The 144,179-nt window shown below is 40.3% G+C and overlaps 3 protein-coding genes across 7 annotated transcripts in view; 1 reads left to right on the forward strand and 2 right to left on the reverse strand.

Moving 5' to 3' along the window:
- Window positions 1-29,234: 29,234 nt before the first annotated feature.
- Window positions 29,235-63,867, forward strand: CCDC93 (coiled-coil domain containing 93). The gene is made up of 23 exons (XM_033064028.1): window positions 29,235-29,370; window positions 30,335-30,448; window positions 32,161-32,255; window positions 34,765-34,876; window positions 37,351-37,449; window positions 38,525-38,581; window positions 41,990-42,090; window positions 43,151-43,190; window positions 44,500-44,592; window positions 45,059-45,109; window positions 46,057-46,143; window positions 49,116-49,232; window positions 50,674-50,736; window positions 50,917-50,990; window positions 51,551-51,632; window positions 52,668-52,739; window positions 53,805-53,876; window positions 54,146-54,254; window positions 56,729-56,811; window positions 59,760-59,797; window positions 60,700-60,784; window positions 61,425-61,538; window positions 62,700-63,867. Exons 1-23 carry the CDS (start codon window positions 29,329-29,331, stop codon window positions 62,751-62,753), a joined length of 1,854 nt encoding a protein of 617 aa, XP_032919919.1. The 5' UTR covers window positions 29,235-29,328; the 3' UTR covers window positions 62,754-63,867.
- On the reverse strand, window positions 61,475-75,948 carry LOC116998436 (5-hydroxytryptamine receptor 5B-like). Of its 4 annotated transcripts, XM_033064029.1 has the most exons (4): window positions 74,955-75,794; window positions 64,543-68,307; window positions 63,337-64,117; window positions 61,475-62,763 (listed from the first exon to the last, which is right to left on the reverse strand). In XM_033064029.1, exons 1-2 carry the CDS (start codon window positions 75,726-75,728, stop codon window positions 67,975-67,977), a joined length of 1,107 nt encoding a protein of 368 aa, XP_032919920.1. In that variant the 5' UTR covers window positions 75,729-75,794; the 3' UTR covers window positions 61,475-62,763; window positions 63,337-64,117; window positions 64,543-67,974. The 4 variants fall into 4 exon arrangements, with proteins under 4 accessions (XP_032919920.1, XP_032919923.1, XP_042635364.1 ...); XM_033064032.1 differs by having other exon boundaries at window positions 61,475-64,117; window positions 74,955-75,948; XM_042779430.1 differs by lacking the exon at window positions 63,337-64,117.
- Window positions 75,949-81,123: 5,175 nt separating this feature from the next.
- The window catches only part of DDX18 (DEAD-box helicase 18), a 701,862-nt gene continuing 638,806 nt past the window's right edge, over window positions 81,124-144,179 (reverse strand). Inside the window, exons 1-14 of one of the 2 annotated variants that reach the window (XM_033064171.2) lie at window positions 90,145-90,315; window positions 89,841-90,029; window positions 88,834-88,977; window positions 88,186-88,321; window positions 87,785-87,885; window positions 87,485-87,684; window positions 87,286-87,400; window positions 86,316-86,455; window positions 85,955-86,116; window positions 84,905-85,057; window positions 84,143-84,256; window positions 83,635-83,691; window positions 82,500-82,677; window positions 81,124-81,867 (exon numbers count right to left, since the gene is read on the reverse strand). In XM_033064171.2, the coding sequence (XP_032920062.1) occupies window positions 81,725-81,867; window positions 82,500-82,677; window positions 83,635-83,691; window positions 84,143-84,256; window positions 84,905-85,057; window positions 85,955-86,116; window positions 86,316-86,455; window positions 87,286-87,400; window positions 87,485-87,684; window positions 87,785-87,885; window positions 88,186-88,321; window positions 88,834-88,977; window positions 89,841-90,029; window positions 90,145-90,262 (1,950 nt within the window). In that variant the 5' untranslated portion in view covers window positions 90,263-90,315 and the 3' untranslated portion in view covers window positions 81,124-81,724. Of the gene's footprint in view, window positions 81,868-82,499; window positions 82,678-83,634; window positions 83,692-84,142; window positions 84,257-84,904; window positions 85,058-85,954; window positions 86,117-86,315; window positions 86,456-87,285; window positions 87,401-87,484; window positions 87,685-87,784; window positions 87,886-88,185; window positions 88,322-88,833; window positions 88,978-89,840; window positions 90,030-90,144; window positions 90,316-144,179 lie in introns of those variants that run through there. The other variant, XM_033064170.2, reaches the window with a different exon arrangement.

Raw genomic sequence — 144,179 nt, forward strand, 5'->3', positions numbered from 1 at the left:
GAAAAACTGCAGTCTGAGAATGAAAGCAGCCTTGCACAAGAAGTTAATTTTTTTTCTGAGCTTGATTGAAAATATTTGAAATATATGTGTCATTGAAGTTAGAATGAAAATTAATGTACTTGAGATTGGAGCTTCACAGTTTCTCTCCCCATGAAACTCAGATTCTCTCCCTTCCTTCGTCCTTCCCTCCTTTTTCCTCTCCTTCTCCTTCATTCCCTTTGTGGCATCTCAGATCCACAAGGAAGAAGATTCTAGGAGCTGCACTTGAAAGCTTCTGCCCAGGATCCCAAGGTTTTCCGTGTAGTAATTAGCAGGCAATCAGAGTGACAATTGCATTTAGCAATACTGTTGACTGAATTTATTTTAATTGGCACTATATTTGTAGAGATACAGACTTTATACTTAGGCCTACAAAAAATATCAACAACTCACTTTAAATTATTGTGAGACAGGGCAATAACCCAGCCTGTTTTGCCCTTCAGTGTACAAAGGCAGAGAGTGAACCTCTCAGGCACACATCTTGGGGTGGTGCTGTGCAGGCTCAGGAATTGGGCTCCATGATCCTTGTGGGTCCCTTCCAACTCAGGATATCCTATGAATCTATCAACAAGGCTACTCCTGCAGAGTTTACTGTCCAGAGAGAGCAGCAGATTCCTCTGCAGGTGGAGAAAGAAAGAAATAGCACACACAGAGTGTAGTGTGGTCCTTGTGCTCATTTGATACATCCATTTTAAATTTAAAAATTGTCTTCTGGAGAGGCCTGTTTCTTTCCTTCACCTGTTGCAGATGGAAAAGGTGCCAAACTTCATAGACAGCTAAGTTTTAGGCCTCAGGATAAGGAGATAATGATGTTATCCTGTGTAATTTGTTCAATAGCAGAGGTTATCTGGGTCAGTGTTGAGGAATGTTTGTGTTGCAGCAGTCTCAGGCACTTCTGTCAGACAGCAATCACTGCTGGCATTGACAGTGCTGGGAAGGACATATTACAGAGCAGTTTGAAAAATGTCTATTTCTCTTAGCCAACGGAAACCTGCAAATTTACTGTGACAATTCAAATATCACAAGTTCTCATTTCCAACAAATATTTCCATTTTGCAGCATTCAGCTTGCTCACAAATTTAACCATTCCCTCAGAAAGCACAAGATGCAAATGCAAAAATAAAGGAACCAAGATCTCACTTAGAAACACAATTTTCCATTAAAAGCAGTTTTAATGGAATATATTCCATCAGCTGGAGTTGCTTTTGACAGTCAGTAAGCAATTCAGGTGCCTAAACACAACATTTATGGTCTGTCTTAGAAATACTTTAAGGCATTGAGGACACCTGCATGGAGCTGGGGATGTGACAGCCACCTGCAAGACCCTTACCTCGCTGAGGCTGGGCTGGGGCTGGGGAGGGACACTCCAGGGCATGTGGAATAGCATTGCACACCCTGTGGCTGTGCAATTAGTCTCAGAATCCCTACAGTTTCAGACAATAAAACATCCCATCTGATGCCATTACTAATGGGCTGTCAGAGCCTGATAAAGGAGAGGGGGCAGCAGCACAATGCCCTTGAATCTCACCCTGAATTCATGACACTCTTTTGGTCCTTTCTGGTTATTTTTGCACCAGAGCAGCCAGAAATTCCTGCGCTGGCAGCTCCGTGCTGTGACCTGCAGCAGGTGCTGAGCTCTGGGAGCTGGCTCACCCACTGCCTCCATGCCAAGGCCCAGAGCAGGATGCAGGGTGCAGGGTGCAGGATACAGGGTGCAGGATGCAGGGTGAAGGATGCAGGGTGCAGGGTGCAGGATGCAGGGTGAAGGATGCAGGGTGAAGGATGCAGGGTGCAGGATGCAGGGTGCTGGGTGCAGGATGCAGGGTGCAGGGTGCAGGGTGCAGGATGCAGGATGCAATGCAACACTCTCAGCAGGAGCCTGTGCTGTCCTGGGAACACTGAGCACATGGCAGGCAGCCACAGCAAGCTCGGCAAGAATAAAGTGAAGTCTGGTGTTGGGCAACTGGATTGTGCAAGGAACACCGGGATAAACGGAGCGGTACCTTGGAATCAACTCTGTGTGCGTCTCCCTGAAGCTATGAAAAGACAAGGAGGATTAATAATTGTCTGAGTCAGCATTATGATATATAGTTTTTTTTAAGTCTCAGGGTCACAGAGGCAATACTGCAGAGCCATGTGCTAGAGAAAGAAGACAAACACATAACTGGTCCAGGCCGGCTGCAGCTCTGAGCAAGCTGGCCCAGCAAAGGTGTTCTGCCCATGGCAGAGGGGTTGGGAAGGGATGATCTTTGAGGCCCTTTCCACCCCAAACCATTCTGTGATTCTGTGGGAATATAATATAAATGGAACTGGTCTTGCAGAGTTCTCAGGCCTTTTCCTATTTCATGCAATTATAATATCATTTTGGCTATAATTGCTGTGAAAAGATAAAGAGTTGTCTCTTTATTCTATAGTGACCTTCTATCAGCAGAGAAATGTTAGGCTGACCTGAATTTCTGAGCTACTGCTTAAACTTGACCTTTTCTGATGAAAGCAGGGGCTTAACCATGTTGTGTAAGATTTGATGTTACTACCAGAACACAAGGTGTGAACCTTCTGAACTTACATTTTAATGTGATGGCAAATGGATTTGTTAATAGAATCAGTTACATTGTCTTCCACATATTTTTAAGGCTTAATGAGGAAGGCTTAAGAAGGTTTAATGAGGAAGATTTTTAAAAATTCTTACCTCTTTTAGTAGAATTATCACACACAAGTTGAGCTGAAGTACACAGGACTTCAGAGATACTGAAAAATATGTGCCCAGGTGTGTTGCTGATGTGGAGCACTGAACTGTGATCAGCTTAAACTGGCTCCTGGATTTTGTCTTAGCCCTTTACTCTTACTCTACACATTTTGAATGTGGATTTCTGCTGGCATTGTAAATTTACCCCAGTGAAGAATTTGGCCTTCATGTTGCAGAGACAAAAATCTCAGTGTGGTGTTTGTGTTTGGATTGTTCTTAGTGGGTTTTTTGGTAAGTTGTTTTTTGTTCTTTTTGCTCGAGTGATTCATTTATGAAACAAGATGATGAGATTCAGGTTTCTGATGGTCTCTCCATTACCCAGGAATTGAAGTATGTACTCTGAGCAGGCCAGGACTCGCATAAAGATAAACACACATACTCGAGGTGAACACAAACACTTTAAATAAAACTTGTGCCCTGTGCTATTTACCCTGCTGATCTTCTGCTGTGGATTTATGGCTGTTGTCACAGTACTTTCTTTTCTGGCCTTTCTCAGAAGAAAGCTTTTTCAAGAACTAAATTAATTAAATTCACAGAGTGTAAAACTGAAAATATTGTCCCTACAGATATGCACATATAGACATGCATATACCTACAATTAGAAACCAGTTCTTCTGGAGATTTGATCTAAATCTGGCAGATTAGATTATCTGATAATTAGTTTGTTTTGAGTTTGGATCTGCAGGGCTGATCTGGACTCTAGATAACATAATTACTTTGAGAAAGGGCACCAGTTTCTCATATGTGCATCCTTAGAGCCTTATGAAGATCCATTCCAAATAAATTCAAAGCCATGTGTCAGTGTGTCAGTTGCCAAATACTTTATTTTAAAAAAGGGAATTTCATGCACCAGTCTTTTTGAGAGCAATCTGTTTATACAATTTCTGGACTCTTAGATCATTTTCCAGCATTTGTGGTGCAACAGAATCAAGATCATGTTTTATTCCAGTTATGTGATTTTAGCTATATATTATTAGAGACTTTAAAAGTAGTTTTACATGTTTGTAACCAGAACATGGGCCAAAATGAGTAATGTTTTGCCATTTCTGCTGCTTCAGAAAAAGTGATCTTGACTTCAGAACCAGCAGTGATGTTACACTTTATATCTTCAGATGAAACTTGGTCTCTTGTGGCTGTGCTAGAAAACTGATACGTTTTCTCTTTGCTCTATAGGCAGAATTTCAGGCATCCTGGCTTTCTCTTTTTCTGCCTAATAAGGAGTGTCATTCAAGGGGTTTTTGTCTTATTCATAAATATGAAATCTCATCCTCATTTGGTGTAGAGCCACTTTGGATGCTTTGATAATATTTTATTGTCTGCCTCACTAACAAATACACTGTCTACCCAGAAACACTGTGGCTTCCCTTAGGTTGTTCTATTCATTTGATTTGAGTGGACAATAAAACATGCTAAATGACAGAGTGTCACTGATGACTAGAGAGCTTTAAAGGAAAACCATTCTGCCTCCTGCCTTTTCATCAGTTTTCATATGTCTGAATGTACTCTGCACACACACACTGTATTTTATATTTGTTAATTTTTAGTGATTAAAAAATTAGAGAAAATAGGTACCCAGATGTTAAAGGTTAATAAACCTTCTTTGAGAAACGTTGGCTACATGTATTTTTGGTAAATTATTCTGTAGTACTTGGAAACCATTGGGAAACTGAGGGAGGTCCTTTAAAAGGAAAAAAATTAAAAAATATATAAACATATATATACATATATATGTATATATCCATCTGCTTTGGGCATAGAGAGAGAGATGACTGAGAAATCCAGTCTGTGACTTGTTTCAGGGGTGTGAGTTGGTTGAATACCTGGGCTCATAACAAAAGACATTTCTTCCTCTCAGGCTGGAGTTTGCCATGTTGCACAGCCTGGTACAAAGCCAGCACCTCTTGTGTTCCCTTTTGGCTCACACAGTGCACAGGTCTCATGAGCTGCACAGGGATAAGGTGTTATTTACATTTGTTTTTCTTTTTTCACTCTTCCTAGTCAAGCAGAGGTGTAAGTGACTGTAATTCCTCTCTCCATTAACTAGATGTGACACTTCAGCAACTTTGCCTGACATTCATCTGGTTTTCTGGAGCCCCTGATCCTGAGGGATCTACTGGACCTTCAGATGCCCTTCAGGTATTAAATACCCACTGTGTGATTTTCAAGGTAACTCAGGGGATATTTCTTTCTTTCTGAAATGCAGGTAGGGATTTTTTTTCCTGTTTATCACATATGCAGGCACTAGGAGATGGATATGCTGTAAAACAGAGATGCACTGGGAAGTAGCAATGATGGTGAGTTAATTAAATAAACTATCTTGGAGAGGGGTGATACTGGAAGCTCAGAATGTTGCAGCTATCCATCTTTTAAAATTACAAACACTATTTACAGCACTCTTGGTTGAGTAAGAATTTATTTGTGTTGCTGCATGTGCAGCTAAATGTTAACTATGATGTCATGCAGTACTGCTCTGTCTCTGGGTGAAGTGTGAGTGGAAAGACGTACAGAACTTCCTTCTGTGACATTCCCATCTACAGATACACATGAACTGATAGAAATAACCTTTTGTAATACCCACCATTTTCTGTAGTTCTAATTTTTATTGTGCCTGCTGCCCGAAAGATGATAAGACTTATTCATAAATTCACACTCCAGTGGTTTGATAAATATATAACAGTCTGAAAAGGAGTTTCTTGGTGCAGTGCATGTTATTTATCAGGTCTCAGTTTTCCTTGGGTTTGGCCCTAAGGTTTGTTGTTGGTTTTTTGTGGGGTTATTGCTTTTTTTTTAATTTTGACATTTTTGGCTGGCTTCTCTGATCCTCTTCCTACTAAGAGCCACAAGGAAAAATAGCACTTGAGACAACTAAAACTAAATTCCTTGTGACAAAACATATGTTTATATACCTTTATTATATTATCTCTTCCTATCTGATAAATGAGGAGGTGAGAATATTGTAAAGTGATATTCTATAGCAGGCACAACGCTTATCAGTTACTTTCCTTTGACCTTCTGCCTTAGAAAATTAATTCACTTGAGCTGTTCATACACTAGAACATTAGGAAAAAAATAATGTTAGCACTGGTGAATATAATCTCTGCAGGAAAGCTGGGCAATTATTCAATGGTCTAATCTTATCTCTTGTTTCATTTTTATATGGCAAGTCTACATTTAAAGTATTAGATATACTGTGCTTCTGCTCAGTACCATCAAACCCCAGTAAATAAACGCTGCTAAGTGCCACCATGAGTGAAGGAGCTTATAATGAGAAGTGTGAGCAGCCCTGTGCACCATTCATCATTCTGTTCAGGCCCATATTGGGGCTCTTTTTATCAGCACTATTCGGAGCAGTGTCATCACCTCTGGTATAAATCTTCTGTCAGTGTCTGTCGTCCCCGTGCCCTATTAAACTCATGCTCTCACATAATCACTGAATGACCTTTGGATGTCTTTCATTAACCCCTGACCTGAACCCCACTGCCTTCTTGTTGGTAGGTAAATCTATAACATGACATTTGCTTATGACTCAACCTTTATCCTTGCTTAATAGTTGTGCCTTTCAATTTTATTTTTTTTTTTTATTCTGGAGCAAAAAGATAGTTACAATCTTAAGGCACAGCTTGGATTTTAAAGGTTGGAACACAATGTTCACCTAAGTGTCTCCTAATAGACTTTGTAATGTTTTTCCACAACTGCATATTGAATCTTATCAGTTGTAAACTGATGCAGGATGTTAGCCTCTCAAGTAATAATTTCATTCCTGATAGAAGTTTTCTTTCCCTCAGATATTTTCTTCTTGCTGTGTTTACCTAATCAGGGATTAAAGATTTATTAATTCAAATTCAATTGTGCAGCTGTGCCACAGCTTAGCCTAAAATTTCTGATCCTGCAGATGAGGGCAGCTACTACACAGGAATAATGATAATAAAAATAAGGCAAGATTTTGTTCCCATGAGGATCAAGTGGGCTGGAAAGTAGTTCCTGCAGTGCTCTCTCTGTGTTGCCGATGTCTTACTGCAAAGCCTTGGTCAGGCTACTTGCTTTTTCTATGACTCATTTACCTCACTTGTAAAATGGGCCATGGTAAAACTGTGCCTGCAGAATAAAACATGAAAAATTGCTTCTATTTACCTCTTGTGTGCTCGGGAACCAGGCTGATGCTCTTATTAACCCTGCTCAGCTAAGTGTGTGTTCAGAGCTGAAGGCATACTGAATTATATTTCTCCCCCTTCAGCCTTCCCTCCGCCCTGTGAATGAGCCTCTAGTTACTCTTAACTATAATTAGTACCAATTAACTAAAATTCTTAGCAATTGTAGTGCTGCAAACCCATTGATGAAAGAGATTCCTGGTAGTGAACAGGAAGGGAAGCAATTGGGGTTTGTGCAGGCGCTGGAATGAGGGGTTTATGAAAAAGGCAGGAGTGGCTGCTGTTCCCTTGGCAAGGGTTGGAGAAACAGGCTCAGCCTCTGATGGGAAACGAGGCAGGGAATGGATGTGGCACCAGAGAAGCTCAGGGAACACAAAATGTGGGTATAAAGGGTGAGTGAGATTGTGGGGAGAGAGTAGGGTGGGTAGGGGTCTGTGGTGCTGATTTAGTCTTTGGGGTGACCACAGAAAAGAGCACGAGGCTTCCTGTGGGAAAATCAGGGTAAAAATATGAGTGAATGAACATGGATGGCTCTTGCAATTCTCTGCTAAAGTGCTGTAAATTATCCTGAAGCAGTGGTATAATAAGAAGAGATTAGATAGCTTTATCTTCTCCTGAATTTTACACATACATTTAATAAAAATATTTTAGCAGAATTGTGTACATATAAAAATTTCAACTAATTTATATAATGGTGACAGTGTTTCCTGCTCCATATAATGCACACACACTCATTAAATCTGTCTTGATTTTGCTATGCAGGAAGCTAAAGCAAAATGCCAGCAGTTTGTTCCTGAAATTTTCTTTTACTGTATTCAGAGATGGCAAGCATGTTATGCTTCTCTTTCCTGTTTTGGTATGAGGCTGTCTCCTCACAGCTGGAAGGCCCATCTCTTCTCAGCTTGTGATCAAGCACCATCAAAATGGAGACAATTCCAGGGAATTGGGAATGAACAGAAAAGCAATTTGTCTCTTTTTTAACTTACAGTGTTTTGATCCAGCATTTCTCCCTGTTTTTATCAGTGTCACCCTCATTTCTCCTTTTTCTCTCTTATTTTCTTCTATGCTTGGGTTTGTGTTTTTTGATATCAAAGACAAAAAACCCCAGTGTTGATATTTTTCCCTTCATAAAATACCTGGAGCACGTACAGGGGTAGCAAAGGAAACTGCACCAAAGCCCTGGTGCTGGCTGACAGCTGTAACTCCTCTGCCTCTCTGGAAAGTGAGGTTGTTCTTGGCATCAGCCATCTCTGGTAGGTGACAGCACCATATGTGCCTGGGCTGGTGTCCTCTGAATGACTTGGGCATTGTGTGAAACATCAGCCTCCTTGTGCTGTCTGAGCTCTGGATGCAGGGATGTGGCTGCAGAGATGACATTGGCAGTGTTTGCACAGAGCTCACTGTCACCCCTGGGGCTCAGGCAGTGCTCAGGTAAACACTGAGGACTGCAGTGGAGCTGGGGGTAAATTAAACCATGAGCTGGTGAGATGGCAGCTCCAAAACAGAGTGCACACAAATGTTCTGGCAAGAGGCTGTTGCTAGGTCAATCTGCTCTCGTTGGCAAAGGGAAGAGGCTGGGCAGCACACTGTGTGATACCAGCCCTGGGGCATCAGGGCCTCTTAATGCCCTTGGGACACTGACCCAAAGCCCTGCAGTGACAGTGAGGTGGAGACAGGGAGCAGGGAGCCACAGAAAATGTGATGGAAAGGTCATTTCCCTCATATGTGCCTACTGCCAGTCTTCCCTTGGGCCCAGCATCCCTGGTGTGACCTGGTACCTGGGCACAGGTTTGCTGGGCAGGGATCTGTGATGTCAGGTTTCGCTGGAGCTGTTATAACTCCAAATAATGGTGGCATCAGTGACAATAGCAATGAGGTACAACAGTACTCTGGAGCTCTAGCTCTAGATCAGAATTACATTGTGCTAGGCACTGCAAAGCCCTTTCCATCACCACTGGAGAGTGGGATGAATAAAATCACAAAAGGATGGGAATAGAATTAGGAAATAAAGGACTGTCTCTCTCTACTTTTTATTTGGATTTACAAATACATTTGGAAATGGTTTTCAGGGTCAAATGTGGCAAAATGCAGATGAGAACCTCTGGAAAAATATGTATTTTGAGGAGAAATGTATAAAGTAAGTCTCTTAGATGGCTCAGTCCCACAAACCTGAGTGTGCTTTTGACCTGGCCATGGCAAAGCAGAAGATTTTCTGCTTTGATGACAACAACTGAGAGGATTTTGGATGATGGCAGCAAAGAAACACAAAGGGGTGGTTAATTGTGTGACCCACAGGGAGCACTGGAAGACATTAATGAGTATAAAGAGGCCATATTTCTATAAGTGACCATTAGTCTTCTGCAAATGTTCCTTGAAATATAAAGGAATGATTTTCTCTCTCCAATTAATCATCCTAGAAATCCTCCTTCGTGTAATCTTGAAAACACGGGAGAGGACTTAGAATCAGTAAATGTTGCCAGATGTACAAAATGGCAGAGTAATGTGTTGTATAAAATGATTTTGGGTGGCAGAAACTGGATAGGAAGCCAAGAAACTGCACCAACATTTGAGCTTTTCTGTGAGAGGCGTTGCCAGCCTCGGGAGGGAGCACTGGATAATTTATAGGTTAACATTTTCTTTTTATGTGAATAGCATTTTTTCTCATTTATAGTTAATTAGGTTAAGCATGCATGGGGAGTGAGGGAGGAAAGACTTTCAGAGAGAATCTAAACGATTAGTAATTTGAATGAAGTAAAGGAATCTGCTAAAGGATGTAGCTCTGGAATTAAATATGTTGCTATAACAAGTGTAAGTATCAGATAGGAATTGTAAAGGTTCTTACATTAATTATAGCAGCAGCATAAAAAGAGGTAGAGCATATTTACAGATTTGTCACATGGATTCTTTTCCCAAGTAGCTGGTGTTTCATTTTACTAGAGGAGGAGAAAGTGTTTGTCCCACCATTTCACAGGTTTATATCTTTTGCACACATTTCTTGTCTCGGGGGTTTTGGTTCACATACAGGATGAGTTAAGGTGAATTACAAAGTAAAATGAACATTCCCTTAACCACTGAGTTTCTTCAAATCTTTTTTTCTGTGTAAAATCCTCTTGACACTTCCTGGTTGGATGAATATTTTTTTTGGCAGATTCTGTGTGTCCATCTCTACTCAGGGACCAGAACAGTTTCATAAAGGTCCCTCTAAAAATTTTGCACCATATCTAGTCTGGGACAGACTTTTATACAGACACTCAAATGGCTCAGGGTATTGAAATCACCTGGGCTACAGTTTGTTTATTGATGCACAGACCTATCAAATCCAGCATGTTGATGGTGAGGTTTACACCTTGGGCTGGCATCTCCCACCACGAGGGTGGAGCAGTTCTTTGCATTCTGCATCACAGGCTCTGTCCCATCCTGATGTCCCATTTCCCTGGGGGAAACTGTCTGGTTTTAGCCCCAAGCCTGGCTTTTCACTCTCTGCCTCTGTTGAGTGACCCAGAGCACAGATGCTATGGCCAGAGACAGGATTTTGTGTTCCAGGGTATCTGTGATGAGCATTTTCACCTGGAATGCCTTCCACTGTGTAAGTTTTGAAAATGCCCAAAACAACTTCTCACTAATTTTCAGTACTCTTAAATGTTGGGTGGAATTTAAAAATGTATGCATTTAAGTTCAAATTTAAGCACTCTTGTCCAAAGGATCTGATGTACAAATTCTCCCAGCTGAAGAGTGTGCAGTACTTCTGATGGCCAGGCAGGACTTTGAGTTAGATACTAAATATAGATTTAATAGTTTATCCCTTGACACCCAAATAATTCAAAAGGTGAATGATTTATGATTTCAAGAAATGAGTGATTATTTATACTGGAAAACACTGCCATTTTTATTGCACATGAGCAGTTCCACATGGAGAGTTATACAAAGTAGTTTAATATTTGTGCTGTGCCCATAAATGCCAGTTTCTTTCTTTAAAATATCCTAAAGGAGCTGAATGCTGAGCTCCAGTGAAAGTCAGGGAGAGATAAGCACTGAATTCCCTAATTTTAAAAGACCCCAGTGTTTATTGGCTTACCCCCAGATGAGACAACTGAGGCTGGTGCAGTTTAGGCATTTTGGGCATCAACCAACTCCCACAGGGTAGCTCAGAGGAAGAGCTGCAGTGATCATTGCAGCCTGTGGAGCAGCAGCAGATCTGAAGGGCAGCATGAGCTCTGCCACACCTGATTGCTGCACCTCTAAAGCATGTCCATATCTCTCCATGAAGAGATTCCAGCACAGTTAGAATGTTAATGGGACTTGTCCTGCCCACGTGTTGGTTCCCATATGTGGCAGGAATGGTCACAGCAGAAGGATCCAGGTGAGGAACCACAAGACTCTTTATTTCCTGACATGCCTTCTGCCTAGAGAGTCAGGGTAGTTTGCAGGGGGACAGCTTTGGATTAGACAGGTGGACTCTCCAGTGCTGCTTTACCCAGCAGCACCAAATGTCTCCTCACTTCATCTTAGAGAAGAAGGAATAGAGGTAGGCATATTTTGTCAGTGGTAAAAATGGCAATACCCAAGGAGAGGGATCAAGGAGGGATAAGAAGACATCTCTTCAAGACCTGGATCACACCACTGGCAGGTGAAATGCTTCTCCTTGGACCAGTTGGTTTTCCCATCTTTGGGAATGGCTCTTTCCCTTGCACCTGGGCTTTGTCTCTTCACTTCTATACTTGATCATCAGGGCAGAGGGAGGTGCTGGGTGCACTAGCAGTGCCTGGAGAACTGCAGAGCTCTGCATGGCTTTCCTTGTGGAATCTATCCTGGAGCCTGTGCCAGTGGATGTTCCAAGGCTTGGCTCATAGTAACATTCCTTTGAGAAATAATGGTTTCACTGGGAGAAGTTGCCAGTGCATTAAAAATGTAAGAAGGACAGCATTTTTCATACAAAGGCTTGCTGTCAGTATGGATAATGAGCTACGTGCTGCTGGTTTCCTTCTTGGGGTCGGAGACAAAGGAGAACTGGACTTTGTGGTGGATGGAGGCCTGTGAGAAGCTGGTACTATTCAGTGATTCATGAGCAGCTTGCAGACATCAGGAGTAAAGGTTCGTTACATCTCTAATTTTTTTCTTCCTTTGGGCAGGTGGCCTAACAGCCCAACAGCTGATCCTACGCTTTAAATTTAATTTTAATTGAATGCACTGTTAGAGATGCCTTAAATTGACTCTTTTTGTTTGAATTTCCTAAGGGAGTTTGCCCCAAGACCTCTATCCTAGTGATAACTTATTCTGGCCAATGGAGCCAGTGTGTATTTATTGTACAGCTCACCGTCCCCTCTCCTGCTTCTGCTCCCATGAACACTGCAGTTGCTGATGACTAGAAAATTACTCAAGTGTGAACTGTTTCACTGTCTGTCACTTTGCTCATTAGGCTAGTGAGAAAATGTATCTACGGCTCTGTCACACACAGCCCTCATTAGGTTAGCAGCACATTGAGATCATTGCCTTTTTTAAAGATGGCTGCAGGAAAATGGCTGGGTAGTTTGATTCTCCTCAGTAATAAGTGGAAGTAGCAAAACCAGGGCTCACTGCATTCCCTTCTGAGATAATTGCATTGTTTGCAGAGCCTGATCAATGGAATGAAGTGATACTGCTGGGTAAGGCACAAAATCTCACTTCTTAGTCTGAGTGGAAGGGGCAGAAGGTGCTCAAGATAATTCAGTGTGCAAAAGAGACTGAGGACAAGGACATTCCATTTTTGCATTTTTGCACCATTTTTTCTTTGGGCCTGTTAAACTGGAGGAGCCCCACTGAGGGTGGTGTGCTATTATCTGTATCAGCATGAGTTTAGGTCTATCAGCTATAGCTCTAACTGCAAAGAGGACTATCAGGGGTTTCTCATTCCTACCTCTCATTCCACTCATCAATATAGAACCATTTTAGCCATTCCTAGAAGGCTGCATTTAGACACTCTCACAGGAAAATACCTGTGCTGTGCTTCTGCTAGAAAAGATGTGCTAAATGACCACATGCCTTCTCTCTAATTCATGCTTTATTTCTAGCTTACTTTTCCTAAGCAAAGAGTGCCACTAACTCTCACACTGGCATTTCCCCTGAAGTTGATCCATTAGCTGTGATATGCTCTGGAAAGACAGGCAGCTCTTCACTCCAACCACCAGGGCAGCAGGACTTGCAGTAGGACCAGAGTGTAGGATGGGACCATTGTATTGATGGGAACTGCTGCTTGCTTTGCTGCAAAGGGTGATTCTGCAGTACAGCCTTTTCTGCCGTGGCTTTGGTGTGGACAAAGTCTAGCTCACCATCTTGCTAGATGCTGTTAGCCTTGGTAGGTGACAGTTTGCATGTCACTACAATTGCTCAGAAAAGTATTTTTACATGAGGAATTTCTTCTGTGCTTGCATTGTAAAGTATTGCTGCTGGTGATTTCCTTCTGTGTGGTGATCCCAAAGACCTGAAAAGCAGTTTACACACAAAGTTTTGAATCAACTGAATCTTTGTAGAAATGTGTGGGGCAGTGTCACCCCATTGGACCTGCATTCTGATGATCCATCTCTATTCCACCACAGGAATGTTCATTAGAGGATCCGTGGTGTTCTGTAGTTGATTAGGTTCATAGCAGATATGTATCCCCTAGGGATAAGATGATGAAAAAAACTTAAGGCCTTTTTGCTTGTTTAAACTTGATATCCAACTCCAAGTTAAATTGGATATCAAGTACTTGACTTGCTCTGCATATATTCTCTTCAATTCCATATACACAGGATTCTTCTCATTATCTGCATTTACAAATTCAAAGGCAATTAGCCCTGAAATAGCTAGAAATGTAGAGAAAGAAATGTTTGAATATTTTATTTCCCATAAAGTTCACATTTTCTTTTTCATTTAAGTGGAACTTTAATGTCTTCTGAAGCACGTAAGACAAGTGAAAAAAAAAAAAGAGAAAAAAAGAAAGTCCCTCATGGGACAGGAGGCTGAAAAGGACCATTATAATGAAATAGAATATTTGCTTCCTAGGCTGCTGATTCAAATACTCTTTAAGAGGCTGAGTTTATATCCACATGTTGAGAGTTCTGGTGCTGGGCTCTGGTGTTTTGGTTCTCCTGGCAGATGAAGCTGGGCTGGGAGCAATGCTGGGTGTTTCTAGAGGCCAGCCTGGTTTGTGTGCTCAGTACCAGCCTAGAGGGTCAGCACAAAGCACAGCCAAACACAGCACCACACCATCTGCTGTGTCCTTCCTGTCCCTGCTGTGGGCTGGCATTCAGCTGGCCCTACAGTCCCCAGCAGGAGCTCAAATCATTATCCAAGCCAAGCTTTGGAGTTACCTGTGCAGGAATACCTGAGTTGTCAGAGGCTGAGTGGGTGATAAGGAATGTGGGAGCAGAAGAAAGGGCTCAAACTCTCATTTAAGACATAATCCTGGCATAGCCTATGTGAAATTGGTCACGCCAGTTCCAAAAGAATTGCTGTCCCCATACTAAGAAGGAGCAGACAGTGAAAGCTTGGCTCTCCTGAACCCAGGCCCTAAGCAGCCACAGGATAGGAGCCAATTTCCTGGATTTTTGCTTTGTGTCAGAATGGAACCAGGAAAGCCTGAGCTGTGGCTGCAGTGCCTGGGTAGGGGGCAGCTCTGGGGACTGTCCCCAGCTCCCTGCCAGCACTACATTCCCTGCAGAGCAGGCTGTCCATCCCTGCAGGGCTTGTCCCACCTGGCCACTGCTCTGTGTTGATTTTGCAAGTGTCTTCAGTTTTATATTAGTATTTAAGTTTCCTTCTCACACATAACTTGTCTTCAGACTCACCAGCTTTTCATGAAAGTAATTAATTTACAGCAATATTACTTAGTTCATCCAGCTGGCTGGTGGTGCCTTATTAGTGCTTAGGAACAAGACTGGGTTTCTTCTTCTTTCTGACAGGGATTCTTGGAGCCTCGATGAGCAATTAGTTTAAAAAAGCTGTCCTGGGGAGACAGAATTAATACTAAAAAGGCCCAAGACCTAACCAATTTTTCTATTCTTTTTATTCATCAAAGGATACATTACTAGCTAACATTCTTCCCAAAATACATATCACCTATTAAAAAATAACTTTTTAAATGTTTACAAGTTAATTTTAGTAATTTTAATGAAAAATATAACATCATATTCCAAGAGATGAATGGGTGTCCTGCTGAACAGAGGATGCTTCAAGTGTTGTCTGGGTTTATTGTAGAATGACATTTTTATAAAGAAACTTCCCAAAGATGAATTACTTCAGGAGTTGACTTTCAAAGGACAGTTGGTGGCATCAGTTACTTTTTTTTTATTGGAGCTGGTGGGACCCAAGACTAGACTGTACACCTTTTAACTTTGGTAAACTCTTCAATATCTGCTGCAGTAGGAAAATAAATAACCAACAGCAATACATGAAGACATTATAGGTAACATGGCCTGAACTAGTACCTCACTAATGTGTACATAACCTGCTTTATAAAACCATATCTTATCCAGGCCAAGGACTTAATTATTATTGATTAGTTCTGCCCACTCTTCCAATATCAGTCATTATTGAAATAATCTCCATATCCCTCATTAAACATGCATCTGTTTCCATGGGAATGCATTTTTAAATAAGAAGTGCTATTTGAATATTATTGGTTTCAGTGGTTATTCAGGCACTTGGTACTGTGGTTGCCCAATCTGTCACAGTTAATCAACCCTCATCTCTTAACACTGGCTGCAGTTATCAATGAGTTGAGGATTAATATTCTGGGCGAAGCAGATGATAAATCATTTGTATATAATTAGTGTACAGCAAGGTTACAGCTGACATGAATTTTTATCTTAATTATGAGAGAAATTTGTTCCATTAATTTAATTTAGTTTGCATGAGTGGCTAGACACCTAACAAAGTTAATCTTACACCTGTCATTACAACAGTAAGGAGAGGCTCATTTTCAAGCTGTAGACACAGAAACTCTGGTATATAAGGATAATGTTGCTCATTCTGATGTGAAAATAGATGATCGTAGACAGAAGATACAGAACCTACTCTCTTTAAAGGCTTCCCAAAGGATTTATGTGTGAATATTACAGGGTTTCAAATCTGGTTGCTTCTGTACCGAGCAGACTAATTTTCCTTCATTCTCCTTCTGTACTTTTTCATGAGAGAAGCATGCAGTGCCTACAAACAAAGCAAAGATTTTCCTTTCATTTTCATTTTAATTACTGCAACTATACACATATAGTTAACATGTGACAATACCATAGCACTTGTATGACATAATATCTGCATTAATAGCTGTGGGTGAGGAAATTGTGCTGCCTGCAATCCAGCCTTCATATTTATGTGAAAAAGAATTATTCATAACTTCATCTCCTACACAAATGGCAATTATGCAGGCATTTCTGAGGTTTCAGCAGACTGAATAAACCTAAATTCTGTGTTAATTATCCAAGCAATTATCAAGTCTGATAAATCATACATGATTGATAGATAAGGTGGGGCTGTTTGGGTAACAGGATATGGTGTTAGTTATTTTGCTGATAATTAACCAAGCACCAAAATGAAAGAAGACTATTTGTGGCATCTCTTATAAAAATGTTTATCTTTATGGATTTGTTGATTATAGTTATTTTATTCTGGTAGGATGACATGGAAAAAGAAAAGCCAATACCTGAGTCTGTTTACAGCTAATGAGATGAGACTGAATACAGTGGAGAGAGAAATATAAGAGAAAATTGCATTCTGCACTAGCTCAAGTCCAAATACATATTTGTAATACAAGCCACAGTCTCCTTCACATTTCAGCATAAAAATAACCCTCAAACAGAAACATTAATTGAACAGTAACTCAGATTAATGTTTTGTAATATTAGTTCACAATTATTACTCTCAGCTAAGGTCAAGAAGTATATAGTTGGATATTCACAAAGAAATGACTGATTTAAAAACAAAGAGCTCTAATGGAATTCAATAGTGCTTTTCAGTCATTCCAGTTGGCATCTCTATTACCTGAAATGATTCACAGTCCATTATGGGAGCTTCCATGCTAATAGAATGTCTATCTTCTGTAATACAGACACATCAGGGCACTAACTGAGAATCTGTCACAATGAATTTCATCTAGATTTCACTTCATCTCTTCATGGACTGTAAAATTTGCTCTTGTACAATGCCTAAATTTACTGTGGGTAATTGAGAGAGATCTATAGATGCAGCACACAGTAAAAAGCAGTTTTCCGAAGATCTATTGTAAATTGTGCAGATTTGGTTCAGCTGGGAAAAGATTATGAAATGCTGGACACCACTGGCTGCTAATTAAATTATTTTGGTGAGCTCTGAAAATATTTTGAATGCATCAGAGTGAATAGAAAAGTGAAAACAGCAGTCTAGGTAAAATATCTCTTTTGCAGCTAAAGAAAAAAAAAAAGAAAAATGAAAAAGCTTTTGAAATCAAAGAAACCCCAAAAAAATGAGATAGGCAAATGAGTAAAAGTAAGCTCCATTACCCCTTGCAAGACTTATGGATCATATCAAGTAGACCTATGATATTTTTTATCTCTCTTGTGTTTACATAGTGCAAGTGGGATATTATCCACTTAATCTGACTTCTTCTAGTTCTTTAGAAAATCCTTCTTAAATAGGGCAGGCAACTCCATTTTATTTTCGCAGCTGAGAATATCCATCCTATCTGCAAATGCTGCTGTTAGGTTCTATGCATGGATTCTTGAGAAAAAATTAAAATAACGTTTAATGCGCGGCTCATTTTTTTTCCCAGATGAATACTTGCTCCTCTGCTCATGAAATAGATATCTTGAGCATTTTCAACCATTGCTATTTTTTTTTAATTTTACTTGTTTCCATTAATAGCTAAACAAAGTTATTGGTATCTTTACTGATCACAGACTTGAGTATTTGTTAGCCAATTGCAATTGTGATATATTCTATAGCTTTTTTCCTAAGCCACAAACAGAATAATAGCATCACGCTTCACTGCAAGTGAAGTGATCTCAGCCTTTACATTAGGAGAAAATCAGAATGGTATGACTGCAGTTCATTACTGAAATAGGTAACTGATGAACTGAAAAGACAAAGGGCATTGTTAAATGAAATGTCATTATTAGAGCTGCTCATGTTTAACAAATGTACTGTAAGTTAATTCAGTGGTGTTTTCTCCAAAGTTCTCTGTAGGACGTTCACCATTCATGCTTATGTCTTCACAGGTTCAAAGTATTTCTATTTCCTTTGTGGAAATAAACATTAACTAAATCTTAAATAAACACCAGTTAAACTGTTGTAAAAAAAGCTACAAGGTTTACTTCCAGAGCTATGGCTCACCCAGTGAGCTCTGAAACACCAGCATTTTTGAATGTTTTTGAATATTTATGTATATTATATTTGAATAAATGCCTTGTTTTCCTTGAAGGAAAACAGAAGGTAAATCCAGAATTTCATGGGGAAAAGATTTAGTCTTTAGGCTCCAATGCAGCAATTTGTGACTATGCAGCAAAGCACTTTGGCACGTGTTTAATGTCAGGACCTGAAGCATCTGTTTTAATATGTTGCTGAATTGGGGCCTTAAAGCACAAGCAGAATCTTGGACCTTGTATTTTAAGAGCTGTGTAAAAGTGGTGTTCTGATATCAAATAAAAAACGTATCATACTTTCAGCATCTGTGGGAAACTGTTTGCATTGCCCCAGAGGTGATAAAAATAATTTATGGACTCAGTATTTTTCACAACAAGGAAATGACCTCAGCTTTGGCAATCTGAGGTAGTTAGTGAAGCTTTTCTGCTACATTTATAGATCTACTTGAGCTACATATTCTTTGACCTGCATTTGAGATTTATTGGCAGATACATAAGTCACAGTGAATAACGTAAAAAGAAATTGATGCTCCGTGCATTTTGTGCATGGATTGACTGACAGATTATGAAGGGCTGCTTCTTCACAAGTGATTGAGACCTGTGCCCTTCCTTGTTATAAATATGTCTGCTGGGGTGTCATGTGAATTTTTAAACTAAAAGTTTTAATAAAACAGGAAGATTAAAAGCGTATTGAGGCTATAGGATGTGTGAATATGAGCTTGAAAAGAGAATATATGTTATGGATGCCACAATAAGGCACCAAACCATCAAACTCCTGGGAGCAGCTCTCTCTTCTCTGGGCAGTCCCACTGGCCTGGCACCTCTCTTAATAACAGAGTCCCAGTCTGTTTTGCAGACTATTAGTGATCGACAAGGGCAGGGAAAGAAAGGTTCCTCTGGTTGCTCTCCTCCTGCTGTCCTTGGTGACACTCAGGTCAGCACTGAGAACAGCTGAGGCTTCACCCAGAGCTTTCTTTGTCTTGAACAAGTTTTGAAATGAAGTTCTGGGCATTCAAGGCCCATATTCAAAGCACTCCTCGGTGCTTTGCATAATCCTACAGGATTGAGTGATTACCTGTGTATGTGAAGGAGGGAGAATCCTCCTGGGTTTCCTCAGGTGGACTGAGCACTGAGCAGTGGAAATATGGGAAATAGATGCTCTGTTTGATGGTCTAGCATCTCACTGGAAATCACAGACCACATAAGCACGTTTTTTCATGACACTGCCATGGAATTAAGCTATTAATTACATTATGTAGATATCCCTAACATCCCCTTTTCACTTTAGGCAAGGAACTTAGAAGTTGCAATCAAATATCTGTACTGACAGCTCCATCATTTGCCTGATGGAAGTTGGAAAACAAACAGCCCCCTCTCCAATCCTGCCACCAGAAGTGCAACTAATTTAAAGTGTAAGGCAAGGCTGTAAAAGTTTACTCTCAATCTCTTTTCTTGTGGCCTTAATAAACCTTTCACACAGTTTTTTGGCAGCAAAAAATAATTGGCAATATGAAAGTTTTAAAGCACCCCATGGTGCTGTACCTTCATTGTCTCAGAGGAAGCACAAGACACATAATAAAGAGTAAAAGCTTACTCACTTCAAAATGAGCTTCATCCTCATCTGTTCAGCTATGCATAGATTTTAAATGTATGAAAGAGGGATGTAAGAAAGAAATTATAACAGATTCTATCTGTTCTACTTTTTCTGTCACCAAAGACATCACAAACAAAATAAACATGACTTGGACTACAAACAACTACGGATGAATTAATATCTTCTGCCTCCTGAATGTGCTACAGGAGATCTCTGCATTGGAAATGAACCTTGCACTGTCTGAATATGCCCAGAGCTCTATGAGCTATCTGCAGCCACACCAGCCACCAGGCAAAACATATTTTCTCGATTTATTTCCACTCATTTGTTTAACTTCACTGCCATCTGCTGTTAAGGAAGAGAACCTGGCCTGCAGGCCTGGGAAATACCTGCGATGTGCCCAGTCCTTCTGCATCTTCCTCCCAGTTTTGCTCATTTTCTTTTTGACAGCGCTATTGCCCTGTGTTCCTTCAAACAGATCCTGAAAAATCTCATCTTTTCCATCCAGCTTGAAAGTACATAGAATAAAGGCTTGAAAAGTAATCAGCAATTATAACATCTCTCATTTTGTGCAATGGAAGCAACATCAGTTTATCAGGCAGAGAGTGCTGGAGCAGATGGATCATCAGCTCTTGCCATTCTGTATGCCAGGGAGTTCCTTCCAGTCCATTTACTTGATGCTGGCATTTTCACTGCATCTAACAAATAACACTCAATGTGGATAATGGGTTGCATCCAGGAAAAACAAAATAAAAATCACTCAACCAACTGAACAGCACCCACTCAAAAATCCTCCAGAAATAGATTTGTATATTTAGGATATGAATTGAAAAAATAGTTTGCTTATAGAAAAAGATATCAAAAGTGGAATATATTCTGCTACTGATGGGTGGAGTTAGAGATAGGAAGTCTGTAAAAGCATGATATTTTCTATTCCTTCTGTATGTGTTTCCAGCTTTGACTCAATGACTTAATTCTTTGGCCTGATTCAATACAAAACAACAAAACTTTCCTTTGACCACAGCAGGCTTTGGATGAGACTGCCAGCAAAATTACAGTGGAAGATAAAGTGATATTTGAAGATTTACATAAATGTTGTTTTTAGATAGTTGATCTAATGGCCTTGAAAGGTAAATGATATTATAGTTATATACATATGTTAGAAACAGTACACTTTTACTCTGCAATGTCAATAGGCTCTTGTCAGTGGCCATTTACTACCCTGATATTAAATCTTTCCTCATGGCAATGCTTTCAATCTCCTTGCTTTTCTGATATTTTTTTCTTTTAATTACTAAAAGGGCTGATAATCAGTACAGATGTAGAAAAAGCAAGATACAGTCTGTGACCTCTTAAGTCCAAACAATAAAATTGCATTTTGGTCCTGATCTCCGAATCTCTGTCACCATCAAAGCTAAGTTATGAACTATATGGTGTAAAAAATGCAGCTCAGTTTTCAGATACTGTGTTAAGTGCAGACCTGGCAGTTAGAAAAAATTTATTCTGCCTTATAAATGGGGTGAATTTGATATGGAGCTCAGTGAAGAAGCATCAGAATGGAACACCAGCATGCTGGTTCCTTAGTAGAACAACAAGATGTATGTGAAAAAGTCTTGTCAGCATTTGGTAACCTGTTAGCACAGGAGTGTGTTCTGGTGGGCAGAATGTAGTGACAGTCAAACTCATGTCCAGATCTCCTGAAAAACCTCAGAATGAGACATGGAAAAAGAGACTCTGAAAAGGAAAGAGTTAAATAAAACATGTTGCAAAAAAGTTGGACTAGAGTTGACTATAGTCTAAGGCCAGAGATGTTGCTTTTTTCCCCTTTATGCTTTATTTCTCCATAAAATATTTTAAATATTGTTCTGACTCTAATGCTTTCCCATGTATTTCTTTGTTTCCTCAGTTTCTCCTATGAAACAAATGTATGCTCTCCTGAGAACATCCACTCTTCTGTACAACCACCCAGCATATGTGGAGGCAGACTTCTTGAACTAAAATCTCTTCAGAGCTGGCTCAACATTTGAAATTCTGGATGTTGGCAAGTTCATGGAACATTACTGGTACTTGGTAGTTCTGACTTACTGCATGGCACAAGAGCCACTTTGGAACTCCCAGTTCACTTTGTCTTGCTGAAAGCAGGCTTGGCTGTTCTGTCTCTCACAGACCAGCACAGATCTGTTTTCTCTGAGCCACTGTGAAACATGCTGCTCCACTTCATACACACTTCCAGAAATAAAGGCAGGCGAATCCTGATGTGATGTTCTGATAGAGCATATGCACTCAATTCATCCTACTTTCTAAATCAAAAAAATGGCAGGATTTTTTGGCCACACAAAGGGAAGAGTGCAGTCAATGGATTGACTAGACGACAGCCAGTTAGGGAAGCAAAGACTGACAAAAAAGAAAATGCACTGTCAGATTTTTCTTTAAATCTGCAGTAAAAAGGGAACTGGGAGACAGTTTCAGCAGAAGAGATGAAGATAGAGAAGTGGCTTTAAGCTTAGTAGAACAGTAGGCAAGGTAAAAGGTTAATTATTCCTTTGGTGGAAGTTATAGTCCGTGAATTAATGGGAGCAACTTCATCTCCTCTCTAGAAGCAGATCCTGGATTCAATCATTTCTGCTCCCCATGGCTCCTGCTCTGTGCTCACTGCTCAGCTTCCCACCAGCCCCAGGCTTCCCAAGGTGGAAGGAAGTAATTTCTGCTGAGTCCATCTGTAGGAAATGAAGAATTTGGCATGACTTCTTAGTTTTAAAAAAGTCTGAACAAGAAAAGCAACATGTCTCTACAACTGCAGGAGAATGGTAAGTTGTCAGAGCAAGGCCAAGAAATGGGAAGTTGGAAGAGGTTATATTCCCTCACAGAGACAGATTTAGGCAACAGGATGTAGCTGCATGTCTGCTTCTTATAATGAGGAAAACTAACACAGATCCTAAGAAAGAAAGAAAGCAGCAGCACTGGGCAGCAGAGCTTGCTGGAGTTTTTAACACTTGCTTTGTGAATGAGCTGTGGTTTCAGCAGCAATTCCAAACAAACTATGCTGGACAGCACATGGCACACTCCAGGTGTTTGTGTACCTGTAGGAACTTTAGTCCCAATTTCAAAATCATGGAAGTTACAAGGCACCCTTTTCCACCTTTAGAAGGCATAGTTCCTGATAAGAAGGCACTCTTTGGAGATAAGCAGTGTAACTCCAAACATATTACTTCCAGCCTTTGAAAATCACAGGGATATGAACTAATGGAGACAGTGGAGAAATTGCTGGGAGAATTCTACAACAAAAGACTTCATTAGCCTTGAACTGTAAAATTCCAGCACAGTCACTGGAGTCAGCCATGCTGCTGCTTTTGAGGTGACTGATAAGAAAAATGCTGACAATCTTAGAGGTAAATCTTTCTCCTGAGTGGCCCTGCATAAAGGATGTGAAGTTACATAATAAGGCATTGACAATTCTTATTTTTATTTTGAGTCTTGCAATATTTGATGCTTGTTTATGGGACTCCAGCTCCCAGAATCAAGGGATTAGGTGAAAGTCTCTGTTTTAATTAAGAAAAAAATTATTTTTTTTCAGAAGATTTTTCAGCCCACTGTTGTGATATGCTGGGAGGAAGCACAACATATGACTTTCATGGTAATCACAAGATGCTCTGTGCTGACTTATTCAGACGTGCTACTCAGTTTTATGGTAGGTGACATTCTGTTGATTATCTTTACTTTGGAGATGTAATGCTGTATGTATTATCTTACTAAATAAAAGATTAAATCAGTATTATGTGGACCAGATTCATAGTATAAATTAAAAATTGTCTGGTAATTACATAACCATTTTTTCAAGGATTACATATTTGAGTTAATTACAGTTAAGAACTTCCATGGTTTCAACATTTTTGACCTTTACTTAGTTTTTGGCAAGATTCCCTGATGTTTAGGGGCTTTGCACAGTTTTTGAAGTGTGAGAGAATCAGTCTGCACAAACCTCAGCCTTAGAAAACCAGTTCTTTGCAGATTAAAATTCCAGAAATTGTTTTCTAAAATTATTATAAACCCTAAATGCTTTTATTAACTCCTAAAGAAGTTCACATTAGCTTGTCCTTGAATTTTAATGAAATGGGTGCCATCAGCATTGAGAAGAAGAACCTGTTCAGAAAAATCATGTATTTTATTTGTTAGCATATTTGGGTTCTATTTGTGCTGAAATGGGCTATGATTTACAAATAATAGGTTTAGAGCCATCCTTTTTCCTTACCTCTGAATAGCTAGAACAGCAAAAGGTAATTCATTTTTCTTAATTGCTTCTGTGGAAAAAGAAAATCTTTGAAAAGACAGCTCAGCCAAGTTTCCTGAACACTGTAAGAAAATACTTGGATCACACTCTGAAAAGCCTTGAACTGTCCAGTGCAATAAAACTTGGGACTGCATTTCATGGTGCCCATAAAACCTGCTCTAAAGCCTCCTAAAAAATGTCTCAGACCAATTCAGAAAAAGTTTGACTCAAATTACAAGAACTCCGTGATTTAAGGGACAGAAGTAAGGTCACTGCCATCCCTGATTTGTTTTCAGGACGCTCACTCTTGTACTCCTCATGTATAAATGAATAATGAATTAAAACGTACAAAACCACAGCGAGGCGTGCTCCAGCCGTGCTCCGGGAATGCATTTCCAGCTGGCAGCAGAGCACAGCGGTGTGCCTGCTGGCACCAGAGGGTGCTCTTCCCCCGCTTGTCAAAGCGTCTGCCTGCGTCAAGCAAGGTTTGGTTCTTTACAACACTCGTGGTTCTGCTGGCAGTTGTGGATTACGCCAGAATCCCCTGCTTAGAAGCGGTCTGAAGATGGAGGGAGCAGTAGTGAGTGGCAGCAAGGTTTGCTTTTCATTCAGGGTTAAGTTGCAGTCAGGTTAAAATTCCTAAAAAACATTCCTCGGTGGGACTGTTTCATTTCAAAATGCACACATGTTAAGTTACTGAAGTTAAACTGGGTGTCTATCCAGATGGTGCACAGCCTTTTTTTTTTTTTTTCCCTGCAGGCTAGTTTCCTTTTTGCTTAATCTCCATCCAAGGTTACACTTCCAGTGCTCACCTCAAATCTCTACAGTTCTACAGTTCTCTCTTTTTTACCTCTACATCACAGATCTTTTATCTTGCTTCTCTTTCCACTTGTCTGCCTTTTCAATTCTCTTTCAAACAGTCAACGTGAAAGAAGAAAAGCCAAAAAAACTCCTCCATCTTAGATCATCATTCTCTTAGGAGTGAAGTGTACCTGTGAGAAATCTGTTACTGTTCCAGACTCTCTCACTCCATTGGGAAATTAACTGTTCATTCTTACAACTATTTTAAGTCAAGGATGTGTCATAGTATTATGGCATGTAGAAGGTAAAGTCTAAATCCATATATTTTGTCTAAGAATGCCACAGTGAGTATATACACATTTCTGCCCCTTTGTAAGGATTTGTAAATCAGTAATCCAATGACCTGTAGCATCTTATTCTTTTAACATCAAGTAAATCTTAGTAGTGATTCTGTTTGGAGAAGTTTACCTTTCACAAATATAAGTTCCTGGGCATTTATTTTTTCAACAATTCTGTATCAGATTTGTTCAGTCTAAATATAAAAATGAAGGAAAACATTTCTTCACGGTGTGAGCATCACAGAGCTGTGATCTGAAATTTAATATCCTGGCCCAAAATTAAGAGTCTGATGCACTTACAGTGCAAAGGTTCTCATTTTGTTTGTTCCTTTTCAGGTTGAGGCTCAGTGAATCAGATTTAATTAGTTGTTCCATGGATGATATGTGAGTTAGAAAGACCTGCTTCATTCTCCTGGAGATTAATTTCTTTTGAGCACAGCAGCTACAGATGACCTGAGACCTTCAGAAGAGAAGATGTGCAAACAAACCTCTGTGGGTGACTGCTCTGTGCCCAGGTGTGCTGTGCCTGTCCTTGCCTGCACTTTGCAATCTGTACCCACATGGAAACTGAAAAAGCCCTTTGCAGCCTGATTTTCAAAGAGGGCACAGTGTCACTCTCTGAAAATCCACTTCTCAAAAACTGAAATATCCAAAATGATTGGCTATTTGCATCTCCTGACCACAGTCTTTGAGTCATATGATTCAAATCATGATGCTGCAGAAAGAGAAGTCTGGTAAAGCTTTAGTATTCATCAGATACTTAGTTATAATATTCTCATTACTCTCCAGACAGACTTCTAGACCTGGCACAGATGAAACTGTAGAGAGGACAGGCCACCAATTCTGTCAACTTCTGTCATGTAGACCATGAGGGAGCTGTGATTTTTTTCCTTACTAGAATCTCAATACTTCTGCTGTCAGATTACCTTTTCTTCTACAAATTCCACAGGCCATAAAGTCTTTCCTCTTCCAAGTAAGTGAGCTAAAAATGTTCATGTTCATATTGCCAATCTTACAAAACAATATTAAAAACAACGTGACCATAACTTACAAGAAAAAAAGTCTTCTTGTCTGCCTATATGTTTTAAACTATTAAGGGTTGAAAACAGGAATTGTTCAGAGGAGAGACTTAACAGGACCTTGGCTGGACTGGACCTTCTAAATGTCACCCATGGGTACCACAGTGAGCATGTTTTAAATTATATGTGAATGCTGAAAGGGCACAATACCTTGCAAAGAATATCAGCTGGTTTGATGGGATGCAATGGTCTGCTGCTGCCCCTAACACAGTGGCTACTGTAACAGGTCTGTGACTTTTTCATTTCACAGTGCACAGTCTCACTTCCACTGATGATAATTGGGAATTTGCAATTGCCCACTGAATGGTTCTCTATGCCTACTACATCTCAGGAAAGAGATGAAAGGGAGCTGAGTAACTGTAAGGAAATGGGATATGACCAAGACAACAAATTAAAAGAGTAAATGCATGCAGAGGAAGATACTAGTGCTGCAGCCAGCAGTATTGCTGATTCCAGAAACCTGGATGAAAACCACCATCACAGGAATCATTTCATTAGGGATCAGGATGGAAGTGATCTTTGTGCTGGGGCTGCCAGGCAATAAAATGGGTTGAAAAAAGAGCCCACCCAAGATATGAGCCACGGAAATGCAAAATCTGATACTGAGTTTGGAAGGCTTGGGCTTAGTTCCCTACAAGTGGCTTCAGCTTCTCCTGTAAGTAGGAATCCAGCTGGGAAGATGCAGTCATGGCAGTACCAAGGTCCATGGCTAATGCAAACACTGAGATCCTTTCCATTTACTCCGAGATTTGTCCATGACACTTTGTTTCATGGTATCCTTAAAAGATTATTTCACCCTAACAAGAAGATGCTATACAAAGGACCATTGCACAGGAAGTTATATGTACTTTATTTTATCTATCATGCAAAATGAAAACAAATCTTTTTTAGGCCTTCTCAGAATAGAAAGCATTGGAAAGTTACTTAAGTTACTTTGTTTATCTGTGTCTGTTCTACAAACACTGGAACCCTTGCTGTTTCTGTTACAGCTCCATCTCACATTTTTATTCTTATTACAAGAAGAAACAAATATGGGCTAAAAGATACAGTGAGACCTACCGCTACATTTTCAGTGGTGTCTGAGTTTAATGTTGTCACAAGTCCAGGCTGAGCAGCAAAACTAATCACAGGGCTATATAAAAAAAACGAGGAAGATTTTACCTCAGCTTTGTGGGATCTAGATTAGTGAAATAGTACCCCTGTTGGGACTCTTTAAAACTAATTGCTATTTGATGTTTCTTCAAATACCATCACATCATCTGATGTGATGAAAGTTGATGTTTCTTCTCAACAGTTACCTTACAACCTGCACTTGCTGCTGCATCTGAAGATCATTTACTTCCCTTCCTAACACTCTCCTGTTTCAACTCTTCTCTGTCCTTGCATTTTGTGGGCTTCAGTCTTCCTCTGCATGGCAGTCAAATCAGAGCCATTCAGTTCTCTGTGAGGAGAAGGCAGACAAAGCACAAAAAGCCCATATTGCTGTGGTGACCACATTAGCCTCTGGGGCTGTGGAACAGTGTTCTGCAGCTCTAATTAAGATGTGCCTGTGGTTACACCAGCACATGGCCTGAGCTGGTCTGGGCTATTTTTGCTATTATTATTATTATTATTATTATTATTATTATTATTATTATTATTATTATTACTCTGTCAGGGCAGCAGTCAGAATGGGCGGGCTCATGTATGCTCTGCTGCCCTCCAAAGGAGGAGAATGCTGTACTTCTGTTCCTTCACCTTATTGAGATGCTACCAGCCACAGCTGAGTGCAAGGTTATATTTTTAATATTAATAATATTTTATTATTAATATGTGTGGTAAAGAATCTGGAAATAGAACACCTTATAGACTGTGATAGACTTGAAAAGACACCCCTGTCAGATATTTCCAAAGCCTTTGCCGACAAGAATGCTTGTTGAAACAGTGAGATGCTGCCATGGTTTGGGATGGGAGGCTCCAGCACATCCACCTGCCCACCCGGGGATGCTCAGACACGGCCCATGATGTGCCGGGAACCAGAGCCAGCACAGACTGTGGGGGTTTCCTGCTGTGGGCCTGGAGCAGCAGCCGAGGGAGTGGGGAATGCTGAGCCTGGAGGAGCTCAGGGTGAACTTTCCACTCTACAATCCCAGGCAGGTGGGGGTCGGGCTCTGCTCCCAGGCATGTGAGGACATAGCCTTAAACTGTGCCGAGGTGGTTTAGGTTGGGTATTAGCAAAAATGTCTTCACAGAAAGAGTGGTTAGATATTGGAATGAACTGCTTAGGGAAGTGGTGGAGCCACCGTCCCTGGAAGTGTTTAATGAAAGCCTGGAAATGGCCCTTGGTGCCATGGTCCATTTAATGTTGGACCTGCTGATCTGAAAGATCTCTTCCAAGCTCGTTGATTCAGTGATTCTGTGACCTGTATGCAATGGAGAAAAATCAGAATTAAACCCCACTTCAGCTGTTAGGTCACCAAAGGAAACACGGCTGGCAATGAGAAGTGTCAGCGCCCAGCGGGGCATGAGCGAGGCGCCTCGCAGTCAGAGCACTCAGTAACTCGTCCTCCATGCTGGGGGAGGCCTCAGGACCCCTTGCCAAAGGAAAAGAAGGAGAGAGCAGCGGCGGGCGAAGGGCAGCGCTGCACGGGGGACGCGGCCGGGGCTGGCGCGGAGCAGCCGCGCTCTGAGGGGCCGCGGGCACGGGGGCACCCGGGGGCGCCCCCAAGGGCGCAGCGCGCGGGCGGGGCCGCGGCCGTTGCGCTCCGCGCAGCCAGTCAGTCACATGAGCCGCCGCCCTCCTTCCCCGGCACCCCCCGGCCGCGAATGGCACGGCCCGGATGCGCTTGTACGCAAGGAGGGTGCGGACGAACCATTGAGCGGGGGCGGGGGAACCCGGCAGCCGCCGGCCGGGAACACCCCTTCGCCGGGGCGCTGCGGCGGCGGGGAGCGGACGTGACAGCGGCGCGGCCGGCGGCGGAGGGCGATGGGGGTCCCACGGGGACAGGAGCGCCAGGCCCCGCAGGAGGTACCGGAGCCGCGTCTCTCCCAGCCCCCCGTTCCCCGGGCGCTGCCGAGGCGCGGCCGCTGTTCCTCCGGCCCCGCTGCTGCTGCGGCGTCCCCGGGATCCCCGGCTGCTCCGTGCCCTGGCTGCCGGCCCTCGGCGGCAGCGCGGGGCCGGTGCCGCGCCGCGGGCTGGGCGCGGGGAGGCCTGCGGGGCTGTGCGGGTCACGTTCGGTGCCAGCAGCGCTGCCCGTGCCCCCTGTGCCAGCCCGGCTCCCGCGGCGGGGAGCGGAGAGGAGCGGGGTGCCCGGAGCATTGGGGGTGGGAAGGGTGCGCAGGTGGTGCCCGCAGAGCTGGAGCCCTGTGAGCGCCTCTCCGGCCTAGGGCCGAGCTGTTCGGGGTTCCGTGCCTCTGGGAAATCACGTGTATCCCGCAGCTCTGGGGATCCAGCCTGGAAGGTGGGCACAAAACCGGGCTGGCATTGGGACTGTCCGGGCTGCCCGTCACTGTTCACTTTTGTTACTGTTGTGCTTTGAAATCGCATTGCCCGAAATGTGGAATTCCACGGGAGTGTCCCCTCCTGTTTTTGTAGGAGAAGTAAAGAAGCGTGCCCTGGTTTCGGCTGGGATAGAGGTTAAATTGAGGTGTGTGATTTTATGAACCCTGAAATTGAAAGAATTGTGTGAAATGGAGAGTAAATTAACTGGCTTGTGGCAATAGGACAAGGTCAGTAGCTGGAGGCAAGCAGAGGAGGAGTTTGAACAGCAAAAGCGGGTTAAAGTATTTAACAAGATGAAAATATGTGATGTTAAGTCCATGTGGAAATAAATGTGTTACCTGTTTCTTCAATGTCTTTCAAAAATTAACAGTCAAGTTGCTGATGGAAGGCAGGTTTTCCCTGATACATGGTCTGTGCCAAGGATTGGAAAATACTCACTCCTCAAATGAATGAGAAAAGGTGAATTAGTGTTTTGTTGTTTGCTTGTCAGGTTGAAACAAGAGAAGATGAGGAACAGAACATCAAGTTGACTGAAATCTTGGAACTGTTGGTGGCTGCTGGGTATTTTCGAGCAAGAATCAAGGGGTTATCACCCTTTGACAAGGTGAGGCCAGTACAATATTTTTAAAGCCTTCTTTTAAATGTAGCAGGTTTATATGTTTTGCTGGATTGCTTAGCAATTCTAGGTGACTTTATGAAAGACAGTTGCAACCTAGGAGGCTTCCCTGTTCGTGAATAACTCTGCAAATGACCTAGTTTCAGACAGACGGGACCTCCTCAGTCTTGAAAGAGGATTTTGTGCAGCAAGGCCTGTTTTAGAGGAGACAGTAGGAAGCAGACTAACTGCTGTCTGCTTTTTTGTGGGTGCTATGGCCTCTGCTAGAATTGTGTACCAGGAATTTTCCTCCCTCTCCAACAGCAGTTAGAATAGCTGGTCTTAGGGTACTTGGAGTCTTTGGGTTCTTGGAGATAGCATGATAATTTTGCAAACAGCATTGATGAGAAATGAGGAAGTGTCTGTGTTAGAGTGGAAGAGTTAGCCTGGTGAGATTATTTTGGGGCTATTTTTACATATCTTCAGAATGTCATATTTGTTAACCTTTCATTGTCCTAGACAGGAAGTGTGTGATACTGACAGTGAGCAAAGTTCAGGTTGAAGAGAGATTTCTGAATTGCTTTAATGCTGACTCTGTGAGAAATTCCTGAACCAAGGTTTGAAAACACAGAACTACAGCTACCTTGAAATGGACGCTTCTGTTTTCTGCTCTCAATTTGATCATAGCACAGCCTCACTTTGTAATTAAATTTTATGTTATTCAAACTCCTTGGTCTTGCTAACAGTCACTGCTCAGGAGTCTGTGCTCACAGAGTAGTTTCAAGGAGACTGCCATAGGATGTAACTTTGTTGCATTTATGTGCAGAAATCACTTATAGTTACTTAAATACAATTGCAAAGTTACCATTTCATTACAGCCCCCAACCTCACAGAAATGAGCCGTGCTGCTGGAAATGATCCTGCTGCTCATGCAGGAGGGATGTGTAGGTTATCAGTTCCAGAGGGGAGTGTGAGAGGGGTAGTGGGTCAGAAACCTTGTTAGAAACCAAGGTTCCTGATTTGCTGCATGATGTTGGCAAGTTGCTCCACATTTTAATCCCGTTTTCTGTTCTTTGCCTTTGCATGCTTTTAGGTTATCTTGCACGTGTTTATGCAAGGTTGTCTTTAAATATTTATGTAAATGTAAATATTTATGAAATGGCTCAGGGCTTTAAATATGCCCATGTCAGAATAGGGCCTGAAATAGAGATTTCTGCAGAGCTGGGGATTGCCATTGCTGTGCTGATACTGTGTCTAGCACTTTGTGTTGAATATGTCAGCAAGCAAGAAATAAGAATAACAAAGATGTATATAAAAAGGTAAATATAAGACTGCATTAATTATGATCCTTGATAAAATTTTGATGTAGTCACTTTTTAGAGGTCATGACATTTTACATACTGTTGTTTTATCCTTTTTCTTTTGTTTGGTTGTCTACTTTCAATCTGAGAGCTATTTCAAAACTAATATCTAAAGCTAAGGGAGGAATTTAGATTGTCAGTAACTGCTGGGTTGGTTTCTGTCTTGTATATGTGTGTTGTGGTAGTATTGTATGAAGTTGGTATGGTGATGTTATCTGAGTCTGTTTTAGGGCAGAGAGGATAGTGAGGGTAGTAAGATTACTGAGATGTAGTTGCTAGAATAAATAAAGCCTTGAAGATGTATTTGGGTTTACCCCTTCTGTTAAAATGGCCCTGACCATGCTGTTGCTCTTCTGCCAGGTGGTGGGAGGCATGACGTGGTGCATCACTACCTGCAGCTTTGATATCGATGTGGATTTATTATTTCAGGAAAACTCTACTATTGGTCAAAAAATGTAAGTTGATTAAATGGCAAATGGGGGATTTTTCTTCTTAGAAAATAAAAAGTGGGTGGGGAGGGGGAAGGTTACCTGCTGGGTTTCTATGAAAGAATTTTAGTTTGAATTTTCTGCTTTTGAGGACTTTTTACAAAACATTGCACAGGTTTCTGGGTTTCTCAGACTGTAGTTCCAGAAATTCTAAATCCAGAAAGAAGCTTATTTCAAAAGAGGCAGGGCTATTCTCCTTGGGCTGCCATGTTCTTATATCTCTGCTAAGCACTGAAAGCATTTATGTGACTCCACACTGAACTGAATTGGGAACTGATCCGGATTAAAACCTAACAAAAAACCCCAAAAAACTGAAATAAAAAAGGGGTTTTTTTGGAAGAAAAAAAAAAGAAATAGTTTTAACATGAATGAATTCCTGGATCCAGTTCTCTGTGCAGCTGTACAGATGCTTGTGCTGGCACAAGGGGATGATGCAGAGGCCAAAGCAAAGGGCAGAGGGAGACCACGCTGCTGGAAACTGGAGTGCAACGTTAGAAGAGCTTCCCTGAGTTCCCTGTGTCTGCAGTTCTGCTGTGTAAATAACCTCTGACTCCCTTTTATGGTTCTGGGTTGGAATTGTAGGCGTCAGCAAACAGAATTTAAAGCATGTCACTGCTGCCAAAATAGTTACCTGCCCCAGACTGAGGAGGAGGATTTCCTTCCTCAGGGTGACCCAATGAGAACATTTTGTTTTGATTCATTTCTTATGCATGGAATTTGCTCATAAGCCAGCTAATTCCTGTACCAGGGAAGTTATAGACATTGTTTATGCTGGGAAAGAGAACACATTCTAAACTCCATTATTTCTTTATGTGTATCTGTGATAAAAGAACCATAATTTAAATTTACAGGAAATAAGATAAGTCTGACAAGTTACAGTGGCATGAAGAGACTTATTTACTCAGTGTAGTTAAAAAGAACATCTTTCTGTGTTTTCTTGAAAGTCATAGAGCATTGGCAGGGCTTTTCAAAATAAATATTTGTGGGTTTTGCAATTGTATTTGGAGACACTCAAATCATCATAGATAACTAACTACATAAAGAACTGCTGAGTCAAAGAACTAAGTAAAGACTAGGAATGAAAATGGTGGTGGTAGTTTTTTACCTTTGTTATCCTTAAGAGCAACAGGGGAGGAAATAGTTAAGTTGTTCTCAAAATGTTCTGTTATTTTTCCAGCTGACTGTTTGCAAAACTGGCAAAACAAAAACCAGGCTCCTCTCCCAAAACAGCAACAATGATTTATTTGTAAATCTAATGTGTTCAGAGTCATAGGAGCATAGGCTGTTTTGATGTTCTTGTAATGTTTGTGTTGGTAGAGGCTCAGAGCTTCTGTGGTGTTTTCAAGATAAAGAAAAGTTGAACTGTGTTTTCTCAGTATTATTCCAAAGTGATGATGTTGCACCATTGTGATGGTGTCCTGTTATTTAATTGCTGGGCTGAAATAAACATAGAAACATACATTAAAGAGGATATTGTATCTATTGGATAAATAGCTTTTGTTTTAATTGCATTTACTTTGATTGTGCTTCACTTCCCTTTAGGAAGTAAAATGTTTCAGGCTCTATTCTCAGATTTTGGTCACTGTCTCATATCTCTTGATCCCCTTTTGTTCTTCCAGGATCTTAGTTGTCCTTTTGGACAGTACTAAATATCATTGAGGTCAGTACTGGCCAGTTAATTTTTTTCCTTCATAGGGAAATAGCTTTGGTTTTCCAAGTAAAGTTTTCATCCTCAGTAGTTACACCTGCTTTAAAATGTACTTGCCAACACTGACAGCAAAAAAAAAAAAATTCTTGCCCTAAGATTAGATATTCAGTGGAAACAGGATGCATTTCTTGCAGATGGATCCCTTGTGGCAGGGTAATCCTTGCACTTAGCCAGCTCTTACTGAGCTCTAGAATGAGATTGCTGCCAGCAAATTCAGTTGTAATCACTTGAAAAAGTATGTGAAGTGTACTGTGTATTACTAGCTTTTAAGTGCAGTCAGTATTCAAATTAATAAAGTTTCAGCTGTAACATCAAGATATATTTTGAGAGTTCTGCTAAATAAAGTTCTAGGTCCTTACATTTGATCCTGGACTTCCTTGGAGTGCACATCTCTTATTTAACGTTGCTTTTCTTAAAGCTGTCTCTTCATGTTGGGTGTACACTATAGCATGCTGAGATGTTTGTAGATGTATCTAATATGGGTATTTTATCTGTCCAGACATGCAGATCTTGACATTTTCTGTAATAGTTAAAAGAATTTCCAAGGTAGGAGCCTGTAAGTGGGGCTTAATCACCTCTTTCACAGAATGATGATATAAATAGTGCCTGTAAAAGCTGTTTTGTAAATGAGATTGATTGCTTTTCATTATATATAGTGGAAGCCACTAGAGGAAATTTTTGAACTGTTGTGTTTGCAAAAATAACCTGTAATTTACAAAAGAAAATTGTAGCATGTATTTATCTGTCTTTTTGTTGTTTTTATAATAGTGCCTTAACTGAAAAAATTGTGTCAGTATTACCAAAAATGAAGTGTCCACATCGTTTGGAACCACATCAGATCCAGGGGCTGGATTTCATTCACATATTTCCTGTTGTACAGGTAATAATTTCATGGTGTATTGATACTTTGCTGAAAAAGGCCATGAAACTTGCATAAAAAGTAGAACAGAGCTTTGAATTATTGCTTGACTCTTTATTTAACTTTGGAATATATAAGCACAGAGAAGTAGTTTGAATTAATGTTTTTAAAGAGTGAAGTGACGCTATGTATGATAGAATTTTTAAATATTGTTTGATCCACGTTTAGAATGTAAACAAAACAAACTGAATTATTTGCAATGGAGTCAGCTTGTGCTATTGTGGAATGCCTGCCTAAAGAAACCAAAGTTTAATCTTATTGGGAATCTGATAGTCTGCTTTGGCAAACTAGGAAACAGTCTGTGTTTAAGTTTATGGACTAAGTTATGCAGATAGACCTTGAATCAGAAGGATATGAATAAGGCAAAAGCCACTGGGGTCATTTCTTTAAGCATAATTCCTCCTTATTTCCTGTTGCTTAAAAACTGTGCTCTGACAAGTGATCCTCTAACTGTGTATTTGTTGAGCACCACTAACTCACCATGTGCATTGTTCTCAGGTTTATTAAGATTTAAGCTAACACTTGATGTGTTCCAGTTACATGTGGTATTTTGAGAATCCTTGGCATGTTATCATTGTTTGATTGCCCTTTCATCTACACACAGAGAGGTATCTTTGTCAGATGGGGAAAATGAAGACTGTTAAGTGATTAAGCAAGCTTCTTTTCAATTAAATATCTCCTTACCTCATGCTTAGGAAGGAATTTAGCAAATAAGAATTGAATCTAAATTTCAGTTTGTAAGAAGTGAGGCAAACTTCCTGCTGCTCTTTCCTGTGGTATTCTAGTTGGAGACTCCTGAGGAAAACCACACTTAACTGCACTCCCCACAGAACATTCTGTGGCTTGTGCTACTCTTATGCAGCTTTCAGGCTGTGATGATGCTACTTGAGGTGGAAAGTTTGTATCTTGCTAATGTGAGTTTTCACTTCTAAACCCTTATTTCCTACACAGTGGGGGAAAAAAAAAGTTCAACCCAGGTGAGTTTCTTGCCCTGGTCACTTGATGCCAATATATGGGTACATTTATCAAACACCAGGCTCCTTTCATAGGAAATTTATTCCTTCTGTAAAAACGTAGCACTAGGTGTTCTTTTCTCTCACCTGCTTTATCCCAAATCCTGATTTGGGGTATTACTTCTGGGAAGGAGAAATATTAATTCTAAACAGAGAGGAAATCTGCTTCTGAGTTTGCCCAAGAGCAGTGACACTCAGTATTTGGAGCTGGCCAGTAGGTGGTAGAGCTGACCCATACTTGGTGATGAAGTCTTTTTTGGTGGGTTTAGTTTTTTGTGTGTGGAGGATCTTTGTTTAAAAATTGTGGCTTTCTGTCAGTGAAGTTCTGCTTGCTCCACATACTGCAGGTTCCTCATTTCATCCCAGCCAAGACTGGCTTTCAAGAAAACTTGTTGGTGTCACCAGAATGCTGTGTTTTGAAAAAAAACATGCAAAATAAAAAATGCTGATTACATCATGTAGGAATTATGTATTTGATAATTGCACTTTATTCAATGCCCTGTTAAATTAAAGATTCCACTTGCTATCTGTACATCTCAAATCAGTTTCCAAATAACAAACAGCTTGCTCTTAAGCCTGGCATTGTGTCCCATTAGGTCTTGCACTGTGCAAGAATTTAGATGGATCCTTCCCTACAGGAAGAAATTAGGCTGAGCTGGCTCACTGCCATAGACTGTAGCAGAACTTTAAAAAAAAAATAAATTTAGAAAGTCTAACAAATATTCCACTGGACAGAAATGTCATTGCTCTTCCTAATAATTTACTGCATAAGATCACAGCCAAAAGTATGTACACAGACTTGTGTTGAGATGTGCTTGGTAATTAATAGTCTTCATTTTCATCTCTTGTCATCATGTTCCCCTCACTTTCCAGGGGTTCCTGGTTACAACACAGGAAACAGTTTCTGGTTCAAACTTGGATCTCACAGTTGATCTCATCTCTTTTGACCTCCTGCATAGGCTGTCAACAGCCTGCAAGATTTATCTTCTCCAACATTGTTTAAAATGTACTTCAATATTTTGTGGCTTTTTGTGTGGTCTTATAAATGTCAGAAGAAGGCTTTTTTCTTGCACAGGCATGTGGTTCTTCATGAACACTTCATAGGCTTGGAGATAACATCTTTTCATGGTGGAGCTGTACCCTTTTACACCAGTGGGAGAATTTCATAGAAGAGATACAAGCACAGAAGAAGAAATGTTTATAAAGTAGCAAATGTTTTTATAAGGTTATAAACTAGCAAATATGGACACATTTTCTTACAATTAGGACAAAGAGTTGTCATGTTTACAAATAAATCACGTGTTTTCGTTTCTGTGCTTAAAAATGTGCTTTTAGCTTTTATCATGTATTAAAAAATTAGGCAGTAGTTTGGTGCTTGCTGCTATTATTGTTTTGTGTTCAGCTGATAAAATTTTTTTTCAGTGGCTGGTGAAACGTGCAATAGAAACAAGGGAAGAAATGGGAGATTATGTCCGTTCTTACTCTATATCACAGTTTCAAAAAACTCACAGACTGCCAGAGGTAAGATCAAGGAGTATTTGTTTCTGTTTTAATGTGTCAGATGTTCAGTTGCAGTACCAGCCTCACAGCTCTGAAATCTGCACCCTTTACCAGAGTTGCTTTTGCCATTGTTTTATGAATGTGTCCTAAAGGAATCCCATACAAATTTATCTGGGAAAAAATTAAAGCATTATTGTGAACAAATTTGGTAGATTCTGGTTAACTTTTGCTTAATGATTGCCTTAATTTTTCTTCAGTATTTGGTATTTTTGTGTCATTCTAGCTGTTCAGAAACACCCAGCATGCTGTGGAGGAGCTAGTGTAGCTAATTGGGAATTAATATGCTGATAATACTCTATAATTTGGGGTTTCTTTCAGAGTGCTGTATGGCAACTCTTGTCTTCCTGTATCCAAACCCTAAAATTTGTGTGTCTTGAAAACTAAATTTGTAAAGAACTTCATTCAAAAACTGAACTGTTCTTCAGCAATGAGATGAAGTTTCCTTGGTAGAGGAGGAGAGATTGAATGAAGCTTGGATATGTGCCTGTAGTGCAACACTATCAGTTCTCTTCATACATATTACAAGGCAGTCCTATTTTTAACATCTAGAACCCAAGTTTTGTCCCCTAGTAACAGGATTAAAGGTAGAGGTCCCTACTATTGGGATAGACAGATTTTTATTAACTTGGGATGGTTTTGATTTTTTAAAAAAATTATTATTTTCAATGCTTAGAAACTAAAATAACAGTAGAGGAAACTTCTTTTTTCCACATGAAGTCTTATCCAGCTTAATTTCTCATTAGTGTAGTAAAGATTGGAGATCCCAGGAGTGGGCTGGGATTGCTTTTGTGTCAGGTACTGCCTAAGCAGAGAGCAGCCAGGCTGTTGATCTGGACACCTGGAGTTTTGATGACCTATCTCCCATCTGAAGGCAGAAGGAAGTACTTTTCTTTCTTACAGCAAATCACTAACATTTCACCAAATCATTGGGCAAATCAGAAACTGTTTGACAGCTTTGTTTCACAGAATCATTAGAATGTTTGAGATTTAGTCACCATTCCTGGTATTTTTCATTACCTTCACTAATGTCTCTCAGGATGAAGAATTTATGCAAAGAAAAGAGAAGGCACTCAAAACGGTTACTGATATCTTTGTAAGTATGTTAGATTTCTTTTTTTTTATGACCAAGTGAGTGATTTTAGTAATGACATGGAGGTGGTTAATTCTGTATTATGCAGCCAGCACTGGATTTTCTCAAGAGAAGATCCCAGTTAAGTTACATGTTGAGAAAGGTCTCAAATGCCAATGTATCAGATTATAGGTGTGCACTGTATGAGGAGATAAACCATATCCACTGTCTGCACAGCTTGTGTGGAATCCCACACTATCAAACAAAAGTCACAGGGTAGCTTAAACTATTAAACCCTCAGCAGACTTAAATGTGTGTTTGAAGCTATCAGCAGTTGTGCTATTTGTCTTGAAACTAGTTAATATGGTGACAATGTCAATTATCTGCATTTCAGACCTTGACTTTTTAACTTCTTATAATTAGCAGTGAAAGTATACACCCTACTTCAGAAATGTTTTCTTCAAGTAGCAGATGTTGTTGGGAAAGGTGGTCTCACCTGTGTTCTCTGTGCTCATATGTAAATATTCTAACTCTTGGATAAACTGTATATATTTTTTGAAAGCTTGTTCATGAATACTACAGAGAGTGGCACATAAAATCCCTCACTCTCATACCTGAATTCAGCTGTCTGACTGGCAACTGGAGTTTCTGTCCATACTTTCTAGTTTCCCTCTTTGCTTGGGACGATCAGTTTCCCATTTCTGATTCAAGTAGTTCACTACTGGTTTGAGGTTTTTTTTTTGGACTATCTTAATAAATTCCAGGCCAGCATTTCACAAGAGAGGAGAAATCTGGGTTTCCTTTAAATGGGACACTTCCAAGGCTCTTCAATAGAAGGTGAAACCCTGCTCTCCTGAGAAAATCACTGATTTTTCAGCCAGGCACCATGAGCTCTTCATGCATAGATGAAGGTGCTCAGTGCAGGTGTAAGGAGCCATACTAGAGGTTGTGCAATGGGCCAGACAAGTCACCTTACTCTTTTGGCAGGTTTTGGAGGGGGGTAGTTGTTTTTCTGTACAAATGGCCTGAGTGCTGCTGAGCCTAATAAATGTGGTTGAATTACAGCATGTGTTTGTAAAATAACAATGCACTGAAAGTCTCCAGGTAATGACCAATGCAACTCCTTTGTTAATCTATTTGAATAATTGTCATTGCTTTGGAAATTTCAATTACAGTCTCTAAAGTGTTGCTATCCTATTATTTGATTGCTTTTTTTTAATTATTAGCAGACTTACAATGAGTTTTTTACTCCAACTAGAAACACATGCCTTTCCAGTGAGACATGTATTCTGTTTTACAAGTTAGCTCACCCTCTACATAGGTATTATTGCATCATTTGTGCACCTGTATAGCCCTTTAAACTGAGAGACAATGCAAATCTGTGTGAGGAGGCAAATTCAAAATGTATGTTCTATCAAGTAGCACTTGAAACTCAATGGGCTTCTGTTATTTTCAATTTTCAGAATAATTGTCCTGATTTTTCAGGTGTGCCCTTGGCCTGCACTGTCTTTAAATAGCACAAAAGATTTTGTATCCAAGGGCTGATCTCAACCTTGTCACTGAAGAGGCAGAAATAAAATAATCACAATACTGTTATGGGGCACCAGTACTTAAATTTTCAGTGTAATTAAAAAAAATAAAGAACATATTTGATTAACAGTGATGAAGGGTTGCCTTTGATTACTAAGAGCCAGAAGTGCTTGTAGGGCTTAATGTTTATATTCTGTTAATTTGTATTCTGTCTGATACTCTGTCTCATAAATATCTAGTTGGTAGGTGCATCTTCATGGTACATAAAGTTTTTACATTTGTTCATCTTTGCTTAGAGTGTCATTAGCCAAACACCTTTGCCTTAGATGAGATCTGTCAGGATCATGTCTTCTACAGCTGGCATCTGCTCTTCTTAGCAAAAGATTGGTTCATGAGATCTCTTAAGGCATTTAGGCCTGAGTGCAGTCTAGAAGACACAGAATGAATTTTCAAGGCAGAATGTGCACAAGCTTTCCTGTCTATCCATAGGAACTGGAAGGAGGAGAAGGTGGCCATTAGATGAAGGTTCTTTTGCAGGTCACCTTTAAATCATTGTACTTTGGAATTGGAAGAGAAATCCACTCTCCTAAAAGAGGATCATCAAGTGTGAAAGATTAGTCAGTGGTGTGAATTCATTATTGTAACTGATCTAAGGACCTACCCTTCTTCCTCAAGGGGACAGTGCACTGAGATTCATGGTCATGATCTCAAGGTTGGAAAAGGGGATGTTGGATATCAGTGATGGTCATTGGAATAAGCACTGCTACTGCTGCAAGGTGCTGGCTGCTGAATTGAGGTTGTCTTGCAGTGCTTTTTCTTCAACCACTCAGTTACCTGCTGCCAAGACTAATGTTTATGGTATGATGCTTACACTTCATATAGCACAGGTATAAAAGAGAATGTCATCATAAAAACTGTAATTATTTTTATGATTTATATTGCCTTTTTTTTTGGATGGGAAGGTCCATTTAGTGGGAGATCCTTGGTCATATAAAGCTTTTTCATGTGACAGTCAAAAGTGTAGCAAGATTGAATAGCTGCAAGCAAAGATGACAGAAATTAAGATTATAAATGAAGTCAAAATTGCAAAGGGCAACCAACAAATTCAGTAGAAGCTTGCCAAGGAATATTGTCAGTTTTCACTTGTTTGAAATCTCCACTTTGGGATTGTGTCTTTGGAAAAGATGGAAAGGCATTTCAGAAGTGTTATGGTGCAGAAATTGTTTGTTGAAAATAATAGTTTGTGTGGTACAGAAAGACAGACAAGTCAAAAAAGAATTGTCATCCCTTTTGTTTTTAAAGTGGAAGCAGCTCTAACTGTACAAAATAGTAATTGTGAATTCTTGTTTTATTTGATGGATTAGATTACACTTGGATAGCAGGAGATTAAAGTTATTTCACTGCCAAACTTCTTGAGACACTTTCGTTCCTTAAATTGTAATAAAATCTGCTTTAATTCCATTGTAACCTGTGATCATTGAATAAATGATAATTGCGTTTATTTATCTAATCAGTGTTTAAAAATAGAATTAACTCACAAAGAAGGTAACATTTCTAGACACTGGCATTAGCCAAATCATTTTAATAGATGTTGAGTGTGTTACTTTTTACTGTTCTTTCAGACATGACAGAGGAGATGGTCGAGACATTGTGTCATGTTAAATACTCATTTATAATGTTTTTTTAAACTTAGATAATTTCTGTAGCAAATTGCTTAGAAATTAATTCAGTAAGGTTTTATAATGTAATTCCAAAAGGAGAAAGTGAAGACTGTTTATTTGGGTAAGTACATTGAGTTGGAAAGCCAACAGTGTGTACATCACTTTAGATAACAATTCCTCATTTGTTTTAGAAACCCAAAAACCCCTTTTACAAGCTCTGAACTCATTCACTGTCTTGCAGGAGGTTTACAAACCCCAGAGAAAATACAAACGTCAGTCAGGAGCTGAGGAACTGCTGGATGAGGAATCAAAGGTTCATGCTACACTTCTGGAATATGGCAGGTGAAAAGCTTCATTCAACTCTCTCTGGGTTTTATAATGTATGTTACAACCAGCACAGATAAAATTTGGATTGTGGAAAGGTTTTTCCCACTACTTCAGAATTGAACTATTTCAGATTTACTCCTATTTGGTTTCAGATTTTGTTTCCTTACCCTGTGAATTCTCTGGGGACTGGACAGTCCTCATATTTGTGAGCATTTTGTACAATGGGAGACCAGGTTTTATCAGGGTGTGTTTTTGTAACATACTTGCTTTTTATAAAAATGGCTTAAATACATCATCTTTCCAGGTAGTGTGTGTCAATCAATATCAGTTCTTTGCAAGCAATCCAGTGAAAATGTGATGAAAATGACCTGCAATTACTGTTGCTTCTTTTTCTAGTTCTCAAGTGGTTGCTGCTTCAGGAGGCTGAATCATTCTTGAATGTTTTGTCTTCTCCCTTTCCTGCAAACTTTCATTCAGACAAAGTTACCAAGGCTTTCACTTTTCCATTATCCCTGAAAGTCCCTCTGGTTTACTGAGAGCTCTCCAAACACAAAAATGGACTTACAGAGCTTCTATTTCTAGTTTCAATTTCCAGTTTTCTTTTCACTGTTTAGTGGTAAGGACATCTTGTCTGCTGTCTGAGCTCTTAATACTTAACTAGTACAGATGACATCTGAATTCCATTTTGTATCTTCTAGGGCTTCTTTTCCCCCAAAGCCATAGATTTTTTGATTATTTCTCTCACTGTTTTGAGTACTTTCCTTTTAACAGTAACATGGACTGTAGTGTAATAGCTCAGGATTGACTTTCCAATGGGAATAAGGCATTGCTTTTTCCTTTCATGAGCTTTACATGACAGAATTTTATGGAAAGTCAAGATTTGCAAGTCTTGATGGAAGGAAGAGATGGATCTAAGACCATTCTGTAAATATGGTCCAGTACCTGCTTATTTTTTTTACTTGAAACATTTCAAAACTAATGGATCCTGGCTCTTGGTGCTTATCTTACACTGAAAATTCTGGAAATTTTAAACAACAGTATTTTTCCTTCATTTTTTCTTCTAATGTTCTTTTAGGAGATATGGATTTAGCAGACAAGCAGGAAAAACAGAACAGGTAAAAAATATATTAATTTAAAATGCTTAAATTGTGGGAAGAACTGCTTTGTTGAAATGTTGGTTACTGTTAAATCTTAAATACAGCAGAATAAACAGCTCTAACTGCTATTATTAACAGATCTTAAAAATAGCTAACTGGAACTAAAAATCTGCATGCCATGAAAGGTGGAATTGATTACCTTTTTAAAATTGTTTCCTTCATCTCTGCTCACAGATCACAATTTGCAAACTTTTTTTTTTATTTAGAAGAAAGAGGGTTTGGGCATTGTGTTTGTTTTGGTTTGACTTTTACTGTTAGGTAATGACGTATCTTTTCTGTTTAGTATTTTTAACTGGGTGTTCCATAATGTGATCATTAAAGGGTTTTTCTTTTTAAAGAACAATTCAGCTTGGTAAGAAGTATTGTAGACATTTGTTACAAAACACTTTGTTTAATGTGATAGAGAAACCTGATTCCAATCCATAAATAAGTCATTGGCCTTCTTGAAAATTTGCATCCTTGCTGTGCTGTTGATGATTATGGAATCTTAATATGTCCATAAAATGCAGGGTACCTGCAGTTTTATTATTTCAGTGAGGATAATAATTTGACTACAAGTTTTTATTACAGACAGAGATAATGAAGATAATGCATTAAACACATCATGGACTCAACAATATATTGAGCAGATTAAAGTTACTCTTCTTCATTATCTCAATATTCCACATACAAATGTCACGTTTAATTTGTTACAAATGGAGATATGTCCCAATCTAGGCATGCCTGTTTTCCCCTCAGAGTAACCACTAGTCATGTTTATAGAGTTCATTTGGTTTTTTCAAAAATTCTATTGCCTGTGGGATGTTGTACACTAGATGTTCATTGTGATTGTTGTGGAAGCTGAGTTTCTAGTAAGGCAGAAGTGAAATATGTTAGTGGTGCAGTAGGGTGATCTAGAAATTGAGTCTGGCTGTCCTCAGTTCTCTTTACTTCAGTGGTACAAATTCTTATTGTTCTACACAGTAGGCATCATATTCTGGGCTGTCTCCTGAGGTTGGCAGCTCTCAGAAGGCTGTGGAATAAGGAATCTTTGGACCAGATAAGTCCATAGGCAGCCAGAGACACAGTCGGAACAGTTGGAATAGTTGTGAGAAATCAGGAAGGCTTGCATTTCATTTGGCATGATTTGGAGAGTGAGGATGTTCCAGTAGCTGAAATCTATTTGTATAAACAGAACAGCTACATTCCAGTTTTATCCTTGATGTCTTTCTTAACACCTTAGAATATTGGAACTAGGTATAATAATGTGTTGATTTTTCTTCACAAGGCTGAAGATAAAAAAGCAGCGCTACCTCCAGGGCTGGCAGCAGCAGGGAAGGCTGAGCCTTGTGATGAAGTTGACCTTCAGGCTGCTGAAGAGGTGAGCCCCAGACACCAGGCATGGGAGGTACTAACCTGGGGGGAGAGCAGCAATTTTCACTGCCCAGTCATTCTCCAAAAGAAGGAAAATTTCCATGATTAGTTGGAGTGAGAGTTGCTTCCCACAGGAAGCAATACAGAGCCTGAAACTGATGCACAAAATTAATGCTTGTTGATGTTTAGTACCCGAAAACCTCTTTTTTTTTCTTGAATCTGAGCATTTTTTAATAGGTTGATTTTTGGTTGACAGAAGGAGCTGATTAATCTGAATGAATGTTTACTGTTACAAGAAATTTTCCTTAAATTTGGTAACTTTAACCACCTCTTCTTTTCACAGACTTAGTGCCCTGTTACATGCTTTAAAATACATATTCTATGATAGTATTTATAGTATGTGTCTCTGTCAGAAAAATAGTTAAATAGTAGAAATTAAAATGTTATGTATAATTCTTCATGTTTTGCTCTAGCTTCGCATTAAAACTCTGATGACTGGAATGGCTGCAATGGCAACAGAAGAGGTCAGTAGCATTTCAAACTAAGTTATGGTTGATTGTGGTAATTATTATTAAAGTGAGCCTGCTGATTCAGGTCTGAAGTGTTGGAATGATTGTGTTCAAATTTTCATAAGGAGAGTGCATAAAAAATGGTTGAATTAGGAAGCCAGTAAATTTTGCAAGGCTGATTAGTTCATCATTTGCCTTGAAATGATAACAATAATATAGATAAATGCCTCCTTCAAATAGTTTCTACAAGAATTTCAGGGGAAAGGCATCACTCTGCAGCCAGCCAAGATGCACTATCTTACTTTTCATCTTGTGAAGTTATTCAGAGGATTAGTGGGGGGAGTGCTGGAAAACTCTGCCTTTCAAGGCTCTTTTCAAAGCACTTATAAATAAACAACAACTTAATCTAAGACAGAAAATACTGGATATGTATCTTCTTAATTCATTGCATTTGATGATGTAATGGAACTTGCAGTCTGTTTTTTGATTTCTGGGTGAAAGGACTGGCAATAAATTCAGTTGTTAAACATTGTTTCTGTATATGCTGAAGTCATGAAAGAAAAGGTAATAATTAGTTTAGTCACAGAGTTAATTGACATGCTTTCTATTGAAATCCATTGTAGGATTCAGTTCTGTTTGAAATCTGGTTTTACACGTGCATGCATTTTGAAGGTGAATTCTTGCACATGCCTGCATGCTTAGAGGTTTATTAACCAAATGCAAAATTCAGTATAAAGAAAAGTTTCTGAAATATGAATAAAAATTTGCTAAAAAGATTTAAGTTAGAAATTTCTATCAGCAAGATTAGGATTGGGGAGTGGAATTTTCCTGGACTTTTTCTATGATTAGAGGTTTTTACTCATTATGCAAATTTCTGTTAAAATTAGAACTTATTGGAAATTGTCATATAAAAGTACAGGGCAGTTCCAAAACTCTTAAGCATTTTCTTGATACAATTGCAGGGCAGACTGACAGCGAGCACAGTTGGCCAGATTGTTGGACTCCAGTCAGATGAGATCAAGCAAATTGTGTCTGAATATGCTGAGAAGGTAAGTGTGTTACCTGAGTGGGTTTAACCACGTGGTGTGTGATAGTTTGTTAATTTAGACTTTAAGCTGCCAACTTCATTGCCATGATTCTCTTGAAAACTGTTTAATACATGCTGTGGGCAGCAGCACAGCCAGAGTCCAGGAAAGTAATTTATAGAGACTTAAACATATCCAGGCTTTTGGTGTGATAGTGCATATCCCTGAATTGCATTCATGACTAATTAGGGTTTAAGCACCTGCCCAAATGCTTCTCATGAATGAAGAGGGGCCTGAGTTGTGTCTATTCCAACTAGAGGCATAAATTCTTGATATGCTTTAAAATGTCCAGTGTTAAGTGCAGAAATACAGTTCTGTGGGCCTGCTCAGAGTAAACTCTAGGTGTCCTCCAGCCAGATTTCCAGATGTTTGCACTGGACTCCAGTTCTCAGTCATGCCCTGGATCTCAAAACTTTTGAGTCTTATCAAACCCAAACCTTTGTTGCTTTGAGAAGTCAAAGCAATTAAATGTGTGTGTTTGCTCCAGTTACTGTGTTCAGCTGTGATTGCTTTTTGCAGTAATGTGAAAAGAAAATCTGGCTCTTCAAGCAATTAATGCATACAATACATCACTGCCAGATATGAGTTATAGGTCGCTCTTACTTGTCCAATAGTCTTCTCATATTTCTTCCTTTATGTTGACACATTTGAGGTATGGAGCTTTCCCATTTTGGAGATAAACCCTATAGCTCAAACAGCAAATTCTTGGCCTTTCTTTATTATAAAAGATTGGAAGAGCAGAAGCCCAAGGGTCATATTTCAATGTTACATTTCTTCTGCTCTGAGAGAAGGGAGCAGGACCTTGACTATTATAGTAGAACAATGATTAATACTCTGAAAAGTAAGAACTGATTCAAGTCAAACCAAAAATAGATCACTTTTCAAATCTATGGGATGTGATTAAAAAAATAGAATTTCTGTGCACGTATGCATGCAGCAGGAAAAGAATTAAGGATGTTATCAAAGAGTTTATAAAAGCATCAGCAATGTTTGGATGTAATTCTAATAGTCTTAGCCCCTGGTAATTGAACACAGCCTGAGATACACAGCAGTGCTTATTTGTCTTAATAGAATCCACAAACCCAGTGAAGATAGCTGACAATCCAAATTCTAGCTCTGATGTTGCCATGGGCCAGGACCTTTCTTACAAGAGGCATTTTTGCAGAAGATCAGTGCTTGTGATTTTCTGCACTTGCACTTCCATTCTGCTGCCGTGTTTACCTGCTGAGTGAACTGGAGGAGGAATTGTGATGTCGTTCCTCACCTTCTGAAAATCTGGCAGGAGATTATTAACAAGTAACAAATAGATAATCTTTAAACAGAGGCATTAGTGATGGTTCTTTCCCATTTTCAAAAAACAAGCTGTAAAGTTCATTTCTTGAAACGTGATCCACTTTTTTTTTAATGCCAAAGCTGCACTATATGGATTTTTATTGTTTTTGTAAATATTAGTCTCAGACTGGTTTAGCACATGTTTCTTTTGCATTTCCATTTTTCTCAATTTGTATCTTATGCATGTAAGAGGCTGAATGTGTGGTGAGAAGGATGAGGTTTTGCATTGCATAAAATGATGAAGGAATTGTGATTTGACTAAATAATGGGAGGAATAAGTAAGACTGAGTGTGTATTTGTTGAGTAATTCAGGGTCACAGGTGTTGCTTAGAGGCACTTTCTCCTAACAAAAGGAAAGAAAGCCTGAGAATTGTTGGGCTAAGCCATCAGGATTGGTATTTTCTTGCTGTGGATGTAAAAACATAAGAGATAATTAAGCTGCTCTTCAGTATGAATTGCATAGAAAATGAAGAGGAGGAAGACAGGTTTTGCCTCTTATTTTCATTTAAAATTAAGCTGCTTACCCATCTGCCTAGAGTGAAACCAGGAGCAAATATGAGTGAAGAGTATATCACACTTCTTGTAGCATTTTAGCTGATTATTCATTGTAGCAGTTGTCAACATTTGGTAATTATTCAAAAAGCACTTAGTATTGAAGTCTTTGACAGGCTGTAAATTAGCACTTGAGGTACTTGAAAATTAACTGATTTTCTAATGAAATATTGGAAAATGGATTAAGTGAAAAAAAGAAGTCTGAGTGCATGAAGCAAATTACCAAAACAATGGATTTAAGTATTAAAGACTTTCAAAAGGTGCAAATAATTTTTAGGCACATAATCCCTTAGAGATCAAGAGATCACTGGTTTTTAATGATTCCTTTGTCTTCTGCAAGTATACAATTTCTATTATAAATGTTATTTTTGATAAAGAATGCTTCTGTCAGCTTTGCTTTTACAATTCAGAGGGAAGAGGAGACTGGATCCAGATTGCTGTTTCTATTATGCATTTCTGAGACACCCTTGGCAATGCAGGCTGGATTGAGTAGTTCTCAAAGGCTGCTGTCAGCAATGCATGTGCACACACACAAAAACAGCCCCCAGGGTGGTAAATGCATCTACCACACTGAGTATGTCATTGTCATTCAGCATGAAGATGCATCTAAGCCTCTGTTTCAGAATACACTATTGTTCAAGGCTTCTGAAAATTCTGGAGCTTATTGGGGTCTAGAACATCTGTGATTCAACAAGTTCAGTGAATACCACAGCTTAAGGTCTTTTTTTAGTATTCTTATACTTTTTCTATTTAAGAACTCTACCAGGTTTAACCATAATGCTGCTGCAAAAAATAAAAAAATTCTGTCTTCTAGTACACTGTAGTATTTTCCCTGTCCCAGGGCACCTGACTTTTTTAGCTTACTTTACTTGTAAATTTGGGAATATAATTCAGTTGTTCAACTGCTTCGTTATTTTGATGTGAGGTAAATCAGTAAATCACACAGTTCTTGATAAGGAATATCATAGGTGTGTCCCACTTTGGTACTTGCTGAGCTGCTGAGGAAGCAGAAAGCAATGTTGAGCTCCAAAAGACTGTTACTGTTTTTTCAGCAATCTGAGCTTTCTGCTGAGGAGCGACCAGAAAGGCTTGGAGCTGCCCAACAGCACAGAAGGAAGGTGGCATCTCTCAACAAGCAGATTTTGCAAAAAACCAAACTCCTCGAAGAGGTAAGTATTGTGTGTGTAGTAAAGAAGAAAACATTGATAGAACGTGGTTGATCACAAAGTTTTTGCCATCCAGAAAATATCTGCAAGCTATATTCTGTACCAGCAATTTGTCATGCTGAACACTGATTTCTCTGAATGTCTTGCTTGCATTGCCCTTGGACTGTGAGAACAGGTTGTGTTCTTGGGGGCATTTAGCTCAGTCTTAATTTGGGGGAGGACCATGCTTTTGCCATTTTAACAGTTGAGAGCCCTTTAATTCTGTGCAACTTGTTTTCAGTGCATAACAATCTCGGTGCTGTTTTTATATGGGGAAAAATGTACTGACAGCTGTAAGCCAAATATAATTCTTTTATCACTTTACTAAAGTAAAAATTTCCTGGCTGAATCTTATTTACCACTTGCCAAAAGCAGCTTTTGAAATCAGTGACAGTCAAGAACCCCACGTTTTTAAAAAATATTTATGGAGTTCTGGCTTCAGTACTGCAGTAAGTTTTGGCAAGATTCCTCAAAACTAACAATTCATGTCAGTTTTCATGAGATGTGGACTGCAGACTTAATTTTTTCAGTTAGTTAGAATAGAGTTTATTGTGAATTATTGGTGAAAAATTAGGAAAAACTATGAAAAATCTTTCTTTTTATAAATTTGGCTGTGGAAGGGGAAGAGTGAAGCATTAAGGCACAGCTCTGTGAACAGCAAACTAAAGCAGCACAGAAGGAAGTGGAACTGAGCTCCATGTGCATTTTTTATTTGCTCCCTTATGCTCCATTTTTGTAAACCACGTCCTATTTTTGTTAATACTATTTGCAGTGTTATCTTAAATTATAAGGAGTTTAAAGAAGGATGTTCTTCTAAAATTAGACTCTGTAAATTAATTGACCAGTGAAATACCTAATATTTGATTATAATACATATTTTGCTAACTGTCTTAATAAACTTTCCATAGTTACACAGCAGCAAACCATAAAGCAGCTTGGTTATTTGGTGTGAAAATATCTCTGGTTTGGTGCCATGGTGCTTCTGTGCAAGTCTTGAATTGCCCTGACTTATTTGGAGATGTATAAAATGGAACTCATTCTTACCCTGGTGTGAAAGTAGGCCAATGCAACCAGGCTAGAAAAGTTTGAGCAATTTAGCAGAGATTCTGTCCAATAAGTCACCATTCTGTTGGCCTCTATTTTGTATAAGCTGTTGTTTATTCTGGGACTTTATACACCTAAAAGATCAGGTGGTAAAAGCTTGCTGTGATTAAATATTCAATCAGAGTTCTTGCAATCAGGTGCAGAAGTAGCTGACAAGAAAAGACAGTGTTTGTTATGCTTGGCCTGCTGTTTGACAGACAACCATTATGAACAGCTCAAATATTCTCTGTTCTCCATTACAGGTGTAATTAGTGTGAATATAGAATCCAACTCTTTTTTTTTTTTTCCTGTTTCATAACAGTTGCAAGCTAAATGTGCTGATCTGCAGGCAAAATGTACTGAAGCAAAAAAGACATTAACAGAGGTAATATTTGTTTTTTCTGTGCTGTTTGTAGTTGAAACTTTTTTGAGAAATTCTGTGTGTGAAGGGATGTATTAAACAGTGAAGGTGTTTGTCATCTTAACTCACTAATTTCATGGTGTGGGAAAGTTAATTTATTATTTATCAATTTATAATAAATTTATTATTAATTGTAACCCTTAGGTTAAGAGTTACAGTGAAAAGCTGGACAAGGAATTGGCAGCCTTAGAAACAATAGAATCCCAAGCAGATTCTAGGTAAGTTTCTTCCTTTGTTACCTTTGAAATGATGAAAAATAGTATTTGTTAAATGAATCATTCAATGTTTCTTGTTTTGACAACCTCAATAAATAACTAAAATTTAGAAATTAAAATAATTCTCCATCTGGCTTTCCACAGACAGGGAAATGTTACCATAGGATTCCGTCAGAATGCAAAGTGTCAGTCTGTAGTTCAAAATAATTGTAGGTGTTTAAAGCAGAAGAACCCTAGACACATCTGACAAGTAGATGAGGTCTTCTTGATTGAATTTGTTTATATTTGAAGCCTTCATCTCACATAAATTAAATAGAAGCCTCTCCAAGCTTTCCATGTAATGAGGTTAAAACATAGCAAATCCATCAGAATAGCACACTCAGTGTAACACTCCATCTTTATTTTGACCTTGATATATCAGTGCTGATTTGTGGGGTCTTAATTTACCCAGGTTTTATTGTAAATTTATTTAGAACTAAGCTTGTTTTAATATATGCTAATTCTCCATCTGTTTAAATTAAGAACTAAAAATCTAACATAGTTTATTGGATCTTCAAATTTAGCATATTACAGAGTCTGCGAGCACTGGTGGCCATGAATGAAAACCTAAAAAGCCAGGAGCAAGAGTTCAAAGCACACTGTAGGGTAAGTTCCAATGTCTCCTAGAAGGATTCATTTAAAACCTGGTAAATAAGCACTTTGCAGGTGTGTTGTTGTGCTGTGTCCCCCTGTCTGTCATCTGTCCCACACCCCAGCCTCCAGGTACTGATAATTCCAGGTTATGTTGAATATTAGCAGCCCTGGAGCAGGGAGGAGAGAGGAAGGATCTGAGTTGTGTGGCGTTCCTCAGTACAGGGCAGGTCCCAGACACCACAGCTGCCTTGTGCTGGTCAGAGCTGGGGCTGCTGTGGCTGCTCTCCCTCCCATTCCTGTTCTGCTGAAGTGTGAGTGTGGGGTTGGGCTGTGCTGGACACCCTGTGCTGGCACAGCCTGACATGGATCATCTCCCCTCGGTGACCTGAGGAGGGCTCAGCAAGGCCCCAACCTTTGGAGCAAACCACCCAAAGAGACAGGAAGGAGATGGAGCTGTTGCAGTTTTCAGAGCATGTTGGAGTTTTACTGCTTAAGTGCTGTGGTTGGTGTCCTGCTCTGTGTTTATGGACTGCCCAGAGAGTGGAGCAGAGAGAAGTGTTTTCATCTCCTTCTATTCAAATAGTGGATGGAATTTAATAGAATCAAAATAGTTAAATAATGTTCTAAGGACTAAACTGAGTATAGAACCTTGTTTTCTCATACATACTCTTTTGGAAAACTCTAAAGGATTGTTCTGGAAACTTCCTTGCCAGGAACTTTGGGTTCATTCATTTCTCCAAATGTCACACATCACTTTCCCATGTCACACTGTTGTAATGTTGCTTTGCTTCTTCAGTTTCATTTTCCATGTCACTCATTAGTTGTCTTAACTGGATCTGGTATATTTGCAAGTAAGAAATAAATCTGTTCCTGTGTTTGATAAAAGCAGACAGTTTAATGTAATGAATATTAACAGATGCCTTACCCTTAAGCAGGGAATGCTGTTTAATCTTCCAGATTTAAATATTATCTGTCTAGTCAGCTCTGAAATTTTGTTAGAAGTGTGTGTTGTCAAGATCAAAAAATCAACTTTTGTTTCTTTTGAAGGAAGAAATGGAGAGATTACAACAAAGTATTGAGAATTTGAAAGCTGAAGCAGCAGAAAATGGGGAGGAACAGGTAATAGCAAAAGTCAAAGTTCTTATTTTCAAATTGCATTTTGAAATGCTTAAGTCTTTCTGGCTTTTGAGACATTCCTGTAAGCATTAAAGTACTTGCTGGAATATCTAAAAAGCTCTGTATAGCCACAGTTCAGGCTAGTAATCCTAGAAATACAGGAGACTGCAAACAGCAACTGCATTATCTGTTATTTTTGCAGAATCCATGGAGCTCTGCTCATAGATGCTTTTGTGCCTTTTACTTCTTTCTTTGTAGTACCAGAGAAGAATCTCTGGGTGTTGTGCTAAGAGCTGTGCATATCTCTGACTGAAAGAGATCTTCCTCAGAAAGAATGTCTGGTTTGGTTGGTTTTTTCTTAGAAGTGGGGTTATCTGAAGGATGAAAGCACAAGCTTGGTGCACTGCATGCAGTGAGCAGCTGTCAGAAGTTAGGCTTTAACACAAGTGCATCCAGTCTGATGGCAATGAATAATGAATGAACAGAAAAGGAAAAGCTTCAATGACTCTACTTTCAGTGGGTAAACATTTGATGCATTCATGCCTGTGGAACAAGGCAGATTACAACTTCCATCATGCTGCTGTCTTCCTCGACACAGCATGAAAAAATTAAAGTGCAAACCAAAATCTTAAATTCTATAGCAAGAAAAAGTTACCTTGAAATCCACACTGCAGGAAGTCTAGAACACATGCCAGGGAGTTTATGTTCTCTTCAGGTGGCTTGTTTATTCTTAACCCTACCACTAAATCAAAGCATGAATACTCAGACAAGGGGTACTGACAGTCTTTGGATTTGTATCTTCTTTTAAAGTGTGACTGTTGTAAAACAGTGCAAAAACTGTTAATATTTTAAAAATTAAAATATCAAAAGTTAAAAACAATCTAAATGCCCTTGTTTACAGCACATAATCAGATAATGAATTATTATTTTTAAAAACCCCAAACAACAAAGAGTGGTGTTATTGTGGGAGCCAAAGATAGGGAAAATCAAACCCAATCTGCCCATTTTTGCACTGCAGCTCTTGTATGCTACTGTAATACACAATTGGTTTTGGTTCTCAACTTCCAGGAGCCAAATAAGATTATAGAACAGCAGTACAAAGCTGAGAAAGAGAAACTTCAGAAGATCCGCCTGCTGCTGGTGAGTAACTCTGTGTTCGTTCTTGTACAAAATTGTCCATGTTCTCTTATCTTGTAACTTCTAATACTTTGTTTCATTGTTCTAATTTTAAGAAGTGTTTCTGTTACAAATCAATTGAAAAAAAAAAAACCAACAATTGATCCTCAGCCAATGCTTTTTGCTTTTAAAATTGATTATTTAATAACAAAGTATTGCTTGGGGGGCTTCATCCATTTTAAGAAGAGAACAAGAAGAGGCTTTGTTTTCTCCCCTCCTAACTTTCTATTCAGGCACGAAGAAACAGAGAAATAGCCATTTTACAACGCAAGATTGATGAAGTACCCAGCCGAGCTGAGCTCACACAGTATCAGAAGAGATTTATTGAACTTTACAGTCAGGGTATGTATATCAAGCAGGGCCATCCTGCTGAAGGCTACAGCCCTGAAAGGAGGGCAGTTGCATTTTAAACATATGGCATGTAACAACAGCACTTACTGATTTTTAAAGGTGGTATTGTAAAGGTTTTTGGTATTCATATTGCACATAATATTATCGAGGTTTTATAAGCTGGGCTTTAAGAATTTTCCTCAGGGTGAAACTCAATGCACAAGATCTCTGGACTAAATTTTGTCTGCAGCAGGTTCTGTCATTTAGGTTCATGACCAGTATGGTTTGAAAGTCCTTAAAGTACCATTTACAAATGAGGTTGCTGTAAGTTTGAATCTTGTTTAATTATTTTACCTTACCATTAGATTGCTTTTATTGTTTCCACTGACATGCCATAACTGGCTCTAAACCAAGATTATCAAGAACTACAGAGTAAAAACAGTCACTTGAAGGGATTGGTTTCTTTCATTTTTTTATTAACACAATCCTTCAATACCTTGGTAGGAGCAGAATACAAACTATCTTTAACTGTTATGATCAGAAATTGTAAAATTGGAAAAGATGCAAATGGAATAAAATTTTTAAGTTGTTTCATTACACTGATAACAGACCAGTATGCTTACTGGTGTATATTTAACTAGCCTGTGTTAGCATAAGAAAACCTAGCTAATGATTCAGAGATACTATGCATTTATTAAATGTGTGTGTGAACCAAGCTCTGGAAGGGTGAGCAGTTCCAAACTGGTTGTCTGAGTGTGATCCTAATCCCTTGCCTGATGAGACATCTCATGTGCCTGATGGGTGGCACAGTCCTGTGCTGTCCTCCACTTGTGTTGTCTAACTCAATGCATGGAATAGATGTGAGTACAAGTCCAGTTCTTCCCCCCTCTTTGCTGGGCCATGCAGCTTATTTAACCAAGTCCAGCTATCAAGAACTTTGTTGTTTTTCATTAAATTTTCTGCACATTCTCTGTCATGTCTAATGCAAAGTCTCTGGTCAGAGCTATCTGCTCAGAAGATGGAACTTCCTTTATTTCTGATGTACAGAGAGACCAGCATCAAAGAGACTTGTGCAGCTCTGGGTGTAGCTTTAGGATGCTTTGAATTTTATGGGACTTTGTTTTCTAAAGTACAAAGTGTGAGTAGTATCTCGGGTTAACAGACTGCTCAGTCGTGGTTGGGAACCTGTGTGATACAGGCTAAGCTTCTAGAGAAATGAAATGGAACACTCATAGCCAGTTTTTCTGTGAATTGTGATATTTTTGGAGGTTTTTAGAGGCTTTTCATTTAGCCAGATTCAGGTAATCTTCAGTTGCCAAAACACATTTATTTTTTTAAACTTTGCTTTAAGGGGTTAAAGGACAATCTTCAGCACTAACTTCAAACATTTGTGATTTTGTGACTTTTGTACCAGAATCCTTTTCAGTTACAATATTCAGTGTTTTGGTTCTGACCTAACTGAACCTCTTCTATTGAAAACATTCAAGAGAATCAATGAGTCAATTGGTTCCCTCTTCCTCTTCTCCCTTTGTTTTACCCTGCATGGATTCTGGTGTGTGCCCATAAGGCGCCCTAAGCTGGCACAACTTTCCAACAGAGTGGAAATCTTGAAAGGTTTTCTGAGTTGTTATGTGGAATCAACTCATGAAAGACTTGTGACTACCAGAGCTGCTGGAAGAACAGAAAGAGTTGCCTGAAAGAAATGGTTTGGGAAAGGCCTCTTTCATTTGGCAGTTCTGCAAATCCCAGACTAATGAGCATGGTTTCACCAAGGTTTGTCATTTTTAACCCACACATTTTTCCAGCTTCTGGTTTCTAGCCAGAATTACTTTTGCTGCCTGTTGGACTCTTTCTTTGGGAGTCACAAATATATTGGATTTCCTTAGGCATTGAAGAACTAAAGACTAGGGGAACACTCAGCAGATTTGAGTATCATCTTGTCTGAGCTCTGACAACATCTACTGTAACCACCTAAATCAGAAAGTATTATTTAATTCTGCACCATGCACAGATTATAAGATAAAAATACTTGAAAACAGTAAAAGTTTTGTTGGGCATTGTACACATGTGTAGCTTGACATTGATAGTCTAATGCATTTTTTTTTCACACAAGAATATCTGCTCTTCCCTGTACCCCTCCAACACCACAGGCAAGGCCACTGTGGGCAGCAGAGCCACCTGGGTGGTGGCAGGGTAAGGCTTGGGAAGGAAGCAGGAACAGGCAGCTGATGGTGCCAGTGTGTGTTGGCAGAAAGGGCTGTCAGCAGTGGGGCTTAATTTAGACACTGAGCTGTGCTGTTCTTATTAGAGATGATAGCTGGAAACCCTGCTGAGAGAAACTCTGGAAGGATGTTCCCTCTGCATGTACACTAGTGTGTTCCATTATTGATGGAAAATATGTTCTATAAAGCCTACAGAGTATTTTTACAGATTCCATTTTACCTCATATTCTTTTATTATTCTGCCCCCTCTTTTTTTGTTTGCAGTCTCAGCAACTCATAAAGAAACAAAGCAGTTTTTTACTCTTTATAATACACTGGATGATAAGAAAGTATATTTGGAAAAGGAGGTAAGGAAATTTTATTACTATTTTCTAAGTATTCAGTCTGTGGGGAAGAAAATAAAAAGTTGTTGCTTGGCTTTCACCATATTCAGTCCTATCAGAGCAGAGTTACTGGTCTCTGTAAACAAAAATGGAACAACTGATTCATAAAAATATTTGTAATCTTGGAGGGGAAATGGTCTGTGTTGTAAAAGAATTGCTGTTAGTGCAGCATATTTAAACCATTCACTGTGCTCTCTAAACATGAGTAACATTTGAACAGCAAATATCTGTCTTGCTATCACAACACCAAATCACCCTTTTTTCTCGTTTTAGTCAATCCCTTTTATTATGAACTCAGACCACAGCAAATTCCAGCTGCTGTCAGCAACATCAGATTTAGTTCTCAGGGTCTGAGCTGCCTACACTTAATTTGCTGATGATTTTACTGGGTCAGAAGGGTAGTTTTGATGAATGAAAGAATTCTTCTTACCCATATATGTACAGTTCACTTCTTTCTTGGGCATAACTGAGTGATTTCAGTCTTCTTTTTTTGCAATGACAAATGTCTGATTTCAGTAAAGATGAGGAAATAGGAAACAAGAGGAGATAAAAATTAGGACTTTACTTTTAAAATGCAAAATGTTTTGATACCTCAGGTTTCTCTGCTTATTCTAATGAAATAAGAACAGATTAGTGAGTTTTGCATTATTTAGATATATTTCTTCAGTTTGTGAGGCAAACAGTGGTCAAATGTCTGACTGTGTAAAGACACTTGCCAGTGTCCTTTCACATCCTGTTTTGGAGATCCTGAGCAGCCATTTCCTTCCCTTAAGCAGCTGATTCTAATCCACATTAGATAGTTTTCATTTTTTCCATTCAGAAATATCATATACCATATTTAAAACAATGCATGAAGTAGAAGCTATATTACTTAACATGACTTTAACTTCTCCCCTACATTAGCATTTAATACAGATTTATTTGTTCAGGGTTTTTGTTTTCTTTCATTTCTTTTTTCTTGAGGGCAAACCTGAAAAGTTGAAAATTATAGAGACTGGTTTTGAAATGTGGACTTAAAAAGCAGATTATAGAGTATAGAAACAGAATGTAGAACAGATTTATTTGAGAGTACTTTTGCCAAATAGTGCAGTGCCTTTTGGGGGTTCACAGGGGGAATTCTAAATGTCTTCTGATGCCAACTTAACTTAGTTAAATGTATAATATCACTGAGATTTCCTTGAGATGCATTTAATATTAGAACCAAGGATTCAGCAAGTAAATATTGTCTAATAGTGCATAAAAAATGTCTTTGGCATCTGTGCCTCTCAAAGATTTCTGGAATATACTTGCACTCTGTCTTGTTCCTGGGTTTTGGGGAGCGTTTTTCCCCCTTTTTCTTCCCCAAACCAGCCCTTTTGTAAAATACACTGAGCATCACTGCTTTGAAACAACAATAGTAAGAATTGTTGTACAGTTGAATTTTGTCTATGAGTGTTTTAGTTCTGACATGAAAGGGTTGTGTGATCATGGCTCATATTTAATCCTATTTTGAGAAAGATGCACTTTTTAAAGGCTTTAAAAGTAATTTTTTCATAATATCTTTCAGTGTGGAGGTGTGTATGCTGATTCACTGCAGTGCAACACATCCACACTTTTCCTTGCAGTGGTTGTGCAGGGTTACTTTTCCTGGCTCAGATGTGCTGTGGTATAAGCTGTAATTATGTTCTCAAGCACAGGCTTAGTGGAAGTATCTTGAGGCAGGGATGTGAACATGGCAAATATTGATGAGTAATGCAGTAATTTCACTGCAGTAAATTACAGGAATTATTAATCGCCTTGGCTGCTTGGAAGTCTGTTCAGAATTTCCAAGGGAAGATCAGGAACACCTGCAGATTCTGCCATGCCTGCTTATATTATTGCTATCTCATTCAGGTGGAAGATTTTAGATTTAGGAGATGAGTTCAGCTTTCTGTGGCAGCCCTTGGGTTTGCCTAGTGCAGAACTCTTCAAACACTCATCAAAAGGAGAAACTGCTCAGAAGGCTTAACCACAGGAGACTTGCAAGATGTGTTCAAAGCTGAGAGAAAGGCTCACATTAATTTCCAGTTGTTGAATTTTAATGCTCTCAGCAATATGTAAAAAACAGGGGAAAACAATCAAAGACAGTTATATAGGATGTATTCCATATAGTTTTATTAGCTGGGGGAATTTATACAAGCAGCAAAATATTCCTGGGATGCTGTTATAAGTGTCTATTTTTGTCTTCACTCAGTGCAATGTTACTGTCTTGTAAGAGAAGCCACACCTCTGAAATGCCATTCTGTACTTTTTATGAGTTCATCTTTTAGCATTCAGTAAAATACACATAAGCCAAGTGAGTGATGATGCATGGCTGTAGGAAACCTGCAAACCTTATCTGCACAATGAAAGCAGTGCAGGAATTCACCTGCTGCTCCTGCACTGCTTGGAGAGTCTTCAGAGCCTTGATGGAAATAGCTCTTCAGAATCTCTTGATGCTAAAGTGGTTTTTTTTTCCTGTTCATTTGTGATCTGCTTGTGCACAGTCACTGTTGAGCACTGGACCAGCATCTGCAAGGTGCTTTTATGTCAAATTTCAACTCATGTTGAAACACATGTACAGGCCATTTTACTTTATTGCTTTAGTTTGGGAAGGCATCCTGCTGGAAAACTCTCTGTGGTATAACTAAGTGCCAGTAAAATTAAAACTCTGTTGTGGTCCAGCATTTCTGCTTCTGACATTCCACCAGTGGGATAGATTTTACTAAATCAAAAGGACTGGGGTTTGTCTTCTGAAACAGAACTCACTGTGATTTTTGTACATCTGTCTGCTTTTGAGGGCCTTACCTATGTAGCAAATTTTTAAAAAACTAAAATTCATCTTGCTGTCTGTGAAAACTCATATTAGAAAAGATAAATGTGTATTTTCTTCATATTGTTTTTCCAACTCACAGGTTAACTTACTGAATTCTATCTATGACAACTTCCACCAGTAAGTTATGGTTCTTTATCTCTTAATATTTGCAAAGAGTGTAGAGTTGGTTGGACAAATGGGAGTGGGCATCAGTTACAGAGACTAAACATTTCTTAGAAGATTTTATAGTCATAAACTGATTTATAGAATAGCTTATTGACTCTGTTTAAGCCAGTTTGGGGAATCACAGACTTGGGATTACGTAACTTTTATAGCCAACACATGTTTTTAATATCTAACTCTTTAGATGTGGAAATTCAGTCATAATTTTCCTGGAATTAATTTAAATCTTTTCCTCCTTTTGTGGAGTTGTAGTTATTCTGTTATGTACAAAACATTAGACTGGGATGTATTTCAGACATGTTTATTATAAACTACCTCTGTATTTGAAGATTTTGATATAGTGTGGAGTCTAGGAAAAATTGTGGTTGCCTTGGAAGTTCATGGTCAAATACCAGTCTGTGAATCAGCCAGTGTTTATTTTTCTCTAACAATTTTGAGGTCTAAAATGACTTCTAGGCTTTCCCTATTACAGTGTGAAATCATTTTGTACAACATTTGCTGTTCTCCTAGACCTCTATTCACCTTCTTACTATTCACAACAGAGGCTTTTCTTTAAAAGTTATGTTTTAATTTAGTTACTAGCAGTTGATTTCTGTACAGCACATGTGAGCAAGGAACAGGCTCGAGCAGACAGGGAGAACACCTGAGATGGGCTCTGAGCTCTCTGTGCCCATCTCCTTGGTGGCCTTCACCAGCTGAAGAGCTGCACTGTCAGTGGTACCAGTGGTTAAAAGGATGAATTTTTACACAGAACACTAAGCAATGAGAACTCTGGACATGGGTAGAAGTGCAAGCCAGCTGCAGCTGAGACACAGTGTCCCACATCCCTGTCAGGTGTTCCCTTTCCTCCCTTCCAGAGCCATGGCATCGTCCGGATCCCGGGAGCAGTTTTTGCGGCAGATGGAGCAGATTGTGGAAGGCATCAAACAGAACCGAATGAAGGTCTGACTCCTCTCACCTTCTTTGCTAGAACCTGGGAATTATCTCAGCAAAGCCTCTTGGATAATAATTGTGCATAGAAAGATCCATGACATGAGGTGCAAATTAGGCAAGCAACTAACAAGTATTATTTCTTTTCACATTTGTCAGGAAATTCTCACCCCTAAATGTCAATGAATAGAATGTGACAGAGGTGTTATAACAGGAATCTTACCCCCCTCAACTTCATCAGTGGCAGTATAGTGATTTAAATGCCTGAGACAGCCGAATGCCACTGAAATCAGTGAGAACTTTTCCATTTGGATTGTGTGGGTGCAGTCAGACCTGCACTTCAGGCATGGTTTCTCAGACTGTGGGAGCTGAGTGAAGCTGCTTTCTGCTGCTGAAGAGGAACAGCAGCACCTCAGAGTCCCAGCCATCATGTGCCCTTATCCCAGTTGCACCTACAGTGCCACTGGTACTGAGATTTCAGTATTAGGCTGATTTTTAAGAGCTGACCTAAATGTTCATTGCATTGCAAGCACGAGCCAGGGTATCATTTATGAAGTATCTGTCTCCCCTTGTGTGTTATAGTTGTTCCTTATGCACTGTGTCCATGTGTATCCCATACATATGATCTCTTACCCTTCCTGCACACCAACAGATGGAAAAGAAGAAGCAAGAAAACAAAATGAGAAGAGACCAGCTGAATGATGAATACTTAGAGCTTCTAGAGAAACAGAGGCTTTACTTCAAAACAGTGAAAGAATTTAAAGAGGTAAGAACACTCCTGCTCTATTCAACTGTCATGTCCAGTGACCTATTTTGACATGATTTTGCATTAATATATGCACAAGATTTTCTGATGTGGTGCTTATCATACCATGTTCATGATGCATCTTGGTTGCTTTCTCCATGTGAATCTTGGACTCTGATTCTGGGAGTTCTTTCACTGCTAGATTGGCACCTGTCCGTGTTACAGGGAGAGGTTATCAAACAAGTGGTGTATTTAGATTTTCAAGTGGAATCTCTTGAAGATCTATGAGCAGTTAGGTATGAGAGCAAAGAGGGCTGTGGAAATGTGTGTGAATAAGGAGGAAATGCAGTCTTGGTTGTTAATCTTCAGGAACCAGCCTTGTTGCCTAATGACTGTGAAGGCATTGTATAACACTTCATTGATTTAGCCTTTCCCAAGCTTTTAATCATCATGGACTTCTGTTACTTGCTGTCTCCATGAGAATGAATGAATGAAAAGGAATGCTGCAGGCAAAATTGTCATTTGGCTTCATATGTTTGAGGAAAAACATCTTTGTGTAATTACTCCTGCTTTGTTCTGAGACAGTTCCTTCCTCTTTTCAGTGTACTCTGCCAGAATGGCAGGGGCTGTTCAGCATACTTGACATACAGAGTTTTACGTCCTACTTGCAGAATTTACATAGATTTATTTTTAGGTTTTTTACCTTTTTTTCTTCCATTACCATGTGAGGGAATTTTTGCTCAGCTCTGCTACCCTTAAAAATAAAAGAAGTCATGGTCATGGTACTGAACACAGGTGTATTTATGTAAATGTATTTCCTGACTGAGAGATGTTCCCTGAGCACTGACTCTTGCAAACTGTGCTGTGAAGTTCCAGATCACCTACAAGTAATCTCCATTTCACATTTATTCTGTTTATAAGTAAAAAGCTGAATTTGCTTTAGCTACATGTAACAACTTCAGATGGGTGGTCAAACAGTGTTCCTTCTGGCTTGCATGTCATGAAGTTTAATGAGTATTGCCATTGGAATAACATGATGGATCAATCAGAATTATCTTCAACTCATCACTTGCTCCAAGCTGCTTTGGATTTTGGAGAAGGAAGGGGTGGGTTCTGTTGATGTGGAGATCCAGGTAGCAGAGTTAAGAGCAATTCCTCCTTATGTTTGCTCTCTGTTCACAGGAATGCCGTAAGAATGAAATGCTGCTGTCCAAGCTGAAAGCCAGTTCTTCCTGAAGAACTCCAGCTGGGGAAATTTATAGAAGATTGTTCAGTCCATTGAATCTCTTTTGTGAGGTGACAGTTATAACTGCAATGTAGATGTATATATATAGATATATATAAAAAATATATATACACACAACTGTAAAAGTCTGTTTTTTCCAGTATGTGTTCAGTTTACATTCCCTTATCACATGGCTGTATTATTCATTATTGCCTCCATTACACAGTAAAGAGTTAACACAGTACAGCAAAAATAGAAATACTGTCTAATTTTATTTATTTGGGTTTTGGGTTATTTTTTTTCCTACAGTAAGGACAGTGGGAATGTTTTTTATTGGGGTTTTAACACTGAATTAGGTGAAAATTCTGCAATGAGTTTACATGTACTGTGTAGTATGTCCACCATCCCATAGGATGAGCACTGCAGAATGCAGTAGTTTGTTAATTTTGGCCCAAAAAAACCCCACAGAATGAGATTATTCAAACTCACTTTACCAGCTAATAATTTCACATTATTTTAGTTTACATTCTAGCCATATATAGGATTTCAAAGGATAACAATTAATTTCTAATGGCAAAGAAAATTAAAACTTACCTTGGATAATTCCTGGTGTAAAATTATAGATCTATATTTTTATAAAGTCTAGCTGTTGTATAAATTTCTTTGAAATTTCATTTTTATATATAGAGAGTGTGCTTGTTAAATTAATAGCTCCAGGAAAAAACACCTTAATACTAGGATCACCACGTTATCCCTGGCTGGGACGAAAATCAAGGTCTGTCACCTGCAATATAGGAAGATAAAGATTGAGACATTCTGCTCTAATGAACTGATGCTCACCTTTGAAGACAACAACCTACTTACCCTGCTGAAGATTTGTTCTTGAAAGTTCAGAAACTTTGTGGGACACTTTCTGAGACATTTTTATATCTGTATATACAGTATTTTATAATTCAAACAGTTGCTTTTTGTACTTAACACCAGAATTTTGGACTGACTTCTTAATGTACCTGACATGTTCAGGAGAAGAAAACCCATGTTCCTTTTTCCCACTGACACTGATGACAGTGCTGTTCAATTACTTTCTATGGCAGCAAATATAAAATAAAGAATGTTTGGAATCCATTCTGCTATCGTGTTTTCAAGGTGGAACTTGCCTTAGAACTTTTCCCAGGCTCTTGAATTACAAGTGCATTAAAAGATGAATCATGTCTATAGTCAAATGAGTCACTGTTTTTGTGTCCTGTTCCTTCAGCACAAACAGAAAGAAAACCTTGCCCCTGAGCCAGCTGGAACCTTGCTCCCCCAAGGTTAGTGAGGGAATAGATCTGGGCTGCTCCTCTTGCATCTGTTCAAATACTCAGTCTGCCCAGGGCTAGCAAAATAACAAAGGCAAAATCAGATTCCAAATCTCTTCAAAGAAGGAAAGCTGCATTGAGTGCTGCTTGCAGACTTTCTGTAGGCAGCTTTGATATTAGGAGGCATTATTTCTGTCTACACCCTTTGCCCTCTATAAAAACTGTAAGGCTCTTTCTAGTTTGTAAATTGAATAACTCAATAAGCCTGGCTCAACCAAGGAGACCTGCTTGGGAATACAAGCTGTGCTGTGTTTGTGTATCATGCAACTCTAAAGCAATGACTTGAATGGGCATTTCAATTTGGGATTTATCATTTTAATCACAATTGCTTTTTAGCATCAAGCAAAATTTCCTAGGCAGGGTAAATAGGTAAATAATGAACTTGCATGTAGAATAAAGGATGTGATTATTTGTTCAGTATAATGTTAAATTTTATGCTTACCTGCTACAAATACAGTAACCTGGAACCTTCCACAAGGAATATAAAAATGTGAGATCAGTTACTCTGAGTAGGAGCTTGTGATTTTTTACTAAGATATAAATGTGAGGTTTGTGAAGATGCAGTTGTTGCTCACAAAGGATAAAGCAGAGTCCAGATCATAACTGACTGTTTTAGATGGAACCCAGGGCAATGGCCACTACCTTTGGTGTGAGGCCCATGTGAAAAGGAGAAGAAAGGAGGCTGGTGAGGGTGTGAAAGCAGTTCCATCAGCTGTTCCTTGCTTTCTGGCACAGGCTCTATGTGTTGGGTGCCATTTCTCATACCTGGGGAGGAACCAACAGCAAGGAGAATCTGCCTTAAATCATCTCAGCTGGTTGCAGGTGAGGAACTGAGACTTTCTCAGAATTTTTCTTCAGTATTGATGGATCTCCTTGTTGAAAGAGAAAGGTCTTGGCCTGAATTCATTTGGTGTTACCAGGCTTGTAAAGTAGCATTTACAGGACTTGCAGCAAAACTTATTTTTTTTTATTAGGGTTATTAGCATTGTCTGCTCACACTCATCCTCCAAAGCCCTTTAATTTCTGCACATTCTGGGCTCCCACAGCACAGCTACTGCAGCATGGAGCAGTGCCCTTCTGCTGAGCAATAGGCTCCAGTAAGTTTTTCTGGAAGCAAATTCAGTGTCAGGAAATAAAGTTTAAAACTAGTTGTCCACTGCTTACAGCAGAGATGATTGGTAGCTTCAGCTGGGGAAATAAATGACTGTAGCATCTAAGCTGTGCCAAATGATGTCCCTTTAGAATACCTGATTTCTATTTTATTTTCTTTTGGATAGTCAAGATACTGTGCCATTTATCTTAGTTCACATGGGAGCATGCAGCAGGTTAGGTAACAACCACTGATAACATTTTCTTTGCCCCACAGCAAGCTGTGATTAAAAACCAGAATTTTAAATCCTGAATCTGTGCTGCTGCTCTTCTAACTGCAGTCTGCATTTAGAGTCAGTGTGGGAAGCTGATTTTGTTAAGAGCTTTCTAAATGCAGTGCAATGAAATGAAAGCTCTGCTCGCCTCTGGGTGCGTACGGAGGCCGGCTGTGTGAGCCCGGAACACTGCTGGCACAGATGCTTGGGTGGGCAGAGCACTGGCTGCTTATCTTCAGAACTTCTCACAGCAAAATTCCAGAGGCCCAGCCTCGCCTCTTAAGGGAGCTAAATTCATCCTTGAGGAGGAGGAGAGCCGTGTCAGTGCCCTACCACATCTCTCCTGCTTGCTGAAGGCACTCTGCTGCAGGTCAGGGTCTGCACTGGTGCAGCTGCAGGAACTGCACAGGGGCCTTGCAGCTCTGTGGTGTTCTCCCAAGTTCCAGAGGCCAAGACATGGTAGAAGGTGCCTTCACAGCCTGTGTTGCTTCAGGGAAGGGTTCTGGAACTGGAGCTGGGTGCTGCAGTCAGGTGGAATGTGCAGCTAGAGATCACTGCAGCTCCTGCAGCCACACTGGGATGGGCCAGGGCACCAGGGCTGGCACTGGATTTATGTGGCAGCAATGGCTTGGCTTACCAGGCTGAGGGAGTAAAATTTCCAAAATTTTCCATGTCCAAAACGTGATTATTAGAAACTTCAGGAGTGCCACATGCACAAGATTTGTATGCTTTTGAACACAAACCCAATATGACCCCTGCATTTCCTCTCTTCCATGTCATCTGTTTGAATTTTAAAGGTTTTAGAGCATTTCTTCTCTTATAGGAAAAAATACAATTAACTTGAAAAATTTGTCAGTGGTTCTGAATGAGGCTGCAGGTTTTAGTTACATTCAGTCTTTTACATATGTGCCTTCCTTCTGGTTTAATTAAGCCTCCCAACACTGGTTTGAATGGTAGCTATTCCATATGCAGGCAAGTTGGGAGTCACAAGGGAAAGTTATTTAAATTGGCATTTAAATCTGAGTCACTATCTAACAACTCTTCTAAATTCTAGGTTATTAAAATTTCTGAATTCCCACTGAAGTTGAGAGAAGCATCCTCTGCAGGAATGCAAGGCAAGCTGTGGCTGTGGCTGCAGGTCACACTGGTCTGTCACAGCACTGCAGATGGGAGGTCCAGCTCTGCCTGACCTCACCACACACTATGCTCCTGAAATGCAGCCAAGCTCCCTTAAGCTTCCTGGGACTCTGTGCCAGTAAAAAGCTGCCATGCTAGAAATACTCAGAGATGCTGTCAGCTCTCCCACTCAGAGCAGAGGAGGAAGTGAAACCCACCAGAGAAACAAATATGGAGCAAGATGGACTTGGCAGTATGCAAGGAAATAGATTATTTATGTACATATTGTTGGGTCAGGGGTGTTTTTCAGATCTTGGGAAAACGACTGAAGGCTTGGGTTTGAGTCTCTTTGGGTTTTGGGGAGTCACTTAGACCTGATGGTATCCACACCTTTGTTACAGAAGGAAGAGGTTGATGCCAGTTGATGCCAGTTGCCAAATTGTGGATTTCATCCAGGCTGGGTGATGAGAAGATTTATGGTGCAAGGGCCCCAGACACAGTGCAGGCACTGATCTATTACTGCCAAGCAGCCACATGCTGCTGCCAGCACAGCTGGTGTGCCTGAACATCCTGTTTGGTGTTTGCAACACAGATGCCTGCTCAGTTTTACAGTAGCATGAAATAACCATGCATACAGTCCCCATTCACTTGGAGGGGTTGGTGTCTAACCCAAGTTTCATAAAACAGGGAGAGTCTGAGTTTGGCAGAGTTAGGGAGGACAACACAAATGAAATCCTCCTGTGCAAGCATTAAGAACACATTCTCAGGGGCTCTGAATAATTCTGTATTGGCCTCTTAAGTTTCACTTAAGCCCAGGGGACACAGCTGACCCGTTTGACCAGGCCTGCCCATCAAGCCCAGCTGCTTGCAGAGCACACAGCCCCTCAGTGCTGGCACCATGTGTTTCTGAGCTGCTTGGTCATAATTTCACATCAGCTCAAGGCCTGATTGACTGCAGCATGTTTATTCCCTTCCGAAATAAATCTGAAAACCAAAGCCAGCATCCTGCCCATATCACAGACATGTCAGTGTTGCTCAATTAGCAGCTCCCACGGAGTGCCTGTGCTAATGAGGAGAGTTCCAGCAGGGCTGGGGCTGGCTGGGCAGGATCACTTTCCTGGCAGACCTCATGGCATGGTTTGAAGAGCAGACAGAAGGCAGGCATTCCCTGATTCCACCTTCTTTGCCAAACACTGGCATAGCACATATATATTTCTAAGGGGGAATTGTAAACTCTCAGTAGGTTTATATCCAGACATCTTCCATCTTCTTTTTCACTGCTCCTAAATCCCCTCAAGTAGCTCTTGTGCATGAAAACTGTACATATCACAGGCATGTTTCCCTCAAGAAATCTTTCTGTAATGCAATAATCATTTTTTCCTCTGTTTCTCCTTTTATTTTTGCTTTACAAAAAGGTTCTTGAAGGCATTGTTGTAATTTTTGTTAAATGCTGTATAAATGAGAGGATTAAAGAAAGAATTTGAGTAGCCAAGCCAAAGAAAGATGCTTTTCCAGACGGGCGGGATGTTGCAGGAGCAGAGGGGACTTATTAATTCTGTGATGAAGAAAGGGATCCAGCACAGTACAAAAACTCCAATTAAGATGCCAACCATCAGAGCTGCCTTTTTCTCTTTCTGTTCTCTCCACGTTTCTCCATCTGTCTGGAAAGTGATAGCTGCACGACGAGCTGTAAACACCATCTGTGGTTCCTGCGAAGCTTCCTTCACCTCAAACAAAAGCAAACACAAGTTTCTTACCAAGACAGTGAAGTATTACTTTTAAATGACAGCACAACATCTGTGCACCTACCACAAAAGGCCTGAACTCCATTCCTTCCATGCTAGAAGAAAGAAAGAGTGCCAAAGTTACCAGGCTTCTCATTACACTGGAAAAGCTGCCAAGTGTAGCTGACAGAGCTAAGTAAAGAGTACCTGGTGCCACGTGTGCTGCAGGATTCTTTTTCACTTTATTTTATTGTAAGTCTTCATACCTAGGGGGAAATCAGGCTGTTAAGGCAGGCTAACAAAGGTCTGTGCCTGCTGCCTATCCCTGCACCAGACTCATGCTGCTGCATGGCCTTTAGACCTACTCTAGGTGAACTGCTTCAGCAGCTGGACAAGATGATCTCCAGAGGTTCCTTCCAAGTCCAACCATTCTGTTATTCTGAACTTTCTCAGAAAATACTCCATTGCCAGAAAAACACCATTTCAGTTGGCCTTCAGTTGAAACTCTGGCTTCAGCAGAAGTTATGCAAGAGAGAAAGAAAATTCAGCTACTCTAGGCTGTTGACAGTGCTTCTTGTCTCATCTCACCAAGGGCAAGACATTGATCTCTGCATTGAGTACAGCACAGCGCTCTGGGGCAAACAGCTCCTGGGCAGAAGTTATTTGTGTGCTTTGAGTCTAACCAGATAGAGACACTCCCTAGTGATTTTAATCTGAAGACTGAAGTGTCTGTGATATTAAAGTTCTTCTAGGCACTCCAGTTATGAAGAGAGTGCAATAAAAACAACAGTTTTAGGCTGTAAAATTTGCCTGAGTGAAAATTCACAGGCATTGCAAGACTTTGACAACACTCTAGACACGGGTCGTTGTTAAGTTAGCTACACATTCCACATGCATGTGCTACCTTTGTAATAGATGGAGGGCCTCTGCTCAGGATGGGCACAGCAATTCAGACAAGGAAGCGCTGGCAGAGGCTGAACAATCACTCTTCAGGATGGATATCCCTGTCTGCACCCTCAGACACGAGACAGGGCTGCACAATGTAAAAACAGCAGATTATGGGCGCAGGCAAATAATGGAGGGAAATGAAAATCACATCTGTTCTGACAATTAAAATGGGACACCCCTCATGTAGCAAGGATCACACCATTTGTCTGCAGAAGGACTTGCTCTGCACATCCTTAATCACACTCTGCAAAATGGATGAATGCATGACACGAGGACAAATGTGTGACAAGCAACCTGAAAGATTATGTCTTAGCCCTGAGGAATAGTTACATAAGTGCCTCTTGGGAACAGCCACACAATGGCCTTCCTCATGAGCATCAGGCACAGCTTGGTGCTGTATTTAACCTTTAACATTTGCCATCATCAAATCACTACTCACTACTTCTGGCTGCAGAATTTACTAGCAGCAACCCTTTTATTGCCTAATAACATATTGCAAAAAAGTTATTTCATGTCCTTTGCTAGAAGATACCTCAGTCCTCAGATGTTTTCCACAACGAAGCCTGCATGCACAGCCTGGTCAAGCTCCTACTGAAGTCAGAGGAGTTTTTACAAACTTCACTGGTTGTTACATCAGGCCTCTGAATACAAAACAGCAAGTGAAAATAGATCATAGTACATTTTGTAAATTCCTTGCTATAAGTAAATGCAGCTCCAAATGTGCCAAATCTGCAGTTCCCAGTGCCAGTCCCAGAGGCTTTGCATGACTCCAGTTTCCAGTGTAAGCCACAACAGCTGATCTTTATCCTGTACCACACAGAACAAAGGATAAGTACAAAACCTTTACCCCCATGGTGGGCCTACTGAGGACCACTAGCAAGCAGGCTGTGACAGCACAAGAGGTGGTCACAGATTGTAAATTAGAGCAGTCCATGGAGGTGCCCTGGGTTTTGCTGGAGCCATCTCTGCAGTGTTGCACGCTGTTCTCAGTGTCTAGCAGCATACTCTGCCTCAGGCACAGATTTCCTTCCATCTGCCCAGGCACTGCAAGTCAGGAACGCTGAGGAAATAGCTGGGATGAAAGGACTGCTACTCTGACGCCAGAATTTAGTTCTGAACTCATGAAATCAGCTTTTTCCAGGACTACAGGCTGTGAGAAATGCTGTTCTGTGAGAGAAATAGAGTAAATGAAGGAAATGAGCTCAAGTACAAATCCTTCTACAGCCACAAAGGAGTTTGGTTTCGATTCCAGAATTTATTCTTCTGTACACTGAACAGCAATTACAGTTCAAAGCCCCTTCTCTTGTTTGTCTGTCCCCAGTAAATTACTTCTCCTAAATGGCTACATGTTTCCAGAGCTGTATGTTCCCAATTCCTGTGTTCTTAGAATGCCATAGAAAACATGCCACCAAGGAGTTTCTGACAAAATCCCTTGATTTAAAATGTTCCTTACGGCTTTAATGATTGTTATTACTGGTCCTGCGTGGCAGGTGCTCTGGGTATGTTTGTCCTGCACCTGCAGAGTTTGCAATAACAAAACAACATAAAGATGATAAACATCAAACAAATGTGGCTTAGTAACACAAATTCAGAGCTTTGCCTACCACAGTGTGGCTCAGCAGAGGTCATTACTGCCTCAGTGCCACCCTGGCATGCTTCCTACTCTTTGAACAAGAACACAAGAAACTAAATGCACAACAAAGGATCAAAACATAGAAATGTCTACACTCTCTTGGATGCTCCACCAACATGACAAACAGTTCATTTGACAGGAAGAACACCTGCTTTCTCTCACAGGATTTTCTTCTGCTGTAAGCAGGACTAACTCCATTGCTCCCAGGAAATCACTACCCACTCCACATTGCTTCCTGCCTCACTCTTTTCTGCACATTTTTTACAGCTCTTCTGGACAGCTTAATTTTTTTTTGGCCCATCTCTTCTACTTGTGAGAGGCAGAATAAGAAACAGAAAGGCCCATGACCCCTTCAGAACAGGCGAATCTGTTTTTTCTCCCACATTATGCTGACTGGTTAAGGGAGTTGAAGGAGCTGAATGGACCAAGGTGCAGAACACAGCACCTCTGGAGCCTGATGTTATCCAAAGTGGGAAGGACTCTCACAAAACTCTAAGGTTTGGATCATGCCTAATGTTTTTATAAACTATATAAGTACTTTGAGAGGGGAGAAAGAAAAACAAACAAACAAAAAAACTCCAGCAAAACCTCCATCGATCATCATCAGAACTTGATTTTTAACTCCTCACATGAAAATTTAAACATGTAAGTAATTCAGATCCCATCATCCTTGGTTTTGCTGGGCTGTCCCTATGCTACAAGGGATTTCATTGATTTAAAAGGGCGCTATCCAGCAGTATCTGCTGTTTTTCAAGCAGTCTCATTTATTTCAATTGGACTGTTTAGAGAGAGAATTATTGCCTGCTGTCAACAAGGTGTGACAGGGCATAGCTCTCTGTCAGTGTTGGTATGTCACTAGATTTTTAATGAGAGTCACCCACGTCAGTGCTGCCTACAGAATTCACTTTTTAGGGAGTTTCATAATTGGCAAACAAACAATTATAAAAGTACCAGCTTAATTTAGGATCCCAATTCAGCAATTCTTTTATTTCAAAGGAAAGCAAAAAACCAAGTTCTCATTAAAACCTGAAACATCTCAGATGTTTCATGTCCATCTCCCTCACCCAAATTTTTTCAAAGGTTTTGAAAAGTATTTTTCAAAAACACAAGTAAAGTTTTAACCAAAGGATGACTCAGAATAGTTATTTTGTACCTATTCTGTGCTGCAGCTCTGTAAGAGTGTAGGGACATAAGGCATGTATGCCAACTCCCAGTTTGAAAGAAATGCCCTTTCTCTGTGAAAAAAACCAAACCATTTTATTCTCATATATATAGTGGTAACCTGCAAAGGTTGGTGTCACCATTTTGGTGCCTGACAAACATCAAGGTACCACCCTCACTGCTCCACTTGGTGCATTGCTTTTTCCAGGGCATCCCAACTGGCCTCTCAGTGCTGTGAACTCAGACCTTTTCTGTCCTTAGACTTGCCAGAACTAAGCAGCTGGTTGTACCTCAGGTCACAAACTGCAGCCCTGCTGTGCAGTTCCAGTCCAGCACCATCTGACAGCTCACTCCTGAGTGCAGCACAGACATCTGTCCCAGCAGGGATCACTGCTGGTATTGCTCACCTCCAAACTGGGAAGCACTGCCAGCCTTTGGCATTGCCAAAAACCCCTGCTAATACTCCTCAGATCACCTGGAGTGAGAACTGACACAGATGCAGAGAGGAATTCACATCCAGAGTCACAGTGACAGAAGGGAAATATTGCCAGGGTGAGCATGACAGGTGTGCATTCTCTGAGAAAGGAGATGGAAGAAAGTAGAGGGAGGAAAGAAAGGGAAAGTAAGAATGATTTTATGGGCAAACCACAAGAAGCAGAACAGAATTTGCTCCATCAGAGAGGACAGAGCTGATGCTGACAGCCTGCTCACCCCTGCATGCAGCAAAGCAAAGCTTGGCAATGTGTTTGCATGTTTAAAAAAACAACAGGGTTTTGCCAAAGAACAGTAGTGATGTGTGTGAAGATTCCCCTCCAGAATTCACTGGGAAACTGCTACTCTTCCTGTGGATGTGATGGATCCTACTACCACAAGCTTAAAAAGGACCAGGATAACACTTGGTGAGTAAATCTCAGTATCTTAATTTAGAAAGAAAACAAGAAATGCATCCTGAATGCCAGCTCGCTTGATCCACGAGTTCATTTAAAGTACACATGTGCAGCATCACTCTTCCTTCTGGTGAGGAGTAAAGTTTGCATCTGAATCACAGAAGTCTTTTAATTTAAGTCAGCAAATGGGGCTGCTGGGACAACGGGGGAAGTTGCCACTACACATCAACTGCCAACTGCAGATTCAAGAATCCCTGTTAGGAGAAGTCAATGTGTCAATCACACCAACATGAGAAAGAAGACTACTGGCTTGAGCATTTGCTGGTATTGCAATAACCCCTCCAAAATGGGTGTTTGGCTCGCTGGGACAGAGCCCTTTCATCAGTGCAGCCTAAACCAGCCCCCAGAGCTTGCATCAGCTCAAAGCATTCACCTGGCAGCCACGCTGGGCCCACGCAGGGCTCTCGCAGACAGAACTGTGACAATTTGCAGAAAGACTCTGTCTTGCAGAGTTTTGCAGTTTCACTGCCATGTGATGTGTCTCTCCACTGGCTTCAGCAGCAATGCCTCAGCTCATTTCACTTCCCAGAATTTTAGATGCCAAACAACTAATCCTGTATGGGTATGTGTGTATGTAAAAGAGCATGCAAAACTACTACAAATAATCAGCTGGCTTTTGTGCTTAAAGAGATCCTACATTAATTCCAAACAATACTTTCATCATACTTAAAACAATTTGAAAGGAATTTGGTGCAAAATAGGGGCTAAAGATTGTAGGGAAAAAAATGCCACTAGAACAGACATTCTCAACTTTCTAAAAAAAATTTTGTTTTTTCATAGAAGATACCTTCATAAATCAATATATATTAAAAGTATCTTCAGGACATTATGATCCAAATCTATGAGTCTCATCACACATAATTGCCAGTGCTGTCATCTCTTGCAAGAATCTGGGGACACAACCTACAGACTCTTATTGTGACCATAATAATGAGCTTCCTTGACTCCAAATCAAAGATAGAATTTTGCAGGGGAATGAGGCTCTGCAGGATTAGCCCCAGTGGAACAGAAGTGTTCTCTGTAGGTATCTCTAACATATACACAGCTGGGCCTAGGAAGTGTAACATGCAATCACAAAAACATGAAGACTGGTAGGAGTGAGAGTAAGAGTATGTGACAGAAAGCAGGGAAAGTTTACAGAGGGCACAGGCAAGCACGGTGGAGGCACGGAATGGAAGACAGCAGCATAAAGCAGAGCCTGATTTATGGAGCACAAGGAGCCAAGCCCAACCCTTCTGAAGGGACACAGCTCTCCTGTCAGCAAAGTGTATCCCCAAAATGAACAGCACCTCCCAAATGGCGAGGGCACTGCAGGATTGCAGACAATCTTTGGGATAAGGAAAACATGATTTTGAAGCCAGCAGGTAATTTTAAACCAGAAACGACTGCTCATTGCTTCAATGTACACAGTGAGCAGCATTCAGGGTAAAGTAGCCCAAGCACATCCATCCATCTATCTATGCACATCTATCTATGTCTGTCTGTCTGTTTATCTATGTTGAGTGTGTAATATTCTTGCCAAAAATCTATTCAGACATACAAAGTCTTTGCTGGTAGTTAAATGCGCATTTTTCTTGGTACAGGACCTGGAAATGTGTTTATGCTCTTTTTTACCATACCAATGCTGTCAAAGACATAAAGAGGAAAAAAAAAACAAACCCAAGGAATGGCAAATTCAAAACAAGGAGACAATTTTCAAATGTCTCTCCTGAGTGGCAGTGAATGCACCTGTACTCTTATAACACACAAGGAAAACATGAGGATAAAGCTCTTCTCCAGGAGCTGCACTTTTTGACTGTCTAGCTACTGCTCACGTCCAGTCTGTGACCAAGTTAAACTCACATGGAGCTCCAGGACACCTCGCAGCTGAACCGAACCCACCATGGCAGGGGAGAGGTGGGAGCTGAGAGGAGCAGGAGCTGGGGGAGCAGCAGGGGCTCCCTCCCCTTGCCCAGCCTTACCTGGGCAGCCTCGGGCAGGGGCACCACGGCGTTCCTCCTGCGGCCCCCCATGTGGAACTTGGACGCCTTGTAGATCTTCCAGTAGACGAAGAGCACCACGCAGAGGGGCAGGTAGAACGCCCCGCCCGTGGAGACGATGGTGTAGGACGGGTCCTGGCTGAGCTGGCAGCGCTCCTGCTCGGGGCTGTAGGTCTCGCCCCAGCCCAGCAGCGGGGCCAGGGAGATGGTGGCGGAGAGCAGCCAGGTGAGAGCGATCATGACATTGGAGATGCGGCGGCGGGCGAGCAGCGTGTACTGCAGCTGCCGGGTGATGGACCAGTAGCGGTCCAGGGCGATGGCCGTCACGTTCCAGATGCTGGCCGTGCAGCACAGCACGTCGAAGCACACCCACACGAGGCACAGCTCCCGGCCCAGCCGCCACCGCCGCCCGGCCGACAGCTCCTTCACCAGGCTCAGCGGCATCACCAGGGCCGCCACCAGCACGTCCGACACCGCCGTGGAGGCCACCAGGTTGTGGGGCACCCGGTGGAAGGCCTTCACTCGCAGGATGGTCGCCAGCACCAGCAGGTTCCAGAGGAAGGTGGCCACGGTCAGGAGCACCAGCAGGGTGAGGATGAGGACGGTGAAGATGGAGAAGGGCTCCCGGCCCCTCCAGGCGCTGCCGCCCACCACCGAGGAGGAGGCGTTGGTGTCCATGCTGGCGGACGAGGTGTTGGCACCCATGCCGGGCTGGCACTGGCCCCGCGGGGAGCAGGGGCTCAGGCTCTCCGCCATGCCCGGACCCGTCACCGCTGCCTGCTCCCACCGTCCCAGCCCCGCAGCCCCGCACCGGGACGCGCCCCCGCTCAGCGGCCGCCCGCCGTGTGCCGCCGCGGCTCCCGCCCGCCGCTCCGCACGCCCATCCCGGGCGGCTGCAGAAGGGACGGGGGCTGGAGAAGGGAGGGAGGCACGGTGGGATCGCGGAGAAGCTCCGGCACGGGCAGCGAGGGCGGGCGGGCGGCACCGGCGCTGCCGCCCCGCCCCAGCGGCCGCCTCGGGGGCGGTGGCGCGGCCGGTCCGTGAGGGGCGGTGGGAGGCGCCGCCTCCCCGGCTGCGGCCCGCGGGCCTGAGGGGAGCGACAGAACCGCTGATCCGCCGGGGCTGGAAGGGTCCTCTGGAGATCGCCCCGTCCCCAGGCAGGGGCACCTCGGGCAGGTGTCACAGGAACGCGTCCAGGTGAGTTTGGAATGGCTCCGGAGAGGGAGACTCCATACCTCCCTGGGCAGCTTTTAGCGCGCTGCCCCCCTCAGTATGAAGAAGCTCTTCCTCATGTTGCAGTTAAACTTGTGTTTTAGTTTATGTCCTGTCGCTGGGCACCATTGAAAGGAGTCTGGCACCATCCTCTTGGCACCCACATTTGAGATCCTAATGTGCACTAATGAGATTCCCCCTCGCTCCTCCTCTCCTGGCATAAACAGGCGCAGCTCCCACAGTCTCTCCTCCTAAGGGATGCTCCAGACCCCTCATCACCTCTGTGGCCTCTGCTGGACCCTCTGCAGTAGCTCCTTGCCTTTCCTGTGCGGAGGAGCCCAGATTTGGACGCGGTGCTCAGGTGTGGAGCAGACAGCAATAGTGTGTGTCCCCACAGAGCCAGGGTGACGAGACACCCCCTTCTCCACATGGACCCCGTGAGGCTACGGGACACCCTCTTCTCCTCACAGCCCCAACCAGGCCATTGCTCTTAAAACAAGCAATCAAATATGTGACCAAGGGCTTGGACATAGGCAATAGAATTAACAGTGAATACAAGGGAATGTCATCTTGTCATCTTTCCATCTGGATGTTTCGTGTTTGGGGCCCTTTTGAGAAGTCTGAGGGATGCAAAACACAAAAGGCTGGAAAACAGCAATCTCTTGTAAGTCTAAATACTTTACATCTTCCTTTGCATGTGTTCTCACTTTCCCCTGTTGACCTGATAATTTATGAGAAATGGACTTGTGGCAGAGATGAGGAACTGCAAAACATATTTCCATCACTTTACCAAACATCACTTCAGCACTCTCTTTAACTGAATCTTTCCAGACTCAGTCTTGTAATAATATTTCTTTCTGTCAGTCTGCAAGTTCTTGACTTCCTGCATCCTTGTAATTCGTGTCCAGGCTCCCCTTTACTGAGGAAGTGTCTGTCCTCCCCAGGGAGCAGCTGCCCAGACTAGCTTTGTTCCAGCGTCATTTCCAAGCATTTGCAAGGGCAGCACGCAGCTTAGGAACAGCTCTGGAGGGTGATGATTCAGCCAGATAGAACAGAACTCCAACCCATTTTGTGAAATTATGCTGTATTTTTATAGCAAATATATAAAATTTAATGTTACATTTTCCAGAAGTTTGTTTTTATCCGGTAGAGGCAGATTATTTTTAGACCATTATAAAGGGACTACACTGAACTTGACTCTTATTTTCCATTTTTTGTTTTAGATTCAAAAGTGCTACAAAACCTTCTAGCAGATGCAGTTTCATTCCATCCTCTTTAATAGAAATTCAGCCTCCTTTCTAAAGCATATTTTTTAAAAGTTAGTTATATGAATCCTGCAATTAATTTGAGAAATGTATAGAAAATTTCAGCTCAAGACAAAAAACAAACCTTCCGAAGTCCTTTGACAGCTGGTTCCATAATTTTACAATTGAAAATGTGATAGAGAATCTAGATGCCAGCTGGTATTGACTGTATTAATAATAAAAACATTAACAGTTGATTGCAACCAGAGGAGCCCAAAAAGCCCTGGGTTACTCAACATCTTCAGCTGACATCCAGAATAGAGAAGAGAGCTTGGAAGTTTTGTAACTGTTATACAAGATTTTGCAGAGACTACAATTTTCCTTTTTTTTTACCTCTTTAAATTCTGACCAACTGGGTAAAAATAGTAGAGGGTTATGTTTTTCAGTGTTGAAGCTTACAAAAGTGTCTGGGAAGATGGACTGCTGCTGAAGAGTATGCTAAGGTTTGGGGTTTTTTTTGAAAAGTGAATGCAGTTCTTAAGTTGGATGACACCGATATAGCAAAGTGAATGTGTTTCTAGACAGGACCCCCATCTTCCATTTGTCTTCCCTTCTTCTAATGGCATCTTTCCTCTACCTCTCCTCACAACTCCATATCAAAAGTTTATTGTGCTAGCTAAGAGGAGAAAAAAAAAGTAATCTCTTCCCCACGTGGCTGTGCAATAAAGAGATTTGACAGAAGCAGCATCACGGTATTTATGACTTTGATGCAAGCCAGCAGATTTTTTAGCACTAAGAGCATTCCAGTTCAAGAGGCTGGATTCTTATTGTCAGGGCTCAACATCTTCTATAAATCTAAAAGCATCAGACAAACAAAAGTCTCAGAAAGTGTTGCATGTATTCTCCTGTCAGCTAAAATCCGGAAAAAACAAGCTAATAGAGCAAAAGGCAGGAGCAGTGACAGACTTCATTCTGGATGCATAGCCCCTTGATTACAGGCTTCTTTCAGCACTACTTTAATTTGAAAAAAACCCCAAACCCAACAAGGCCTAATATCTGTCTCTTTTCTGGTTGTTTTCAGGGCTCTGTAAAATCCCTTCTAAGTTTTGGGCACTTGAAGGACAATGATCTCCTAAGCAGAGCAGTGGTGGAACTAAAGAAATACAGACCTCTGCAGAATCCTGTTTTCCTTCCATGTTTTCCTTCTCAGTGGGATCTCTACTAAAATATTATTTTTTAAAATCACATAGCCTTTTTTGCCCTTCCTGTGAGTTGCTTTCTCTGAGCCTCAAGTCACTGGCTTGAAAGCAAAACATCAGAGCTTTGGTAGCTTACTTAAACTGAGTCATCAAGTCATACATCAAACAGAAAGGCTGATTACTGCCAAAATATAAACATACTTCTTATTTACAGCAGACCTCAGTGGATAATATTTTACCCAGTTCTCAACTATTCTTGCTCTACAGTGTCAATCAAGATGCCTTCTACCTGTGACATTCACCCTGAAAAATTTGATGGTAACATTTTCTGACCAGTGCTGTGCTTGTCTGTAACTTGGCAGCTTCATGGCACAGGAAACTCGGATCCTGACAAGATTTTTCACAATTATGAGCAGTAACTCAGTGGCAGAGTGTTCCTTTATGGGCCTGTTCCAAGAACTGTCAAAAATATCTCCCAGTTCAAGCAGGACAGTTTTGATCATTCCCTTAAGTGGTTTAAAGAGTCCAATTTCTTTGTCAAGGTTCTCAGAGGAAGAAAGCAATTTCTCAAGGCACACGGTATTAGTGCCCAAGCGATTGGTCACTGTTATGAGACAAGCCTTGAGAGCAGCCTGATGGCTGAGGTCTATTAATGCTCACAAGATTGATAACTGGGGAAGCTGCAAAGGAAACCTTAGATTTCCACTTTGACAATCTTTTGCACTTCTTGCAATACCATGGTGGAATAGATGCTGCCCAATACACAGATATTTCATCAGAAACTATTTGTCATTTACTATTTCATAAATGAAGCAAAAGGTAATAGCATGTGCACAAGACACGAAGCTTTTAATTCCCACTTAGCTCATGAATTCTTCTGCTTAATCAGGGTATTAGAGCTGACTTTGTAGCTGCTACAGGCAGGAGGGAGTCATTACACATCTATGTTTACGTAACAGTGTTAACTTTTTTTCTTCAGTGTAAGCTACTACTTATTACTCTTAGAGCAATACCATCTGGCCTTTACATCTCCTCCAGAAGTTTGCTTCAAAGATTTCTTTGTATTAGAAAATTAGGAAAATACAACCCAAGTATCACAGGGAGGAGTTGTGCAGGTTCTTTGTCAGTTCTCCACGTATCAGACTTCAGAAGTGGCAGGAGTTCTGATGCACTTTCAAACCCAACTGGTTCTGGCCATGAGCATGTGGTCAGACAGGTGGTCACTGACTCCATATCCCAACTCTTTTCCACACTACTGCAGCCACTGCCTGTGCCCACATAACCACACTCTGATCTTCACAGTGGTTTACTGCAGCTTTGCTTACATCTCTTTCCCCGTAATTAATTTTGCAGTTCATCTAATGAGTCCCTCAGCGTTTCTTTTGCTCTAATGAAAGTTAATTCCCATACAGTAACTGCATAGCTGGCAGGTATAAACAGAAGCCTTAAACTGTATGATGATGTAGATCTCAAAGAGAACTCCTAAGATGTGCTATTAATAAAGACATGAAAATTACTTTGACATCTATTATTTATAAATTTATAAGAAAACCCAGAATCAAAGATTAGAACTCAATGAGACAGGCATCATAACTTAGCACTGCTTACACTTCAGAGATTTTGCTATTTCATTGCAGGCTTGGAAGCACAAGACATTCAAATTCTAGTAACAAAATTATTTTGATACTAAAAATCTTAAAGCCCATTAGGGTCTAAAGTCAGCCATTTCATAAGAGGGAAAACCAGACAATGCTCAGTTCTGAATGGTGGAAACACTAGAAACAGAATGGTCCTGTTATTTCTCCCCATCTGCTTTCCCCAAAGATGAAAAGGAAGTCCACTGATTTTTAAAATAATACTTCAATGCATGTATCAGTTTTAAATCTGACATGCTACCTCAGAAGACCTAAACAGTAACAGTCCAATTTATATTGGAATAACTGCTTATGCTTTTGTATTTGTACTGCTCCTGGTTACATTTTAAATGTAAATTAAAAGTTGGTTTACTGTAATTGCACTTGTCCCACATTTCTGGATTTTGCGACAATTTGGTCTTTCCTTAACACATGAACACACTTTAAACACTTCCCACCACTGCTGTAGCCTCGTAAGAGCAGTTATTTACTTCCAGTACATTTATACCCCATGTCACTTTTTCACTTGAGTCTCTCTACCCTCCCAGTCCTGTGGCAGTATCTCTGACTTTGCTCATCACTGATCTGATGTACTATGACATGAAAGCAATTCACTTTTGTAATTTACAATACAACTGCAGAACTTCTCACTGCATCGAGGTTAAGAAACATCTTAAAAAACACTACCTGAGTTGAGTGCTTTAATTTATGCAAACTGCTTTCCTTAATTCCTTGCAGAGTACACTAGATGCCACCAGATTAATAAATTCAGATTTAAACTGAACATGAAGGAAAACCAAGTATTTCCCTATAGTGTTATCATTATACCATTAAACCAGCATTAATCACATCCCAGAATTGATCCAAGAGATTTGAGATTTGTTTTATTTTGGACACTGTACTTACTATACAAATACTGTGTCTGAAATTATCCACAAGCTCATACAGCCTTAGTTTTTCATCCATGGTTCAGTTCTAAAGGAATCTTCCTGTATTCATCAGCATATTTGATGGCCAAAGCAGAGTTCTGCTGTATTAAAATCCCTTGCAATAATTCACGTGAGCAAAACCTTTTTACCTCACAATGTCCTTAGGTTGTCCACTCTAACAATTTACAGAGGTATGCATAGAAAAATGGGTAAATGTAAAGCAAATTCTTCTACAAAACCTAAAAGTATTCTTCCTTTCTTTAATAAAATCTCTGTAGCATTGACTTAAGGTAATTTAAATTTTCTTCTTCCTTACAACCAGCATGGCAAAATTCGCTGGCCATATTCTCCTTTAGCCTCAGCTCTGAAGAGTCTTCCTGAAGTGAAAAATAAAAGATATTCCCAGAAAAGAAAAAAAAAATCCTTAAAGAGACCTAAAAATGGGAAAGAAGCTGTTTAAACTGGAAGTAACTGCCAGATGGGTTTGATCAAGGTAGGCTGCTCCAAGGCCCCGAGGCGTTTTAATGACCACAATTAACGAGAAAACTGTCGATTGTCAGATTTCTTGCTGATGTGTTTGAAGATTTTTGCTTTGTGGACATTCTTTGATTTCTGGTAGCCAAATCCTCCACCTCCACCTCTTTTTTGTAGTCTTCTGCCATGGTTGCTGTTCACATCTGAAATTTTATTGGTTAAGGAACTTAGAAAGGAGTAATTTGAAATATTGCATTTTGGATTTACTAAGGGTTACTGATGTGAGGAAAAATAATTACACAAAAAGCTGAGCTGCCTAATTACAGAGAAACCCAGAACTTTGTGCCTGTGGTTCTAAATACTCCTCCAGCTGTCCAATTAAACTGTCCGATGTACTCCTACTTCAAATTCCATCCACTGTCAGGTTTGACAGTAATTAGATACAGTCTTCTAGTTCCTGCTCTTACCTCTCTATGCCAATATTCTATCACTATGAAACTTAAGCAAGTACAGTTCAATGAAAATAATTTTGCATGGAGGAGAACAATACTTTGGAACATGGGTGCATTCCAGAATCTGCCTGACAGCAACTGAAGCCTGTACAGCATGGACATGTGCTAAAAGAGATGTTTGTAGGCATTTTTGCAATTATCTTATTTGCAATATTTACATTTTCTTTGATAAAGTACTGTTGGAGCATTTTTATGATTATTAGCAGAAAAACTCCAACCCCAACAACAACAGCAGAACCTGAGGTACCATAGGAATTCAGCAAGTTGCACTGAACATTTACAATGCAGAAATTTAGCTTTGAAACACTGCAGTAAAAGGATACTGAGGTCAACAAACGGAGGAACTTTAAAACCAAATGAAAGGCTGACTTTGGGGAGATCCAAATTATTGACATCATAGATCTGCTTCAAAGAATGGGAGTCGTAAGCTCTGATGTAAGCCTTGTAAGCCTCCTGGGCTGACTTGTGAAGGAAGTAGTTCTTCTCTATCAGCTTCTCCAGCTGGTGAGGGGAAAAGAAAACCATAGCTGTGAACAGTCTGTATGTTATGTTCATTCATTTTTACTGTGTGAGTGGCAATGATATTCACTCCTCACTTCAGCAAAACCCTGTGACATCCAAGTGCAGGTGTAAAAATGTTTTTGTAAGCAAGCAGAGGGACATAAAAGCCTGAAGCTGAGTTACAGTACAAACAAAGCCTCAGCAAGATGAAAACTTACAGAAATACGAAACAGAGTTGTCCCAAGCAAGTTAATCAAGGACAATACACCTGCAGCCACACCATGAAACTGTGTGTATGAGAATTGCCAGCCTGACATCTGAACTGTGATCCCATGCAATTCCATGCACAGTCTGACTTGTTATGGTGCCAATGCATTGTGAAATCAGCAGTATTAATTCTAAACCAAAAATGCAGATACACCAGGATAGACTAAGACATTTTATTTGATGTGGACTATGCTCCCAAGACTCATTAGATCCCAGTGTTTCATTTGATGTTTAATGTACATTAATTCAGCATTCTAAAAATAAGCTACATTAGGCGTCATTTCTTCCTGATTATGCCTAATTAGGAACCTCTCTCTCTAAGGACTGTCTTCACTGCTTCCTGTACTTGCTATTTTAAATTCAAGTTACTGTAAAGAAACTTTACAGAACTCTTATCAAAATATTACAGAAGGAATCAACAGTAGAAATTCACATCTTCAGAATTATCTATGCTATTGCACTCAACTTTGTGTTCCTTGGCAATTTTTGTAGCACAGGAGCACAAAAGAAGTTTAGCTGATGCTGGGCTTTATTAACACCAGCTAATTAAAAATACACATGGGCTTATATACTAATATTCCTGAGCAAGCACACATATTTTTGAGCTGCAGTCATTATAGACTGCAACATTCTCCATGCAAATTATAATAAAGATATTTAAAGTAGTTGAAGTGCAAAAACATGTCATACCTGAGACTGGATGTCTGAGATTTTTGACCAAGAAAATTCAAATTCACTTAGTGGCACCTTAAAAACAAAAGAAGAAATGAAGTATCAAAATTATTTACACTGTGTAAATGTAGAGAGTACGTTTAAGACCAAGGACAAAGAGAAAACAACCTGCTACATAACGATTTTTTTTAATACCACAGTTGTATCTGTAAAGTGCCTTTACATCAATATGACAGTATTATCACTTCCTTTAAGGCAGAGTAATAGAGACACTCAGTATGACACCATTTTTTACCACTTTTGCTTTAGAAGTTAAATCACTTTAGTTAAAAGTCACAAAACAAGCCCATAAGGAGAGCAACCAAGAAACTCTCTGCAGTTCTATTAAAATGATTTCCTGTAGAAGAAGGCTGTGCTTCTTTTGGAATGAAACAAAATGAAACTGATCTTTGAAAAAACGAACCAAACCAACATGTATTTGTAATGGATGTACAGTAAAAAAACCCTAAATGTGACAGAAGTTTACCCTGGCTTGTTTCAGATAGCGAAGGAAGCCCAGTTCTTCTGGTCGTAAAATGAGCAGAGCGTGTCCTCTGCCGTTTATTCCTCTGGCAGTCCTACCAACACGATGGATATATTCCTTTTGGAAAGAACAGCAAGCAACAAGGTCAGGCAGTCTTAATAACCAACAAAACATACACTAAAGTTAACCTCAATATAATGTGATTCATCATTCACTATTTGGTAAGACTTTTTCTTGGCATTGACACATGGATAAGGGAAAACAAGTGCTGAAGGTGCAAAGCACATCAGGCAGACAGAGTCTGACTAAAGCATTTTAACTTTTACTGAAATAAAAAAATCTTAGTCTGCAGTAACTGAAAATTAAACCTTGATTTTGGAAGTTACTGGATTTACCTTGTTTACAGTAGACTTTTTTCAAGTAAGAATATTATCTTTAAACAAAAAGCAGATTTCAGCTGGAAAAGCTCAGGAATGCATACGTAAACTCACGCTCCTCTTTGAGAAGTGTTTAGTTGTTTAGCTAATTGGATTTTAATTCCACAGCACAAACAATATTTTAAAATGCAATTCATAAGAAGGCAAAGGTCTTGGCTAGGAGCAGCATTTCCTAGGAGCTGGTGAAGGGCAGTGAAAAAAACCAGCAGCTGGATATGACCATGGCTGAATCCTGCCCCTTGTCAAGCAGCAGTTTCAGCTCTTCTTTGCAACTAAGTTTGTAGTCAGTATATGATTCCTTGCTGTGACACTTATTTCCTTTACTTACCTTTGGATCATCTGGAGGGTCATATTGGACAATCCAGTCAACCTCAGGAATGTCCAGTCCTCTGGCAGCCACATCAGTGCACAGCAGTATTCCAGACTCTGCATTACAGAACTGGAAAAATGTTGTTGTACGTTTGGTCTGTTTCTGCTTGCCCTAAAAAGAAACAAACACACTGGGGATGAAATATCAACTAAAAATATAATGAGACATCTTTCCAAATCATGGACTTGTACAGACCAAGCAGGACCATCTTGCAGTGAAGAAACAGAGAAAAAAATAAATGACACAGGGTTACAAGAAGTGGTTAGAGTGTATCTATCACTCAAAACATTAAAAATTACATAAACATTATTCTCATGAGCATAACGTGCATGTTTCTACTTCAGAAAAAAGACATTTGCAAGTCTAGCAATATGTTAGACAGATTACAGGTTAAAAAAGCAAACAACCAAACAAAACTGCTATTTGTCACAGTTCTATCAAAGAATAGCAAGAAACTTTCCCCCTCCAAAATAAAGTAAAAAGGGACATTTCTGTCCTTTAGTTGTAACTGCTTCATAGAATTTCAGTCAATTCTTTGTTCTAAACTGCACATTTTGTGGTTTTGACAAAAATTTTTCAATATTTATCCAAATGGTAAGAATTGGCAAAGTAAATCCAAATATCACCCTGGCTTTAGGTAAAGCATGAAACACTTCAGGCATCAGACTCTGGATTTCTCTGACAAGAAATTTACTCCACATATTGAATTTTAGTGCTTGTGAAAGGTAACTTCTTGGAAGAAAACAGAAATGTTGCTACACAGAGAGGATAAAGTAATATCAGTGTTCAGCAGTGGTTCAAAAATAGCAAGTCTGATTACTGAAGTGTTATTACATAATCTTGGCTTTATCTCTTCTACAGACTAATCAAGACCATCAGTTTTGTGTGCAGGTTGCCTGTTTATTAGAAACTGGACAAACCAGGCAAATGTAAAGTCACTAACAGCTTACAGGTGTTATCAGAATAAATCAAAATAAATCAAAATAAATCAATGAATAAGATACTTACATGAATGGCCAAAACAGGCAGATCAATGTAGTTGAGTAACTCATAGTGGTACTTCACTGACATACATGAAGAAAAAAATACCATCAGTTTCTTCTTCCGGTTCTTCTTGAGGAATGTGAAGAGCAAAAGGAATCTTTTTTCAGATGGACACACCACATAACCCTGTGAAAAAATTTAAACATTGTTAAATAAGGAGTGAACTTGTGTTTTAGTAACACAGTTACATCAGGGAAGGGTTACTTTGTGAAAAAATCCCCATTAAATAGTTAAAAAGTGAAAAACATCTGAAGCATCCCAAGTAAAAAACCACAGGGCTTGGTGTGCCCAGAGATCTCAACTCTCCCACTGATGTTTGTCTTACCTGTTCCAGACCATCTACTGTTGCTGTCTCCTTGTTATCATCAACCCCAACATACAGTGGCTCTTTCTTCAGAGAGATCTTTGCCAGATCTTCAACCTTTCTGGTTTGTGTGGCAGAGAAAAGCATTGTCTGTCTGCGCTCTGGAAAATATTTGAAAGATAGCCTTACTTTTTAAAGAAGAATTCAAATAGCAAGCCCATAAAATCTCTACCTGCAGAGCTCCCTGGGCAAATCTTCCAATTAAATTCTAATTCAAACATACTGCTACTGATAAACAAAAATGTGTAGCTGTATCATGGGGTGTACACCGTGTTTATTTCAGCTATCCTCACCCCCAAAATCCTAACTGCTATCAAAACACAGTGCTCTCTGTAAAAATGTTAATAATATTTGCAATCCAATTTAGACATAAAACAACTTAAACAGAGATCAATCTTCTAATTCTAAATTTGTTTCCATGAATACTACAATATATTTGTTTAAAAAAATTCAAATTGTGTTTAATACATCAATTACAAAGAAACAGCTACATTAAAAATTAGGAAAAGAAAAATTTAAGGTAAATACTTAAATGTCTTCAAGATACTGTTCTTGGAGGTATCAAAAAGACTGAACTGCAAGTCAGAAGACTTTTTTCCTTGCATTTAAACCTTATTAGGAAATAATGAACTGCAGGAAATAAACAGGCAGAGGAAGACAAATGAGAAAATGGAGACGTTAAACTAAAAGGATTTTATATCAACAGAATTGTATCTCTGAAGAGGATTTGAAAACTCTGTTCTTTAGATAAAAGATGTTGAATGAGTAGTATATACTGGCTAGCAGAAAAAAAGGACAGAGTAAGAAAACCACAATGAAATTCATACACAGAACTATAAAAATTAATGACTTCTCTTATAATAATCGAGTCAGTAAGAAGACATAATGTTAGTCAAGTGATTTCCAGGAAAGAGATTTTTTTTTCTCTTACTTGGTAAAAGTTTTATGATCTGTTTCATTTCTTCTTCAAATCCAACCTCCAAGATTCGATCTGCCTCATCAATTACCAAACACTGCAAGTTCTTGTACATGAAGCCTGGAGTGTTCTAGAAGATTAACAAACTCAGTCAGACAGGGAAAGCAGTTGATTATGTTGTAATAACCAGATTAGACATCAATATTGTACCTACCTGCATATGATCCAGCAGTCTTCCTGGTGTTGCTACAATTATGTTGATTCCATTTCCAAGCTTCTGTGCTTCTGCTGATCTGTTACTGCCCCCCATTATCAGACCATAGGTGTGAACATGATGATTCATTAGTTCTTTAAGAACTCCGTAGGTTTGCATAGCCAGCTCTCGAGTAGGAGAAAGAATTATAACACCTGTGCCTAAAAAAGACATCAGTCAGACAGGAGTCAGTTACAACTCATCCAACCCCCTGAATGGCTGCTTTACAATAAAATTGAGCAGTGAAATGAAAAGCCTTACCATTCCTAGGCATGAATTTCAGCTTGTAGATGAGCTCTACTGCAGGAATGAGAAACGCAAGTGTTTTTCCACTGCCTGTTTTTGCAGCTGCTAAAATATCCCTGTAAGCAGCAATGTTAGAAAAAGTTCAGTTGACCATACTGAGAGAAGAACAATCTCACTCTGATCCATGCTGACAATGTAAAAAATGAACATGGCTTAAAGAAAAGTTGGTGGAGTTGGTACTAGGAGCTTGCTGGCAGTGGCAGGTCATAGCAACTGGCTCAGTGAAAGGCTGGAGATCTTTTCTAACCTTAGAAATTCCATTATTTGATTTATTGATTTTATGATTCATGTATGCTGCAGCTTGCCAGCAAAATTTACAAAACATCTGGGGCCACTAAAAAAGCTCTATTTCTTACCTGCCTTCCAGAAGAGGCTTAATACTTTTATGTTGAATTTCGGTCATGTGTGTAAACCCCATGTCATTTATGCCTTTCAGTGTATTCTCACTGACAGAGCCAGCCAGGGAAGCAAAGGAATTGTCTTCAAAAGCACCTGAAATGAGGGGCAAAATGAAAAATAGTTAAACTTATTTCTTCTATTTCCTCTCCATCTGAGATTAACCAGTTCAAATTGACCTATTAAAAAAAATAAATCAAAGGACTTCTTTTTATTGCATTCTTCCACAAAATCCAAAGACACTAGAAAAATACTCTGTATTAATGGCTTCAAAAGAAAACTACAGAGAGTTAATAAGAATGAAGATGAATGCACTGCTTCTCCTCTCAGATTTACTAGTTCTACACCTCCAGCTGGCTCTTCATGGACTTCTTCCTTTACAGTTGTGTGTGCATAGGTTTGAAAACCACTTTCACTAGTAATTGTAGGACCAAGAGGTGTGTACATAATGCAAATTTCCAAGAACAGGAGCTGTACAGCTGCCAGGGTCACATCATGTGTTGAAACACCTGACTCACAAAGATCACTTGAAAACTGCAACTTGCTCTGGAAGGAAAGTGTTAGACCTTGGGACTTTGCCCGTGCATGAAAAAGAGAATACAAAATACCTGTTAGACCTAGTGGCAAACTGGGTACTTCATCCTCCTCCTCCTCCTCCTCTTCCACTTCTTTCTCTCGAGAGTCCTGCTTATCTCCATCTTCTACCTCTGCAGATTCATCTTCTTCAGTTTTTGCTTTTTTGATTTCTGTATCTGGAGTGTTATTTTACAGAAGACAACTCAAGTTAGAAATACAAAGGCCATGGTTATAATGAAAAGTTGTTCCACAGACAGAATTTCCTTTAGCCTGTAAACTAAAGATCATGATTTCCTGTGGGGTGGAAGGGGGCTGGAGGAGAGACAAGGTTTCTGCGGAATCTTCTAAGGCACAGAGCAAAAAATGCCCGTGTTCCTTCCATACATCCTGTGTGGAAGCAAGATAAGCTGTCCTTAAACCAGTTACAAAATTCTTTCCCATCTGCAATGCAGACACGAAACTTCAGGATATGTGAGTACCTGAATCTTCAGAGACAAAAGCACCAACCAGGAATAACCATGATGCATGTCCCAAAAATCAAATACACTTTGGAAGCTTCTGTTCCTCATGTGTGTCAATATGTATCTATAAATCCATGCATGTTAAAATATGTGCAGACCTAGCAATATTTGTGCTTTTTTGGTGGTTTTACAGTACACTTCAGTTCCAAAAGCTGGGCATATTGCTAAAAAGCTGTATTGGCTGCACAGCCAAGTACAGAGAGCACCCACCTACCAGAGCCCTGAAACACAGGGCATGTATTTCAATGACAATAAAGCAAAACATCCAATCAACATTACAAAGCAGAATCCTACGGAACAAATAAATTGCCTGCTAGTATGAATTACGAATTCAAATATCGCAGCTGGAATGAAAAGGGTAAAGCTTTAGAACCTCAGGTACTTTAACATGCCCATCTGACCGGCCCATGGCATTTCAAACTTTCCCCGACGCGGTGGGAACACTAAGGAGGGGTTAGTGGGGCCCCCCAGACTAACTCAGCCCTGGGATACGCGCTGTTGTTGCTAATAACACGCACCATCTCCTCCATTTGCCACCGCTTTTCTCTTTTTCTTCTTCTTTTTCTTCTTTTCCCCGCTGCGGGGTCCGGCTGCGTCCGCAGGCTCCGCGCCCTCCTCGGCCGCTGCACCCACCTCGGGCACCGCCGCCTCCGCCACCTCCTCCTCCTCCGGGGGTCCCTGAGAAGCCTCCTCGCTCGGTGAGAGCGCTGCACGGCGGAGACAGAGACAGAAGGAGGACAGAGAGGGGACAGAGCACAAAGTTAGCCACAGCTCCGCCGGGGCTCAGCCGGGGAGAGGCTCCGCGGCGCCGCCCGCCCGTACCTGCCCCCTGGGCCGCCTGCAGCTTCAGGTTGCGCTGCCGCAGCTTCAGGTTGCGCTTGTGGATCTTCCTGCGGAGCAGCCGCATGGGCAGGTTGCTGGCAGCAGCCGGCACCGACATCGCGGCGGAGCAAACGCCGCGCTCCCGGCACACGTGGGGAGGCCGCGCCGGAGCCGCCGGAACCGCCCCGCGGGGCCTCACGGGATCCGGGCAGCGCCCTCTGGGGGCCCGGCGGAGGCAGCGCCGCGGGGACCGGCTCCGTCCCGGCTCCGATCCCTGCTCCGATCCCTGCCCCTCTCCCGGTCCCTGCTCTGCTCCCTGCCTCGATCCCGCTCCCGACCCCGTTCCCGGCCCCGCGGCTCAGCCGCCTCAGCGGAGCCCGGCCCGGGTTTCCCTGAGGAGCGGGCTCGCCATGTCCCACACAGACCGCCCCAGGCTCACAACACCCGTGTACCCGGTGGTGCTCCACCCGTTGTTACAAGTGTTCAACGAGAGAAAGACACAGAATTGTAGAATCAATTAGGTTGGAAAAGATCTCTGAGATCATTGAGTCCAACCTATGACTGAAATCACCATGTCGACTGCCCCGTGGCAGCGAGTGCCATGTCCAGCCTTTCCTTAAACACCTCCAGGGATGGTGGCTCCGCCACCCCTCCAGGCAGTTCATTCCAAAGTTTAATCACAACCTATGAAGAAATTCCTCCTGATATCCAGCCTAAACCTCCCCTGGCGCAGCTTGAGGCCATGTGCTCTTGTCCTGTCCCTGTAGCCTGGGAGCAGAGCCCGACCCCGCTCCTGTCAGGAGCCCGGAACCTCCTTTTTTCCAGGCTAACACCGCCAGCTCCCTCAGCACTGCCATCGTGCCCAGCCCCTTCCCCACTCACTGCCTTGCTCTGCACCCCGCCAGCCCCTCGGTGTCCTGGCACTGCGGGTCCCAGAGCTGCACACAGCTCGAGAGTGGCATCACAGGGCAGGAGTCACTTCCCAGCCCTTCCAAGAGCGATTCCCGAGGGCGGGCCCGCGGCTGCCAGCGGCGGCTTCCCGACAGCAGAGGGCACAGGCAGCCCAGGGATGTGCCGCAGCTCACAGCACAAACCTGCGCTTCCGAGAGACCCGAGACTGCAAACCCAGTAAGGTTCAGCCCCTTATACCTTCCTGTAACACACAACAAACTGCGGAACTAAGTCTAGATTAAATAACCAAAGTAATTTTTCACCATCTGTAATTACTGTTTTGCACGGATCCTTTGGATCATCAGGATGAGAATTAAATTTGTCTTGCCAGAGCTTCAGACTGTGAACCATACCATCCTGTTTGGACTTTCACAGACTGGGTAACATGTCTGGCCACTGCTTTAATGAGCTGAATGGATTACTGCTATTTCCATCAGCTGCATTTGAAACTAAACTGATCCATCCTCAGCAAGAAAGGCTTTTGGTACAGACTCCAAAGGAACTCAGTTTTACCTGCTTAATTTTAAGCAGGTGAAAGTTCCTTACTGCAGCTCAGTGTAATTTCTCTCTGGCTACCTTATACTGAATTTGCAGAATGTATTTTTAAGTAGACATGGGTTTGCTCTTCCTAGTCTGTACTGATTTATATGGATGTGACAAGGTTTACTCTTTGGATCCAGCTTTAACCCAGGCAGTGCATCTTCCTGGAATATGGTCATTGTGCAGATAAAATGTATAAAGATCTGGACAGCAGGGAGCTGACACTAAACGCTGAGGGAGGACAAAGTTATGTCCTTTGGGCATGGCATGTCTTCACGTTCCCATCTTAACCAGCAGTGCCAGGATCATCACTATTTTTGCTTTCAACCATGTCATCACACCCCCAGCTCTGCCAAAAATTAGGACCTGAAAACTCTGGTCAGGTAAAAAGCCTTTATTAAAGAACTCACCTCAGTGCCCATGCTGGGCTCTGGCTGACTTGGTAAGTCTTTGTGAAATCACATTAGTGTGGCACAAGGCCCACATTGATAAACTGTCCTGCAAAGTTATGTCAGATCCCACTGACCTGCTGTGTCTGTTGGCAGCAATCACCATGGCACACAAGGAAAACTTTATGGACAAAAGATGGTCTTGCATCTGTGTATACAGATGTCAGGACATTCTGTACAAGAATTCAGAAATTACAGCGTTTTTTTAGGTGGCAAATTACCATGAGCTCCAACATTAATTTCTCTCAATATCTCATAAAACATGTTGCTTAGAGTTAACAAAGAAATGTGCTTCTCTGGAAATTTCAAAACATGTTTTGAGCTTCCTTCTTTTAGCATTTATTTGTATTTCTTCAAGCTGTTACTGTGGAAAGCCACAAAAAAAGAGAAAAGTCTTGAAAGATAATAATGATAATATTATTGTGACAGGTCTGGACAGCAATTTAAACCACTAACTCCTGCTAATAGCTTTTTTCTGAATTTTGGCATTTCTTAGATAGCAATGAATCCCCTCTAGTACAAGTGTCATTTTTGTCCAATACATTCATTCCTAATTGCTTGAGTTATCAGGCAGTCATTACTAACAATAGGATTTTCTCAAATGGTTATTGAGTTGTTGTCAGAATGTCTCAAATTTTCTGCACATGATCTTGCAGGAAGGTTTGTAGGGAAATATGTTTTGTGGGAGTAAAACCTTTATGGAGCTGAATAAGTCCATATGAGATGCTCTGAATTTATTTCTGAAAATGAATGTTTTTAATTGGTGCCCAATTTTATCTAGTATTTTATCTCCCAGAGTTAATTCATCCTTAAAGCCAAATTCAGAATATTTGTGCCTACTTACCGTAAGTTAAGTGGTGTTCATTAAAATGTAACACAGAAGTAGCCATTTATTTCAGTTGTATCATTCCAACTAGAAAGCGGCAATTTATACAAAAGTTACCAAATCCCATCTAGAAAAGATAGTGAAACAAAAGTGTGTAGTCATGTTTTAATACGGAATTTTGGGTACAGAGCTGAATTAAAGATGACAAGTTTTATTTTCAGAAACCAGAATTTCTGAAAAATGCTTTTTTGGATGTTTTTAGGTTGGATATTAATAAAATCAACACTGATGTAATTTATGAACATCTGCACCATTCAGCTAGAAGTTCTGAACTAGAAAACTAAAGATTTATTGCTTGCAGCTACAAACTGGAAAACTGTTCAGAGCTGTTTTTTAATTTTTAGGAGATTATTATTTTCCATGTAAGAGCAAATTCATTTGTCAGACAGTAATACAAAGGGACTTGGCTTAAAATCAGATTTTTAAAAAATGTGTCTACCTTACCAATCTGTGTACATATGCAAATGATGGATACAAAGGTATCTGCAGAAATAATCAATTTTCTAATTTAGTGGAGATGTATAATTCTGAAATGTGGACTTTGACAGAGAAAAGTTACCTGATCTGATAGAAATGGCATAGATACAGGTATATTGAGATACATCACATAGATGACTTGATTTATAGAACATGTCAATGTCAATGTGAGTTAGAAGTTGCTGGTACAAATCATTTCTTTGTAGGGTATCACTGAACCTGTGAGGGAATTCAAAGCATGGCTTATAAGGAGAGTAAGGTATCCATGTTTGGAAAAAGCAAGGTAGGCTATCACCATCACATCTTTTTAGGGCTTTTGTTTCATACTGCTTTCAGATAATGTCTGCTCTCGGTTATAAAGTCTGGAAGTCTGGTCTCAGTTATAACTGACATCAGCAGCACTTTGTGGACATGACAATAGAGCTGGATTCAAATCATATCTGTGAGTTTTTTAGGAAGTTTCTCATTCAGCCCACATTTTACAGCTGGAACTGAAGCCATTGCAAGCGTTCTGAGGCATGATCTCCTCTGACATACAGAGGACCAAAGTCCAGGAAATGCCACCTTGTATGAAATGCTGGAGTTCTTCCTTGCAGTAGGAGATTATTTTATGTTTATCACCTACACACTGCAAACAAAAAATCTTCAGGAAAACAAGGTGCTATACACATTTTTATCCTCACAGAGGCAATGAGAGAACAAAAAATACATAATGCAAGAGAAGTGCACGGTTTGTAATGTATCATTGGCAGGCAGGAGGGTACCGTGAGGATAACTGGAGTGCAAAATTATGCATGGAACACAGCTGAAGAGTTTAGATTCTATTTTTTATTTATTTAATTTTATTTTTATTTAGAATTTTTTTCTGACATTTGCAATTTAAACTTACAAAATATTTTTGGGGTCCTCAGAAGCTGTTTTTCTGAATCAGATTATATAATAAAAAAACATTTTCTGTTCTATTTTAAGAGGCTGTTTACAGCTGTTTGCTTCTCCTGTTCCACAGACTCTAGCAGGTGTTGATAAATAGCCTTTTTGCACATGACAGTAAGCTACAGCCACTTTAATTAAGACAGCATGTAAATTCACAATATTCTTTTTTTACCTACAAAGAACCAATTTTTGATGTTTTTCTGTTTTGAAAAAACTTAGTGAAGGTTTCTCAAAATGCTGCAAAGGCTACGATTAGGATCAAGTGATTTATTAGCAGATTAATCAAACTGCAAGTATAGCAACTAGTTTATAACTTACAGACTGACAGGTTCATAACCCTTAAAATAATAATTTTCTCAGGCATAAAAGGCATTCATTTTACAGTGCCCTCACTAATTTAAAGAATCCTAGTAAATATGTTACTGTCTCCTATTCAGAAGAAGCGTGCCTTTTATATTGGTTTATCACTTACAGATCTTCCTTTAAAATAGCTCTGTTCAAATGACATGAAGTCATGATTAAACTCAAAGAGAGTATGAAATCTGATACAGTAATGGAAATATATAGGGTCAGCTAAAATTCCTTGCAGCTTTTTTGAAGTCAAAATTTGAAGGGGAGGATTATTCTGGGTGCATAGCAGCTGGATGGAGGCTGATTAGGGGCAGTTGGTGGCTGGAATGAACACAAGATGTCACCCTCACTGTGAGAGAGCTCCAGCACACAAATGCCTTTAGCTGAAGAGGAAAGAGAATGAAGGATTGAGGTTACCTTTTTTTTTTTTTTCATTTACGTGTCCTGGAGCACTGTTTCACTGCAAAATTTTCTCCACCTTGCTGAGGATTTGTAAGAAAATTCTCTCATACTACTTATCAGTTTTTTATTTGCTTTTTAAAAGTAGGTTCTGAAATTTGGAATCAGATTTTATTTCCTTGAGTAGTAACCCTATGTTTTTTATACTGTTGGTAAAAAGATGATGGAAAACAAAGTGCCATATATTTCTAGTTTTCTTCAGTAACATTAATTTTCATTAATTTACCTGGAAGTCTTAAAGCTTATGGAAGGATGGAATGGTAAGCATTGTGAAAAACTTTCAGATAACGTCATGAGCTGAATTATCACATTTCTTCCTAAACTCTGTAAACCTTGTTGTACTGAAGAGTGATATTTTCTGTTATGTAACAGTTTGAAATTCCCTTTACCTTTATTCTAAACAATACAGAATTCTTCTTTTGAGGAAGAAGGGGCTTAAAATCTTGAATTAAACAAAACATTGATTAAACAATGGTATTAACATTCTTCTAGTTATAATTTAACTCCCTGAGCTCAGACCTCTGAATTCAGAAATGCAGACAGCATGCCTATGTTTAAAATGACATTTATGCTTTAGATATTTGTTTCCTTGAAGACATCCCAAGTGTAGGACTTGTGAGGACAGACCTCAATATCTTGTTAAGTTGCAGATGCCCCTGTTACTTTAAGTGGTCATTCTTATTTCATTTATGTCACCCACACAGTGGGAATATCTTCATCAGTAAGGTGAGGATAGCCATACTTCTCCACTCCCACTGCCTGCTTGTGTTTAGATTGCAAGGCCTTGAAGAAACAGCTATTTAAAAAACGGTATTTGCATGGGACCTAAAATGAGTCTGTATTGTACAGAGAAGGCCCATGCGTATCAAGGAGCTCTGGGCACTATAGTAATATTGATCAAACAAAAGTGTATTATTCTTAACCACCAAAATTTAAATATACAAGTGATGGTAAATTACTACTTTATTGCAAAGTATACATCTAGCAGGAATAAATTCTCATTTACCTGAACAGAGGTGAAAACTAAATAGGGAACAGAGACCATGTCAAGTCATCTGTGGTACCTCCAGCTGGCTGTCATTTTAGCCCATTCTTCAACACCTTCAGGAAAATATCAGAAGAGTTCATTTTCACATTTTCCTTGGAGTGGCTCACCCCTCCCTTGCCCAATATAATTTTTATGCTCCTACATCCATTGTTTTACAGTAGTCTTCTGCTTTGCATAGTTCTGCATGTCCTTACACCCAGTGTAAGTCACTTCTACTTGTAAGTCCCTTTCAAATTGGCATTTAAAGGAGATTTAACATCCCTGAGAATGAGAATGGTTGGTTCTTATCAACCATTATGTAATATTGCTTTTTGTGATTGAAAGTCAGCAGAAGATTGGAGAGTCAGCACTCCAGAAGGGAATGTTTAAGTAGCTTGTGTTACTGGGCTCCGAGCTTTTACGGTCCAGGTCTTTATAAACTGTGTCAAGCTGTGATAGTTACAATTATTGCACACGTTGGCTTAACCTATATCGTGCAGTAATAATGCATTAGCCTTTCCAGCTTTCACTTGCCTGTCCTTTATTAACTGTGACATTTTCCCTTAAAGGTTCAGAGCAAGCATGACTTTATGATCAACCATAAGCTTTAACTAAACCGACTCTTTTTTTTCCCAAGGAAGAGTGTTGTGGAAGAAACCAGGAGATGGCAGTCTTTCTTAATGGATCATGGTTTAATCTGTTGGTGACTACAATTTCTGTTCTTGTGCGCCAGGATAGGCAAAAAATTTAAAATGAGGAGAAGAAAGGGCCACATTTCTTGTCTTATCGGCAGAGGAAACCATTGCATGCTCTGGTATCTTCCAGAGGCTTTTCTTTCAGTTGTTAAATATTGAGCTGTCATGTAAATCCAGGGGGGACTGTGGTTCAGTGCAGTTTTCTTACCTGGCTTTTTCAACATACCTGAATTACAGTTCTCTGCTCTCTGCAACACAGAGGAGAAGCCAATCTTCCTGAGACTGTGTCCTGATCTGAAGGCAGGCCATTTCTCAGAAAACAGCTTAGAAACTAAACTCAATTCATTCATGTATGTTTAATCAGCCAAAGCGTAGTAACCCAGAGACTGTGTGACCTACTCTGTCTCAATGTTAACTTGTCCCTCAATTTATGTGTCACCATTCTTGGACAACTCAGTGTCTCCTCAGGGGATCAAGATAGTTTTAAGTGGCTGTGGTGCTTTTGATGTCTGTTATGTAATGTGGCAAAAGGCAGTGTCACATCTGTTTATAACCCAGTGACATAACTCAGTCCTGGTGTGTGATTGTCTGTTCTTACTGGAGAAATAATTACATCATGGCAGGATTAGATACCAGCTTATTTTGAGCTGTTGGCTGCAAGAATGAACAGAAACTTCTTACCTTTCTATATATTTTTCTGTAGAGTAAGCACCAGAAAGTGGCACAGGAGAGCACAAACGTGGCTTAAATTAAGTCTTTGTCTTTATTGACACAGTGCAACTCAAACAGAGCTTAGGAAAACCATGATCTGCCTTCAATTATTTACTAGAACCTGTGATAGATTTAATTCTAACAAACTAATAATCTTGTATCTCCCCAGTCATCATGGCCTTTGGACTCCCAAAGCTGCCTCTCAGCACTGCCACTGCTTCCTTAAACTGCAATAAGATGCATGGGAGTGGCAAGTGTGGGAAGACCAGGAGCAGTTATTATTCATAACCACATCAGGCCCATACATGGTTTGAACCAACATTTTGTCTTTCATTGGGGTAAATTCTCACTTTGCACTTTAAAAGTAGTTCAATTTCTCTTAAACAACACCTAACTGACTAATAGAAATACTAGCAATAGTAAAACGAGTACATTTTTTTAGACTGTTAAATAAGGGGAGCAGATACAGGAGTTAGCTGATGTTTAGTAAGTATTCTAATTGCTACCTGAACTTGTTGCAGAACCAAGCAGAGGGAAAACAATACATTGCTCCAGATGTCCAGCTATATTCTTCCTCATCATATTTGTCAGTAGTGTAAGGGGAAGGTTTTGGTTTTTCAAGTTAGTGATAACAGACCTCCAGGTCATGTTTTTGTGTAAAGGTCTTTAACCTTTCTTCTGCAACTCCCCTTCAGTTTAGTGCATGTTAGTCAATGTCTTGGCACTGTTTTCCTGAGCATCCATGACTGTAGAAATCCTGCAGATGTCTGGTTCTCCCAGCAGAACTCTGTTTTTAACTTGGCATGCAGGAGGATGATCTGGTCACATCTAGAACACAAATGTCTGGAGTTGCCAAGATTCTGCAGGTGAGGATTGTGTACATGGCAAAGAGTATCTGGGTAGAGGTTTGTAATACTGAAAATTTGGATACATTGAAAGTGTAAAACTGTTTAGTATAGCAATACTCCTTGATGTATGAATGCCACGGAGTGTATTTACCAAAGTTTGTTATTTTATCTGCGTCACAAAATATCAGAAGGAGTATATGACATTTCAGTTGCTAGGCAGCATCATGCTACAGGCCTCTAAAAGCCATGTCAAACATTTAGCTTAATTATTCCCCAGAAATGTTTAAAAGCATAATGTCTCATTAATGGTTATTAAATCATTGAGTCATTCAAAGAGAGATGTTCTATCTTTACTTTCATAGTGGTAAAACACAGGTCATTTACTGGGTATGCAAGAGCACACCAGGTATTAGAATTACAGAGCCTTATTGGAGAAATTATGCATGAATCAAAGAAGAAAGACATGGTACAAGCCTAGATTCTACATTCCCCATTCTCTGACAGCTCCAAACATTCTTAAGTAAATTGATAGGTGTAAAGAAACAACATTAATAATATAACCAAATTATTTGGCTGCAGGACTGGAAGTCAGAAAATACATGTAGAGTTCTACCTTTGCCACAGCCATCCTGCATGATTGGAATAAATCATTCATGGTCTCATTCCTGCCATCTAACTGTGGACAGTATCAGAGACCCTGTGTTACAGCCTTCACTTCAAGCAGTTCCAGTGTCACACGAGCCCCACTGTGGTGCCTGTCTTCATTGGCTGGTGGGAGTACAGAGTGAACAGCTCTGAGAAATCCTTCTGTGCAGTTTGGGAAATCATGCTGGGTGTTTATCTGAGTTTGTAGGTTGTGACTTTTACCTGGCTGAGTTGAAATGCTGTACTGCCCTGGAGTGCCACTCTTGCTGTTTGGATAGAGTTCAGTAACCATTGTGCTTGCTTATCCATAAAATTATCAATCCTTGACTGGAGTCCAGGGCATGTAGGGAATCCTGGACACTGTTAGTGACATGGTCTGGAGGGTTTCCCATGGCCTCTGCTAAGCCTTGGCCTCTCAGGGCAGTTTTGGCAGTTTAGACTTAGGCTACATGCAGATCTTGGCCTCCTCAGAATAGACATCCCCTTTGAAAAGTCCATTTTCATTTGTATTCTATGTACATAATTTTGCAGTACTCTGACTCTGGCTGATGTTGTACAACTATTTGTTGGTCACCATGAGGCTTTCTCCAGAGTCTGATTACTTGGGATAGGAATTTATCGGCAAAAGTAAAGACATTTGTGTTTGTGCCACAGAAATAGTGTTACATTTTTGTTCTGACAGAAGGTAAAACATTGAATAGGTCTGGCATGGGAGGTGATGCTGAGAGACACTGGGGATGTATCAAATTGAATTCCCTGGCCAGCCTGACTTTAGTTCAGAATATTTGCTTCCTCCAGGGAAGTTAAACCTCACCTCCATGTGCACTTCAACACATTTACACCTTCTGCAACTTTACACCTTCTAGATAGCTAACTATCTTTAAGAAGTATAAACAAACTAATTGTAAATAATTTTTAATTACATAATTTCCAACATCATATTATCTTTCTTTTAAACAGCACAGCTTTAGCAGAGACACAGACCTGTGAGACAGCACCTGTGAACCTGTTAGTATTTCCCTCATTGTCATTGTGTGTTTTCATTGATTTTAATACAGATTCTTTGAGTTTCATACTCAAATCATCTAGTAGATTAACACACACAATTTCAAATGTGACTTGAAAGCTCCCAGTGTCTCCATCTGGCTTCTCCGATTTTGCCTTTCCATGTAGCAGTCAAAGTGCAGAATGAAGAACTGATCCTATTTCAGAATTCTACCTCCCTCTTGTCATATTGCACTTAATGGGAAAATGTTTATAATATCAGCATGTAATTTGCTGCTGTTCTCAGACAGCTTTAGTGATATAAGCAGTACTCAGTGTGTTTGAGAGATACACTTTCATCAGTAAAGAACAGTCTAGTGAACTAATGTGAAGAACTGTAGAAAGATTAAGATTTTCCTATGCTATTGGAATGGAAATAGACCCTTGAGTAAAATATTTCAGGAAAAAAATCCAGTAGGGTCCAATTTAAAGAGAAAGTCCACTTACATGGATAAGTACAGGTTTCTGACTTTTCCTCTCTTTCAGAATTTCCCCCTAAGTTATAAAATAGGAATAATTACTTCAAGAAAATTTTTCTGATCATTTATTCTACTAGAATTTTCTGGAGTACATTTTCAGATCATGGATTATAGGTGCATTTCTCATTATCACTAATGAGAATTTCAATGCATGATATCATTTTACGGTGCTATTTTGTCTGACTTGTATTACACCTGTCAGTCTGCTTTCTCCTGCTATTTCATTAATATTTAAATATTAATATTTAAAGGTCAAACTTAGCCTTCAGTGATATTAAAATATATTATTCTGTTTCATCTGACTTTAGTAGAATATCTCTGGGACAGTGCTCAGTAGACAGGCAAATCACCATACACTTTGCTACCTTTTTAATCCAGTTTTTTTCCTTCTCTTTCCAAAATAAATTGAACAGTTTCCATCTCAGAGGGAGAGGAGAGAGGTTTGTAAAGGAATGAAGTGTAATTCACAGTGCAGTCAATGGGATGAGATGCCACTCTTCTTTGTACCTGGAGAGCCTTGCAATAAAGCAGTTGCAGAACTGAAAGGCTTCACAGGATGTTTGTCCAGTAGAGTTTCTCAGAGCACATCTCAACAATCTGGCATCCTGGAATAAAAGGAAATGTTATGTTTTTAGTGCATTGGTGTGGTAAAGGCAGTGCTCCAAATTGAGCAGCACTTTTCACACAGATGTACAGATAGCTGAACTGTGTTTCAAATGTTTGCTAGTGAGCAAAACTCTTTTATCACAAAAACTCCTTATCTGTGCAAATATTTGTGGCATCAGAATTGAAGGTTTTAAGGCCTGGTTTGCAAAGAATTATGAATACAGGGTGTAAAGTCCATGTAACTGTGTTCACTCAAGACTATTCTAATGCTAATATTTTCATGTGACTCAGTCCCCCTGAAAACATCAAAGATATTATGAAGCCTTTATTTACTTGTTCTGTTCCAGATGTTAGTCTGGTGCTGCTGAGAAGGTGGAAGAGGTCCTGCAAAGCATGGGATGAATATGCATAGATAATCTTCACTGCATCAAAGCTGCTTCTCCTGTGAATTTAAGGGTTTCTGCCATGAGAGAAAGGTAAACATTGAGCTATGCATATGGGGTGTGTGTGGATTGTTGCCTACAGCCTGCACTTGCAGGAGTCCTTGCATTATTTGTGCACAAAAAAGGGTCTCAGAAAAGACCTTGTAGATGAGAAATCTTCTTCAGCTCAGCCACTGCTCCAAAGGTAAGCAGGATATGTGCCAGCAGGCAGCTCAAATGTGGCATATCTGTGCTATCAACACTGGATATTGATGCAGCTGGACTTGTGCTAAGGGACACCAGGGATCCAGCTTTTCCCACTGTCTTCTTTCAGTACACATCAAGGGATTATACAGATTTAAACCCAAATGGTGTCCATGCAATGTGGACACAGTAGTGGTTTGGACTGAGCACAAGTCTGAGCAGGTGTTGCTTATAAATAGACACACCTCTGGTGTTGGGAAGCTGTGCAGCTTGACACATTTTATTGTAAAAGACTGTCAAACAACAGGGAAACTATTTAGTCAAAGTGTCAAATCTCCACCATGGACGTGAAGAGAAACATAATTGTTCGCTTCAGTGGAAATGAGATCAATCTCCAAGTGCCTAACTGAATAATCCTGAGCTGCTATCCTAAACCTGCCCTTGTATTTCACCACTGCTGATTGCCAGGCTGCATTTCTTTTTTGACCATGGATCTACATATTGTACCATGAGAGAATATATTGCTCTTCTAAGGTAAAGAGATCACAGTCTTTGAGCCTTTGAACTTGCCCACTAACGCCTGGCTGTAAGGTGGAAAATTAAAGTGGACTCTGTTTCTTTTGTCTGCGACCTTTTACCTAATCTGAGCAAGTTAGAATGTAACTTTCCTTATCTGCAACATAATTTGGTGATTATAGCTGTTGCTATCTGACACAAAAGTAGAAATTATAAATGTGTACACCTTTAATTGGAGAAATTATCTTCAGCTATATAGCTGTTTATCCAAACTCTAATGTAATTCTTGTCAACCTAGAGCTGTCTCCTTCTGAAGGTCTGATGTAAATTATAATTAATTTTGTGACTCTCCTCAGCTTAGTATCATTATTCAGTGTGATTTTCTGTCCAAGGCTGGTGCTGGATAATCAAATGTCTTTGCTGTATTTCCAAACACCTCTTTTGGAACACAGAACAGCAATAAAAAAGTACAGATGCAGACACATTGAAGGAAATGTTAAAAGTGGGTTATGATAACAAGTTGCTGATCTTTTATCACTTTTTGCATAGTATCAAAGAATAAAAAAAAAAATAATAGGCTAAATAACTCTTCCTAAATTCAATAGTTGAGTAATTCTTCTGGGAGGGTATGTATGGGAAAAATAAAACCCCTTCCTTTCTGCTGCCATAGAAACCAACCTCAACCAGAATGGTGTAAATAAAAGGAGCCCCCTCCGGCTTCATATTTATGTTGAATATGCATTGCTTTTTAATAGAAAAAAAGACAATTTCTCAAGCAAGCAGTCTGTTGATCCCCCTTAGATTTGTCTGTATTTGCAGCAACAAGCTTAAGAAGTGATTTTTGACTTAGACCCTAAAGACTCTGCAGAGGCAGCCTGAGCACCCCCACAGATTTTTACTGTACAGTCAGAAAGCTCCCACTGCATCTCAGCACAGGGCACAGCAGAGTGCATCTCTCCCCTTGCTGTGCCTTCATCCTTCACCTACCTGTCATGGACAGTGGGTTCTCATCATTTCAAGTATTTTTTGTAATAAATCAAACATTTTCTTAGAGTGGGACAGCTGACACAGCCACTTTCCTGTAGCTCAGTTCTGATATAAAAAGGAATGACTCAGGCTTTCCATAGAAAGGAGCTAGTTGATTGATGAGTGTCCATCTGACAGCAGTATTTGCATTGTAAAGGAGTAAGTTTCATTGAAGTGCCATGAGCTAAAATCGCTGCAATGAAGGCACTGAAATGACAAATGAAATTCTCCATTTATTGGCATGGAAATTTTGTTATATATCAATTGCTTCCTGCTAAAAAAAAAAAAAAAAAAAAAAAAAGAAGGATTAAATAGTACAGTTATTTCATGATTATAAGCCGCACCTGATTATAAGCCGCATGTTCAGATGTTGGCAACTGTCTTGGGTTACAGTACAGAGTTTGATAAAAGGTATCTATTCTATCACCATCTGTTGAGGGTGGGGGCAGTGATCCTTATCTCAACGGCAGATATTCTGCTAATGGGCCATCCATTGAAACCAGGCAGGGCATTGTTCTTTATCTTTTCACAAACCATCCTTCCTCCAGCCAGTCATTTGAGTCCCACTGTGGGACTGATAAAATTACTGCATCCCATTGGGAGTTGCTCCAGCCAGGGGGAAGAGCCCAACATTTCTTACCAAGATAAAAACAGAGGTTTTGGGACACTAAGGGAGCCCCTTTCTCCACTGGACTCCAGAGGAAAACTGGATTTCTCCACATCACCACTGGAGCTCCAGAGGGAAACTGCACCTTCCACAGGAGCACTGCTCCAACTGAACCACATCTGTCACTGCAGGAGGATGCAGCCACCATGGAATGGGACTGCTACCAACACCCTGCCTGACGGGGTGTCAGGTTGTACTCTGACTGTGTCAGGGTTTGGGGTTTGTTTCTTTGTGGTACTGTATTTCTATTTTAATTTCCCTAGTAAAGAACTGTTATTCCTAATTCCCATATCTTTGCCTGAAAGCCCCTTGATTTCAAAATTATAATAATTTGGAGGGAGGGAGTTTACATTCTCCATTTCAAATAGAAGCTCTTGCCTTTCTCAGCAGACACCTGTCCTCCAAACTAAAACAGCAACTTTTCATTCTTTGTCCATATATAAGCCGCACCTGATTATAAGCCGCACTTCCAGGTTCAGACCAAAATTTTAGTCAAAATGGTGTGGCTTATAATCGTGAAATTACTGTCCTTTTTTGCACAAATCATGTTAAAAATTGCAAAAATTTTCAGTCCATTTTAGTGTTGAATCTGCTTTTTGAATTCCCATTTTTTTGTTTTTAGTGGCTGAAATTGCCTTTTTTTCTCACTATGATTCTGCTCTACCTCTATATTTCTAGAGGCAACTTCAAAATATGCCAGGTTTTTGGAGGCAAAACTCTGCAAACTCCTAATGCAGCTATGAACTGAATTAGCAGCTGGTGGTATCTTTCCACACATTGTGTGTGCTGTCTGTATATCTGCTTTTGGTACACTGCAAAATTGCACCTTACAGATAGAAATTCCGGTGCTCTGTTGTCTGGGGAGATGAGACTGGGCTGGACTGGGGACACAACTGTGGGAAATGAAGGTCCATCTGTTCTGCTCACTGCAGCTGTACTTTTCCAGCCGTTTATTCTGTTCCTACATTTTATTCTAGACAGAATGTATATAATGCCAACAGAGGTTAAAAAGGCTTTGTGCCACTCACTCCTGCTGCTTCAGGAGGGACACCTGTCTGATTGCTGCAACTTTTCAGAATAAGCTGAAATGCTTATTTTAACATCTAGGAGTGAATCTGAGAGACAAGGTTGGGTATGGCCCATTCTGGAGAGCTATGCTATGGGGACATTCATATATACATTTTTCTGTGGGCCATATGTAGTCCAGATGCACCATTGTAATGAGGAGACCTGGCACAATGCGCTCTTAGGAAGGATCCTACACTGTTGCTTGTCTGCTGTCAATCATACAGCACTTCCACAAGGATAAACAAGTAGGTGAAAGCAGCCAGATCACAGCCTAGTTAGTTCTACATATTTTGCATATATAATGGAAGGCAGTCAGCCTCCCACAGGCTGGGTAATGACAGTGGCTGATTGTCAGCAGGTACAAAATGCTGTGTCTTTTGCAAGAAACGTATAAATTTATCCTGCAGTCACAGCAGGATGAAACCAGCAACATTCTGTATGGAAATCTGCTGTTCATTTCTGTAGGGTCTGGGTCAGCCATCAAAGCTTTGTGAAGGATGTGCTGAAGCTGGTTGTTCATGCTGCAAAAGGAAGTATTTCATGATAGTCTTGTCTCTTTTGCCATTGCTGGTTTCATTCCAGACAAAGCAGCATTTCTTCTCTTGTCTTTGTGTTCTCACTTTCAAATACATACTTCTACCTTAAAATGCACTGTAGATCAAAAAGTATCTGTGTAATGATTGCCCCTTCCTTCTCAACTAGGCTGCACTCAGAGTAATACTCACTGGCTAGCATGACAAGAGACACCTCAGAATGATTTTTCACTGTTAGCACAATGCCTGTGAAGTTTGCTCAGCCAATACCACAAAGAAAAACACTTCTTTCCTAGTCTCTCTTTAGCATCAGACCCATTTGCTAAGTCACAGCTGTGCAAATACACTGACAGCCAGGGTGTTACACTCGGGACACCAGCACCTCCTGCGACCTCCACAGCCTCCCCCTTGATGAGAGTGTGGTGCAAGAAGGAGCAACCCAGTGTAAGCTTTACATCTCTCTGCCTTTCTACATTGCAAGATTATTCTTTCACAGAAAGGCATGGTTCAGTTCAAAGAAGAATTAAATGCAATCTCTGGGATTTTTCCAGGTGCTAATGGCTGGGCTGTGGCATAGGATGTGGATGCCAGGATTGGTGTTTCTCAGGGAGAGGCAAGGTCAGGGATGACACAAAGGCAGAATGTGGGGGAGATAAAGAGGTGTTATATCCACTTTATGTCTTTGGTAAATGCTTTGTAACCCATGGGTTGGGAGTCTTTCGGGGCTCAGTGATACCTTCTTCTTTCAGAAGTAGCTTCAGGCAAACACAGGCAGACCCCCTTGGCATGGGACTGTGGGATTAGGAGCCCTGTCCACAGAATGGCTAGCAAATGACTTTGGGGATGTAAGATTGGGACAGGTAAAGATGAAATAAAAATTATGTTATTTAAATTTATTCCCATTTCAAAATGAAGCTTGTCTGTTATCAGTCTACTTTTAGAGCAATGAAGTTCATTGAGACAGTTGCTTAGGCTGCAATATCAAGTATTTTGAGGCTGAAAATTGTCAGGTTTATTGTTGTCCATGTAACATTAACTATCTTCAGTTATAACATCCTATTTTATTTCTCTGCAGTACCTGTCTTATTCAGTGTTCAAAAGGGAAAGGCATCAGGGCAACTGAACTGGCCTTGACTAATTGCCTTGTGCCTAACTTTGTTCCTAATATTTCCCATTTCACTTGTTTTTTATTCAATTTATCAGCCACCTATTGTTAGTCTGGTGACACCAGACTGCCCTTCCACCTGAAGACTTCAGGACCTTTATAAATGATACATTACCTTTGCAAGCCTTCTGCAAATTAATTTCTTCATTTTATAAAGGCAGTTAGATACAAAAAAATGAAATTATATACTTGGACCCACTGCACCTAGACTCAACCCAGAAATATAACCTAGATTTGTGGGCACCTGACTTTCCATTTTAATAACAAATCTCTTGTCTTATGCCTAGTTATTGATTTTCAATACAAATAGGAATCAGAAATCTATGGTCCCTTTTAATTGATCTGCAATAAACTTCTGGCATTATAATTTATAAAATTTCAGATAGGGTGTTTGAAAGAGTAATCAATCAGAACCAGCTGTAGATGTGTCTATAAATTGCTAAGTGACAAAATCTGAAAGTGAAGTCTCTTGATATATCCAGCAATATTAATGAGAGAGGAGGCTTACATGGAAATGATTTTTATTTTCACGGTAACACCATGTAAAACTACCAATTGGAACTTTATCTAAACCTGCATCTTCATCACACTTCCATCTCTCTGCTTTCTTCTGCAGTGAATGCACTTCCCATAAATCCTTAAGAAGAAACTGTACTGCTAATCCCACCTACCAAATTTCGTGTGAGTCTGTGGAGGTGAAACTAGGATTGTGACTCTATTCTACCCCAGCAGGCAGCACAGCTGGTTAGGGTGGGACTGGGAAGGCTCCAGATAACAGGAAAGCCAGAAGAGCAGAAGGAAATAGGTTGACAGTTCTATATGGGATTCAATCCAGGTGCTGTGCTAAGCAAGGTGGATTTTTGTTTGAAAATGCTAGTGTTTCATTAAAGGCATAAACTACCAAATTTTGGGCCTAGCTGAAAAAGCTTTAAGGGAGAAAATGAATACATATAACCCTTAGAAAATACATAATACAAATTTATATAAAAGATCTGATAGCACTAAAAAACAAGGTCTGGCTCTGGGGTGCTGTTAAGACCTTGGATTTTGTTCTTCGCTCAAGAAAAGCTGGTGTTGTCTGAGGAGCAGAGAGAGAAGAGAACAATAGTAGAAGTTGTTCTGGCTGTAATAGAGGCTTGTTTACAGAGTGAAGGATATGTTTACATCCCTGTGTGGAATAAGGCTGCCAAAATTCCTGCCAAAACATAATCACCAAAAATAATCATGCTGTGTCTTTGGTATTTTCTAAGCCAATTTCTTTACTTAGCATGAAGTCTGCAAGGGGATATCCATTAACATGAAAACCTTCTGTGTAATTTAAGAAATAATATTTGTCCTGATCCTTTTTTCCCTTCATTCTCCTCTCCCTCCCTGTTCCTGTCTTGTCCCTGCTGCAGAATGCTGTAGTTCTGCTGAATGCTGATGAGACCACACCAAGCCCCAGCCCAGCCACTCACTATTGACCAGATAATTTGGCACCATATCAGTATTTAATACTTCTGACAGGGAGGAGATCGATGGAGAAGGCTAGTCATGATATTGAATTTTCTAGAGAAAATGGGACTTTGTTTCATTTTAGTTTGTTTTTTAATATATTTATTCAAGTCCTACCTGATTATATTCCCTCCTCACCATGGCAAAATCTTCCTGTGTTCAATCATCTCAATCTATTTTCTGAAGATGCACATGCAGAGAGAAGCCAAGACCTTCTTTCATCATGCAGTGAGAAATTTATTGTTCATATTTCCTACTATTTCTGTCCACCTGCGTGCTTTAGTTGGAATGCTTCTTGATCCAAAAAAGTTTATAGATGAGACTAGCAGATTCAGAAAGGAAACCAAGGCAGAGAAATACCAGAATGGAGGGTGGGATTTTGTGATTCAATATTTGTGCTATTTGAGACATGTATACACCGTATTTAAGTAAGATCAATCAGTACAGAATTGCTGTTGAGATCACACTAAAGCTAAGAGAAAAAACAGAGAGGCAGTGGTTGTTGTTAAGCAGCAACTGAACACAAGTGTTTGCCTGTGGGTAAAGCAGCTCTTCAATGAAAAATATAGATGTATTAGAGGGGAAAAAAGGTAATCCTTAGCTCTGAGAAACAAGTCCTAGAACTTAGCAGCTGTAAGTGTAATCAATAACATGTAAGTGCTGGTACCTTTGAATTATGGAAGCTTTAAAATATATAAAATATGAGTTACAGTTTCTTTGTGCATTACCAAAGAGGCTGAACTCTTTCATAGACACATTACTTTGGAAAGAGCAATGGCATCCATTTTTTCAGGTACTTCTGTCCAATAACAGTCCCTAGACAGTAGGAGCAGTCACACTAATGCACTGCAATATAAAATATACTTCAAAACCATTTCCCTGACTGCAGCTGTCAAGCATCAAATGTGTCCTGCCTATGGTATACACACATTTCTTAAATTAAATAATAGACATCTCACAATTTTGCGGGACTACCTCGCTGAAAGATATGTAGACAATTAACCAAAATGGTAAATTCCATAATCGCAGAACGGTTGATGGTGGAAGGCAACTCAGGAAATAATCCAATCCAGCTGCCTTTCTGAAAGCAGAGGCAGCTAAAGGAGATTGCTTAGGATCCTGTCCAGTCAGGTTTGGAATAGCTCCAAGGATGGATACTTTGCAGTCTCTCTGGGAAACCTGTTCCAGAGTAGGAGAACTGTCTGAGTGAAAAAGCTTTCTATTATTTATACATATATTTGCATTTCAGTTTGTGGCCATTGCCTCTTGTCTGATCATTGGGCACTGCTGAGAAGAGTCTGAGTCCATTTTTTTACTCTCCCATCAGGAATTATTATGATTGCTGAGACCATCCTGAGCATTCCTTTCTCCAGTCTGAATAGCCTCAGCTCTCTCAGCTTCTACTTTTACCTAAAATCCCTTAGCAGTCTTTGTGATAATTGCTGGATCACCCTATCACAGATTCAGAGCATCACATGCCTGTGTCTGGAGAATCCAGAGCTGGACATAGGACTCCAAATGTGTCTCATTGGGGCTGAGTAGAAGGGAACCATCACTATAAGTCACAAGTATGCTCTGCCCAAAATATAAAGCATTGCAATCCAGCTGTCAAGAGAACCCAAAACGTAACCCCCTGGTCTGGAAATGTGAGAGTTTGGCTTGTATCATTCCATGCTTTTCTTTACTGGTCACTCTGGTGCATGTTCCTCTGCAGCTTTAAGCATCTCTGGGCTTGGCATCCCATTTCATTATCAGAAATGTAGTTTTAGAATGAAATCCAAATAATTTATTACAGAAAGTTCACATTAGAGCAGATCTGTGTGTGCTGCCTAATGGTGCTGTGTGGCAGTGGTCTATTTGAGGCAATTGAATCATGCTGAATCAATTCTTATCAGAATGAGATGACAGTAACCCCTTAATTCTTAAGTTTTATGATAATTTGTGTAAAGTTCCTTCAAATTAGTGAACAAGCAGATAGTTGCTTAAGCAACCTGAATTTCTACCTGAGAGGCAAATACTATAAACTAGATCATCTGTATCTGTTTATATTTTCCTCTTTCGCTGGATTTTCCTGGGTTTTCCCTTTTCAAGGAAAGCTTAAATGGTGTGCATGACACTGTAGTGCAAAATTCTCCAGTTGCTGCTGAGTCAAAGCCACATTTAGCTCTGGCTGAAGCTTATGAAAAACAGTGTTTACCTTGATCTTTATGCACTACTCACTCACTGTGGCTGTGGCTGTTTTGCTTTCTGACAGATTTCTCACTAGTCGTGTAAGAAATCTATGGCAAATGATTTGCAGGGCTTTCCTTCTAGATCAGCAGTTTGAAAACACTCTTTCAAAAGTCAATTAAAATGTTCCATTTTCTCATTGGCATGAGGCTAGTAAATGGAAGAATTTCAAGGCTTAATATGTCTCTCTCTCTCTGCAGTTTGCACAGCTGTGAGCAGAGGCGCTTTAGTGGAGATGAGTTTGTTCAGATTTCCTCCTGAAAATTGTTAACAAGGATTCGATTACTGTTGTGGGGAAGGAAGCTGGAAAATCAAGGCAATTGCTGGCTATTTGCTGAAGGAATCAGTTAAAATAATAGTGTCAGTTAAAGGCAGTTGGTGCTGCTTTGGAGGTTCCTATTTGCTTAATTGCAATCTTTTCTGATGTAGCATCAGGTAAAAATAGAATTCCAATATTTCCTGCACTTCAAGTTATGTCTTGTACAAGGCCTTATCTGCACTATCTATAGGGGAGATCCAAAATGGGAGAGGGATGTGTGCTCCTCTCTTCTAGCAGACAAACATTTCTCTGCTGGGCAGTTCAGCACCTTGGAGGGGAAATGCTCCCTCTCCTCCCTGTCTCTCAGTAATTGTGGGCACATTTCAGATTGTATCCACCCTGTGTCCCTGGCAGCCTCTACAGCTGAAGTGCACGTCTTCATCCACTCACAGCTTTTTCATGGCTTCACCCAGCAGTATTTACTGCACTGCACAGCTAATTCAGGCTCAGTTAGTCACACTGCCATTCAGCACACTAACTGTGCTTCTGCTGAAGAAAAATTTTCATTGAATAGAAAAAAAGAAGAAACTTCTTGCTTTTGTCTGCCCCTCACTGCCAAGTTTGGGGCTGTCTCTTGCTTACCCCAGCTCTATTCACCCAGATATCAATGATTTTCATATGACCTGCCTCAGTTTTGATACGTTTCACCTCAGGTTTATTATGTTCAGCCTTCCGCGGGTATCCCCTGGATTGTTTTCTCCATCAGAGGAATTGTCAAGCTCATCACTTCTTGCTGCTCTGTCTGAACTTTATAATTAGCTCTGCCCTAAGGGCCTGTGAGCCTGAGGAACTCTGCATTGACCAAAGTGGGTTTGCTCAATAGGCTAAGTGCAAATTTTCTGAGTCTTTCCTCAGCCTAGCTTATCTTTGCACTGAGCTCACTCATCTATAATTAATATGTGTCAGAAATGAATCTCTGCTATGAAATTTTCTTATGAGGATAAGTTCTTCCATGAAAATATTTATCAAGTTCTGCTCACCTTGACCATAGCAGTGAATTCCTTTGTTCAATTATTCACAGTCCTGTGAAGAACTCAAAGGTTCAAAAGCATTTTAATCACAGGTTGGGTGGGATATGCCATAAGCTTTGTACTTTGTGTCTGTTTTCAGAAGAATTAAAGCTTTTTTTTTCATGGATGTGTTTTGAAGGCCTTATTTTAATTACTTGAAGAAGCTAAGTCAGTACTGCCTCAAAATTACTTCTAAATACGTGAAATTTTGGTACAGGGATATTAATAACCTGACTTTTCCCACTGTGCTCAGTCTCTGTAGCTTTCATTAACTTCAGAGAGACTTGCAGTCACCTGTACTTCCAACCATAATTTTTCAAGCTTTCTTGACTCATCAGTGACAGAGATGGGAGAATGAGTCATATTTTCTCGTTAATGGCTGTTGATTTTGAATATATCAAGGCTTTATTTCCAGAAATCTCACAAAAACCCTCTGCTCTTGCCTTTCTTCCTCCCAGCCTCCCACCTAAACAACATGGTCAAAGATCTTGTTTTGAAAAGTCAGGCTTCTTTATTTTCAGGTTTGAGACTAAAATTGAAAATGCAAAGTTCTGAAAAGCACCTGTCACTCACAAAGCTCCTGGAAATGACCCTTTTCATTTAATTTCATCTCCAGTATTCCTCACAATTCAGTCTGCCAGTTCTGTGAAGCTGATTCTATTGTTTTCATCCCATCCTGCTAAATTGAGAAGAATATTCCTATTGATTCTGAAAGCAAGAGGATTAAGCTCTAGTGCATGCTTTGCTCCACTGTGCCAGGGAGTGCCCTATAACCAATTTATAGCATATGCAGCTGTGGTTTTCTGAGTGCAGTTCCAATATCTAACTGTTTACATCAAGGCTGACTTTCTGACACAGAGGTTTATTTGATTTTTTTATAAGTGATGCAGTCTTTACGGAAATTAAAATTAATTTTTTTTTTCATATCTACTGCAGCTGCCTTAGTAAAATCCAATAAGTTTAAGAGCATCTCTTTGACTCACCTGAGCTGGGTACAGCTGACAGACACCTACTTTTGGCACAGAGATAGAGTCCTAAGGTCCTCTGGGTGATCCTCTTCTTCAGGAACCTGTGCTTGGAGAGCTTGTGCTTACAGTTTTCAATATTCTGCCCATTGAAATACTGTGATATTTGAAGAGCTGCTCTCAAACCAATAGGATTAGGAACACTGCTTGCTGTTGTATATTTTGTGTTAGGCTGACACTCCTCACTGTGCTGTTTCTCAGTTCTGAGTTTCTACTCAGAACAACTGAATGGGCAAGAAATTGGTCCCTCACTCTAATGGTTATTTTCTGAGGGTTGTGGTAAATGGCCTTTTCTCAGTTTGATTATACTTAGCAGTATATATTTAATCCAAGGAAAAATTCAACTACAATAATTCCTCGAGGTGAAGGTGAAATCAGGCTAAATCTCCTTAGACACAAAAATATGTTATATGTTTGCAAATATTTGGAAAAAGGAGATCTACAAGTGTGAGTCAGCATCTGTAATTCTCTGTCTTGGGCATGGATTGTCCATGACTGGTAGAGAGGATTGGAAGGAGCTGTTTAATCCTCGTTCCTTGTGTTGTCTGTTCTCCCTAGTGCCATAGGTGTAAAATTCTGGGGAGCTGATAGTCCAGGCCATGGCAATGAGGTTTGGTGGCCTGGGCCTGCCTGGGAGCACTGGATACCATTTCATTGCAGCCAACAGGAATATTCCTCTGCTTCTTGGGAAAATGAGGCTATGTAAGGCATGAAGCCTTAAAAATGTAAATGTACAAGTCCCTCAGCTCAGCACTTGTTGGAATATTCTATGTCCAAGCAGGAGCTGCCAATGTTCCCTGGCTTGGCATGGGGCTGCTGCATCACTGTTTTCCTCAAACATGTGCCTCTGGAGGCTCCCTCCTCCCAGGTACACTCCTGTGCAGTAATCCATGGAAACACAGAGATCACAGGGCTCCTCCTCACTCCTGGCTGTGACTTAGGCTACCAGCCAAACTGGTAAATGTCAGTGGAAATGAGAGGGCTGTGAGCACTGCTGCTGCGGGCTTTACTCAGCATCCCACGTGCCAGGGTGTGCTGGTGCTGCTGGTGGAAAGAGCTGTGTGGGCTACACCTGCAGACTCATTGCACCTGCATCATGGGAAGATGTTACCCTTTATTCAAAGCCGTGCTTGAGAAGCAACTAATTAACCCCTAAAGCATATGGGATAAAATGGCAGAGATTGGCACTTTGCTGTGCTGTAAACTCTCTTTGGAAAAGAGGGATTTATCTCAGTTTTGAAATATTTGGTTCTTTGTCTCTCTCTCTTACATTACATGAAGAGGAGAAAATGGGAAAATGATCAGAAAAGTTGCCCGAATACATTTTAATAATAATTTTAGCATAAAAAGGGAAAAGTCATAATTTTGTTCAAGTAGTTCATCTCCATTCAGACAATACAGAGGTTATTGCAGAGCTCATGCCTTTGATTTCTTGCTTTACTTTGGCTTGTGTACCAACCAATTCTTGTTAAATATTTATGGACAAGATTAAAGACTTTATAAAACTTAGCAGCTGGCAGCTGTCCTTGCCTAAAGGATAATGCAGAGTTTTCATTTTAATTGGATAAATGTGTGACTGAAATATGCAAACCCCAAGGGGAACACGAGAATTGAGATATGTAAAATATTTTTTTAAAGAAAATACTCTTTCACATTCTGTACTTTCTTTTTCTCTTAGTAGCTTTTACCTGAAGGTGAAATTGCCATTTCTTTTCTGCTTCCTCCTTTTTAAACTTTTATTTAAAGTTGGTTGGTTTTGGGTTGTTTTCCCCACTGAAGTTAAACTTTTTTTGATGGGGTTCCTTCTGTTTGTTACAGAGTGAGCATGGATTAATGTGTCTGTATTCTTTCTTCTGAATCTTTTCTTCTTTCTCTACACTATTTCCATTTTTCATGCTCCTTATTAATGGCTCCTACTATATTAGTGGGAATTTTTGTGTTCAATCCCTTGAAGATTATCTATAATCTTCAAGGGGTAGCTGAGCAAAACCTGAGGATTGTATTTCAACCCCTTTTCCCTCTGGACCCATTGCTTCTGCTTTTCTAAAACTTTTCTTCAGTGTGTTAAGCCGTCCTGTGGCTACTGAGGTCAATAAGGCAGTGTTTGTCTCTGCATGAATTTCTACATGGAGTGTTGCAGTAAAACAGCAGTTTCTTTCTTTACACATTCATTACTTCTCAAAGTTTGGGGAAGTAAGAGAATGGAGAATGGAGAATGGCCACTGGAGAATGGAGAATGGCATCACAACAACAGCAATCACTCTCTTAACACCCTCACTGGATGTTTTCAGGGCCCATCAATGTCTAGAGGTCACATTCCTGTAGTCCTTCCGTTTCCAGCACTTCCTTCTCTAATGATGGCTCTGTGTTTGCATCAGCCTGGAATTTTGTTCCTAAAGTGTGGGTCCCAATAGTGCTGGCCTAACAGTTTAGCTTAGCTTTGCTTTTGGAGCAAACTTTTGGAGTTGTACTGGCTTTAAAATTACAGCTCATCACTTCACCCAGACATTGTGACCTAAGCTAAACCAGACATCCACTGTCCCCATCAAAGGTGTGGGGGAAGCCAGACATTTCCTTGCAGAGCTCAGCAGGTGGAGAAGAGAACACACAGGACAGGGAAAGAAAGGTGAAGAGTCTGGAGTGTCACCTGCAGAGTGATTCTGGGGACTGTAACTTGAATTTGCATTGCTCAGATGGAAATTAGGCAGGACTGTGGAACCAAGGTCTTTCTTCAGATGTGTCTTAAAATGACTCACCAAAGTTCATAGCTGAAGTCCTTATCAGTCCTTATCAAATTTGCTTAGTATAAATAATAAATTGACATGTCCCTAGGAGCCCTGACTTTTTTTACTTCCAGTATTACTTCTCCCTTCCCTCTTGGCACTTCAAAGCATTGACATTTTAGATTTGACACATAAATTTGTTAAAATGACCTGCAAAAAGGAGTCTTTGGGGCTGTAATGGAGCAGCTGTACCTTTGTGCACTTTTTATGTTTTCTTACCTTCCAGCAACAAGAAAAGGATAAGGAGTTTTTTGAATTTTATTTAAGGATGTAATTATTTCCCAGGCTTGTTTCCTAAAATGACATGGTTGCCTTGCATTTGTTAAGAAATGAGTACTGATAAGAATATTACCATGAAGAAACATCTTATTTATTTGTTGTAACAGATAGCAAGAATCAACAGATGATGTTATACTAATTATGATTTATTTTAATAAATTATATAAAAACTGTGTATCTCCTCTAATTCAATTTATATTCTTTGAATACATAGGGGACTCTTATTAGAAGAACAACTTTAGCTGATCTTTTGGAAATTAAAAAACCATTTAAAATACTCTTATTGGGTGCTGTATTATTAGTGTATCTTTTTCCTCTTCCTGAATGTTGGGCTGGCATCTGTAAAGCCAAAATTCTAAGTTGGATATGAGGATTGATAAGCTGTAAAAACAGCTCAGCCAGGGTTTACATATAACAGATCACAGTGCTCAGAGTGCACCAGGGAGCATTTTTCTGCCTTTTGTGCTTCTGGGAGGAATACTGACCTCAGGGTTTAGAGGCACACTGGGGTTGTGTCTTTCTCTTCTATAGCAGAACTTTTAGACTTTTAAGAGTGGTACTTAAGCCCCCTTTCTGTCATCCTGTCTGGTGTGTGGGCCAGTAATTTCCACTTCCACCCAGCTTTGTTTTAACTGTGATTAACTCCCACTCTGCATGGAGATTCAGGCACTGAAACTTCCGGGTTAACTCTTGTAAGGATTTCATATCAGCCATTTCAAACAGGGACTCTTAGCAAATACATTAAATGGGTATTATCCATGCAGATTAGATGCATTAATTGGCTGCACTATGCCTTGTACACTTTATATAAACTCTGTGATGATATCTCTAATATCTTGTTTTTTAAAAAAGGCCTGACATGTTATCATAATTTTCCCACTTTGTGACTCAAGCACTGCTGAGAAGCATCCTCACATCGGTTTTCTTGTTTTCTAATGGAATTTCTGTGATAGAACAAATAAATTGAAAAAAAAAAAGAAGGTAGGGTATAGCGCAAATTTCTTAATCTCATAATAATTACTTTAGTGCTACAAGAAATGTCATCCAGCAAGAGTCACATTTTTACTCTGCTAATATACTTTCTGTGACAGGTCTGTGAAGAAGATAAGGGAGTGTTGTCTACTGAAGTGAGTTTTCTTTTAGCTCTTCTCGTTGGTGTTTTGGATATATGATATTTGGCAGTCTTGCTATCTCTCAGCATATGAAAAAATGTTTGTTGTATGTAGCTTCTGCAACTTCTTACATGCTGGACATCTAATCTAGATGTGACAACATGATGAGAAAAGGATATCTTGAAGACCTTATAATGTTCCATTCTGGTTTTGTTCTGTTTTTCAGATTTCTTGGGTTGTCCCTCTGTGTGAGAATGCAGGAATGGAAAGCAAAAATCCTTTCTATTAAATTTTGGGAGACTCCTTCACTGGGGTGCATGGACTAGAGAAGTGTCTCTAGTCTCAACAGTATCTAAGCCACTGGGTTTTGGATCATGTTTGTGACATCACCACCCTCCAACCCCACTCTTTTTTTTTAAACTCTTTTCTTTTGGAAATTTTAAACAGGAAAAAAAATAAGGAAAATGTTGAAAACCACTGTTTAAAACAGTTTAAAACATTGGTGATTTTTTTAACCCTCAGTTGTGTCTAGTCTTCACAGTTCACATCAAGAGGAGGAACTCAGCAAGACCAAGAGAAGCAGGGAAAAGCAGAATATTTGGTTACTTGGCAATGCTATAAAAACCTATGGACCTTACATGAATTAAAAAGGAGATTTAGTGTTTGTTGCTGCAAGCAGAATCTCTGTGTTACTTTGACTCACATGAATTACACAAAGGACTGTAACACACTGATGAGCTGAAAACTGTTAAGGGCTCCATGGAGGAATCTGTTTTCCTTGAGGATACCTGAGAAAGGTGTTGTGTAAATGTCTCTGAGGTACACAGGAGCTCACAATGAAAGGGATTTGTGGCTGCTTTGCAGCAAGAAGTGCTGATGCTGATTAACTGCAATTCCTCTTGACCCAGCCTCTCTCCAAGGCCTCTGGTTCAGTCCCTGAAGGACATCAGTTTTATCCTCAGGGATGTCTTTGTTCCAGTCCGGTTCTCCTGACTCATTAACTCAGCAGCTTGTAGGACTTGGTGCCAGCTTGTCAGGATCTAACAATAGATCATCTTCTGCCCTGCAACTGCCTTCCAGCTGCCATCTGTACCTGCACTTCCCATCTTGGCTGCACCCCACCTTTGCAAACTTTTTAGTTTCAGAGCTACTGAACAATATTCAAACCAGGAAAGAAGTCCCTGATACACAGCTTTATCTCCTGCTTCCACCAGTTCTTCCTCAAGGTGAGTGCAAGAAGCTTTTCAGAGATGAGCTGTCTGCATGTGAATTGTCATCTCTGAGGACAGCTCTTTGCAGTCAAGCAGGGCTTGGGTGTTCTGTGAACAAACCAGATGCAGGGCTGCTACCAACAGCTCTGGTTTTGAGCTGGGCAGTGGAATGTACTTTGAGAAGAGAAATGCCAGCATTGCCTGGATGGGTTGCATGCAACAGGGAATGACAGCATCCCCTCAACAGAGGAAATCAAGGAAGGAAAATGTGACCAAAGGGGAAGTAGTGAAATATTAGGGAGATTTCTCATAAAAGAAAAGAGAAAGGAAATAAAAATGCCAGTGAAAAAAACACAAAAAAGGTGTAGGAATGAGAGTTCCAGAATTGGCAGAAATATAACAAAGCCTCATAAGGAAATGCTGAACAGGGAGAGTAAATTTCAATGAGATTGAAAAGCCCCGACATCTTGGGGAGCCTTTTTTATCTGCCATACAACCTTCAGCCTACAAGAAAGCTCCCTACTGCTTAAAGGGGAGGCATTGGAACTTACATGACCCTCAGCAAGATTTCAGTGAAATTGATAATAAGTAGGTCAAAGGAAAGAAAAGAAGGTGGATTTTCTTTTGTCATTAAAATCCTTACAAATGTACTTTAGTTTTCTCCCAACTCTCAGCTTTTGCTTTTTTCAGTTTTATGTTTAGGATTTAATTATCAGGCAAATGTAACATACTTCATTTTTTCTGATCACTCGGATGGAAAAGCAGAACCTACTTTTTGACTTTCAAGATTTCACACTGAATGTCCCTTAGGGCTTAAGGAAACTTGAAAAAGTGATTACTTTTCTGTTCTCACCCTTCTTTCTTCCCCTACTCTGAATTTCAGTAGGCTTTTGTCACTGTACATTCAGTTTGGAAATGAAAAAAGCAATTAGAAGAAATACAGCGTGTTCCCTTGGGTCCCCACAACCTTATTTATCTGCAGCCTTTGGCCTTAATAGCAGAAGCCCAATATCTTCTTTCTGCCACAGTTTCCAAGGATGCTTATGCATAATAGCACTGTCATGGGGAAACTTCTGAAATGAGCAAGGAACTATGACTAAAGACCCTCCCAAGGCATTGCCTTGAAAAGCAAGCTCAGGATGAAGTATCTAGTTGCTCACAGTTGGAATAGCACTTAAACTGTATAGCATGAATTTAATCAAACTTCTTTTTTATTTTTTTTTTTTGTCAGAATACATGGCTGTAGGACAGCTCAATTTCTGTTACTCCCAAGTAATGTTTTATGAGTATCTCATATTTCTTAAATGGGCAGTAGAAAGTGTTCCAAGTTCTTTGAAGACTGAAAGAAAGATACAGTGTTAGTATCAAAGGCAATACCAGCAAAAATAAACACAAGCAAACAGAAAACCACATCCATTTTGGGCTTTGCTCTACTGGACAGTGTTTTACATCAGGGAATTTTTTGTCCTGAAAGCTGAAATAAAACAAAAGAGTAAGTAGCAGACAGATGATGAGGCATTCCTTCTATGGACAGTAAAAAGCAGAAGCAGAAAGCTGGAACTTGGAGTTACACGTGTCTTTATCATCTCCCAAAGGATCTGTAGGGAAGAATGTGGGATTTAGAGGACACTGTTTTTATCTGTTATCTCTCACTTGCTGGGAGCAATATGCCCAGTTCATGAATATTTCCAGTTGTATTTCTCAGGTGTGCAATCCAGTGGGACTGCAGAGACTGAGAACGTGCTTCACCTTTTCCTCACTATCCTTGTCTGTTAGGATTAAGCAGAGGATGCTTAGATTTGCTTTTCCCTCTTTTATGTCTCCTGGAGAAGGCAAGGTCTGAGGAAAGCCACAAGGCACAGATTAGTAGAGCTGGAGGGGGTTTATTCCCTATTTTACCCTTTTGTATCCACCAAGGGTTAGACTTTGGCACAACCAAAGCAAGGCTCTGGCAGCCCAGATGGAAGTTGGTTTCTTCTTGAATGTAAACTCTCCAAATACTCCACTGGCCATTAGGTAGCTTCTGAAGAAAACAGTTTTCTGTAGAAATATCTTTGCCAGGTGCTTGTCTCCTAGTAGGATTCATCCCTCTTTTCAATACTTGCTGGTGGTAGACTGAAAATGCTTGCTATAGATTAAGCAGTTCACTGATTGCTTTGAAGTCTGCAAGGTAAAATTCATCTTTCTTCATCATCCATTCCAGATGAAGAAATTAGATTTTCTTCATAATGATGCCTTGCTTTCTAATTTCTCTCTCTGACAGTCCAGACTCCCAATCAAGAGACAGACCAGTTCCATGTGGATATGGAAGAGTTCCTTGTCCCAAAAACAGGAACAAAATTATTGCAAGGTGGAGAAAGCACCTTAAAATCTTAATCTGTGTATTGGAATGCTAAAAGAGTTCTGGAAAGAACTATCATGATTTGTTTATAAGAAAGTCTGGCTGAATTTATATTTTTGGCATCTTTCTGTTCACTCTCACCGGGTGATTTTTCTTGCACAATCTGACTGTCTTCCTAACTAGGGGTCCAGGGTGGTCTGGCACAGCCTTGAAGATTTTGCTGCTGGGCAGAATTGCTCTTGGCAGCTGCACTGGCTGTATTAAAGTTATTTGGGTAGGTCAGTGTGTGATGTGTGCTAAGGTGCTGAGGTACTTTGCAAATCTCCAGGGGGAACACTGGGTGGTTTTATGGGATTGCCCAGCAGACCACATTCCTCAGTGTAAACCTGGCAGCACTGTGGCTTGGGCACCTGCCCTCACTGCTCCTCTTCCTCCCCAGCTGGATTGTCTGCCTGCAGGGCTTGGTCCTAGCCTGAAAGAGTTAGCAGGGCTGTTGAACTGACATTTATCCTCCCCCTAGGCAGTTAGGGAAGAGGCAGGGATGTGGTTATAGATTTTGTTTGCTGCTAGAGCCCTGGCAGCTTGGCAGGAGATGAGGTCGGTATCAGGATCAGAGAGCTGTAAAGCACCTGTCAGGAGGAAGAGGTAGGAGAGGGATTATGACTGTGATGAAGTGTGGATTATAACACTACCTGTTATTTGTGACTGTGCCTAATGACAGGATGCAGCTCTGTGAAGGCCAAAAAGAAAATATATAGCCAGGAATGTGTGCTGGGGTGTGTATCCTCACATTCTCTCTTCAAAATCATTGGCATGGGGGTGTCAGAAGACTTCATTTTAACCCAGCAGAGAGGCAGAGTTGCAGCTGGGCGATTCCCTTCCTCTTTGAGCATCAGATTTTTTATTTTGCTGCAACAAACAAACCAGCAAAGTTAAGCAGTTAGGCTGGAGCTAATGAGAGGCTACTGAAAAGCAGCATGTGAATAATGTAAATGCCTTACCATGATAAGATGATGTATTTTCATTAGGTTGGGGCAGCATTGACAGGGCAGCTGAAGGGCCCTTTGGCAATATGAAGGCTAATTACTTGCCACGAAGAAATGAAAACTTGTCAAGTGGGAGCTCTGTCATTGCTCACTTCAATAAATCAAGGCAATAAATCATGCTCAAGAGTCCCTGTGCCATTTTAGGCTATCTGAAATTGTGTGTGGGAGTGGTGAAACCAAACACTGAAACAAAGTGTCATCTCTAAAAGGAGCTGATTTTGTACAGATTATGGAAAATTATAACCACATTTGGATTTTAGTGGGACTTTTTGAGTAGTGCATATACACTGATTGAGGTGAAGGGTGAAGAGGCTGCATCTCTAGATTAACGTAAGAGGAAAATGGACATACAGTGAAAGAGGTTTCTGGTTTTCTTTGGTGCTCAGGATCAGAACTTTAAACATGCTACTTGATTCTGGCTCCTCACTGTGTGCCCTCCAGATGAGCTGGTCAGGAGTGCTTCCAGAGTACAAACAGCACCTCTGGACAAACTGGTGATCAGGGGGCAGGGGTGCCTGATTTTCTGATTGCCTTCTGGACCGGGGGGACCATGGAATATCACTGAGCTGAGCTCTGCTGTTCCAGCTCTGCTCCTGACCTGGGGCAGCACTGCTGCTCTTGTCTGTAACCTTTGGTAAAATTAAGGAAATAACACATGCCCAATTTCTAAACTTACCTGGAAACTAAATATTAAGATACTTCATAAAAATTAGTAGCTAAACCTTCTTTATTGTTGTTTTTATTGTAAAAGAGGTTATTAAACCAGGATACCTAAATGGCTTATTAGGTAACAGAGTAACAGAGCTGGATTAAATTCATTCTGTTACTGCTCTGTGCTTGTTCCATAATCTGATTTGCAATTGCAAATGTTCTCTGAGGAGATCTGAAGAAATCCTTTCTGATCTCTCTGAGGTGGTCAGCGTCTGTTGTGTCTGCCTGGTAATTTCTAATTGAAACAAACAATTTAGGAGTTCAAAGAGAAATGTTACTCTTGCTTGGTTTTGGCTTTTACTTTTATATTTGTTCTGAACAAATACCATATTGTGTATTGTTTTCCCTGTCAGTGATCACAACAATTTAATTTCCTCACAAATTATGAGTGTAATTAGTATGTGGCACTCTTCTGCTTCTGTGGTAACGTTTATTTATTTGCTTAAAAAAAATTGTTATGGCTGGAGATGACAGGATCTGGGATTGTAAAAGCTGTAACTGTCAAAAATAGCTTAGATTCAAGAAGAGTTTATTTCTCCCTTTGCATTGATTTTAATATATTATAAAAATTATTTATTTCCATACTGCAAATGAGATGACTGTTCAGATTCCCATTGTATTTTTAAGGGGGGTGTAATAGCTGATAAGTAAGATCTTTGTGTTATTGTGTTGGGAAATGCCCACAGCTGTCCAAACCCACACAATCCCATCTTCCTTCCTGGGTGCAGGGGGTGCAGAGAATAGGTGAAGAGGATGACGTACAGCTGGAAAGCAGGATGATGTACAACAGCAGTTGACATGCAACTGGAAAGTAGGATTCTACGGAAAGGGGATCTGCATGGTGCAGAATAAACATCCAGAGGAGTTCATGCATAAGGAAATACCCAACATACTGATAATGACCTGAAGGTAACATCAGAAAAATCTAGATCACGAGTATTATCTGAAATTTCTGAGATAAGACTTGATCCCTTTCTGTTTCTGGGACTAAAGGCTGAAGTGTTGTAACTAAATGCAATGTTAGAAGAAGGAAATTCTGCATTGAGGTTATTTTGCCAAGACTAGCAAAACATGGCCTGGAAGTTGCATCCAGTTTGTCAACTTTCAGTGTTTGGAATAAAAAGGTTTCTGCTGCTGAGAGGAAAGCATAAAGGTGTTTTTGTGACTAGCACTACAGAACTGAAACACAAGAAGTATTAGGTCTAATTTAGCCCTACTGTATAATTTGGAAGAATGACAGATGTTTTTGGGGAGATGTGTTTAGTCTACTGTGATGCAACTGTAGTTGTGGAACAGGAAAAAAAAACCCTTGTGAAATTCCCTTATCTTTACTGGGTAGCTCATTAAAATCTCATTAATGGGATAGTTCAAGTTTTGTCAAATTCCTCGAGGCAATTCTTTTTGTGGAGATAGCAGTTTTTTGCTAGCAACTGAAAGGTGAATTACCCTTGGGTAAAGCATGGAAATACCCTAAGATCTTTTCAGAGTGAAAAGACTGTATTAGTGATGAGGTTTCATTCTTTCCTCCTTTTCTTAAAATTAAATTGTAGGCAAGGAATTTTAAAAGCATTGGCATATATCATATTACAGAGAGTCCATCAGCAGTTCTATGATAAACTTCCATTTTTAGGTTGGGTTGTATAAAATCTCATTTTAGGCTGATAGTCAGCAGTAAAATAAGTTGGAAACCATGCTGCATAAGAGCTGTGGCATATTTATCTCATATTTCAAAATCACTTCTCAGAAATTGAAGTCCTGTATTTAGGTCACCAGTAAGGTCTGACTGTAAGCCTTTTGTAACCAAAAATGATAGTTCCTAGCATAGGGAACAAATGATGGGCTGAGGCTGGGAAAAAGGACTTGCAGGATGTCATTTTCAGAGGTGTTTAAGCTTCTGACTCAGCTGAAAACAGTGGGAGGCACCCATGTAAATACCTGTAGAGTACTGAGAGGCAGGTATGGCAAAGCTTGTGCTAATATGGATATCCCAGTGCCTGCAGGAGGTTCAGCAGTGCTGAGTTAAACACAGTAAAAGGGGACCATAAGGCAAGCTGTTTCAAGTGCTGCCTGACCTAGATGGACACAGAATTTGGGTGTTTTAGTCTTGGACTTAGACCTAAAATAGGATTTGGGGAAGAGTTTCATAAGGCTGCTAAGACAATGTCTCAGTTCAAAATGTGTCTTCTGAACAGCATTCATGCTTAGGGAGGTGCACTGGCTTTCTGTAGGACAAGGCCAGTGTCAGAGCAGGGTGTGTGAGAAGCACATGGCTAAAATACAGGGGGAGATGGATTTCAACACTGAGACAGGAATGCTGCAGTCCAGATTTACTCACAGGAGCCAGCACAGCTGCAGTGCTGCACTGTGTTTTGTACCACCCAGTGCCTGCTCTTACTATGTGACCTCACTTTCCAGTCAAGGAGAAAGAGAGGGCAGGAGTCCTGTGACCTCATGCACAAGCTGTACACACCAGGAAATGTGGCTTAGCAGCCCTCCCTTTGCACTGAAGGAATGTTTAATGTGTTCTTCTCTTCCCAGGAGAACGCTGTAACCACTGGATTTCAGAAGTATCCTCCTTCTTAGCCTTCCCTGCTGAAGCTATGTTGATGTTCAGTGGAGAATTTGGCAGGGCTGAGGTGGGGATGAAGAGCAACCCTCTCCATCAGTGATGAGCTCTCTAACCCTGAGGTGGGTAGGGGGAAGAAAAGGAAGAAAGTCTGAGACAGTGCTGTGATCCAGCCTTTGAAAATCCCACCCTGGGCTACCTTTTGCTCACTCAGGCTTTCACTTTTCATTTGGAACCACAAATACTGCTTGAGATGAAAGACCTTGACATGTGGGCAAAGCTGTTCACCAGGAAACTTCAGAACCTCCCATTTGTTTCACAGGGGCCATCATGCTGCTGTAAAACAGTAATAAAGTAGAACCTGGATCGATTATCTAAAGAAGAAAGATCTATTATCTCTGAGATGTTATTAATCCCAGCTCATGCAGTCTAAATATATTTCAAACTGATTAATATTCTGAGCTGTAGCTGTAGGGGCATTCTGTACCCCTCTCAAGCTTTCCATTTATGAGCAGGCTAAATTTGCATCCACAGAGTGCAGCTTAAAGGCAGGTGATTTTTCAGTGCAAACAATTTTGTACCTAGTTTGCATGCACAACACTGCACACAGCCCAGCCAATCAATGCTGATTACTGAGAAGCAGGCAAAGAGAAATCCACAGATAAGATATGAAACCCTTTACAGAAAAGAATCATCAGGACTTCTTAACAAAATTTGTGTGAAAGGCATTGTTTTCTCTTATGTTGGCTATGTATTAGCTAATTTTTTTATGTTGTGTTTTTGGTAGTGTCTGATGTTCAGGCATCCATCCACACACAATTCCCTGTGGCACACATCCTGGGAAGTTCAGGAGATCAGCAGGACCCTTGTCTGTCACTCTCAGTGGATGTAAGTGCAAATGCAGTGATGGCAGTGAGACATGAGCTGCTTTTCCATTGGAGACTTTACTGATCCATCTGTAGAGAGAAGGTTTTAGAAGTCAATAATTTTTTTTTTTTTTTTGAGCAAATAGGTCTGTTCAAACAGTTGAGGAGGTAAAGTAGAGCTAGCTTTAGAAAATGTCTGGAAGAGAACTTAGGGTGTGGGCCTTTCATTCTTTTTGGGCAAGGTAGATTTGGGGAAGAGGAATCAGCTTTTCTGAGTATTTTCCTCATAGGTGGTTCTGAAGTCCCTCAATCTTTTGTGCCTTGTATCAAAAGAAGTTTTTTTCCCCCATTCTTACTTGAAGAATATGAATGTATATTTATCAATAATTTCCAAAACACATAGTTTACTGCTTGAAGTGGGGATTGATAAAAAGGTGATTTCTCTTTGTGGTGAAAAAATAAATAAAAAGGCACAAATACTTATCTTCTGCTCTTTACAAATCAGCTCACGTACATGTCTTGGGACCTCTCTAACTCTGCCATTTTAATGATTATGTTTATGCATTCAAGTAAGAGGTCCCAAGGAACTCTATAGAAATATAAAGAAACAATGGTCCTTGGGGATCTCACTGTCTAAAGCTGGCTGTGAGTCTTAACCTTCCACACTTTTAAAAATATTTCGTTTATTTCTGGTCCAGAGCTGCAATTCAGAAAAAATGAGAAAAAAGGATTATAAATGACACACTAGTTTCATTTTGTGAAATGAAATGTGTTCTCTGTGATCTCCAAGAGATTAGAACCAAAAGCTATGTAAATCTTCTCATTTTAGGTGAAACCTCACTTTCCAAAAAGGACCTGGGCTGCTGAATATTTTGATCTTACGACTACACACTTGCAAATATGGGTTTTGATTTTTTTATTGAATACCCTCATCTTGGAACAGAAAGCTTGTAATTTTTAAGGTCAAAATTTTGTGACAGAGAAACTAGATCTGTGAAATTCCAAGCACTGCCTTGACCCTGAATTCTTTGATTCAAAGTGAGATTCATAATACTTCTGGTTCCTTGGGAGCAATATTTTAAATGCTTCCAAGTTGAATGTACTCCAAAGTTGAAAAGCCTGACCCAGGTTTCCAGCAGAAAAGCTTTATAAAATTTGCAAATCTGAGCCTTCACAATGAAACAAAATTTTCTTTAGAAATAATTGTCCTTTTTCAACAGAAGTCTGTGTCGTCATAAGGTTTTGACTGCTTGTAGTCATAACACTGTGAAAGGTGACAGCCTAGTGTGGGAAATTACTTCTTTTAGAAAGAAATTGCATTGAAAGTGAGCAGAAACCATTCCAGCTGCATGAAAGAGTGCTCAGAATCTCTGAAAAGAAAGCCATTTGGGTTTAAGTTCTTCATTATCTTCCTGGCTGCAGCATTAAAAAAATGACCAATGATTTCTAAAACACTGTGATTTTTATTCTGTTGTGGTCAATTATATATATATATATATTTTTTTTTTTTTTTAACTTCTTTAATATTCAGACTCATTTATCTCTGACTCATGTCCAAATCCCTCATTATTTCATTGCCTGGCTTACTTCCAGAACAGCATGGATTCACAAAACTTTGTGCTTTATGATGATACAAGGTAACTAATAGATTCTAATGCCTGGTAAAATAGCAGCTCAGTGACAAAACTGCAATGAATTAAATTGGTCTTTGGTTTTATTCTTCTATAATGCCTCCCATGGTTGGAGTACAATATAAATATTTTTAATATAAATAATGTATTAATATAAATAATACTTTTTGAAATGTATTGTGGTTTTTATTGTGCTGAGAAAGGTCCAAAATCCTCATTGGCTGTCTCTTCCTTACGTTCCTTACTCCAAATAAAGGCAAATGACTCCTAGGAGTCTGCCACTTGACCATGAAAATATTGTGTTTTCTTAGGTATAATCAGGTGCTGCCTTCTGAAATTTCCTTTGCAAATTATGTGGAATGCTGCATGAAGGGAATTGCAAAAAACCCCCGTTCTACTGAAATTCTAGGCAATACTGAAATGCCATCAAACAGTTTGGGGAAGATATTCTATCTTGGAAAGCCTTGGCTCCTCATCCTAATTAAGCTGCATTCCCCCCAGAAGGTACCAAGGTGTTTAATAACCCTTAATTGTCCTGTGCTGAGCAGCCTCTGCTGGGCTGCCACACGACCTCTGCATGCAGGTGACGGTGAGAAACTAAAGGGAATTGCACGTGTGGAAGGCAACGCATTAGAGACACCAGAAATTACAGTCCTGCTCCTCTCCAGGTTGTCTCAGAGAAATGTGAGACCTTGCCATTGTTACCCTGCAGTAACAGAGGCAGTCCTGTATCACTGCCTGCTCTGGATTCTGCCAGCAGTCACTAGTGAAGCACAGAGATAAGTTATTATAATTATTCTAATTGAGAGGGGAGCGAGGTACTCACCAACTCTGCACCTGAGAGACCCAAGTTTAATGCACCTAGCAGAAGGGTGACCTTTTCAGTCTGCTTCAAGACACACTAAGCAAAGTTATTTAAATTTGTGGTCTTGGAAGACCAAAACAAGCAGGAATTTCAGAAACCAGTTAGCTGATGGGAGAGGATGGAAAATGTAACAATAGACTGAAATAATTTATTCCCTGATACGTATATGCAGTCTAACAGGCACCCTGGCATTACAATTAGTAATTCTGAGGAAGTCTCTGACTTTTTCCAGTGGTGTTCTTCCTTTCATAATTGTCAGCTCAGGTGGAGCACTGACACATAGTGATGATAACGACATTAACTTGTTCTTGAAAGAAATTGAAAATGGCACTGCTAATAATGCCTGAACTGCTACAGCATCTCTGCAAATTGCAAGAATAGTTCAGCAGCATTGGAAGAAGATGTAAATGGAATGAGGTCCCATATATCTTAACATCAAAGGCATATGATATTTGTCTATTTTACTGATTGCTAAATGTTAAAACCTTGGTATTGGAAGAAAAATTGCCTCTTAGGGCTATAACAAAACAACTTAATCACTGAATCTAAGTGTGCTGTGTTGGCCATGTAAACAGAGGGAAATTTCACTGAATTTCTACAAAAGCAACTTAGGCCAATGAAAAATTATCAGTGCTAAACAGAGCATTGCTCTGGTTATGAATGCAGAAGAATTGAAAAATATTGGTTTATGGACAGGGCAATCAGTAAATTTAATAAGTCGCTCCTGTAGTTAGTCAAAGTAATTAACACAAGGGCATACAGGGCAACTTGAGCCAGCAGACTCTGGCACTGGAATAACTGACTGTAAGAGAGCCATTAGCTCTTGATTAAGTAGTTTATCACCAGAAGTCAGCTTATGTAGTCATAAGTACTTATTTATAACTATTTCTGACTGGTACTGGGGTTACACAGGGCATTACATAGCCTGGGGAAATGGAATACACTCTGTTTCTTATGGGAATGTTTTCTGGTTTGCTTGTTTCAAGTCAACACAAAGTTTTCATGTTCCTGATGGAATGGGGTGTGTCTCTAGCCAAAAGGAAAGAATGTCCTCTGCTGATCAGGGTAGGAGAGAGGCAAACTTCTCAGGCAGCATTTTCATTTCTAGGTTTGTGTTTTTAGAACTGATGTCAAGAGGACAATAGACGACAAGGCAGGAATGTGTTTCCAGGTTGGTGTCTGGAAAAAGGCTGTGCATAATCTGAGAAAGAAAAGTGTCTTGGATGAGCATGTTTTACCATTACAGATACAGTTGGTGTATGACTGGATGGTATCTCCAGAGATGATGACATCAAAAGCCTTTAAAATGGGTTAGAGAAGTCTGAATGCAGTCTTTGAATGCAGGGAACCTTACTGAACTTCTGGAGTTTCACTGAACTGGAGTTGAGTAAGATCATACAGTATTTTGCCATATGAGTTTGTGAAGAAAAGAACACAACTAGGGTATATCAGCAGAATCCTTCTTTGTTAAACTTCAGTCTAACCTGTCATCCATTCTGCAAAGATAAAAAAAAGCATTCTCTGATAAAATGAAGTTCACAGTGCCAACTCAGTCCTGGAAGTGGAAAATTTGGGAGAAAAGGAAAATGTTGCTAACTATTAATAATGCTTCCTTGTCCCAATTTCCTTTCATCTCTTCTGAAAATGCCCACCTGTAACTTGAAAGTCTATAAATTCCACTGCAAGAGCAAGCTTTGAATAGTCTTGCCTTGAGTTTTAAATACAAATAAGCCGCTGACCAGTATTACTCAGAATTTCCTAGGCTGATGAGATTATTGTTATACTACTTTATATTGTTATGGGGAAGGAAACAGACTCCTGAGAGCAGAGCTCATCCACAGAAACACACCTGAGAATTTGTCCCTCTTCTTGTTCCTGTCCAGTATAACAACTGTGAATTGTAATTCCCTCTGAATTTTGCTCAGATATCTCTGCTCAACCAATATGAGTCAGGTCAACATGCAGTGACTCAGTTGTTCACTATACCTAGGTGTGGATCATGATCATGGGAAGATTTGTGTGGACTTACTTAAAGATGGCCAGTCATAGTTAGAAAGACTTGAAAGAGAATGAGAAGTGGGAAGGAGTGAAGACAGTTGGTAGAGCAAGATGAAATTGTAGAACAAGTGGATGGAGAAAACAAAAAATAAGAATAGAAGGTGGCAAGAAATATGTTGACTTTACTAAGTATTTGGCAGCAGCGGTTTTAGTAAAAGAAAACTACATAAGAGACCACATGGGGGCAGGGCTAAATCAAAGATCAATATCTCTGTGAATATTCCCAGTACTTATGTTAAAATGGTAATTCCATGTGAATGGACCTCACTGCTACTGACTCATGGTGCAAGTAAGGGGTCAGTAAAGTCTTATGTAAGCATAGAAGGATCACTGATGACATCTGAAATATCTGACCTCTAATAATGAGCTTTATTTGATTAGAGTTCCTCCCTGAAAGTTCTACAGGCTTTTTTCAATGTACCATGTGCTCTATTGACCAGTCTCTGTCTGGTGCAGGGAACTCATGGTATTTGTTTGCTTAGTGTTGGCTGTCCATAAAAATGGCTGATCATCAAATTATCTTTCCATAGCCCAATGGAAGTCCATGCCATACATGTCACCAAAAACTTTACTTTGATATAGTATGAGAGAAGTAAAAATATATATAAATTGATAGTAACTACATTAGGAATCACAGATTTGTGAAGTCCTAGAAATTGAGTCCTCAGTACTGAAATAAGAGCTATTTTCTCCCTTGGGAATTTTCCTGTCTGTGATGTTTAAAGAGAAGTTACAATCTTTCAAGCTTACAGGAAGTAGGGATTACTTCCCCAGATTTATTGTTGGAAGCACAATGTATGTCATCCCTTAATGAAAAGAATATGCAACATGAAATAATACAACAAGCAGACTAGATCCAGCCTCCTGAGGCTGTTTGGATTTTAAGGGATTTAAAATTTTGGCTAAGCAGTGATGCTCATGTTATGAGTCCTTTCTTTGAGTTGCTGTGTCTATAGCTTTTTTTGTCCTTAATGTGCATCAACCTGTAATAACTAGGGATCCATATATTATTAGTCTGTGACAATTTAAAAAGTCCCCACTGAAAAGTCATGGCTAAATTGATCAGTGTGTGGCTAATTCCTGATTGTGTCCCTCCTCCTGAAGAGTTACAAGTGATAACTTGTAGATCAAGCTTGTGCACAACAGAGTGCTGCTGTCTCAACCAGCTCCATGAATTGTATTGCTTAATTGACAATGCTAATCACAGAACTATCAAACTTTAATAATCGGGAATCAGTGGGTTATTAATTTGAGATTGCTATAATCACAGATTCACAAGTGTAGAATTTCATTGGTGAGGTTGAACAATTAAATTTCCTAAAGACAAATATGTCATAAGTAGGTATTGAACAAATAGTAATCAAGTGGAAATGTGTTTCTCTGCTTTCAATCATATTTATTTACTTTTCAGACAAGCACAGTTCTCAGAGTTCTCAAGTATGCTACCTGAGAACTTTGTTTTTAAATAATCCTTATGAATTTTAGAAAATTTCTGTGGCTATTTCATCCCAGCATGTTTTTCTCTAGGGCTGTCTCAGCTCTAGCAACAAAAAAGGGAAGCAAAATAATCAGCACTTCCTTGAAAATAGAACAAGACTGTCTGCTGGACCCAGTCAGTCAGTTTTGCATTACCAAAAGCATCTGGGTTACAGAAACTCAGCCCTTGTCCTTTTCTTGTGAAGGGATTCAGTATTCCTTTCGGGTGCAAAAAAACCTGTCCCTGCACCAGAACTGAATCCAAGTCTCTATGGATATTTAATACTCGTCCTTACAAGTGTTGTGCTCTCTTCCATGCAGGGATTTAGCGCACAGCCAGCTACTTCATATGTGACTCCGTGTGCTGCATCCCTTGGGAGCTCAAGCAGGAATTTGGAGATACTTTGCTTTATTTCTGAAGCTTTTTTGTGATTTAAATCTCTTGCTTGGGTACTTGATGCAGATCCTTATTTCAAGGGGCCTACAAAGCTTGGCCGTACCATGCACTGACTGCGTGCATGAGGGAACTGCAGTATCACTGCTTATACTGGCTGACTGCAATGCTCCAGGCTTTCAGAGCAGCCACCTCTGACTCACACTTCATCTTCCCACTCTCTCCTTCTAAGTAGTTTGTCCAAATGTTGTGCCCTTTGCTGTGACAACCAAGGCAGGGAGATGCTACAGGAGTTTGGTGTGGGAGTGTTCAGAGTTCTCAGTGGCTGGAGCTCTCTGATGGGTATGAACGTTTTGTCTCTCCCTACGAGGACACTGCAATGTTCAGGAGCCCTTGTAGACTTCACAATTAATGGATGCAGATCTGAAATACACAAAGTGGCAAGAGCCAAACCCATCTACAGTAGATATTTAATTCCTTAGCCTCCTGTGGAAAATCCAGTACATGGCTGGAGAGATATGTCTGTACCTCTTGAATCCTTAGATATTGCTCTAATGTTCCTGTGCTTTGTTTTCAAAGAAATAACACACTTCTGTAAGCCAGTTAAACATCTACATGGATGTACCCATTATTATTGCATCACACTGCAATTCCTGCTTCTAATTTAACCAGAAAAACAGAATAAAATACGCACAAGTAAAGTCACTCTGTTCATTGTTCAGTCTCGATCCTCAGTGCAGGAAACTTTCCATGCAGCTTGTGAAAAATTAGGTACAGTGGCAGCTGTGAACATCTAGTTCTCCCTGCAGGGTGCTGGCAATGTACTCCAAAGTAATGGTTTCACTAATTGCATACTGCACTGACCATGGAAGCCTTTCACTATCCCATGGCAGAACAGTAGGGTTCCTTTGGCTTTTCCATTTAATTGAAAGTGAATAGAAGGAACTGTTACGATTGTCTTCTGAGACACAGAGAGGCTTCCACAAATTGCTGAATTTTAGACAAATGGTTAACACTTTGTTTTACTGTTAATTATCCCTCACTTTCATTTGGAAAAAAATGAACCCTGAACATAAAATCCAAGAATTTTCAGTAGACAGGATTCTCTGGAGGTGTGTCATGCTGCCACTTCTAAATTAAATGGAAAATGGGGGTGCTTTGCTGTGGCTCAAAATTAAAGCTCAGTAACAAGAGAAAACTCATCCCACCAAATAAAACAATGAGTAACTTCCTGGAAGTTATAGGGCTTTTCCCCAAGCTTTTTAATATAAATTTTTGAATAACACTTTTGCAATCATCCACGGGATATAGTGCATCATTTAGGTTCTAAGTATGTTTTCACACTCATCAGTTAGTGCTTAATCTTCATACTACTGAATTAGCTTCGAGAAAAATAGGATTAAACTCTAACATGTAAATGTAGTCTTGATTAGACAAGAGAGATCAAGTCTTTTGTTTAACAATATGCTGCATACCTGTGTATTACATTGCTGTGTAATGTTATAAATGTGTCTTTGAGCAGTGTAAGGACAGAACAGGCTGGAACAGATGGAGCAGAGCAGGTGCTTTATAGGGAAGGTGCTTTATCTGTCCCTCTCTCTTTGGACCTTTGTGCAGTGGAGGCACTGAAACTGGAGCTGCCCTGCATCTCTTTGTGGCAGTGCACGGCTCCTGAAGTGACATTCTGTGAGCACAGGGAAAGTAAAACGAGGTACATGGAGGTTGCTTTAATTTACAAGCTTGTGGAGCTGAAGATGATGTTTATTTTTCATCTGTACTGGACCAAAAAGAGATTAGCTTGTGATAGCAACAAGAAGGCAAAAGTGAATTCCACTGAGAAGAATCTGAGTAAGAAAGATGAGGGGGCTCCATCAAATGACAGGAGGAGCAAGAGATGGATAACAGCGGAGAGATCGGTTCTTTTGTCAGCAGAGAGATGGTGGCATTTGTTACATTTTTGTGAATATTTGAAATTTTATCAGGTGAAAGAAAGGACCTTTTTTTTAAACTTGTTTTTGCTTCACAGCTTTGGCCTGAATACCTATTTATAGTCACAGCTGTGGGAGTTGCATACAGTGCTGGTGTATGACTTTGACTGGGATTACTTTGAAAACTTTTAGGCTTCTGCTTGTTTCATATTTGTCCCTCAAAATTAAAGGAGTTACTTTGTGCATGTGACCCTGTGAGTTTGTTGTCAACTGGATCTCTTTGAAACAAATTCTGCCATTTACAAGGACAAGTAGAGTAACTTAAATAAAAGAGTATTTGAAAAACCTTGAAGGGAATTACTTCTTCATGGGAGAGATGTTTTCAGAAGCTTTAAGACGAGTTAATTCTGACAAGAATGCCAAGACTTTAATATGCTAGTTTACATGCTTGAGGCAGCCAGTAATCAAATGCCCAAGTACCATATGTACTGACATTTACAAATCACAAACAGATTTATGTATTGTGATTCCACAACTTTATCACAGGAAGATCAGACTCTGCTGTTTAAAACAGATGATAGAAGAAGAATTAAAGATTCACACTTACGAGGATACAAGCATCTGTCTGGTGTTTGTTATATGGGACAGAAAGTAAGAGGGATGCATTTTAAATATCTGAAATGGCCTTGTGAGTAAGGTGCTAATAAATGGTTACCCAGAAGATTTATTCTGGGCAAGCCACTTTACCTCTCTGTTCCCTTCCTCTGAAGGAATGATTATTTTTCTACTATTCTCATTGTCCTTGCCCATTTAGGCTGAGAGTTTTGTTGTGTAAGAATTAGAGTTGCATCAGAATCTTTTTCTTTTGAGATGTTTGATTTCTTAAAAACTGTCTCCTACTGCCCCTCATAACATCCCTGATTTGTTGAAAGTAAAAATATCTGGAAATGGAAGATCTTCCTGAAGGTAAAAGTTTAGGTAATCTTGTTTTGGGACAGTGTTCTCAGGACAGAAGGTTTCTGAAGTTGAGTGATGTCCCCTAGAGCAGTCATGATGTTCTGAGCTAAGGCATTTACCTCTGGGAAGTGGAAGAATGGCTCAGTAGGGAGTTAATCCTGGACTTCTTACAGCCCAGCCAATAGTCCTCACACTGGATTCTCAAGGAGTCTGAGATTTCTCTTTTCTGTTTAATATATCTGTGATGCACATGAATATTCAAGAGCTCTGTGGTTCTTGTCTAACGCACTCAGGAAGCACAATCTGCTCTCAAAGTATGGTGCTGACTTCTCCTTTCTTTCTTTCTTTTTTTTTTTTGCAATATCAGTGTAAATTTAGTTAAGAATTTATTCTCCTCTGAAATAACAAACAGAATATAAACAAATATAGTCCTAAAATAATGGATAACATGTTTAAGTGGTTTAGTGTTGATCAGTGTGTGGTGTAAATGTGGTAGCACAGCCTGAGAGCTTTCAGCCTTGGCTTGGCTTCCTGGCTTGACCTTGGACCTGCTTTGTCCCTCTGGACTTCCCCAGTGGGACTGAGCCAGACCCTGATCAGTGCCTCTGGTCCAGATCCCACACTTCCATCTCAGTGTCCCGCCTTCTGCCCATCCAGCTCCCTCCACCCCCCTGCCCTGCTGTCCCCAGGTCCCACTCACCTTCTCTTCTGGTACCAGCCAACCACTGCTGCTCCAAACACAAACCCTGGTGCAGAAAGAGAAAAAGTTTCATTTTTAACTTGTAAAATTGATGAGTGGAATATCTAAGTCAGGCACTTCTGCTGTGGCAGTGTGATTTCTGGGTGTTCAGCACAGTTAATGAAGTGAACACGTGAGTGAACAGTTGCAATAATGGGAATTCTCCACTCACATTCAGGCTTCACATCACAGTCATGCCATTGCTCTAAATGAATTTGGCTTTACCTTTATTGATGTCATTATTTTCAAAAATGTTTCCAGCTTTTCATCATTGCCTCAGTTCAGGTTTTTGTAGGAAGTTATTATTGTTCATTTATGAACACCTCTAATTATGACATCTGGAGCATTTAAAGTACTGCTAACATTTTCCTAGTAATGGAAGAAACTAGGCTTTTTGTATGAGCAATGGTTTTTGTGGTTTCTGCTTCATCAGATATTGTCTTAGTCCTCTCCCATTCCTTTTTTAAGGAAAATTTTAGTGTATTCTGAAAGATTCTTTCTCCTGAGAGTTGCAAAACACTTATTTGAAAGGAAACCAAAAATCTCTCCATACTTCTGGCTGATGGGCAAATCAGCATTCACAAAAAAAGAAATAATAATAACAGCAAAAATACCAATAATAATAATAATAATAATAATAATAATAATAATAATACTGTACTATATAGTAATTTACTGTCTTAAAAAAATTATAAGATTTCAGGGCACGATTAATGACACATCCCACTTGCTATTATTTAACCAGTAGAGAATAGACCCACAAGGCAGACAGAAAAATAAAAGCAGGGCTGTTCCTCTGCTTCAGAGAGAGTGAGCAAGATTTGCATGCTACTCTACAGTCCTGCTGCACCTGAAGTTTTGTAATTTACAGTTCTCCAGAAAGACTCTCAGAGAAAAAAAGCTTCACTCAGGTTCATTTTTCCTCCTGAAGCGTTACCCATTCGTGCATTGCAAACTGCCTCTTGTCAGAGCACAGCCCACTTTCACCATGGGTTACCTGATAAAATGTGCTGGAATTATGCTCTGCATCCACTGCACCTATTATCAGTAGCTAGAGAGTCATTCCTGTAACAGGAGGAGTGGGAGGGAGAGGGTTCCCATGGAACTGGTTGAAGGATTTAATGCCCAGCTAATTTATTTTGTGGACATGATGTCAGCCATTGTGTGCTTTTTCCTGTACAGAACAAACAGCTGAGTTTGTGTAACTTGATACAATTTGTGAAAAGCTTCCACATTTTCTGCCTCATCATTAAGTTTTTCTTTCAGGGTTAGAAAAATGCTATCAACACACTACTGTTCAGTTGGAAATCAGCTTCAGGTCTGAGATACCCTCCTGACTTTTGTTTACATTAAAAATGTGTGTATTTCAGGGGAACAGGTTTTTACTGCACGATGAGATCAGAGATCTAACTATACAGATCTCAGGAGGAAACTCCAGAAGCACCTCCCCATATTCAGTGAACATTTTTCTTTTTCCTCCCTATTCCCTTTCTGAGGATAACTTCTGGCTTTATGTCTAACTCTGACCCTGTGCTCCTGTGTTTGAAGCACAGACAGCAGGGCATGACATGCACAGGTATTGACAATTGAATACTCATCCCTCCATTTTAATTAGCTTTTCCACTCCTAATCATGATTTTATTTTCAATGACTAATTGTTTGGAGGTGCTCTGTCTTGAGGGTCTGGGGGAATATGGCTAAAATTTGAGGCAGGGAGTTTAACTGAAAATCAAAGAATTAGTGAACAATAAGCCCTGAGCAGAAATGAAAATTCACTGTTACTGTGTCCAACAGCTATGCAGTCTGACATGGTTGGATTTAGGCACATTTGTATAGAAAAAAAAAAAGGAAAAGGGAAAAACTTTCTGTGTGAGAAAGGAAGAAAATATAGGATTAAAAGAATGTGCATCATTACCAAAGCAATCTCCTCTGCCTTGATGCAGAGAAAATTATCAGGTTAGATACAGAGAGGGATCTGGAAGGAAAATGTCTGTAGAGCAGGAAGGAGCTGTATCTCATCTGTCGGCTGCTTTTATCTAAAATTAGAATTATATCCATTGTCCCACAGAGCTACTTACATCTGTGTTACCTATAGACTGGGCACCTCACCTCTGTCCTCTCCAAACTGAGAAATGGATGAGCTGTAGCTTCTTTTGTCTCAAAAGCTGGGAAGGAGCCTTAAATTGTTCAGAATCTATACATTAATCACAGGGCATTTGAAGTTCTCCCAGAGTTGTCTGTGCAATTAAAAATGCTAATGCTTTTCTGGTTATTTTAATCCCAAGTTGGTTAAGCAGCACAGTGTGGAAAGCAGACAAAGAGGAGACAAAACATACTGGTGAGGAGGAGCTCATCACTGCCTGGAAACAGAATTGTCTGGAGAATTAGAAACTATAAATACCAATATGGGAAAAGGTGATGTACAGAGAAACAGAAGCAAGAAGGGTGTGGAACACAATCGGAAAGCAATCCTTAAAGGGAAACCTCTGCTTGCTTTGGTACAATCCCTGTGGGGAATTAGTGCCCTGGGAAGTCATGGTCTGTAGCTGTCAGAATCACGGTGGTGAAGGTGCTTAGGCTACTTGGTGTCAAATCCCAAATGTGTCACAGCCTCCTTGAGTGACATCAGTCATGTCAGCTTGATGTGGGGACAAGCAGGTCACACATCACTGCACACAAATCCTGATCTGCTTGTTACCCATGTTCTTTAAAAGCAAACAAAAGAGGAGCTCAAACTTCTAATACTACTAAAAAGAGCCTGGTTGATGCTGGTGCAGCCTTGGTGATTACATTTGCTCTGCTGTCCCCAAGGATGGAACAGATATTTGGAACATGTCTGTGACCAGCAGCATCTTCCATTTTTCCATCCTTCCCTAAACTGGAGCAGGCTGTACACAACTCTTGGAGAGACACAGGCTGTCCAGCAGAGGATTTCTAGTGCCTGAACAGTTGTTTTTGTTTCCCTGGACTGCCATCAGTATAAATTACAGAATTGTTAATGATGATGGCCCTGAAGGGTGGCTCTCCTCGTCAGGCAGCAGCTGTTCTGCAGAGCCTGGTACTTAATGTACTTGATGGTCTGTGCAGTGAGCCAGCCTTTGATGTTTGCAGCTGTAAATACAAGGAAGGCAAATGAAAGATCTCTTTAATTCCAGTGTTGTACTATCGGCTTCAGGGCCTGAGCTGCATGAGCTGCACATGATCCAGAGTTTGCTCTTGTCTCCTTTTGTTTAGAAACAGGAACCCTGAAGGCCAGGCTCAGGCTCTGGGGCCCTTGCAGGCTGTGAGCAGTGAGGTTCTGGGAGCTGCTTGCTGCAGAGTAAGGGTTTTTCAGCTGTCCCCACTTCCCTCCACATGTGCAGGACTGCCACTAAATATCTGAGAGGGAAGATAGCCCTGGATAAATTTACTGCAGCAGAAAGCAGAGTCCCAAGAATCCCAGCAGCATTTCTCAGTAAAGGCAATGTTAATGTACTCTAAAGAATTAGTTCAGGGCTTGGATTGTCCTGTTCTGGTTTAAATTGCAGCTATCCATTTGCAATTTTGTTTCCAGTTTTATACGGTGCACATGATTTCTTTGTGCTGTTTGCACAGTGTCCAGCGCACCAGGGCTCTCCAAACCCCCAGCTCTCTACAACCATTGATGAGAGTCTGTGTGTGTATCCTAAGTTCTGGACACTCTGCCTCCACTGACATGGTTTAAATTCCAACAGTCTGGAGAATCTGCTTGTATTGGCTTTGGAACAAATTGTGGGTGAATTGAAATAGCTGCTTCCAGCAGTACTTTCTGGAAAAGTGCTTACAATGACAGCAGAGCTAATAGCAGAGAGCTTAGCTGATTCTTGCCCCTGACACAGTATTTTATTTGCACTAAAAGCACAGATCCTGTGATAGCAGCATAGCACTGGGTCAGCTGTGCTGATGTCAATGTAAGCCCTAAGATTTATGCCTCACATTTACAGAGCAGAGGAGCTTTGATTGTTTAAGACATGGCCTTTCCCCAGCTGTTTGTTTTTCCAAGTGCACAGTCATGCCAGGCTCCAGTGGCTGAGGCAGGTGCTGGTGACAGCAGGGCCATCTGTGAGAGCTGCACCCAGCCCTCCACCTGCATCCCACTTCCCTGTGTTTACACTTCCAGCCCCTCTGACCCCTCAGCTCTGCTGGGTCCTCATGGCAGGAAAGCTGCTCTGCCTCTGCACAGCTCACCCCTCTTAGTGCCACTCACTGCCAGGTCCTCCATGAGGGAACAGCCTCAAGCTCCTCCTAAATATTAACAAGACACACGTCAGTCCTTTGGAAAGAGCTGGATCTCTCACTGTTGAAACATGGATTGGCTGTCAGCACTGGATCATGGTGTCCCTCCAAGCAGGAGAACACTTTCAATGCTGGTCATGCTCCTTGGACCCCACTGCTTTGGTGAGGCTGTACATGGTGAGTACTGCAGGTCTGCCTTAAGAAATATCAGGCTAGAAGCACTCATGCTGCTCTTCGGAATTAAAAAAAAAAAAAAAACTGTGAAAGTTTTAGGGGAAAAGAAAGGAATTCAGGAAAACTCCTACACCTGAATAGCCCCCTGTATCTGGCTTAAAAAATGCCAACGTTGATGTAGTGTCCAAGATGAAGCTAAATTAAAGCTTTTGTTAAATCCTTTTCCCAAGAAAATGTGCGATCACTGAGACCTGCAAGGTAAGATGTGCATATTGCTTGTGAAAAGAAAAGCACTCTTATGAGTTTCAGAGGTTCCTAGATATGCTGTGATGTCCCTGGACTATACTCAACATCATATTTTTGCTGTTTATGAGGCTATGACTTTTTGAGAAGAAAAAGAAAGAGGGGAAGCGGTCTAGGAGAATGCAAAGGAAATAACTGTGTTCATGAGACCTATTTGATATGTGTGTCAGAAAGGCTCCAAGAAATGAAGTTTTTGTTAAGCATTGTTTCCCATCCAGTCCCCCTCTGGCTGGGAAGCCCTGACTGTGAAGTACAATTCTTGTCCTGCTGGGATGAAAGTCAACCATATCTCTTTCAGTGTCAGATGTAACCTCATACCAGGCAGCACCTCTGAAGCTGGGCAAAGTAGATTCCTTCTCAAATCTGAAAACTCAGTCTCCAAATGTCAGCTTTCTTTTAAGCCTGCAGTGTTTCCCATCAGCTGTAACACTGCCATTCCCATTCACATACGTGCTCAGGACACATGGAAAGCAGAACAGGGCAGGAAACACAAGGAGCAAAGCACAGCTGAGCACATCCCTTCTGTTTTCTCCCTGGCAGTGCAGAAGGGGCTGTGTTCATAAGGACACAAGTAGGTCCCACAACAACAGTGAAAGAGCTCTCAAAGGACTTTATGAAAGTAACTGTTTTATCGTAAACATTTCTTTTCTTTAGCTCTGACTACACAACAAATGATGACATGAAATCAAACATGACACCCTACCTGCAGGAGTTGACTCTGACAGATGGAGCTCTGTTCAAACAGCTCCATGTTGCCAGTTCCAATAAAGCAAAAGGCACAAAAGTTAAAAGCTAATGGGAGAACTAAAAATGTTCAGTTCTTGGAAGTAGACCAGAAAAGGTGGGAGCAAAGAGCATGCAGGAGAAAACTCTTACATGGAGATCAAAGGAAAAAGCTGGTCACCACAGCAGAAAACCAGAAGGACTGGTAAATGTATTTCTGGAACTTGATATTATCAAAGAAAGCTCATATATTTCAAGACAAGCATAGTCAAGGTGCAGAAGTGTTTAGATTGCTTTATGGGTAAAGATGCCATTTCCAAGATTCTTTTTAACTCTGAACAGAAGTTTTACTGAACATAACCTCTTTTTGGTAAAGTTTGAGATCACCTCCTGGTGTTCATCCACACAGCTCCACCAAAGTCATCATATGAACTGCCAATTATATTTGGTGAGGATCTCAAAACCTGCAGCAATTCTGATAACCCTGGGAGTAGCTTTGAGTCTCCTGTGTTAATGCTGAATTTAAAAAGGTAAGAACTTCCACAAGTCTAGTCATAAGCCTGTTTTGGAAATATGAATTGCTCAGACTTCACAACTTCTGCCTTTTTTACAGTATTTACTGTCCTGCTTAAGGTATCAGTTTCCAGTTCTTGGCAATTAATATGAGAATTTCAGCTTCTGTTAAGCTCTTGGGTTTGTGAAGAAACTTGCAAATAGGTATTGACTGAACCTTGAAGATGAAAAAGAAAAATTAATCAGAAGGCAAAGAGTAAAAATTGCAATTTTTAATTGAAATCTCATGGTTCTGAGGCTTCCAGCTCAGGATTGCTAAATTCTTTGAGCTGGCGACCCTGGCACATTGCTCAGGATAGCTGAGTGAGTGGTGCTTGTTCAACAAGAATAGCCAATGCTGCTCCCCTAGGCATATTAAAACCTAAAAAATACAAACTCTCTACAGACTACTAATTACATAATTTTCTTCCCCAAATGTGTGAAATTAAGTGATATCAATTCCAAGCACACAGAGAACAGAGCAAAGGACTTCCACCCTTCACCTGCTGTGAAAGTTCAATTTAAACTTCCTTTAAGCACACTGGCAAATCTTTGCATACTCATGAGTGGTTGCTATGAGGATTCACGTTGTTTATGACACAATGCTGCTGGGTGCACCACCATGAGGCAGAGATTATAATCTTACAGATTAAATGCATGTGAGGAGGCTCTTGTGTCAGCCCCAGGGACAGCTGGAGCCCCTCAAGGCAAATGCCTTGGAAAATTGGTTTGAGCTGCATCACAGGGAGGGTGGGATGGAGCAGGTGGCCAAGGCTCATTACAGGAAGGGAGATTTGGAGGGAGGGGTGCAGAATCAAGGGTTGGGTTTAGATCAATAGCATTTGAGGTGTGAGTAGACCTATAGTGCTCTCCAAGGACCGTGGATGATTTTGCAATAATCTGTATTAATAAGGTGTATTAAAGGATGCTGCTGGTTGAGCTGTCTGCTGCAAGGTTAGGGATGTATCTTCTGCTGGATGCCACAAGCTGCTGTGGAGGCACCTTGTCTATTTGTACAATGTCTGTCTCAGTGTTTATTCCCATTTCTGGAGCTCAGAAGTGGAATAAAGTAGGTTGTGTGTTAGTGATTGAATCATAAGATCATGCAGAGCCTATCTAAGGAGAGCACACCCTCAAGCAGGGACAAATGAGACACAAAGCTTAATTTGCTGGGACTGAAGGATTTAGCAGGGTGCTGGAACAGCTGAGTGTGCATAGTGCACCAATGAGCTGTGGAGGAAACTGCTCAACCAGGAGACCCAGGGGCTGAAGGGCTGTGCTGTACCATGGGGTCAGGATTCTGTAAGGAAAGTTATCTTTGGACCTCATCTAAACAAATGTGGGAATTCCTTTGTGAATTGTTGTGCCTTTTGCGTGACGATGTTGAGACAGTCTTAGCGTGTGTCCCCTCCTCTTTTCCTGTGTCCTGTACTCTGTTGCCTTGACCAGAAGTGTTAGTTTACACATCAAGTGACCAAGGTATAGCAAGGAATTAAGTGAAGTAAGGGGGGCTGATTTTATCATTTGGCCTATAGAAATACCACTTAAACTCTTCTGCTAACTTGTGTTTCATTGTATTCAGTCCAGTATCTTCCTTGTGTGAACAGTTGTTGGTTTTGCCTTGCCTTAATTAGCATTATTTGAGTTACTGTTTCTGTAATTAAAAGTATTGGAGGAGCTGGTGTTTCTGCAGGTACATTTTTTTTTTAGCACAGTAAAGTAACTTAGAATAAAAATAATTTTCATGTAGTGGCATGCTGGAGAGACAAGGGGGAAGAACACAATTTTACTGTGACCATTTAGCAGAAACCAGTATAAAATGCACTGTATAATTTTCTAGCCATGTCTTTTGAAAAGCTGGCACAGAACTATCATCTTGAAGGCCTCTCTTGTAGCAGGTCACATATTACAGCTGCTTGTTATCAGACTTGATTCTTCTTTCAGAATTATTACATTGATTCATTTGTTCCTTTCACCTCAATAGCAAAACTAATAAAACTATTTTGGACAAAATAAAAACATTACACCTTCTAAATTACTTTATGTTCTCCCACAGGAGTTCCTGCTTCTGTTTGTACAAACTATAAAATAATTGAGGCCAGACTTTTGCCTTTTTTTCCCCCTACAGCTATCTCACCTTGCTTTAACTAAAGACTTTTGTTGTAACTGGATCTTCCAAGATTTACTGCAATAGAAATTGCTAATGCTGAAAGCTGCTATTACTGGTAGTTGTAGGCACAGGAGCTGTAGTCTACCAAATACTAAGGTGCTAGAGAAGAAATAACAA

Source organism: Catharus ustulatus, chromosome 7 (assembly GCF_009819885.2).
Source record: "Catharus ustulatus isolate bCatUst1 chromosome 7, bCatUst1.pri.v2, whole genome shotgun sequence".
In the NCBI taxonomy this organism is placed as follows: Eukaryota; Metazoa; Chordata; class Aves; order Passeriformes; family Turdidae; genus Catharus; species Catharus ustulatus.

Excerpts from the sequence above, each read along its gene's own strand:
- CCDC93 (XM_033064028.1), top strand. The coding sequence starts at position 29,329 with ATGGGGGTCCCACGGGGACAGGAGCGCCAGGCCCCGCAGGAG. Across the intron at positions 38,582-41,989 it reads AAACGGTTACTGATATCTTT|GAGGTTTACAAACCCCAGAG; the intron begins GTAAGTATGTTA and ends ACTGTCTTGCAG. Across the intron at positions 42,091-43,150 it reads ACACTTCTGGAATATGGCAG|GAGATATGGATTTAGCAGAC; the intron begins GTGAAAAGCTTC and ends ATGTTCTTTTAG.
- LOC116998436 (XM_033064032.1), bottom strand. The coding sequence starts at position 75,728 with ATGGCGGAGAGCCTGAGCCCCTGCTCCCCGCGGGGCCAGTGCCAGCCC. Across the intron at positions 68,308-74,954 it reads CCCTGCCCGAGGCTGCCCAG|GTGAAGGAAGCTTCGCAGGA; the intron begins GTAAGGCTGGGC and ends CTTTTGTTTGAG.